General features: G+C 34.7%; 11 protein-coding genes, 1 long non-coding RNA gene, 1 other non-coding gene and 1 pseudogene across 27 annotated transcripts; 4 read left to right on the top strand and 10 right to left on the bottom strand.

Annotated features, from left to right (window-relative positions):
* The first annotated feature begins 7,979 nt into the window (after positions 1-7,979).
* LOC122313136 (ADP-ribosylation factor GTPase-activating protein AGD3-like) lies at positions 7,980-19,841 on the top strand. The gene is made up of 19 exons (XM_043127880.1): positions 7,980-8,724; positions 9,571-9,647; positions 10,011-10,111; positions 10,294-10,364; positions 12,430-12,492; positions 13,616-13,660; positions 14,145-14,210; positions 14,296-14,343; positions 14,476-14,571; positions 14,655-14,696; positions 15,019-15,234; positions 15,357-15,488; positions 15,591-15,818; positions 15,990-16,076; positions 16,166-16,504; positions 17,496-17,641; positions 17,749-17,842; positions 18,708-19,135; positions 19,340-19,841. Exons 1-19 carry the CDS (start codon positions 8,680-8,682, stop codon positions 19,452-19,454), a joined length of 2,439 nt encoding a protein of 812 aa, XP_042983814.1. The 5' UTR covers positions 7,980-8,679; the 3' UTR covers positions 19,455-19,841.
* Positions 19,842-21,574: 1,733 nt separating this feature from the next.
* On the top strand, positions 21,575-24,786 carry LOC122313137 (inactive leucine-rich repeat receptor-like protein kinase CORYNE). Its single transcript, XM_043127881.1, has 2 exons — positions 21,575-23,586; positions 24,071-24,786. The coding sequence occupies exons 1-2, from the start codon at positions 22,715-22,717 to the stop codon at positions 24,378-24,380; spliced, it is 1,182 nt and encodes a 393-aa protein (XP_042983815.1). The 5' UTR covers positions 21,575-22,714; the 3' UTR covers positions 24,381-24,786.
* A 7,199-nt stretch (positions 24,787-31,985) lies between these two features.
* LOC122313229 (auxin response factor 2B-like) lies at positions 31,986-38,438 on the top strand. Of its 7 annotated transcripts, XR_006243333.1 has the most exons (16): positions 31,986-32,365; positions 32,494-32,609; positions 32,766-32,861; positions 33,007-33,063; positions 33,160-33,318; positions 33,442-33,526; positions 33,711-33,801; positions 33,983-34,147; positions 34,772-34,891; positions 35,004-35,079; positions 35,152-35,320; positions 35,442-36,301; positions 36,385-36,575; positions 36,722-36,897; positions 38,061-38,239; positions 38,369-38,438. XR_006243333.1 is itself a non-coding variant. In XM_043128035.1 (15 exons), exons 1-14 carry the CDS (start codon positions 32,338-32,340, stop codon positions 36,852-36,854), a joined length of 2,346 nt encoding a protein of 781 aa, XP_042983969.1. In that variant the 5' UTR covers positions 31,986-32,337; the 3' UTR covers positions 36,855-36,880; positions 38,061-38,438. The 7 variants fall into 7 exon arrangements, 6 of the variants coding, with proteins under 6 accessions (XP_042983969.1, XP_042983968.1, XP_042983967.1 ...); XM_043128035.1 differs by having other exon boundaries at positions 36,722-36,880; positions 38,061-38,438; XM_043128034.1 differs by having other exon boundaries at positions 38,061-38,438.
* Positions 38,062-52,026, bottom strand: LOC122312749 (annotated as a pseudogene).
* Positions 52,027-56,283: 4,257 nt separating this feature from the next.
* On the bottom strand, positions 56,284-59,571 carry LOC122312493 (serine carboxypeptidase-like 45). The gene is made up of 10 exons (XM_043127111.1): positions 59,095-59,571; positions 58,891-58,992; positions 58,698-58,793; positions 58,143-58,235; positions 57,959-58,032; positions 57,500-57,781; positions 57,256-57,380; positions 56,972-57,064; positions 56,715-56,832; positions 56,284-56,615 (listed from the first exon to the last, which is right to left on the bottom strand). The coding sequence occupies exons 1-10, from the start codon at positions 59,345-59,347 to the stop codon at positions 56,466-56,468; spliced, it is 1,386 nt and encodes a 461-aa protein (XP_042983045.1). The 5' UTR covers positions 59,348-59,571; the 3' UTR covers positions 56,284-56,465.
* A 6,980-nt stretch (positions 59,572-66,551) lies between these two features.
* LOC122313964 (coiled-coil domain-containing protein SCD2-like) lies at positions 66,552-74,517 on the bottom strand. 2 transcript variants are annotated; one of them, XM_043129310.1, is made up of 17 exons: positions 73,924-74,517; positions 73,198-73,367; positions 72,504-72,579; positions 72,303-72,344; positions 72,140-72,202; positions 71,146-71,195; positions 71,040-71,067; positions 70,696-70,770; positions 70,454-70,564; positions 70,318-70,378; positions 69,736-69,840; positions 69,477-69,595; positions 69,202-69,271; positions 67,980-68,021; positions 67,534-67,574; positions 67,012-67,138; positions 66,552-66,933 (listed from the first exon to the last, which is right to left on the bottom strand). In XM_043129310.1, exons 1-17 carry the CDS (start codon positions 74,281-74,283, stop codon positions 66,815-66,817), a joined length of 1,659 nt encoding a protein of 552 aa, XP_042985244.1. In that variant the 5' UTR covers positions 74,284-74,517; the 3' UTR covers positions 66,552-66,814. The 2 variants fall into 2 exon arrangements, with proteins under 2 accessions (XP_042985244.1, XP_042985243.1); XM_043129309.1 differs by having other exon boundaries at positions 69,724-69,840; positions 73,924-74,516.
* Positions 74,518-80,492: 5,975 nt separating this feature from the next.
* LOC122313238 (RNA polymerase II C-terminal domain phosphatase-like 3) lies at positions 80,493-87,364 on the bottom strand. 5 transcript variants are annotated; one of them, XM_043128057.1, is made up of 12 exons: positions 86,371-87,364; positions 86,103-86,235; positions 85,901-85,956; positions 85,745-85,805; positions 84,202-85,635; positions 82,881-83,474; positions 82,634-82,780; positions 82,275-82,543; positions 82,057-82,168; positions 81,714-81,971; positions 81,427-81,473; positions 80,493-81,307 (listed from the first exon to the last, which is right to left on the bottom strand). In XM_043128057.1, the coding sequence occupies exons 1-12, from the start codon at positions 87,048-87,050 to the stop codon at positions 81,244-81,246; spliced, it is 3,855 nt and encodes a 1,284-aa protein (XP_042983991.1). In that variant the 5' UTR covers positions 87,051-87,364; the 3' UTR covers positions 80,493-81,243. The 5 variants fall into 5 exon arrangements, with proteins under 5 accessions (XP_042983991.1, XP_042983993.1, XP_042983992.1 ...); XM_043128059.1 differs by having other exon boundaries at positions 81,753-81,971; XM_043128058.1 differs by having other exon boundaries at positions 82,881-83,465.
* Positions 87,365-88,039: 675 nt separating this feature from the next.
* Positions 88,040-90,168, bottom strand: LOC122312471 (acyl carrier protein 1, chloroplastic-like). Of its 3 annotated transcripts, none has more exons than XM_043127091.1 (4): positions 89,881-90,168; positions 88,779-88,892; positions 88,567-88,689; positions 88,040-88,467 (listed from the first exon to the last, which is right to left on the bottom strand). In XM_043127091.1, the coding sequence occupies exons 1-4, from the start codon at positions 90,163-90,165 to the stop codon at positions 88,342-88,344; spliced, it is 648 nt and encodes a 215-aa protein (XP_042983025.1). In that variant the 5' UTR covers positions 90,166-90,168; the 3' UTR covers positions 88,040-88,341. The 3 variants fall into 3 exon arrangements, with proteins under 3 accessions (XP_042983025.1, XP_042983026.1, XP_042983028.1); XM_043127092.1 differs by having other exon boundaries at positions 88,779-88,889; XM_043127094.1 differs by having other exon boundaries at positions 88,779-88,880.
* Positions 90,169-90,280: 112 nt separating this feature from the next.
* Positions 90,281-90,353, bottom strand: TRNAK-CUU. Its single transcript has one exon. It is a non-coding gene; the product is annotated as a tRNA-Lys (tRNA).
* Positions 90,354-92,980: 2,627 nt separating this feature from the next.
* LOC122314450 (protein bicaudal C homolog 1-A-like) lies at positions 92,981-94,454 on the top strand. The gene has a single exon (XM_043130066.1). The coding sequence runs from the start codon at positions 93,095-93,097 to the stop codon at positions 93,980-93,982; it is 888 nt and encodes a 295-aa protein (XP_042986000.1). The 5' UTR covers positions 92,981-93,094; the 3' UTR covers positions 93,983-94,454.
* Positions 94,455-96,728: 2,274 nt separating this feature from the next.
* Positions 96,729-104,920, bottom strand: LOC122313909. Of its 2 annotated transcripts, XM_043129211.1 has the most exons (4): positions 103,728-104,919; positions 103,489-103,539; positions 103,236-103,308; positions 96,729-97,068 (listed from the first exon to the last, which is right to left on the bottom strand). In XM_043129211.1, exons 1-4 carry the CDS (start codon positions 104,510-104,512, stop codon positions 96,865-96,867), a joined length of 1,113 nt encoding a protein of 370 aa, XP_042985145.1. In that variant the 5' UTR covers positions 104,513-104,919; the 3' UTR covers positions 96,729-96,864. The 2 variants fall into 2 exon arrangements, with proteins under 2 accessions (XP_042985145.1, XP_042985146.1); XM_043129212.1 differs by lacking the exon at positions 103,489-103,539 and having other exon boundaries at positions 103,728-104,920.
* Positions 104,921-116,011: 11,091 nt separating this feature from the next.
* On the bottom strand, positions 116,012-121,174 carry LOC122312991. The gene is made up of 3 exons (XR_006243252.1): positions 118,845-121,174; positions 116,292-116,489; positions 116,012-116,183 (listed from the first exon to the last, which is right to left on the bottom strand). It is a non-coding gene; the product is annotated as an uncharacterized LOC122312991 (long non-coding RNA).
* A 2,898-nt stretch (positions 121,175-124,072) lies between these two features.
* Positions 124,073-126,302, bottom strand: LOC122312853 (protein TIFY 9-like). Its single transcript, XM_043127507.1, has 6 exons — positions 125,974-126,302; positions 125,708-125,870; positions 125,512-125,599; positions 125,303-125,402; positions 125,124-125,190; positions 124,073-124,508 (listed from the first exon to the last, which is right to left on the bottom strand). The coding sequence occupies exons 1-6, from the start codon at positions 126,092-126,094 to the stop codon at positions 124,472-124,474; spliced, it is 576 nt and encodes a 191-aa protein (XP_042983441.1). The 5' UTR covers positions 126,095-126,302; the 3' UTR covers positions 124,073-124,471.
* Positions 126,303-134,460: 8,158 nt separating this feature from the next.
* Positions 134,461-136,525, bottom strand: LOC122313000 (cysteine-rich and transmembrane domain-containing protein WIH1-like). The gene is made up of 3 exons (XM_043127688.1): positions 136,139-136,525; positions 135,761-135,941; positions 134,461-134,745 (listed from the first exon to the last, which is right to left on the bottom strand). The coding sequence occupies exons 1-3, from the start codon at positions 136,182-136,184 to the stop codon at positions 134,697-134,699; spliced, it is 276 nt and encodes a 91-aa protein (XP_042983622.1). The 5' UTR covers positions 136,185-136,525; the 3' UTR covers positions 134,461-134,696.
* Positions 136,526-142,639: the final 6,114 nt, after the last annotated feature.

The following is a 142,639-nucleotide window of genomic DNA, read 5'->3' as shown; positions in this document are numbered from 1 at the left end:
TTATCATCAAAATCCATGTGTAGATTTATAATCACATGAAACTTGAAACCTTGGGTTCAACACCCTAGTTGCAAGACTCGACGAGCCCAACTTCCATGGACTCCTCCCAGTTGCAGGTACTAGCCTCGTTTCATCAACTTAGGTCGGGCCGGACCCCTTATAACTCGGGATTGGGACTCCATAATCCCTTAGCTCGGACAGACAACTTGGGACTCGACTGGAGAACATACACGAGCTCTGGACTCGGTAGCCCCTAAGCTCGGACAGACCATTCGGGACTCGGCTAGCAAACATGAGTGGGCTCGGACAGACCACTTAGGACTCCTTCACTCGAATACACGGATCGGGGCATACCCCATTTGCTCAAGGAAGATCACGGCACTCGGCATCGCCATGGAAAGCCTCATCCACTACTCGCTAGGCAACCCAGGGGTATGGGACCCCTCCACCATCCGACTCCGCAACCTAGGGGCACAAGACCCCCCACCATCCAACTCGGAAACCCAATGGCAAGGTCCTCACCACACCGCTCAGAAACTCAAAGGACGAGATTGCACGTGACTCAGGAAACACCACAACACAGTAGTCATGCACGGGCTTGGATCGAGCCCTCATGACTCGGCAACCGAGCTCCACCACGGACACAACTTCGCACACTCAATCCCTCATCCAGTTGCCATGCACTGCATGACCACCATGGGCTCGGTTGCGAGACTTGACGTGAACCAGTGAGCAGACATGGCCTCTTCAAAAAAAAAAAAAGATATATGTAATTAAAAAAAAAAAAAAAGAGAAAAAGAAGAAGAAGAAATGGAGCAAGAGGACAGAGGAATCACAAACAACAGTAAGCAATAATTCAGTCCAACTAAAGGATCGACTACAGCGGTAGCAGCTCTTTGGTTTATCTATCTAAAAAGTCATGTGAACCACACTTCTTGTAGTGCAGAACATTGGCCACGAGACCCCACACTTTGATAGAGCAATTCAGCACGAGCAAGCACTCCCGTCCAGCAAAGTCAAGTCCCTAAACTTACAACCAGCCGTGGTGTAAGGCCAAATCTCTAAACTCGTTGAGTCCTTCGACTCGCAACCAACCGTAGGGTAAGGGTAAGTCCCTAGACTGGTAGACCCCCATCGAACAAAGTCGAATCCCTCGACTCACAACTAGCCTCAGGGTAAGGCCAAGTCCCAAGACTGGTAGAACCCCATTCCAATAAAGCTGAGTCCCTAAACTCGCCACACTAAGCGTCACGCTCGAGCCATAACCATTGCCAGTGGGTTTCCTTTGAGAACAAGCCTTCGGATTTAGTGGGCCTTCGAGCTCCAAAACCGTCTTGTGCGGGTTACCTTTGAGAACGGGTTGACAAGCCCGACAACTGCTTAAGGTGAACCTAGGTGGTCAACGGGCCCTTTGACCACTTTACGTGAGTTATTTTGCACCAACTCCAACACTAACAGTCAAGCAAAAACAAAGACACAAAACAAGCATATACTTTTTCCTGCAATAATAAACATACAAACGACACACCGCCAAACTTCGCACCTTGTGGGGTCGAGCTAGCCTCCTCTGTTGCGCGGTCAAGCCAGCCTCCAGCAGCATCCGAGCTCCAGCTCGCACGTTGTGTGGTCGAGCCAACCTTCTGCCGCATCCGAGCTTCGTGCTCGCAGGTTGCATAGTTGAGCCAGACTCCCGCTGCATTCGAGCTCCGCTCTTGCACGTTGTGTTGTCGAGCTAGCCTCCCGCCGCATCCAAGCTCCATGCTCGTACGTCGCGTGGCCACACGTGCCTCCCGCCTAAATTCTCCAGTATGAGGATTTACGGACTAACATAGGCAAAATATTTTGTTTCCTTATTAACGATTTTTGTTGTATATTTTATCTAACAGATTCTCAAAGTTTTTTGTTGGCACAAGTAGACTTTAAGAATCGCGGGTACTGTGAGGGGGTAAAATATTAGGACCCTTGGCTCAAGCCCAACCCACCTGGTTGGATGCTAGAGGACAATGGAGGACAATTAAAGACATGGGGTAGGCAAATGGTAGGAGGCCTTAGAGCAAGTCAAAGGGAAGTGAGAAAAGGAAGGAAGCTGGTGCATGCAAAGGGGTAGGGTCCCATCACTGCAGATTAGCACACACAACAAAGGGATATATAAAAAGTATCCAATAGGGGGTCGGAACTTCTTCTGGCTAAGTCTTCCTCTTCAACTCTAGAGGACTTCGGCACAAGCGTTCATCTCCAGAAAATGTATCCATGGCTTTTCTTGTACAATGAGAGATGAGAGATTATAAGAGTCTGTAAATAAGAATATTATAATGAATTTTTTCTCTCTAAACCCAGTGGACGTAGGCCTAGTGCAGAACTACGTAAATCTGTGTATTTATTTCTCTCTATTTTATCTACATTGTACGCACCGATATTGTACGACTATGCATGAACACTAATGGGAGCCCCAAACAACACCGATAGATGCCCGAATCATATCAATGGACCGAGAATGACTCTTTTTCTCTCTCCGGCGTGTTGAGCAATTTTTACAACATCAACAAGCCCTTGGTAAAAGTTTAAAGGATCTCATATCGGTACTCTATTTATGTTTTAAGATATATGAATAACATTTATTTACAGTTTTGTTTATGATAAATCAATGTATTGGTGACACTTAGTTATTTTTAATTTTAATTTTATATAATTATTTTTTACTTGAAATAAAGTTATAAGTTTATCATTTTTTAAAAGAAATGTTCAGTTTATAAAAGTATTTTATAAGAAGAGATCTACAAATTATTGTGGTTTGATATGATATTTTAAATTATAAAATTATTTTTATAATAAAATAAATACAAATATATCCTATTAAAAATATACTATTTTATAAAATATTTTTATATATCTAATGCATCTCTTTTTCAAAATATAATCAGCGGTCCCTATAATGTCCGAATCAGCATCACGTACTGCCGATTTAAACGGGAAGAAGCATGAGGCTAAAAAGCCAACTTGTCTGCTTATTAAAAGAAAAAGCAGAATAATTAATGGGTAGTTCTCAACAGTAGAAAAGTTATATTTTCAATATTATACCATTAAAAAAATAATAATTGCACAAACATACAGTACTTTAATCGAGAAGCATCATGCGTTTCGTATTTTTGGAGTTGAAAAGCAGGACAAAATGTTTTCCCTTGGTTCCTCGTTCATATGGGGTGTGTCTGTTTGTCTGATTATTCTTTATTGTTTTCTTTTCTAACTTTCCTTATTCCAATTACCTTTCTTTCTCGTGCCCATTAATAATAAGGGTGGGTAGTGGGGCCTAGTATTTAGTGGGACCTAGTATTTCGCTATCCCACCTCCATCCGCCTAGCCTCTGCATAGGTGGGATGGATCCCCATCCATCAAATGTAGGTGGCCGGGCCACCCATTTTGCATCTGATCCCCGAGCAGGGACGGGGGCAGACAAGGCGCAATCTCGCCCTACACCTCATTTCCACTTATATAATATATATTTATATTTTACAAATTATATATCTATAAATATATATTATAATTTGTTACTTGTTCACAAAATTGTATATGTATTGTTTTAGTCTCTTCAACTAATCTTTATATAAGATGTCAAAATAATACAAAAATCTTATTTAAAAAATATGAGACTTAACAGTGAGAGAGCGAGCTGCCGAGGAGGGGTGACTATGCCTCTGTAGTATTATGCGGCTATCAACCCTACCCATTAGTTTATTGTAGCTTTCAGAGTTTCACATCAATTGATTTTCTATTCGCCATTCGGTCTTCACCGCACTTTGGTCCTTGGTTGTCGCTTAATGCGCCGCACGTGTTGTCGATGTGCTTCAGCATATGTTCGACAAAAGGAACATCTATTGTCATATTTCTCGGGTGATAGCTACGTATAGGTAAATTCTTTAAAAATATATATATACATACTTAATAATAATAATCTCAACTATGATTTATTAGAAAAACTTTAATTAAAAAAATTATCTCATCTTATCATTATAATTTTTTTCTAATTATCACATAAAATACAATAAACAATTTAATTTTTTTAAATATCAAAACAAAAATAATATTAAAAAATAATATTTTAATAATATTTTATTTAACTTTCATTTTATCTTATATTATTTAGGTAGCCAAACAAGACCTTAAGAGCTACTAAGTGCAGGCTTAGGTTTGCCTTTAAAAGCTTAGCTCTTATCAATTTAAAAGAATTTGTTTTAAACAAATATATTTGATAAGTTCATTAAAAGTGCTCTAAGCACTTAAAAATAAGCTAAACGTCCAATTATTAAAAACACATCAAATCCGAACTCTTAAAAAATTCCTGCAAATACCGCTATATTTTTAAAAATCATTGTAATTAATTTCAAAAGTGTTTTATATGTTTGTTAAATAAATAATACATCATTTTTAAAACACCATTGAATGTGATTAAATATTCCAGACCCAAAATGACCTTCCAATCCCAGCCTAATGGTGAAGTTCTCATCAGGAGGGAAGTGAGAAAAGAACAGAGAGAGCAAAAGGCTAGAGAAAAGAAAGAGTGTTAGGAGCGACAAATGTAATGTAAAGAAGGAAAATGGTAGAAGAAAATGAGCGACTTCTTTCAAACTTAGGGAAGATTTCTATTTCGACTTCTTCAATCTCGCAAAGAAAGCTTTAGAGAAAATATCTCATTTAGAAAATAGATTATGAACTTCTATTATATAATAAGGATGAGAGACTGTAAAATAATTATATAATTGTATATTTACTCTCCGCACAATCCGTGAACATAAGCATTATGCGAAACTACTTAAATCTATGCTTTCATCTTTTATATTTTTTCTGTATTTATCTCCTACTCACTTCCATGTATATATGTATGTACATATAGATGCTGTACAATCATATCAAATTGCCATCGAGGACTCTAAACCATACCGATCAAGACCCAAATTGTTGTAGCAGGTCGAAAATGATTTTTTCTCTCATTTCGGCCCATTGTACTATTTTTTGGCATTAACAACTATAATTAAAAGATTTGTTATAAAATGTTGTATTTCTACTGTAATTTTAAAAGATATTAAGGTGCTGTTTAAATAGTGAGTTAAAATGAAAGTTGAATAAAATATTGTTATAATATTATTTTGTAATATAATTATTATTTTAATATTTAAAAAAATTGAATTACTTATTATATTTTATTTGAGAATTTGATAAAATTATAATAATAAGATGATATAAGATTAATAATTTTTTGTATCCTTTTGTATCCGAACGGAGCCTATTTATCTTATGCCTGCTAGCGCTACTGTACAAATTGAGAATGTGCTGTTTTTCTCTCCGGCGAGCTGTACGTCAACACCCAAGATAAAGTTGAGAAACGCATGCAAATTCGCAATTGTCCTAGAAGGTGCCATTTACATCAATCATTATTCCTACTTAAGAACTAACAACGCATGTCCGTCCCGTTAGGCAAAGGACTATAAAGTAATCAACTTTGTTGAAATTGAACACAAAAGAGAAGGAAAGAAAGAAAAGAAAAGTAAAGGCGGTGCAAACCGTCGAAAAAGTGATTAGGGTTTGCTTCTAATATTAATGTTGTATAAATTATTGATCCCATAGTTATAATATATATTTCAATTATACTATAATGTAGTGATCTTTCATCATCATTTGGATTCTCATAAGAAAAGTAAGATAATTATAAAAAAAAATAATATTTACAATCGTGAATATTCATATACAATATAATCACTTTAAAAAAATAAATTAATATATTATATATAACTTATATGAAAATAAATTAATTTTTTTTAATAATTGATTCTACTTTTTTAAAAAAATAATAATTATACGATGCTTGTAGGGGTGTACAAGAAATCGGAGAACCCACCTCCACCGATGGCAACTAACTGTCAGACGCCAGAACCGGAGAAGAACCGGTTGGTCGGCGGTAGAAATAAATAGAAACCGATATCGGTAGGCTCGGTCTCTGTTCGACCACACAAAACCGATAAATCGATTGACCTTATATATATATTTTTAATATGTATCTTATATAAAAACGATGTCATTTCATATAAAACGGCATCTTTTTGTTTAAATGAGTAACAAAAAAATAAAAGCCACGATGCTATTTGGTTGGGAACGAGTTAGGGTTATTACCCTTTCCGTTCCCAGTTCCCCTCTCCTTTTCCCTATTCTCTTCTGCCGCCCTCCCCCCTGATTTTTTGTCTCTCTCTCCAAGTCTTTCACTCTGTGACTCTTCGTTGAACAGCGCCGCAGAGCTGAACTGGTGATCCCCATTTTCCTCCGGCCTCCATGACTCCCTCCGCCTCCGGTTTCTGTGAGTATTCTTAGTGTATATATTATATAATCTCTCAAAAATCTTAGTCACTGTAGCTTCACTGTGGCTTCATCACCATCTCTCGCTTTCTCTCACGAAGCATATAGTAATCGAAGAAGCTGATGAACCGACTGGAGTTACACCGAGATCAAGGACGACGATTTCCTCCCTATTCTCCAGCCGATTTCGGTCGAGATTTGTGTCATTTTCACCCATCGGTGTGGTTTCGGTTTTGGACGAAAAACCGCACTGATAGGTCGGTTTTCACCTCTAGATGTTTGCACGCTCCACGATTATATAATTCAAATCAATCCAAAACCAACATATACTAGCTTAGTTGGAACTTGAGACACGTGTCTCTGGTTCATATTGGGACCCATGTCGTATGTCCGAATTTGAATGGCCCAACAAAAATCTTATTACTCAAATAAAAAAGGTGAATAAATACTTCCACCCAACATTTCATTCATTGAAGAAGTCAATAGACTTTAGTGTTCAGAAATTTATGAATTGTTTTGAGTCACGTTCTCTTCTGCAAGTTGTTTTTAGAGATTTTTTTTGGAGTAGCTCGATGATTTTTGTCGCTTAGAGAGTACAACAACTATAGTTTAAGAGGAAAGTAGTAAAATAGTTAGAAAAGTTTAATTAAGTCGATTTGGTGTATGGCAGTATCCGAGTTGTGTGGCGGGGCAACGATGATGTGTATATCAAATGCGTCGATTGGAGAGAGAGAGGGAGAGAGAGAGAGAGAGAGGAGGCGTTGGTGAATTTGGAAAGATCCGAGGTTGGAGAAGAAAATGGAGTAGAATGTGCTTAGTTTGGATGGCATGTGGCCCTCATCTCAGGGCACCGCTTGTCTAGTCTTATAGATCGGCAAGCTCCAGTTTTGGCTGGCGTGTAGGTCGGAGAGGTGTAGAACAGAAAATTATTAGTAAAATTATATATATATTTTTAATTTTTTTTAATAATTAAGAATATTAAAAAAGTACCTAAAAGAAAATAATAATAGAATATAAAATTTCAAATACACTGTATAATAAAAAAGTAGTAAGTCTATCATTATCTATCTCGTTTGTAAGTCTTGTCCTATCAATAAAATAATAAATGATATAATTTTTCTATTAAAAATATAAAAATTTGTGTACATTTACTTTTGTCTATTTTTTATTCCTTCAATTAATATAATTGGTTACGTTATTTTTTTTAAATAGAAAATAAATATTTTAATCAATTACATCAATAAAATATATAAAATATACATAAAAATAATTTTATATAATATAACTATTTATTTAATTTTTAACTTTAATTTGTTCTGTTTGGTCACATAAAATTCTTATATGAGAATTTTGAATTTTAAAATTAAATATTAAAATATTATATTTTAATATTATTATTTTAAAATTTAAAAAATAGAAAAAAATTAAATTATTTATTATATTTTATATAAAAATTTAAAAAAATTATATCTAATTTTACGTTTGTAATAAAAATTTTACGTGCCAAACAGTACTAAAATCTCATTTCGGCGTGCAACCAAACTTGGTTATAGATATAGATCCGTCGGGAGACTCTGACACTTGTTTCCCGGATCGAAAATCCATGCATTTTCTATTATAGTGCCCGCCGGATATAAATAAAGCAAGGAAATTACACGAAGAAAGGAAAAGAAACGTTTTTGTGTTTTTTTTTATTTTTGGGTTTGTTTTCTAAATTGTGGGGTGGAGAAGCTATAGAAAGGTGGCTCTCTTCGTGTGTTTCGCTTTTATCTATGTCTGTGCCTGTCTCTCTCTCTCGCACGCATGGTTTAGACATCTTCTTGTTAAAAGAGAAATTTCCTAATTGAATCCCTTTTCGGTTCCCAATAAACACCACCTCTGATGTGCTGCAGCCGCTAATCTAACCTCCATGTTGCCTGTTCTTCCCAGGGTTTATTAATCCGGCCATTTTGCCTGCTCTTCTAGGGTTCCGATACCAAAACTGGAATTGGAAAGATGTAAATAGGAAAAAAAAAAGCAAAAACGGAAAAAAAAAAAGGATCCGGGACTCAGAAAGTTTATTTTCCCGTAGGCGTTAGTGGTTGTGAAATTTATGCAAATCTATCTCGTATATGCCTCAGGGCCGTGATTTCAAGTGCTGGAGGTGTTTTCTTTTATTTACCATTCGTTTTGTTTGTTTCGGTTGAATGGCGAATAAGATGGGAGTACAATGCGAGATCTCGCTCGGAGTCGTGCTGCTCCGCGGTGGTTATATGTTTGATTAGCGAAGACCGAGCTTTGGATGTAATGGTAGATTAATATTTTGCGCTGAGTAGAGCAAGAATCTTGGTCTTAAAAATGCATTTCGCAAAGCTCGATGACTCTCCTATGTTTCGCAAGCAGGTCCCTCCTCTCTCTGTTCTTGCATGCTCACAGCTGAATTATCTTTAATTGTATAACTGATGAGAGCACGTTCCAATGCTCTGTTTGCCGTCTGGGGAAATCTAGGAAAGTCAATAGGAACTTTCGAATTTTACTATTGAAGATTACCTGTATGTCTATATTTTAGAGTTTAAAGTTTTAAGGAAATTTGTATTAATTGAACATATCTGAGTAATATGAAAATTATGGTTGTAAGAGTTTGCAGTTTACTTGATTGTAATTGTCCGTAATTGTTTACTTGTTTAACAGTTCGTGAAATTTTTTATATTTGCTTCCGCGATGCTAAAATGTTTAGCCTAGATAATATTGCTTTGAAGCTTATTAAGAGCCTATGGTATAAGTCGTACAACTTTATATGTGAAGGCTGAAGCTTCAAATATGATACGATTAGAACTTTGAGTTGGTTAATTTCCTTCTATAGTTTTGTTTGCCGGTAGCTTGGTCTAGGTATTGTGGCTACCCCATGCAGTCATTATTAATGTTTAGTTGAGTTGAGTCGAGTCAAGTCGGTGGTGGAAACACTCCTGATTGTGAGAGATTGAAGGTAGAGGCTCTGTGTCAACTTCATGACATTCCAGGTTTGTATTTTTCAAATACTTGAAGCAAATTGTTAATGATTTCTGAAGATACCATCACTGTAATTGAATTTTTAAGTTGACATGGTATCCATGTCTGAGATGGATAGCATATTTTTATCAACTGACTTCCTTTTAACATGGTTGAAATAATTTGGTGGAATTTATTGCATTCATGATTTATACACTGCTCTGAAGTATTGTGGCTTGTTGATGATTTCTTGTTAAACAGATACAAAGCTTGGAGGAAAGTGCTGAATCATTAAGGGAGCGAAGTTTAAAGTTTTACAAAGGGTGCCGAAAATACACGTATGTACACAGTTATTTATTTTTTGATTAGTACCTATGTCCACATTTATAAACGTGTTTCTATATCATCCCTCAATAATTTAATTCAAGCTCTAGTACTTACTAAAAACAAAATTCAAGTCATAGATTCATGTTATAGAAAGTTTTCCAAATTTTCAATTGTCTAGCTATTGCTTTCATTTTGAATAAAATTGTTGACAATGTAAATTAGAATCTCTACCTAGATCCTGTTTTTGAAACTAAGCTTTGTTTAGCGGTTTCTGAGTCGCTCCTGATGTTTTTGGTTGCATAAGGTAATCTTTGCTATCCTATGGACCTTCAGTTTGTGAGGGGTTTTAATTGCATTTTTTTGTCCTCCCACAGTGAAGGACTTGGGGAGGAATATGATGGGGATATTGCTTTTGTGGGTGCACTAGAAACTTTTGGTGGAGGGCATGATGATCCTATTAGTTTGGCTTTTGGAGGTATGTCAATTTGTTCATGCTGGGCTTTATTCTATATTCTCCAGTTGCTAAATGGTAATTAACTCTTTGCCTTGACAGTTTTTAGAGATTGCACTTTGATACTGGAATATCCATGATTCATGGCTCTCAAATTGCTGATTGAGGTGTCTACTAATTTAAATTGAATTTCTATGCTGCTACAGGCCCTGTTATGACCAAATTTACTATTGCGCTGAGAGAAATTGGGACTTACAAAGAACTTCTTCGATCACAGGTGAAAATCCTGAATTGTTTCTTAAGAACTTTCAATCCTAGCTCCTGTACATGATTCTTGATTAGTTTCCTACTGATCCAGGTCCCAGGGCATTGAATTTTCAACCAATGCCATCTCATCTCCACTTCCTGTTCTATCTTTTGTTATAGCTTTTACTTGCTAATTGAACCTCAAAATGTGTTTGACTTACAGTCCATACTTACTGGCTTACGTTGTCAACTGTTTTCTCATGCTCCTCTTGACTTTCACGAAGTCGAGAAAAGAGAAGAAAAGTGTAACACCCCCTTCCCTAAGGCTAGGAGTGTCACGTGTTTTCATAAAATATAGCCCGGCAAGAGATTTCACATTTAATAAAATGCAATTAGCATTTATTTCATAAAATAATTATTTAATAAAAATGTCTTCCGAAAATATTAAATGAATAAATTGAACAAATTCACGTCATAACAACAATTTATTCTAAGAAGTCTGGGAGTTAATTGATTGCTCCATCTAGTCTTGGCCTGCCTGCTTCTTGTCATCATCCTTAGCTGGGTGGTTAAAAACATGAAATAAAACTAAAATGAGTTAAGAAACTCATCACAATGTAAACATAATAAACGTAAGGTTTTCATAAAAAATTTTATGCTATCCTAAGTTTAGATATGTATAGAATGATGCATAAATTATATGATCTTTATAGTTCTAAGTCATTATGACATTCATATAGGTACATTATCATTATTTTCACGTCATGCCTCCATTGTATTCGATTATGGTGCCACTCATTCTTTTATTTCCAATCACTATGCACCTTTGACTGAGAAGAGCCGCTAGAACCTAGTATATTTGTTGTTGCGCCCTCAAGGAGAGCATATCGTTTGTGATTCTATTTTGATTGGATGTCCAATAGAGATTCAAGGGAGGATTCTATGTGCAAACTGATCGTATTTAATATGTCCGGATTTGACGTGATTATGGGAATGGACTGGTTGTCCCAGAATCGTGCATTTGTAGATTGTTTTAATAAGAGGTAGTCTTTAAATCCACGGATGGAGAGGAGTTTAGTTTTCAGTCATCGCGAGGAAGTTCCCCTCCTCGTGTAATTTTAGCAATGCAGGCCACCCGACTATTGAGACAAGGGTGCACAGGAGATCTACGCCGGTAGCGACTGGGATCTCCTTCGAACGTGGTGGTGAAACATGAGATGAAGGAGATGCGGTAGGGAATCATGGTGGCTGGATGGCTCGATTTGTTTACATGAAACAGAGGCTCAGTTTCTAAATTTGGGTTTGTGTTGTTTGTTGTGTGTTGAGGAGTTGGCAGAGGGAAAAATATATAGATGAAATATGTGATCAAGTCGGAGTGTTTTTCTGAGAATTTGGTGGGAGGGAGACTCGGTGATCATCAAGAATGGAGGGATGAGGCATGGAGGAAGTGGTCTTGGGGGGTTGAGTTTAACTGAACTAGGATTTTGACGGATTAAATCTTGCTTATCCCATTCTATGCTAATAATCACATTAATATGATCTAAACAAATCTTATTATGATTTAAAAAGAATTTTTCAGCATCAATTCAACTTCAACTTGTCTTATTGCCTATAAAATGGAAGCTAACTTGGACCTTTGAAAATTATAAGTCATGTGTACCTTTGTAAAACTGCTCTAGTTTTCTTTGTTTTATAATTTATATTTTACTGCGTTTGTTATTCTTACTTTAAGATTTAAGGACGATTAGAGAGAATTCTGCAAAGCATCATGTAACATGATGCATGGTTGAAAATGTTTGTTCCGTCATCTTTTTCACATATAGTAGGGTGAATTTATATATAGTAAGTTTGTTGTCTAAACAATGATCAAGTTTTGTGTTATTGAGAAATCTAAGATTTTTCCCTCCCTCCCTCCCTCTCTGTGTGTGTTTCCCCTCAAATAAATTATTTCTCATGTATTTTTTTTTTGATAAGTTATTTCTCATGTATTTTTTATTTACTGAGTAGTCATTATCTTTATTTAGTTAAATATTTTCAATTGCTATTATGTTACAAATAATCTTCTTGACATGCTTTAATTGTTTTTTACCTCTCAGGTTGAGCACATGATGAATGACAGATTACTGCAGTTTGTCAATATTGATCTGCACGAGGTCAAGGTACTGTGAATTGTTTAACTCTTAGTGCGTTTTAGATATACATTATAATAACCTTTTACAAGCTATCAATTTGGATATGGTATAATACTTAAGCTTAGGTCCAACAACAGAAATTTCATGTCTAAACGCAATTTGATATTACTTAGTTAAACTATCTATTGCTTCCACCACTTGTGGCATGAGTAGTAATGTTATCACATCTACATAATTGTTGATCTCGTGGTCACCTCTTTAGGTGGGGGCATTTGGTCTTGCATTGGCTTTATAATTTTCATTTTCCTTATAATCTTCTACAATAGGAGGGTGGAGAAGAGTCTCATGAAAGCTGAAACTTTAAAATTTTGTTATATTCTTTTATGAATAATTTGGAATGCAGGGGAAGCTGTTTATCTGTTTGTCAGCTTGTGCACTTCATTCTATTGGTGCTGACCTGTACTTACCCCCATTTTCGTGTTGAAATGAAATTCTTTGGATCTTACTTCAGTCTAGAGCCTTAGGCATGTGCAGAGAATGCCTCCTGTTGAGCTGTGACAACAATTTTTCTATATGGTATATTCTTTTTATAAGCGATTTATGCAATGAGGTTTGAATCCCCACTCAAGCTGAGGGGTGTAATGAGTCTAGTCTGGTTCGGTTTAGTCTGGTTTGGGGTCATGGACCGAAAATTTTGGTCCATCCTTTTTCTGAATCGCTATTGGTTCAGTCGGTTCATATGAGCTACACATTTATATGGTCAATGGTGATAGATTAGAGAAAATTATATAATTAACTTATACAACTACTATATAAATGATATATTATATATATAAATATTTAAAAAATTTATATGTAAGTGATTCTGTCGGTTTTGGTCCGGTCTGGTCCCAAAAAACCACACCCCGGGACCGGACTGAAAACCAAATTTTGGAGGCACCATGTACCGAGACCAAGTACGGGTGAATTCGGTCTGGTCCGGTCGGTTTTTCTTGTCCAGACCAAAAAATTTTCACCCCTAATCAAGCATGTCATTTATCATCTTAAGATTTCCTTCTAGGTGTGAGACTTGTGTCAAATAGAGAATTTTTAGACTGGTTTTTAATATTTATTGTTGCAAAGTTGGTTTAAGGGATCTCTCTTAGTGCAGGAAGCACGGAAGCGTTTTGACAAGGCTAGTATTGTTTATGACCAGGTGCATCCCTTGTCTTGAATTCTTAATAATTTTGTTGTTCTAGTTGATGTCATCTGCATGCATCTCAGGAAAAACTCCTCACAGTTATCGTTTCTTTATTAAAATGAGTCTATGTTCATACAGCATTAGGTTGGCTAAAAGTGACTTTTAACTCTAGTTTCATCCAAAACCCTTGCAGCATTGCTATTTTGTCATGTTCATACTGTCGTAAAGAATGAGGTTCTAAGTTTGTGATTTATAAATGTGATTTTTCCTCTTTTCTTTGTGCATCTTGGAATTAAATAGGTTTTCTTAATTTCTTAGGTAGTAGTGAATAAATCTGGGTCATGCATGTTGATACAGCAACAAATGGCTAAACTGCCATCTTCTTTCAATAATTTCACCATGGAGTTGGATATTTGAAGGATGTTTTGAGATGAATGATGCATGTGATATTGTTTTGGTGAGTAATGTTTACTTTTTCATATTGCTCATAATGACACAGGCTCGTGAAAAGTTTCTGTCCCTGAGGAAAGGCACAAAGACAGAAGTGGCAATTGGTTTAGAGGAGGTATCGTGTGACATTAGTTTTTTGTTTTTCACAGAACTGGAAAGTTTCCATCTTTAAATTCTAATGTAGTTTCAAGAAATTCCAGGAGCTTCATAATGCAAGGTCTACATTTGAGCAAGCTCGTTTCAATTTGGTAATTTAATTTCTTGATCCTTTCTTTTACCAGAAATGAATGTTCCCATGATCACTGAAACCCGACTACTTGATCTTGTATTAGTGATTCCTCCTAGTCCTAGCCTTTTATGAATTAGATCACTCTGTCCAGGTAACTGCACTTTCTAATGTCGAGGCAAAAAAGAGATTTGAATTTTTGGAAGCAGTCAGTGGGACAATGGATGCACATCTTCGTTACTTCAAACAGGTAGATGATATGGCTGGAACTTTCTGCCCTTTTCACATGTTTTGGCATAGATATGCTCATCTTGAACTTTTTACTATATGTAGGGATATGAGTTGTTGCATCAAATGGAACCGTACATTAATCAGGTATTTTAAAATTATGATGAGTAAAAAGTTTTAGTAGGCTTTCATAGCCTGACTTGGCAAAATGGTACGAGCATCTCTAGGGAGTGCATAAAAAAGAAAAGAAAAGCTTGTGCTGTAGATGCTGGGATTGTTAACATATCAAGGCCATGTGAATCTGACTTTAGGAGGAGCAAAATGGGAATAACAGTTTTGTCTGGCCAATTCAAGATAGTGGGGAATTGGAATATGGTTCATAAGCTGAGAGAATTCATACATTTCTCATGTTAAATATTGTCTTGGCATGGCAATTTATTGAAATTTGTGATTTATTGTTGTTTTCCAGGTCTTGACTTATGCACAACAGTCAAGAGAAAGGTCTAACTATGAGCAGGCTGCACTTTCTGAAAGGATGCAAGATTATAAAAGGCAGGTGGATCGAGAGAGTAGGTGGTCTTCCTATGGTATGAACAGATCTCCTAATGGAGATGGTATACAAGCCATTGCTAGAAGTTCACACAAAATGATAGAGGCAGTCATGCAGTCTGCTGCAAACGGAAAGGTTAATATTATTTTTTTAATTTATAAAAAAACTGTCTTTAAGACTATCTGTGTTTTCCAATTTACATTTTCTCATCTTTCTAGTTGTTTCCTATTTCTCTAATGCTGTAAGAAATTTCTCAGATTCAAACCATTCGACAAGGTTATCTCTCAAAGCGTTCCTCAAACTTAAGGGGTGACTGGAAAAGAAGGTTTTTTGTTCTTGATAGCCGAGGAATGTTGTATTACTATCGGAAACAGTGCAGCAAACCATCTGTAAGTATTTTGTTATGGTATTAGTCATTCTGCATATTGGTTGAAGTCTCTGCTGGCCAACCACTCTTACCTTTCATGCTTGTGTTTTGTTCTATCTTTTAGGCCTCTAGCAGTCAACTTTCTGGTCAGAGGCATAGTTCGGAGCTTGGTTCTGGACTGCTGAGTCGCTGGCTTTCATCTCATTACCATAGTGGTGGGGTACACGATGAGAAATCTGTTGCTCGTCACACAGTGAACCTGCTTACATCAACAATCAAAGTTGATGCTGACCAATCAGATCTTAGGTTTTGCTTCAGGATCATTTCACCTACAAAGAACTACACTTTGCAGGTTTGACTCGAGGGGTAGCATGTCCTTGTGGCTTTAGGTTTTGTTTTATGAACTTCAAACTTTCAGAACTAAAAATTTGCTCGATGATTCTGACAAGAGGATGGTGTACTTTGGAGGGTTTATGTTTGGTAAAAGATCCTCAATAACACTTATTTATGCTTGTCAGTGCAGGCAGAGAGTGCCCTGGATCAAAAGGATTGGATTGAAAAGATCACAGGGGTCATTGCTTCATTACTTAGTTCTCAAGCTCCTGAGATGGTAATTTTTATTTTATTTTTTGAAAAATCACGATTGTGCCAATTATATTCGTCATTGTTTAGAAGACTGAAGGTTCCACCATATTGCAGTGTCCGTCTGCTAATCTGATGGGAATTAGTCATTATCGGTCTGCAAGTGAGAGTAGTTCGTTTGAAAGTTCTGACTTTGATCCCTGCACAGTTGAAGAATATACATCAGAGAGGAGCCATGCTACTGCACATCATGAACGCCCAATAAGAAATATGCAACCACAACGGTCCTGCATAAAAAGTGAGAAGCTAACTGATGTATTGCGAAGAGTTTGCGGAAATGATAAATGTGCTGATTGTGGTGCCCCTGAACCAGATTGGGCATCATTAAATCTTGGTGTTCTTGTTTGTATTCAATGTTCTGGTGTTCACCGTAATCTTGGGGTGCACATATCGAAGGTAAATTCTATTTGTCCTTGTTTCTGGGGCAAACAATGTGCTACTGACTGAAATTTCTATAGCTTTGCAGAATCTTTTATCTGGATGCTCAACGATGAACATACCCATAGAAGTTTCACATGAGTTTACATATTATCAGATACCAGTTAATCTTCAAAATAAGTTTCTATGCTATAGTTCTAGTGGTCATCTTTAGACTTGTAGTAGTGTTCTGTGACTTGAGTGCTGGTATTGCATGTAAGTAGGACTGCTTCAAGATATTTTGATGCTTGTCCCAAACTAAGGTCCAACTTCTATTATCATCTAACTAGAGAAGGTTATGTAGCTCATACAATTGAGACAACAGGGACGTAGATTTACTGTTGCATTGCTGAAAACAAGTTTGCTCTTTTCTTATTTTATGCATCCACGCCCTTTTGCCTTCTATCCATGTACATCCCTCCAAACATATTGTTAGTTTTCTTGTTTTCCTTTTTTCTGCATTGACGGTCTCAGATTCTTAGGAGATAGATCTTTTGATTTGAAAATTCTAAAAGATAATAGTATTATTAATTTTTATATGTATATCAAACTATTAACTCTTCAATTAGATGATTAATTATACTCTCAAATTTCTCTGTTAAAAGAATAGTGTCTAGGTCCCACTCTTGTATATGTCCCATGTACTTAGGCTCTTTCTTATTCTTATTTTTGATCATTTTTTAAACTGATATAATAAGACAAAGAAGCTGGGAAATCTTCCCCCTATGCAATTGATGGACTCTGTTTTAGACATGATAATATGGGCATGCATTATCCCATGTATGGTTAAATTGAGAATCAAAGAGAATATTGAGTAACTCATTTAGCGGGAATTAACCCCCCCCCCCCCCCCCCCCCCCCCCCCGGGGCTGCACTCATATATATTTGAATGGTTGTGATGAGTATCGTTACAGTTGGATAAGCTTCTGTTTTATGATGGTATGCTCATTTGTGTTGACCGCTATTGCAGGTACGATCTCTTACACTTGATGTCAAGGTGTGGGATCCTTCGGTTATAAGTTTGTTTCAGTCTCTGGGCAATACATTTGTGAACTCGGTCTGGGAGGAACTATTGCAATCAAGAAGTGGCTTCCAGCTTGATCTCGTCCCTGTGGGGTGAGGAATCTAATTTAAGCATTGAAATAGGATTGTTTAAGCTCCACAGAACTATATTATTTTTCTTAGGTATACTAACATTTACTTTTTTTGTTCTGTTTTTGAAGCTTATACGAGTCCGATAAATCACAGTTGATTTTTCTCTGTAAACCTAGTCACACTGATTCTATATCAGTGAAAGAAAAGTTCATCCATGCAAAGGTGTGACAATCAGGTCTTCTATTTTGTATTTTCATTTGAGTCGCTCTCTTTTAACCAAAGATAATTGCCCGTGGCTTGTGTAATGAGATACGTGCAGTGATGTTAATGCCTTTCCCATGAACGTCATAATTACATCTTAATCTTGTTGTTGGTGACAATTTTCCACTGTAAATAAAAACATGTACATGACCGGATTTATATATTTTGATCTATTTTAACATTATCTTTTGTCGTTAGCATTGCATTTTTTAAGTGTATGTGATATTTTTTATTAGGCTTTTTATGTTTTTCTTTAGAGGTATTGCTAGACAACTCATTAGTTTTAAGAAATCAGCTCAGCCAACTGTTGATATCTTAGAACTGGAAAGATAAGGAAATACTTAGAATATGTTTGATTCACTTGTAACTTGTTTTTAAGAGTAGCATAATGCTATGGAACCAACTTCAGCTTGTTTTTGGTTTCTAAATGACGATTTTCTTGAGATGAAAATGATCTATATGAAGTAATAGCTCCAGATGGTACTGAATTGCATAAGTAAATCAGTCGGTTTTCATCTGAGTTTGTTATTAGTTCAGTAAATTGAGGGCCATGGATGTTATTTTTTTCTTGTGACTTTCAAGGAGAGAGAGAGAGAGAGAGAGAGAGAGAGAGAGAGAGAGAGAGAGAGAGAGGGTAGTCAGATTGCATGCCATTTCTCTCTGGAAATCTCTTAGCTGTCTTGGAGATGCAATAATGATATTTGAAAATTCTCAAATGTCTGTTTTTTTGTGTGCATTATTAAGGTTATGCACCCTGTGCTACTTGCAAAGTTTTTAGACTGCTGTATAAATATTTTAAGTGGTGGATGTTTTCATTTGATCACAGTATGCAGAAAAGCTTTTTGTTCGCAAGTCAAAAGACAGGCAATATCCTCATTTAGTCGCACAACAAATCTGGGAGGGTGTGCGTGCTAATGACAAGAAAGCTGTATACCGTCACATTGTTAATTCTGAAGCTGATGTGAATGTTGCATACAAGCAAACATCTTGTGAGTCCTCTTTAGCAGGGGATTCAATGGAGAGGTCCTTCACTAGTTCTACGAATTTGGCAGGTACAAGTGAAGCCCTGAGCCTGGAGAATCTAGATGGATGCACCCTGCTTCACCTAGCTTGTGAAACTGCAGACATAGGCATGATAGAACTCCTCCTACAGTATGGTGCAAACATAAATGCAACTGATTGCAGAGGCCAAACGCCACTCCACCACTGCATTTGCAGAGGCAGGACCACATATGTGAAGTTGCTTCTTACAAGGTGCGTTTATCATTATTGCTTCTGTGAGTTTGTATGCATTCATAGAAGTCGTTCTTCTACCTCCTATGGTTCTGGCCTCTTTTTTATTTTTATTTTTTTTTTATTTTGGTGTTTCATTTTGTTTTATTTTATTTCAATCCATTTAATTTTTTTACTCCGCGCTACTTATAGAATACCACTAAAGGGTTTCTAATGTATTGGCAGAGGAGCTGATCCCCGAGCTGTAAATTGCAAAGGTATAAATCCGTTTGAGCTAGCAGTAGAGTCAAACTTCGGTGATAGTGATGTACTTGCTTTATTAGCTTACTCAAATGGATAAGATTCTTTTGAACAAGAAATTACTGAAGGCCAATTACATTAAATATGGGTAATCGAAGAGAGAGATACGATTGTATTGAATTTTGTGTAATTATTGACATAGTATTTACATTGAGGGTATTCCACTATTGTTTTTTGAGGATTTAGAGTGGTAGGTCGGTATGTCTACTCCCATTGGATTCACTGCAAATCAGTCCCCGGATATGTAGTTTAAGACAGGTGCCTTTGGCCAGAGTCGAGCACTGGCAGCCTTTCAGTCAAGGGCTTTGTAAGGTCATGTGATTTTTGTTCATTCAGTTTGTTTGCTCCCTCTTTTGTGAAAGCTGTGATGATTTAATTTTTTATTTTTATTTTATAAAAAGTAGTTGTGATGAAATGGTTCGAGGAATTGTGTATTTGTAAATTGGTTTGTTTTAACGAGGCTTTCAGCTTTGTTGTGGCCGCAAGTCTTTCTTTGAATGCACAAATGTCTCTTTGTACGTGGTTTGGAACAATGCTGTATGTCGTGCTGAAAAAGGTATGTGTGTGCTTTTGTTCGTTCTTTTATGGGTAAATTTTTTCAGAAGATCCTCATCCCGTTTTATTATCTTTATATAAGTAACAATTATCTTAATAAATAGGGACCATCGAACTGAGTCTCCAATGACCGGTGGCTGATATGACATTTATAGCATTTGTGTATCTAAATTTTTATTTAAAATAATTAATCGAAAGTCATTTTATTTATCTTAGCAATGACATTTACAATGCATTCTGCATCAGTGCCTCGTAAAAATCTTCCTAGAAACATACAAGCAATATTTCAACCCATTCAATTGTAGGAAGAAAATTTGCAAATTAGTTGGAGTCTATTGAAAATTTGTTTAGGAAGAAATTAGTTTTGTGAGAGTTACTTGAATTTTAAGTATTTGTTTGACGTGGCTCATCCATAGAACCTAAACTTCTGGGAGAATACAGCACTGCCATGACCTCCTACTTAAGTTGTAGTTTTATTTCTGAGAAATCAAACTTGTGGCATGGAGCTTACCCACACGAGTTCTCCTTTACCACTTGGACTACCCATGGGCGTGTGAAAAAAAGTTATTTTAATCTTAATTTATATTAAAAATTGATGAATATGTTTTGATAATTAAAATATATTGAAGTAGGCAATATTCTCATATTATTATTACGTGATTTATGATTGAGTAATGTTAAAAATAGTTTTAGGGTACGAAGTTTCGCCCAATATTTCCAAAAAAACAATAAAGTTCATCACAAAAAAGTTGATTTTTTAAAATGTGTTTCTAATTTTTCTTTATTTTTTTAATGAGAACATGAGAAGTTTGTATATTCAAAAAATGTATACATCCTTAGTAAGGTGTGCAAAAGAACATTATGAAAGCTTTACTATTGAAAAGAAAAGTAATGTTATATATAGTTGTAGAGTGCATAATAGTTGCACAATCGCTTTAAAAAAAGTTATTTATTATTAAAAATTTATTTTTTTAGTGAGTCTCGTATTTATTTATTTATTTCAAAAAAATTACGTGGCTCTTACACAATTCATGACTGTTAATATCATTTATCTAAAAATAAATATATAAAAAAAAATATAAAAGCAATTGTTCGATGAAAGTTAAAGAAAAGATAAATGAGCATTTCTCCCAATAGCATTTCTTTTTTTTAATTACGTGATTAAATAAATGTGCTTTTTTTTATTGATGTTGTAATTTTTTAAAAATGTATGAAGATATTAAAAAAATGCATCAAATAGAGATAGTTAGCCTTCTTGATAGACATTATCGAGAGCCACTCTAGCATCATCTTAAAGAAAAAGAGAGACTTTATTTAGGCAGACAGTAAAATTACTTTATCTTATTTTATTTTATTATTATAATTTTCTTAAATTTTTACATAAAATATAATAAAAAATTTCAACTTTATCAAATTTTAAAATTATAATAATATTAAAAATAATATTATAATAATATATTATTTAACTTTTATCTCAATTTTTCTAATAAAAAATTTCAACTTTATCAAATTTTAAAATTATAATAATATTAAAAATAATATTATAATAATATATTATTTAACTTTTATCTCAATTTTTCTATTTACTGTCCGGCCACGCCTAACCTAATCTTCGCCAGAAGACAGTGGCACTTGCATCAGCATAAGCATGAGAACAAACTCCAGTGGCTTCCCTTTCAACGATCCTGATCATATCTTAACTAAGCCAACGGTCAAGATCCTCGAAGCCCCCCTCGTTTCTTCCTGCACACAGCTCGATGTCTCTTCGCTTTCGCACCCCTCCCTCGTGATGGGGACGCCCGGCCAGCAATGCTTCATCCGACATGGCACTGGAATCCTACACGTTGTACGGTATATCTCCTAAAGGCGGGACGCCCCAGTTTTGTGCGCATAGAAATGGTCAGGCATAGACACTATAACAGAGAGAGGGAGAGACCGAGGCAAGGCAAGGCAAGCCAAAGTTTCATTCGGGGTTTTGTTTGTATTTCGAGTTTTCTAGGACGATTATGGTCGTGGTAGTTGTTGGCGGAGGTGGCGAATCTCAAGTCCTTATGCTTTTGCTAGTTTAAATACTAAAAAAGAAAAAAGAAAAAAAGAAAAAAAAGGGTTTCTAGGTGCCCTGTTTTGATGTTGCTTATCAATCTTTATCTTTAACAGAGAAAAAATGTATTTTTGGGGGCCCTCAACTCGGAGCTAATCAAGCAACCACACCTCTTTGACGGTGAATCTTTATGGTATTTTGTAAAGAGTGCAATTTTATAGAGGTTTAGATTTGCAGATTCACCTTCAAGTTCAGATTGGTAAAAAAGGCCGTTTCTTCATGTGAGAGAGAAGTAAAGATGGAGGGACTCCAAGAAGAAATGATTCTTTGCGATTTTCCTGTGAAGATTTTTGGGTCAAAATCCATTTATTTTGCCTTCTTTTGATCTGCTATACGTGCCAGTCTTAGGCACTTCGAGCTTTCTTTTATGGGATTGAACATTTGAAGCGCTTTGAGGACTCGGTTGAAGGTGCCATTTTTTTATCAGATTTCCAAGCAAACTTAATTGGAAAGGCCCGCAAAGGGAATTTTGTGAGCGTTTTGTGATTCCCATTGCGATATTCAGGCACCTGAAATCCTCAAAAATAAAAATTAAAAAACAAATGAAATAACACCGGGACATCATCTAGCTTAAAGAACTCTCTCTCTCTCTCTCTCTCTCTCTCTCTCTCGGTTCTGAGCTCTTTGGCTTGGCACGAAGGAAAATGGAGAAAAGAGGAAAATACACCCACTCCTTTAACAACGACAGGTTCTTTCCTCTTCTTTTGTTGTTGGTCTCGTTCTGCTTTCACCACGCCGCTGCGTACTGCCGAGAGAAAACGACTAAGCACATCTCCTCTCAGCCTCCACCACCCAAATTCCAAAATGGGCTTCGAAGTATTCTTCTCAGCATTGCATTAGGAGCACTAACCGGTTTCCTTGGTGCCCTTTTGTTCGCTCTGATAGTCCGCAGCGTCATCCGGTACCTCAATCGGACCCCACTTCTCAAAGGCCCCGTCATATTCTCCCCCAAAATCACTCCCATGACGCTCCAAGCTGCTCTCGCCAATGAAATCCATTTGTTGGGATCAAGCTCTAATGGGAAATACTACCGGACTGTGCTCGACAACGGGCTTGTCATCGCGGTGAAGAGGCTCGAACAGTTGCCGACCGGTTCCCCGGAGAAGTGCCTGAAGAGAATGATACAGCAGGAGCTGGAAATGCTTGCCAGTTTGAGACACCGAAATTTAATGAGCCTAAGGGCTTATGTTCGCGAATCCGGTGGTGGGCTTTCTTTGCTTTATGACTATGTCCCGACTGGTAGTCTCGAGGATGCAATGCATAGAGTTAGAGATAATCAGTTGCAGCTTGGGTGGGGGCTGCGCCTGAGGATTGCAGTTGGGGTTGTTAAAGGGCTTCAGTATCTTCATTTCGATTGTGACTCTCATTTTCTTCACTATAACTTGAAGCCTACAAATGTGATGTTAGATGCAGATTTTGAACCCAGGTTGGCGGATTGTGGGTTGGCTAAGCTCATGCCCAGTTTGGATAGAGTAACTTCGGGCTACATTGCTCCGGAGTGTTTCCAAAATTGCAGGTGATAATATATAAACTTTCAGAGTTGAGAGATATTAAAGCATATCCCTATATACAAGATTTTTACGTGAAGCATATTCATTTCCTTGCTATTTGTTTTCTTGTTTCTTTGAACACTTATACCTCAGTGGGTTATGTACCGTCTCTTATTCTATTGAAATTACCAACTTAGATTCTGATATCTACATTGAAATTAAACTTGGTAGAAAAATTTTAATCACTCGTCTTGCACTTCCAATTAACTAGTGGTATTTTAGAGGCATTCTTGGTTTGTATGGTCAATTGATGCTGTCAGGGTTTTGGGATTGTACTTGGAGAATTTACATTCTCCCCTCTATGTTGCTAATCTTACAATTGGGGTTGAGGACCTGTTGTTTTCCATGGCCCCATTTTTCTGGTTGCAACTGAGTCTGAGATTTTAGGTTGTTTTGTTTTGTATCAAACATGTACCAATGCATGATGGTGGATATTTTGGTTTGAAACAGGTATACTGATAAGAGTGACGTTTTCAGTTTTGGGATGATATTGGGCGTTTTGTTAACTGGTAGAGACCCTACTGACCCATTCTTTGGAGAGCCGGCTAGTGGGGTGAGTTTGGGACAGTGGCTTAGGCATTTGCAGCAAGCAGGGGAGGCACGAGAAGTGCTAGATAAGAGTATTCTAGGGGAAGAAGTGGAGGAAGATGAGATGCTGATGGCAATGAGAATAGCTGTCAAATGCCTATCAGACGTTCCTGCAGACAGGCCTTCCAGTGATGAGCTTGTTCACATGCTAACCCAACTACACAGTTTTTGAAGGAAATTTAAGTAAACTACTGATCACCAGTTTTCTGTAGATTTTTGGAATTGGAACATTGGAATTTTATGCTTGAAGGGATCATGCCTACAATCCATGTGTAGCAATCTCTTTTACAAACTGCAAATTGATCCTGGTGTTGTGGCTGTGATTGCTGCATCTTGTATTGTTTAGCTTCTTGCCTCTTTTCAAATCTGTATGATTATTCTTATCTTAGCATCTAGAGGTCTGTACATAACTGATATTTGATAGTGAGGACATTGGCATGCGAGAAAATGTTTGAACCGAGAGGATGAGTCTTTGCTCAGGTAATTATGCCGAGACATTTGTATTATTATGTTTTACATTCTTGGTGATGGTGGGGTTTGGTTGGGTGTCTTTATTGGACAATACTTTTTTGGAATCACGGATCGTTTTTTAACTTGACAGCAATTCTCTTTTGCTTTAACGCATTGACTGTAGGACCAACTCAACAGGGAATCTCCTTGTGCCTTCTTGGTATGTAGCATTCAAACCATAAAAACGACAAATAAAACTCCTCTCAACTTCATTGTATTAAACAGATAACAGCATTTAGAAGTTCTCACGTTTGCGTCCTTTGCATTTGAGGCTTTAAATCGTTCATCTTGTGTTCTGATCTTTGTTTTTGGGAATTTTCGGCTGTGAGTTTCTGATCCTGAAACAGCTAAAAGGAGCAATAGTATCAATTTAGCTTGTCTTGACTAAAGTCTGACAAAATGTATTCTCCTGCTGTGTAAATGCCGAGTGGGTGAGAGTGGTTAAAGAGGTCATGCATCTGGGACGAACTCAGTCATGGAAACTGTGGAAAGGAGCATTGAACTGAATCGTGGGGGATAGAGATAATGGAGTCCTTTTTCTAGTTCTTCGAAACAGAACGGGCTCGTTCATTTTTATAATTATAACTTTTTTCATTTCCAAAACTCCAAATGCATGCACACGAGTTTGCTGAGATTTCCGGATCACCTCCTTGTTTTTATTTTCTCTTCTGTTTTCCCCCCTCCAAAACAGGACTCAAAAAAAAGTTTGGGGTCCCATGAGACAAGCTAGAGATAGGGGATGGGTAGATTTCAAAACGGTGTGCTCAAAACGGTGTGCTCACAGCTCTCACGTAAATCCACAAGAAAGTAGTAGTACGTAAGTTGGGAGTAGTTCCAAAAACCTTTGCCACCTCATCTCTTCAAGTCAATGTGAAAGCAGGTGGGAATCAACTTCATCCAATGCATCAAAGTGTTGGTAGCTTTCTCCCTTGCTCCCCGAGACACCCACAAAATCCCATTGTAGGTAGACTTCCTTAGTTATGTCCCCCAAAACCCTTTCGCCAGTTGTCCCAGTTGATTAATAAACAAGTCTTGCGTCAAACATTTTGTAAAATGATGGTTCCACTAAAAAGAATAGTTTTATTTTATCTTTTGAATGGCAGTGTACTGTATAGTCTAGATAATGATGATGCCCTTAACTATGAAATTAAATATGAACTTCGTTTCCGCAGTATTATAAAATCATGATGTTTGGGCTTACTTACGATGCAATTTCAAGGAATTAGTTACGTGCACGTTAAAATTTGAACGAGACAAATGTGAAACGGCCCAAGTTCTTTCATATGAACACTCAATCAATCCCTTTGGTAATTCCATATGCTAAATTTCGATAGACTGAATTTAGAATTACTCTTCGCTGTCAAACAATGCTATGCACAACATTTCTATTCTATTTATTAACGCCTAAAAAAGGTACAATAGGTTGGAACGAGAGAAAGAGTTATTCTTAGCTCACTATGACGATTTGAGCCTCAATCGGTGTGGTGTGGAGCCTCCGGTGCAACCTTAAGGTGTCTGTGTGTACATTTATAGTAATAAATAGAAAATAAATACAGAAAAAATTAAGAGAGAGACACATAAATTTATATAATTCGACATATTACCTACGTATACGTGACGTTTGAGGGAGATAACCGATTATAATATGTTTGTTTTACAATCTCTTATAACCTTTAATCCTCATTATACAATAAATATTAGAAGTCTATTTTCTAGTGGAGGTCTTATTTATGGAGCTCTCATTATGAGGTTGAAAAAGCTCCTAAGAAAACTTGGCCAAAAAGTTCCTGAAGTCGTTTGATTCTCTCTCCTTTATCTCTTCTCTCTCTTCCTTTATGTCTCATCCTCTCTCATTTGATGTCATATTTTTCATTTTCTTCTAAATACACAGCCTTTTGTCCCCTCCTTTCTCTTTCTTCCCTCTTGACGAAACCTCCCAACTTGGATAGTTGGACTGGACCTTGAAAATATTATGAGTCTAGTATATTTTATCTCTTCTATTATTTTTATCATATTATATAAAATGTGATACTTTTATCACACTAAATGATTTTTTATATTTTTAAAAAATAAATATAAAAATTGATGGACAATGATACCTAGTCGTAAATGGAATGAAATTGTAATATGAGTGTGATGATTAGATACCCCAGGGCTGGGAAAATGCATGATCTGTCTCGCTCGGAAGAATCCCTCCACCATATACGACAGCAGTCAGCTAGAAATAGGCAATGAGAGATGATTTAAGAGACAATTAGTAAACAACTTTTGTACAAATTTTGAAGTTTCCTATGTTTGAATTTAAAAAATATTATTTTATTATATAGCTTAAAATAATTATGAAACGGCTGTATTTTGTCATTACTCACTAGCAATATATAGCAACCTTGCATACGGATGTTGGGTTTGTCCCCATATATAATATATATATATATACATATTATTAAATCACGACTTGTAATCAAAATTTAAATTAATAGAAATATATATATTTATTTATTTTATATTTTAACACTCTTCTTATGTGTAGGTCAAAAATTTCTGTCGTAATATCATATTAAATTACTACTTATTTTATAAATTTAAACTAATAAAATAAATTAAAAATAAATAGATTTTATTATTTATTTTAGATATTAACATACGGCGTAGGTAGGGCTGTAATCGAGTCAAGCCGAACCGGTCTTTGATTTGCCAAACTCAATTCAACTCAAAATACTCGAATATTTTTTTTATTCTTTATTCGAACTCGATTCGATAAGTTAAACTCTCAACTCAAGCTCGAGTTCGTCCCACAAACGAGTTCAAGTCGAGCCGAGCTAAGTTTGAGCTCAAATTATTTATATTTTGAATAAGATTTAAAAATTAATAAATTAAATAAAAAAATCTAATGTTGAATTTATACAACTAACAAGTAGAACCTCTATTGAATTATAAAATTTAAAAAAATTATAAATTATTAATATTTAACTAATTGATATTTATCCAAAATAACAATATATTATATGTCTATATATATATTATTAATACATATACTTAATATGATAACATATTTCTATTCATATATGATTCCCATATACTAATATATGAAATTATTAAATTTTACCGACTAATTATTATACAAATTATAAAATATATCTATGAAGTATATTCACTATATAGACATAGGTAATTAGATTACATATTATATATTTAATTATAAAAGTAGTATGCTTATATTATTAGATAATACATATACATATGTATATATACATAGGTGTATGTATATATATTGATCAATATATAAATGAGTTTTAATTTAGTCGAGCTAACGAGTCGACTCGAGCATAAACGAACGGGCCATAACGAGCCTTAGTCAATTCGAGTCGAGTTTTGTTGAGTATGTGTCTTTTACAAATCGAGCGGATATCTATTTTCACGAGTAAGCTTTTTTTTTATAAGTCGAGTTTGATTTGAGTTTAAACAAATAAGTACTGAGCGAGCTAACGAATAGAATGATTTATTTATAGTCCTAATAGTAGGAATATTTATAAGTAAATTCTAGGCCTATATAGTTCCTCGGAGACCAACGGCCACGGGCTACAAGTTTTTTTATTTGCATTGTTGGCTGATCGTCTAACATTTTCACGGCTGATCGTCTAACATTTTCACCACCTTAATGACTTTACGATCTCTGTGTAAGGTACTTATGTTTACCATTGAGGAGATAAAGTATTCTAGGCATATTCAATGACTCGGTGTTCATTGCATTAGCCTGTCTCGTAATTCCTTGTCAAACAAGTCGTTGAACCATATATTATGATAACATTATAAACAATGATAAAGAAGGTCGACAGGGAGACATGATAAATAAATAATGAGATCTTCTAAAGTTCTCAATCTATATTATATATTTGAGATTACCTTTCTATGTGGAAGAAACCAATGTCTATATATGCACAAGGCATTATATTAAATTTATTAAAGCAAAGTGAAATTGACAGTCATGATATACTCAAAAGTCTTATATCTTATTCAAATATATTCTCGAATCTTAATCAATTTAGTACCGTTGTGTAGAATCCAATTCCTTAAAGTTTCAATCCTAGACTAGATATAGACATCTAATGTAAAAATGTTATGTGTAGTCATTTTTACACACTCATTTATACTCTATTAATGTGATTGACTGTGTCATTTTGTTAATATAAAATAATCACTTTGACCAATCACATCAATATAGTACGTAAAAAATACATAAAAGTGACTGTATATAACAAAATTCTAAACCAAAAGTATTCTACTTGAGTCAAAGTTCATGTCGTGCACGGGTCATGAACTCACTTTAGTCCACCTTTATATTAGAACGTACAAGAATGAACATTAATGAATGGTTCAATCCAAATTAAAATATACACAACAAGATAAGAATCGTCCCATGCATTGAGGGGGAAAAACCAACATATGGTGCCAATCGGGAAGCATTTTCCTTAAGAATATAATATTATCAAAAACACTTTCCCAGTTGGATGTATATTCCATGCTTTGTCCACCTACCGGCTTGCTTACGAGTCATGGTCATTTGGGTATTTACATCCCCCCCCCCCCCCCCCCCCCCCCCTTTTTTTTTTTTGGTGCATGTGTTTGCTTTGTCGATGCATGTGGTTAGTTTAGAGTAGTATTATAGATATAAATAGATTGTATAAAAATAAATTTATAAACTGATCTAATTTTATGTGAAATGTACGATAAAATGAACTTTATAATATGATGTCTATGTTAAATTACGTCATTTTGTGAATTTACTTTTATATAATCTATTTCTAACTAAATATTATATTAAATATGCTATTTTTTTTCTTCTCTCTTTATATCATTCAATTTTAAAAAAAATACATAAAATTAAGAAATTAAATCATACCAAACCCAACCCTACGCTTTAAAAGGAACAAAAAAAAAAAAAAACCCTATGAGTGACTTCAGAATGTTTTGAATAACTTATATTGTTTAAATGGGAATAGAAAACTGATCCATACCCATGATCCCAAACACAGAAAGAGTATTGTTACATCTATAAAAGAATTATACAAAAATAATTTCATAAATTAACGTGTTTAACTTTTATATCTATTTTACAATACAAATAACTTTATAATTTGACGAATCATATCAAATCATATCAGTTTATAAAATTATCTTTATGTAATGTTTTTATGGTTATAGTATTTCTAAAAAATAAATGTCAAAAAATGGGAGTGTCCGAAGTGTGGATTTGATGTATTAGAATAGGCAGGCAGAGATCAAAATTATTTGAAAAAGTAGTGGGAAACATATGATCCTCACATATAGCCCTAAATATGAATGAACCAAGAATAAAAAGCAAGGCAAGTAATGAAAAGATATGTGACTCAAACAGATACTCTTTGCAGTGCTTTAGACAAACTAAGGCGCGCAAATGGTGGATAGAATCATGGCATGTTTTAGAAATCTAAGATTCCCCAATTCTCTGCCTTGATCATGACGGAACAGTACTACTGCTACAAGACGAAGGCGTCCGACCCCATCTAACGATAAATCATCCATCCATATGTAATGCAATGCATGGTTCTGTGTAGCCAAACTTATCCTCCTACTCAGCACCCAAGTTTGTTCGTATTAGCGTGAGAAATAGACCGATCATCTAATAGAAAGAGATAGATTTAATTATTTATATTATATTTTAATATTGTGTTTGATCCAAATAATATAATAATTTATATTAGAGAAATGCATTAATTATAATTTTTTTTATAAAAATAAATTTATAAATTAACGTGTCATGATTTCATACGTTAAATTATAAAAATATTTTTATTATAAAGTATAACGTATTATATAAAATCATATTAATTATTATTTGTTGAAATAAGTTTTTAACCCAATCTAATCTTGATAATTTTCAAATGTAAATATTCTTTTACAAAGAGATTACACACTTTCATCTTCTCTTATGATAGAGCTTTAGCATTAGTCTAGTCAAATTTTGCCTAATTTTTATCAAAGCGGTTTGTATTAAAATAGTCAAAATTTCAACTCTCCACTTTTGAGTTATAATAAAGTGAAACTACTCTCCAAGTTTGGAGTTCTAGTTCATCTCCAAAATAATTTTTTAAGTCTAAAAATATTTTTCAAGTTTTACTGTTCTATGGTTCTACTGTTCAGTTCTCAAATTTTTTTTTTCCTCCTCCTTTAGTTGAAGTGTATTTGTTGGATAATTAAATTGAGAGAAAAAATAAAAAGAAAATAATAATTTTAAGTAAAAAATAAATTATTAATTAATATATAAAGTGTATTTGTAAACTATAATTTTTTTAAAATTATTATTAAAATACGTAATATTCTTATTTTGAATTTAGAATAGACAGTTTAATATGAATTAATATTTTCAATAGTTTTAACTTTAGCTAAAATTTTAACTTTTAATCAAATTTTAGAAGAGTTATTTGAGTGAGATAAGATAAAATAATTTTAAATATAAGTTAAGTAAATAAAAAATTGAATTAAAAATTATAAATGATGAATGATTTATTCTGTTCTAATAATAAGATGAGACTAATGAGAGTAATTCTTAACCCAAACGCCCTCTAATATGCAGTCGAGAGAGGGAAAAAAAAAAAAATCGCTGGAGAAAGAATGAATAGAGCGTAATTTCCGGATACGTGTCTTTCTCCCAATGGTCACTTTCACGAAGCCGTGTTATCAGCTGGTCCTAGGCTTTAAGTCAATATACATGAAGTCCCTGATCTAATCACCTTCGAACGGAGAGAAAATGGAAGCAACAGACAATCTTCTCACTTATTTTCCACGCAAGAACCGAGATTTTTATTAGCGGGTGATCTACCAACCAGGTGACTTTATAAAATACTCTCGCTTCTTTATTAAAATCCCCAAGCAATTCCCTTCCGTCTCCCTCTAATCCTGCCTGTTAATAACAGGACAAACCCTCTTCCCGAAATCAGCATTACTTTTCGTCTACCCTCAAAGACAGACGTCGTCTTGTGCTGCCCAATTGAAGATCGACACGTACCCCGTAAAGCTAACGACGTTATGGTGAGCCCTGAATGGTCATGTTTACCATCCCCGTTTGCCGGTTAATCAGAGGACAAAGAGCTCAGTACAGTACAGTAACCGTATGCACAAGGTAGGACAATAATTCCGTTCCGTTTCCAAAAGTGGTTGGAAAATTAATATTTTTATTAAAAAAATAAAAAAATATATTTAAAAGAAAAATATAAGAGAAAGAGTCAGTCACACACTCGCTCAGAGAAAACGAAAAGAGCGTGAATAAAGTTGTGGTGCTCTCTCCGCAGACGTACGAATAGTAATGGCAGCGGGCAATGATGCTGCAGTCTGCAGAAACGGTCTCAGAGAAAAAGGACGTAGTCGGAGACAGGCCAAAGAGATCGCAGAAAGTGGCTCTTGAATCGAGGAGATGATGCGGTTTCTCTTGTCTTAAGTTTGCCCTTAAATATAGAATTACATTTACCTTTTTATTGTTGCCGCTGTTGTTGTGTTCCGAGGTTATTTTGATTGTTCGGACGGTGATGATCGTCAATCGGCTGCGGATTGGTAGAGGTCTGTGTTGAGAATTTATCTGAGAAATGGCGTCTTCGAGTGTCCCGGTGGCTGGTAAAGTTTGATCAATTCCAGGGGCTTTGAATTGCGTTTTTTTGTTGATGATTAACCTGTTTGTTATATGAAGCAATCGGGAGTTTTAAAATCGCTGCTCTTTGTTTTTCTGGTGGTGGATGGTGTAGATTCGGAGGAGGATGCGCTATACAAGGAGCTGTGGCATGCATGTGCGGGACCTCTGGTCACGGTGCCTCGCCAGGGGGAGTTAGTTTTCTATTTTCCACAGGGTCACATCGAGCAGGTTCTATATATATATATATATCTCTTCGGATTTTGTTCAATTTCTTCTGCTCTTTTTCAATTCTTGATATGGAGTGCATATGTGCAATGCGTTTCGTTGAACTAATTTTGTTTGTATGTCTATATGTTATATGTAAATGTACGGATGCATATATAGGTGGAGGCTTCGATGAATCAAGAGGCTGAGCAGCAGATGCCAGCTTATGATCTTCCAGAGAAAATTCTCTGTCGCGTGCTCAATGTTCAATTGAAGGTAAAAAGCTTGCTGTCACTTAAAAATTTTGGAGGTGCACTTTTCTGTTTACTGCGGTGCTCCCATTCACGCTCTCAATTGAGTTGTTTTTACTTTATCCCCCTTTTCTTGGTACTGAACTGAAATTTAAACTTGATCGAGGAAGGCTGAACCAGACACCGATGAAGTGTATGCTCAAGTGACTTTGGTTCCTGAACTCCAGGTATGTGATTCTGAAAGTGATCGTTTAGGGAATTCCAGACGTAAATTTAAAATATGGAAATAATAAAAGTATGAATCTTATGTTTGTTCTGAACAGCAAGGCGAGAACTCGGTGGAGGAGAAGGGTACTTCGGCGTCTTCCCATCCTCGGCCTCGTGTATATTCCTTTTGTAAGACGCTTACGGCCTCCGATACAAGCACTCATGGTGGTTTCTCGGTGTTGAGACGCCATGCCGATGAATGCCTACCTCCACTGGTTGGTTTGGGCTCTTCATCTTATGTGTTTTAAGTGGCTCGCTTCTTTTGTTCTGTAATTGCATCATACCCTTGGTCTTCATTTGAGTTCTGAGAAGCATTGAAATTGTACCTTTCTTTGCAGGACATGTCCAAGCAACCTCCGACCCAGGAGTTGGCTACCAAGGATTTACATGGAAATGAATGGCGTTTTCGTCATATTTTTCGAGGTAATATCAAGTACCTTCAGTCACTCATGGTGGTGCCTAAATCTTGACCTAGCAATTATTTGATTCCTTGGTCCAATACACGCTTTCCAAAGTATCCGTTGTAAAATTTGATAGAAGCATGAAACTTGTCCTTACAATGTATTTATTAAAATGAGAAATCGTGAATTGTAAATGTAAATGTCAGGTCAACCAAGGAGGCATCTTCTGCAGAGTGGATGGAGTCTTTTCGTCAGCTCCAAAAAGCTTGCTGCTGGGGATGCTTTTATCTTCCTGAGGTTTGCTGTCTTTATTTTCAAACCAGTTTCTATGATTGTGATCCCAGTTACAGCTTGTCTTTGGTTCACTAATGACTACAGATTGTACCATGTTGCAACCATTTGATATGTGACATGTAAAATAGTTATGTGGTGGTAGATCATTTTTGTCTGATCAGTTTCTATATCCTTTTGCTCTAAGAGATGAAACTGGGGAACTTCGTGTGGGGGTAAGAAGAGCAATGAGGCACGGAAGTAATATTCCATCTTCTGTCATATCTAGTCACAGTATGCATATTGGTGTCCTTGCAACAGCATGGCACGCTGTTAATACGAGTACCATGTTCACTGTCTACTACAAGCCAAGGTGCGTAATTTATTCGTTACCTTCCTATGATTGAGTGACATTTTCTTATATACCACATTTACCTACCTAGAAAAAAAATATCTTAAACCACATGTAGAAACACATTGCAATTGATTCCATAACATGTCAATGAGTTGGTGTGGTCTTTGTTATATAGATATTGCATTCTTTTTCACACAAAGTGATATAGATTTTACTATTTAAGTAGAAATAGTTCCCTGAATGCCGGAGAAAGAAAAGAAAAAAATCACTTTCAACGTTGTTAATAGGAGGTCGTGTCTAGAGAGTTACTGCCAATTTCAGAGTGTCTAAAGTAGAGAATGAGAATATTGTTGATTGCAGGAATATTGTCTAAACTATACATTTCAACTGAAGTAATTGTCAGTCTCTGTCATGTTACAGTGCATGGTTTTTTTCGTGTGCTCTGATCTCCTGATATTGTCTAAAGCTATATTCATTCATGGAATAAATTATGCCTCTGTAAAATATTGAGCTTTATACATATTTTTGAATGCAGTAATGTCATACAAATTGAGTGTGTATGGTGTAATCCTGTTTATTTTTTTAAATCCCTGGCATACTGCTTTTCCAATCTATGAATTTCTTGTACATGATATGTTATAGGACTAGCCCAGCTGCATTTATCGTACCCTTTGATAAATATATGGACTCTGTCAAGAACAACTGTGCTATAGGGATGAAGTTCAAGATGAGGTTTGAGGGTGAAGACGCACCAGAACAGAGGTATGATCTTTTATTGAACCCTGCTTATCATTTTTCAAACTTTATGAAAAAAGGAGGAAAAATGAAAAGAGAATTTGGTTGATTTGTGGAACTTGTTGCCTCCATGGACTAGATTCTCTGGCACAGTGATTGGAACTGAGGATGCTGATTCTGTAAGGTGGCCCGGATCAAAATGGAGATGCCTGAAGGTACTAACTTACAGTGCATAAATCCTTGAATTTCATAATCCTTTACATGCTAAACCTTGTGTTCTTTTGCAGGTTCGATGGGATGAAACTTCTCCCATCCATCGTCCAGAAAGAGTTTCCCCTTGGAATATAGACCTTGCTTTGACTCCTACTCTGGATGCCCATCCAGTGTGCCGATCAAAGAGGCCTCGTGGGAACACGGTATCATCATCTACTGATTCCTTTGTTCCTACAAGGGAAGGTATAGAACAACTGGTGGACGCCTGCTTCCTAACTCTTTATTGTTTCACCTCTGTCTCTGTTATGCTGTGATTGCAGTTAATTTAGACACTGTTGTTAAGCTCCATCATTTACATGACCAGGTTTGCCTAAATCTAGTGTTGACCTTTCACCAGAGAAAGGGTTATTAAAGACCCTGCAAGGTCAGGCAATATCAACCATGGGAGTTATCTGTGCTGGGAATAATGAGTCGGACACTACTCAAAACCCCCCTTTATGGACTCAGACACAGGGTAAGAATCAAACTGAATCGAGTTTTGGTGAAAGAGTGGGACCGGATGCAAGTGCCCCTAAAATGATGCATGAGATGAACTATAGAAGTCCAGTATCAGGCTCTCTGACTCCAATGACTCCTTACGGGTTCCATTGGCCCTTTATTGATCAAAATGCTGATAATGCGGATCGATTGAAGAAGCGTGTTTTAGATCAGAATCAGAGATCAAATTTCTTTACATTTTCCCAGTCCATGTTGCATCCCTCATTTAATATGATGGAATGTGGCATGCAACATCCTGCACCAGCAGTTGAGCAGCATCCAGTTAATAGGTTGTTAGCTCTGCTGCCACCTACAAGTATCGAGGATTCTCCCTGTCCATCACTGATGAAACCACAGTCTCTGTTTTTGCAAAAAGAAGAAATGAAATCCAAGGGAGATGGCAGTTGCAAACTCTTTGGTATATCGCTCATTAGTAGTCATTTGACTACAGAACCGGCCACGCCACATGAAAATTTCATGCATGGGACAGAAGGGAAAATTGTTTCTCCATCAGATCGGCTGCAGGATTTGGTGTCTGACCCAGGGTCACAGAAAGCTGTGTGTCGTATTTCTTCAGAGATATCAATTAAAGATGATGAACGAACGAGGTCTTTTCAAGCCTCTGAGCGGCTTTCTAGAAATGTCCAGGACAGGCTCCAGAGCAGTTCAACCAGATCTTTTATCAAGGTTTTCTCCTTTTAGACAACTGAATGTAAAGTCTCACCCGTGTTTCTATCTAGAATTCATCGTCTTGTATCTGTTGAAAACAGGTTCATAAGCTGGGGGTTCCTGTTGGGCAGTCTGTGGATCTTACCAACTTTGACGACTACAACGGATTGATGGCAGAGTTGGATCATATGTTTGAGTTGAACGGTGAATTAATTGCTCCCAATAAGAGGTGGATGGTGGTTTTTACTGATAATGAGGGTGATATGATGCTTGTAGGAGATGATCCCTGGCGGTAAGTACTCAAGTTCTGCCTTTATCTGTTCTTTATTCCTCTCCTTTCTTTCTATCCTTCCACCAAGACCGTGTTTCTCCCCACTTAATTTCTTATATGTTCACATCATCATGTTTTAATTCCAATCACGTTTCCATATAATGCAGAGAGTTCTGTAGCATGGTCCGTGAGATCTTTATCTATACTCGAGAGGAGGTTCAGAAGATGCGACCCCAACCTTTGAATCCCAAAGTCAATCAGATCTCACCAGTTGCACGCCGAAAGATGGGTTCAAAATAATTGAATGATTTGACACTTCTTCAGGGGTGAGTCCCAAAAACAGGTTTGGTATCTACGACTTTACATGGTTGTTAATAAGTTTGGAATGCATTAACTCTGATTTTATAGGTAAACCTTAAAGATTGTTGTACTTCCTGGTAACCCATTGGACATTAGTTTAATGTAACTCACAATATTTCTGCCTTAATTGGGAGAGACAAAATAAGGGAGATTTTGCTGTGCATTCTCAACTCAGATGGCTGATTTAACTAGGAATTTAGAAGCCATTTTATTCTCATCGCGTTTGTTCAGGTTGTGAAGCTGGCAAGTCTACGTTTTAGGGTGTGCGGGGGCACTGGCCTTTGAAGGAAGCCCTTATCTTTTGCAGTCGATGCTTAACAGTATAAACTGTCTACTACACGCAGTTTTGGTTCAATTGCAAATCACTGTAGTATATAGTGTTTTTTTTTTTTTTGGTGGGTTGGATAAGGAAAATTGCTGTATTTAATGTACAGATAATTTGCCTATAATGTTCGAGTGATAGTATATGCCCAGAGGTAGAAAGTATTTAATACCCTTGTAAATTGTCATGATCTTTTACTTTACGATTAATGCTAGATATAGTCGTGGAGATCGAGATTCACTACTAAAAACTATTTTTCTTTCCATCTAGGTCCCGTATTTATTCATTTTTTTCAAATGGATTGTGCGATGCTGCTTGCACAATACAGGACTATAAATGTCATTTATCTGAATCTCTATTGTTTGATGCTGCTTGCACAATACAGGACTATAAATGTCATTTATCTGAATCTCTATTGTTTAATCTGTTGTGCGATTCGAGACTCAGCTTTCTTAGTGATTCTTGAAAATTGTTAATTTTAATTTCTGTTTATAAGCTAATTATGTTTTCTTGTCTAATGTGGAATTATTTGACTACTAACTCTAATAAATTAGATAAAAAAAAAAAATACAAACATTTCCTCACTTTTGAATTTCAAATTGTCAAACTCATTGTAAAGGGTACAAAAGAACTCAACATTTCTTATTTTGAGATTGTATATACCACCTCTAATTCCTCATCAGTCATTAGATTAATTATTAGTAAGTAATTTAATGGTTGATAAATAATGTCATGATATTAAGATAGGTAGATCAGAGTTAAAACGAGGATGTAATATGCAGTATTTTTTCTTTCCATTAAAATAGACCGTTAAACAATGATAGGTCAATGCTTTTCTACCCGCAATGGCAGAGCTGAGCCATTCCTGTATTCACCATCCAATAATCGGTTCAGGTGCACAGCACCATCGCTCTCGAAAAAGTCGCGGTGAAGGGCTTTCACACATTGTTCAGCTTCACGATCATTTACTACCAATGAAATGTTCACCTGGTTGATACCAACGGTAAGTACTTAGTATTTTTTATCATGATTGCTTTTTGAAAAAATGCTACAGTATTTACAGGAATTATGATAGAAATACCTTGGATGCCCCTTGTGATATCATCTGAACATTAACTCCATTGCTTTGTAGAACACGAAATACCTGCCAAGGAGGAGGTTTTATCCTATGAAAAAAATGGAAAGAAAATCTGTTGTGCTAATGACACAAATCTAAGATTCAATTTCAGTATATGAAATATTGAAATGAATATAGCTCATGATAATCTCCACTAAGTTTTATGAAGGAATAACACCTTCTCCAGCATCAACGAGGAACGCTGAGCATTGCCAATGAGAGAGATGATTGATCTGTGTTGCATGAGATTCACCTCTGCAACTTTCTCAAGCTCTTCCACTACACGTTCAAGTTCCTGATCAGATAGGAAATCGGTGCAAATGGATTTAATACGCCAATTGGAGTTAAGAAAATAAATAATGTTCATAGACTTGCCTGCTGGACCAGTTCTCTGCTCCAAAGTTTAGAAGGGTCTAATGTCAAAGATATACTAACTTCACTAGTAGCGACAGCGTCCACAGATATGCCCAAACCTTCGAATATTGAGAACACCTACTGGGAGAAATATATAGAGCAAATAACATTACCACTAGCATAAGCCATGAAGGCAACAGGTGGAAGAACAAATTCAAGTTAAAGAAACATTTTCTAACCTTTGCAAGGAAGCCAACTTGACCAAGCATGCGGGTACTGACTATATCCACCATGCTAACATTATGCTTTACAACTATGCTGGTCAGCTCAGCCTGTAATTCATTAATTACGTGAAGAAAATGGTCAGTACTGTTGAATTCCTCCACACATTACGATGAAAAAGCTTCACTTGCAACAAACCTTGCTCATATCTCTTGTTTTAGTAATGAGGGTGCCGGGAGCTTGAGGGTTGTATGAATTCTTGACCCTAACAGGGATATCACCCTCTCTGGCTGGTCTCATGGATTGTGGGTGTAGGACCTGCATACAGGGCATAATATGAAAATTTCCCTCGTGCCCTCGTCTTCACCAAAAATCGAAGTGCAACAGCCCAAGCTTATCTCTCAGACATTAACATTTTGGTTTTTGAAAAATGCTAGCCGAATCCCAATAATTTATTTTATCACAATTACATATGTGCAACAGTGCACATAAAAGTATAACATGGATACTGCTATGAACAGACTCAACCCAAAAACACGCTTTGGTTGCTTGGTACTTAAGGAACCAGACCAAAAGTTGGCAAAATTATGTTTCATTAAGTGCGTACACGTTAAAAATATATCTACCTTTGCATCAAGAATACCCTGGAAGACACCCTTAAATGCTTATTTTTTTGATGGAAATATGCTTCATTGCATTCATTCATAGACGAAGTTACAATTGTGACTTATCAATACAGGAGAACCAGATTATAAGTCAACTAACGCAACTGCTCAGGAGCTTCCCTGCTAACAAATTTCTTTGTGACGGACATTGTCTAAACTTCTACACCTTCACTCCTGACAGCAGTTAACAGAGAAGGCGCTCTGTCAAACCAGAGCTAAAACAACATTTCTTCCGAAGAAGAGAGGTACACCACGCTCCATCCTCCCCAGGAGGAGGAGTACAACCACACTCTCTCCTCCCAATGAGGAAGAGTACTAACCCCTACTTTCTTCCAGAAGAGGAGTAGGACAAACACCCAACTTCCTTCAAAGAGGAGTGGGACTCTAGTCTTTTTTATTATTTAATAAAACTAAAATAGACTACCTACAAAACAAAAACTGATAATGGGCTGTAAAGGCCCAGCCGAGGAGTACTAACGATAAGCAAATGAGCCCAGCTGAGCTAAAGGCCCAACTTGTAGGTGCATGGGGGCCCAACCCATTAGGGTTTTATCTCAACACTCTGCCACCGCCGCCCAACGTCATCCCTCCTAGCCTCTGCATCTTCCCGTGCCCGGCACCTTCTCAGCCCTGCACTGCTCTCATCAAAACCGGTTTGTTATCCATTAGGGATGCACGTTCTCCATCTGCTCTGGCAAGCTGCTGCCCTTGCCCTCCTCCCAGCACCGAACCATCCCCCACCTCCCGGTTCAACCTCTCACATCGTCTTCGACCTCTCGCATTACCGGTACTCCAATCGGCACCACCATTTTGGACTTACAGAGACAAAGCCAGAGCAAAACCAGATATCTCCGACATCCATGCACAGAGCATCAGGAGTTTATTCACCATTTGACTAAGAGCAGCTCTTTGAAAAACAGAGATCTCCAAAAACCAGAACAACTCTTAACAATATGAAACGCACGAAAGTAGAAAAACAGAAAAAACAAGCAACCACCATTTAACTGCGTCGCTTGAAACTCCAAACAACATCCATGAAGACAACCACCGTGAGCTGCGCTCGAGATCCACCCAGGAAAAGCTTTATCCCCTCCATGCATCTCGGCATGCGTCCCCAAAAAAACCTCTGTTTTCCATGGATAAAATAGAGTTCCTATAACCCATAGTAAAGCACCCCAACCAGCAAGTTAAACCATCTCCATGAGCAACTTCCATGACCAGCCCACGCCTTAAACCTAAAAAATGTCCCCTCAGAAGACCGAAACCAACCGGTCAGGAACACCTACCATTTGAAGCCGAAAACCTCCACCTCCACCATGGAATGTCACTCCACCCAGTTGGGTGATTTGTTAATGAAGGGAGCTCAGCAAAAACAACTAGTCATCGGTCTTTCAATGGACATCAACACAGCCAAACTGCTTTTATTTACCAAAGGAAAAAAAAAAAACAGAAATGAGACGATGGAGGAGAGAGAGAGGAGCCGGAGCTCCACCTCCCTCAAACGGCTTTTCCTGAACTTTTCCTAGAGAGAAGGGAGAGTTTCTCTCACTAGGGTTTTCTCCACTACTACTATACCTATCTTCGGACCCCCTTAAATGCTTATTGGAATTTGGATTCATGTTTCCTATAAATGGACATCAAAGTGCAACAGGAGGGCTCTACAAACGAAGCTCCTCTATCTCTCTAAATCCCAACTTCTGTCTGGTACATAGTACTGGACGCATTGGTGTCTCTATATACAATTGCAAACATATATTTGCAGAATTAGACCTTTCATTTGACTGTATTAGATTATGTATATTTAAAATTTTACATAGTTATAAATAATATTTCAACAACTTTGAAGATGTACTACTCACTCTACAAATGTTATTTTATTAATTTTTTTCTCTAACCTCCCACTCTATCTCTCTCTCTCACAACCCTTTCCTCTTCTTCCTCCCTCGACAACACAACAAAACCTTCACATTCACCTTCATTTTATTATTATAATATATTATATTCTTTTAATCATTTTATTATATTTGTATTATTAATGCCTAATGTATGTAGTGGGTGCTAATTGCAAAATATATAAAATTAATTAAATTTAGGAAAAAATTAATAATAAAAAAATAATTTATTATTATTTTGGCTCAAATATGCATAATCCAACATGGGAGTTTTTTTTGATTGGCAAAGTCAATCTTCAAAATGTGATTTTGGATATCCATATAGAAAAACTAACGCTAATGCTTCTTGTTGAACCCAAGATTTCAAGTTTTGTGTAATTATATATTTACATATAAATTTTGATGATAACAAATGAATTCAAAGAATAAAGAAGTCTCAAACTCAAGTTGTCTACACAATGGAGTCAAGCACATTAAGGAAACAAGCATGAGCAAGAAGGGAACAAGTTCACATTAAAATTATAGAGTAATGTTGTAAATCTCTTCAAAATTCGAAATTAGGATTAATGCTCAAAATTAATATTTTATCATAAGGCATTAAAATATATTTTTCACATGTGCATGAATATTTTTTGAAAATTATACTTGAAAATTTTGAAAGATGATTGATTGTCATCTTTTACATGTGCATGCCTTGATTAAAGGGTTGAACTTTGAAAATATTAAAGATGATTGATTGTCATCTTTCACATGTGCATGTTTTATTTGAATATTTTCAAAAGTGATTGATACTTTTTTGGACTTATACAAAAGGTAGATAATTTTGTTTGAAAAATTTGAAAAGTAAAGTATGCTCATTTTGTCATATGCAAAAAGTAAAAGATTAGGTTTGAATTTTTTGAAAAGGAAAGTGTGCTCATTTTGTCATATGCCAAAAGTAAAAGATTATGTTTGATTTTTTTAAAAAGTGAATGATGTTGTCTTTGACATGTGAATCTTTTTAAATTTGAATATGAAGTCTCATATGCCTATAAATAGATCATTTAAGAGCTTCACATTCACAACACCAAGAGCATACAACATTCATTCAAAACTTTCATTCTCTCTTCTCTAAGCATTGAGCATTAATCTTTGTTCATTTTGAGAGATATAGTTTGCACTGTATTGTTCTTATTTCACTCATTGAGGAGTGTTTTCTGATAACTTACCTACTATCAGCTTTTGTATCAGAAAAAGGGTGTGTTATAACCCTTGTGCATGTAGAAAGTATTCTACACGGGGAATAGTTGAATCATCACGTGTAAGGTGATTGCAAGTGTAGAGGGTGTTCTACACGGATCCTTTGTAGCGGTGTTGTTCAAAGGTGTAATAGGTTTCTATATCCACCTGAAGGAGGTTGAATAGTGAATTTGGGAATCCTCAAGGGGTAGCTTGAGGCGAGGACGTAGGCAGTGGGGCCGAACCTCGTTAACATACTGAGTTTGCTTCTCTCTTACCCTTACTCTTTATATTTATTGTTATTTCATATTTTGTTTATATTTTATATTATATATTTGATTTATAATTGTTATTTTTTTAATACAACTCAATTCACCCACCTCTTGTGTTAGTCATCTGGGCAACAATTGGTATCAGAGCTAAGAGCTCTATTATAAGATTAACTATCTTTTGAGTTAAGATCTTATGGCTAACATTGCAGCTTCATTTGGTGAAGGTCAATCTAGCAGTCGGCCTCCACTCTTTTGTGGAGATAATTACTCATTCTGGAAAGTTAGAATGAGAATATTTCTTCAAGCTCAAGGTAGAGAAATCTGGAAATGTATTGTAAATGGACCTTATATTCCAACAAAAGTGGTTGATGGAGTAAAGGTCAAAAAGGAAGAAGAAGAGTTTGATCGTGAAGACGATAGACTTTATACTTTAAATTTAACTGCTATGAATTTATTATATAATACTCTTAATGGAAATGAATTTAATAGAATAACGAATTGCGCTACGGCAAAGGAAATTTGAGATAATTTGGAAGTAACTTATGAAGGAACTTTGCAAGTCAAGGAATCAAAAATTTATATTCTTACTCATGAATATGAAATGTTTAAGATGAATGATGATGAATCTATTTCTAGTATGCACACTCGTTTTACTAACATCATAAACAGCTTGACAGCTTTTGACAAAATTTATTTCAAGGTGAAGATAGTAAGAAAAATTGTCAACTCTTTACCAAAACGTTGGGAATCAAAAGTTACAGCGATTCTTGAAGCTAGAGACCTCAAGAAGCTCGAAGTCAATGAACTCATCGGGTCACTTATCACCCATGAGTACACATTGAAAAGAGGAGAAGAAGAAGGAAAGCCAAAGAAGAGCTTAGCGCTTAAAGCTGTTTCTCATGAAAGTGAAAGTGATGAAGATGAGGAAAATGACGATAAAGATGAAGAAGTTGCGATGATAACAAGAAGAATTCAGAGGTTCTTGAAGAAAAATAGAACTCATCCGAGGAAATCCTTCAAAAGGTTTTCTAAGAAAGATTCAGGTAAAAATGACACTTTAATTTGTTATAAATGCAATAAACCTGGTCATATTAAGCCAGATTGTCCTCTACTAAAGAAAGATCGAAACAAGGGCAAGAAAGCAATGAAAGCTACATGGGATGATGATTCAAGTAGCTCAGATAGTGAAGCAAGCAATGAAGAATCAACAAATCTTTGTCTTATGGCTAAAGATGACATTGAGGTATGCATGAAGTCATCCACAAGTAAAAATAAGTGGTTTTTAGATAGTGGATGTTCAAGACACATGACGGGAGACAAGACTAAGTTCTTTGATCTTAGATCTAAAGAAGAAGGACACGTGACATTTAGAGACAACTCGAAAGGGAAGATCGTGGGAATATGTAAAATTGGTAATGAATCTTCTCTCATAATTGAATATGTTCTACTTGTTGAAGGTTTAAAACATAATCTTTTGAGCATAAGTCAATTATGTGATAAAGGATTTACAGTTACTTTCAAAATGGATAAATGCATTATTTTGAATGATCATGATTGTAATATTTGTTTTATTGCTTTTAGAAACAATAATGTTTATACAATCGATTTTGAAGAAATTACTTTACAAGATGCTATTTGCTTTTCAGCTCAAAATGAAACTAGTTGGCTATGGCATAGAAGATTAGGTCATGCCAATATGGAACTTATTTCCAAACTTTCAAAAAATGATCTTGTGAGAGGTTTACCAAAAACAAATTTTCTTAAAGACAAAATTTGTGATGCATATCAATTTGGTAAACAAACAAAAACTTCTTTTAAAACTAAGAAACATATTTCCACTACTAGACCATTGCAACTGATACACATGGATCTTTTTGGACCAAATAGAGTTGCAAGTCTAGGAGGAAAATATTATGCATTTGTTATTGTTGATGATTTCTCTAGATATACTTGGGTCATCTTTCTTGCTCATAAAGATAAGGCACATAATGCCTTTACCAAGTTATGCAAGAGAATTCAAAATGAAAAGGGTTATACTATTTCAAGTATCCGAAGTGATAGGGGAAAAGAGTTTGTTAATAAAAATATTGAAACATTTTGTGATGAAAACGGTTTTGTGCATAATTTTTCTGCTCCTCGAACTCCTCAACAAAATGGGGTAGTAGAGAGGAAAAATAGATCTCTTCAAGAGATGGCAAGAACAATGCTCAATGAGAACAACTTGCCTAATTATTTTTGGGCCGAAGTGGTAAGTACTGCATGTTATGTTATAAATAGAGTTATGCTAAGGTCTAAGTTAGATAAAAACCCCTATGAGCTTTGGAATGAGAAAAAGCCTAACATTGGTTACTTTCATGTATTTGGATGCAAATGTTTTATTTTGAATGACAGGGATAATTTAGGCAAATTTGATGCAAAATCTGATGAATGTATCTTTTTCGGGTATTCTACTAATAGTAAAGCTTATAGAGTATTCAATAAAAAGGCTTTGACTGTACAAGAATCTATGCATGTAGTATTTGATGAATCTAATTCTTCACTCTCCAAGAAATCTATTGATGAAGAAACAGGAGGTATAAATAATACGGAAAGTTTCAATCTCAACAAAGAGAAAACAATAGAGGAAGTTCAACATGGAGCCATCAGGAAAGATCATCAAAATTTAATACAAGATGCAACCAAACAGTGAAAATTTGTGAAAGATCATCCAGTGGAACAAATTTTGGGAGAACCTTCACAAGGTGTAAGTACTCGATCATCTCTTAGAAATATTTGCAATCATACTGCTTTTCTATCTCAAATTGAACCCAAAAATATTGATGATGCACTTCTTGATGAATCTTGGATTCTAGCTATGCAAGAAGAGTTAAATCAATTTGAAAGAAATGATGTTTGGACACTTGTTCCTAAATTCAAAAATCATACTATTATTGGAACAAAATGGGTTTTTAGAAACAAGAAAGATGAATCCGGAGTCATTACTAGAAATAAGGCTCGACTTGTAGCTCAAGGTTTTAATCAAGAAGAATGAATCGATTATGATGAGACATATGCACCTGTCGCAAGATTAGAAACTATTCGAATGCTACTTGCATATGCTTGTTATAAAGATTTCAAATTTTTTCAAATGGATGTTAAAAGTGCTTTCTTAAATGGTTTTATAAATGAAGAGGTATATGTTGAGCAACCTCCAGGTTTTGAAAATCATATTTCCCCAAATCATGTTTTCAAACTCACAAAAGCACTATATGGACTTAAACAAGCTCCTAGAGCTTGGTACGAGAGACTCAGTGGTTTCTTGATTGAAAAAGATTTTTCAAGAGGAAAAATCGACACAACTCTTTTCATTAAATATGAAAATGATGATATTCTTTTGATTCAGATTTATGTTGATGATATAATATTCGGTGCTACTAATGAAAATATGTGTCAAATTTTTGCTAAGACTATGCAGGAAGAATTTGAGATGAGCATGATGGAAAAACTTACATTCTTTCTCAGATTACAAATTAAGCAAGCAAAAAGTGGGACATTCATCAATCAATCAAAATATATTAAGGAATTACTGAAGAAGTTTGGGATGAAAAATGCTAAGGAAATTGGAACACCAATGAGCCCATCAACTAAACTTGATAAAGATGAATCCAGTAAGCCAGTTGACTCGAAGATATATCGAGGTATGATTGGTAGCTTATTATATTTAACGGCCAGTAGATCAGATATTATGTTTAGTGTGTACTTATGTGCACGCTTTCAATCATCTCCAAAAGAATCACATTTAATTGCAGTTAAGCGCACTTTTAGATATCTTAGTGGTACAATTAACCTAGGGTTATGGTACCCTAAGCACACATCTTTCGATCTAATCAGTTACACAGATGCAGATTATGCTGGTTGTAAAATAGATCGAAAAAGCACTAGTGGAGCATGTCATTTCTTAGGTCATGCACTAGTTTTCTGGTTTAGTAAAAAATAAAATTCTGTTGCACTATCTACTGCTGAGGCAGAATATGTTGCTGCGGGTAGTTGTTGTGCTCAAGTTCTCTACATGAAGCAACAACTTGAAGATTTTAAACTCATGTATAATCACATTCCAATCAAATGTGATAATACAAGTGCTATAAATCTTTCAAAGAACCCAATACAACATTCTAGAACTAAGCATATTGAAATAAGATATCATTTTCTTCGAGATCATGTGCAGAAAGGCGATATAGTACTAGAATTCACAAACACACACGATCAGTTAGCAGATATTTTCACAAAGCCTTTACCAGAAGATAGATTATGTATAATCAGAAGAGAAATAGGTATGATGCATGCTATGAATATCTCTTAAAAAATAGACTAGAGTCAATAAAAATAGAGATAGCTTTTTTTAAATACTTTTATATAAACTTGAGATTCTTAGCTTCATATTTAAGACACTCATTCTCTTCATACAATATCATGTCATTCTTATCCATGGGAACCGGCAAATGGAATAAAGAATCTAATAAATATTTCAACTGTTTATTCTTCTGTCGAATGATTCATTCCCTTGTGTGAGACTCTTGAACAATTCGTTGAAGTACAACAATTTGTTCTTTGAGCTTTTCAACTTCATGATTTTTGGCTTGTAGCCGCTGAGAAAAAGCAACAATAGAGAAAGAGTAGCGAGTCCCAAGACTCACCAAGTCATAAATAGCATCAGAATCTGACTTATTAGTCAGATTATTATTTTCCTGCTGCAACATGGCACCAATGGCAGCCTCAGAAAGGACAGGAGGTTGAGATGCAGAATGCCTCATGGATGGATCTAGAGAAATGTTAGAAGAATGAGCCATTGAGAAAAGAATAGAAGGCTTAAAACGAGAATGTTGAAAGAATGCAGATGAGTTATAGAGATGAGAAGAAAACTTGATGCGGATTGGATGAACTTCAGGACTGATTTTATAGAGATAGCATAAAGAACAAGACAAGCTATCATCCAAGTCAAAGAGTAATGTATTTTTTCCCGATCGGTGAAAATGACATTTTTTTAGAAACTCGGAGCCTTCAATCTCGTTTGTCAACAACATCAGGCGATTTTTTCAAATCTCCAGCCGCACTTGTCGGGTCACAGACGGATGAAATTTATTTTTTTTAACTATCTACAGTGTCTACTAACGCACCGTTTTCTTCAGATCAAAAGGGGGAGAAGTATTAGACTAGAACATTAACATTGTTTGAATTGCTAAACTTATTATATATGCTTGGAATTATATTTATACTTTTGCTTGAAAAACTAACGCACATTCTCAGGGGGAGTTTAACTATTAATACAGCTTTCAGGTTCTATCAAGTATTTGTCATCATCAAAAAGGGAGAGATTGTTGAACCCAAGATTTCAAGTTTTGTGTAATTATATATTTACACATAGATTTTGATGATAACAAATGAATTCAAAGAATAAAGAAGTCTCAAGCTCAAGTTGTCTACACAATGGAGTTAAGCACATCAAGGAAACAAGCATGAGCAAGAAGGGAACAAGTTCACATTAAAATTATAGAGTAATATTGTAAATCTCTTCAAAATTCGAAATTAGGATTAATGCTCAAAATTAATATTTTATCATAAAACATTAAAATACATTTTTCACATGTGCATGAATATTTTTTGAAAATTATATTTGAAAATTTTGAAAGATGATTGATTGTCATCTTTTACATGTGCATGCCTTGATTAAAGGGTTGAACTTTGAAAATATTAAAGATGATTGATTGTCATCTTTCACATGTGCATATTTTATTTGAATATTTTCAAAAGTGATTTATACTTTTTTGGACTTATACAAAAGGTAGATAATTTTGTTTGAAAAATTTGAAAAGTAAAGTGTGCTCATTTTGTCATATGCAAAAAGTAAAAGATTAGGTTTGAATTTTTTGAAAAGGAAAATGTGCTCATTTTGTCAAATGCCAAAAGTAAAAGATTAGGTTTGATTTTTTTAAAAAGTGAATGATGTTGTTTTTGACAATTGAAAAAGAAGAACCTTTTATTTGAATTTTTTGAAAAAGTGAATAATGTTGTCTTTGACATGTGAATATTTTTAAATTTGAATATGAAGTCTCATATGCCTATAAATAGATCATTTGAGAGCTTCACATTCACAACACCAAGAGCATACAACATTCATTCAAAGCTTTCATTCTCTCTTCTCTAAGCATTGAGCATTAATCTTTGTTCATTTTGAGAGATATAGTTTGCACTGTATTGTTCTTATTTCACTCATTGAGGAGTGTTTTCTGATAACCTACCCACTATCAGCTTTTGTATCAGAAAAAGGGTGTGTATAACCCTTGTGCGTGTAGAAAGTATTCTACACGGGGAATAGTTGAATCATCACGTGTAAGGTGATTGCAAGTGTAGAGGGTGTTCTACACGGATCCTTTGTAGCGGTGTTGTTCAAAGGTGTAATAGGTTTCTATATCCACCTGAAGGAGGTTGAATAGTGAATTTGGGAATCCTCAAGGGGTAGTTTGAGGCGAGGATGTAGGCAGTGGGGCCGAACCTTGTTAACATACTGAGTTTGCTTCTCTCTTACCCTTACTCTTTATATTTATTGTTATTTTATATTTTATTTATATTTTATATTATATATTTGATTTATAATTATTATTTTTTTAATACAACTCAATCCACCCCCATTCTTGTGTTAGTCATCTGGGCAACACTCCTCTCTTTTTAGATCCCAACTTCTGTCCGATATGCATACTGGGCATTCTCTAAAAGCTGTGACACTTCAACAAACTGGTCTACTCCAGCTTGAGTCACAAACAATTTCTAAACTGCAAGAAGCAAGATAATGATAAAACCAACCTGAGCACCAAAGCATGCGAGCTCCTCTGCCTCGTCAAATGTCAAATAAGGTACAGGTTCAGCACCTGGATATATGGTAGGGTCACAGGTCAAGACGCCATCAACATCTTTCCACACCTGTTAAAATTTTCAGTTAAGCTGGAATATAAGTCTGTTAATATCTATCAAAAGAGGATTCACATAAATTTCTCTACAAAAATTTCTATACTAAAATTAGTTCCAGATAGAAAGTGTTTATGAATACATGCATGAGTCTGCCCATGTGCACGTATGAATTCTTCCAGTAAGTGAATTCAGGTTCTGATTCTGACCTGAATTTCCTGCAAGCCTAAAGCTTTGCCAATGGTTGTAGCAGTCAAATCACTACCGCCCCTACCCAAGGTGGTAACCGCACAAGATTTCCGGCCCTACAGTAAGAGAAAGCACATAGCATGACTGCAAAATCCTGCTAATATACTAAAAGATTAGAGTAGAGTAACTCCTCAGCAGTGAAATGAATGCAACTGCAGTTCAGTAAGACCTTCCCAAGGAAGCCGGTAACAACGGGAATTGCAGGATCCTTAACCCAATCACCATGTAATCTCTTGGCAACAGCTGGGTAAGTTGCTTCCAAGATGTCTGCATTCGTGAAATCGTCTGTGGTTATAAAACCAACATCAAATGCATCGTACTGCAAAATTCACATAGTAACATATTGTAAGTTGCGGCTGAAATTAATGGTTGGAAAACAAGAGTAAACAAATGATGAAGAATAATACATACTTGGCGTGCCCTAATACCGATTTTATTCAGATAAGCAGCAAAGATTCTCGTGGACATGCACTCGCCAAATGAAACCAAGTAGTCTTTCGTACGGGGTGTTAACTCTTTCATCATAGCTATTCCTTTCAGTAGTTGCTCCAGTTCTTCCAAGAGAGCTGTAAAATATCACGCGTGCGAGCATAAAAAATAAACCTTTATTACCCACCTCAAGATGACAAGATCAGACAATTCTTTAGCACATTCAGAATAAGTAACTGATTTCCATAAACAAAAAGAAAGACTCTTTAGGCGCTTAAATTAGGAGTCCTAACCAGAGACCACAGAGCGATCAACACCAAGTTCTTCTACCGTCCTGAAAATGATTAAAAAAAAAAACTTTCTTATCATGGAAAAATGGCTATAGGGCGCCATTTCTCTAACAGTAATTAAAACAATTCAAAATAGAAAGAAATTATTATGTAACCGTCAAACCTAAGATGCAGCTCCTTTACAGATCCCAATTGCTCAATTTCCGAAGCATTAGAGACGCCACAACTGACAGCCTTCTCTCCGGCCTTCATTACAAGCATTCAACTTCATAATTATCGCTCGCAATACGACATGATAAAAATTTTAAATTTCTTCTTCTTTTGTTCGTGTGTAAATTACCACAAGCAGTTTGTTAGTAGTTTTTCCTATAGCAGAGAGAACAACGACGGGCCGTTCCTCGGGAAAACTGAGAATAAGAGTGGCGATCTCTCTCATCCTCTCCGCCGACGCCACGGACGATCCACCGAACTTCATCACACACGTGAAACCCTCCGCATTTCCACCAACGAATTGTTTCCCTATCACGTTTTCTTTAAGCACAGCCTGCACTCCCCCTCGATTCTTGGCACCGACTTTTACTAGCTTCATCGTGGCCGCTCTCTTCCTAGAAGAATCGCCAATTTTCTCACAGAACAATCTAGAGCGTGAAGCTACGGAATTCGAGAATCCGAGCCGGTTCATGAATCTGTGACTAGAAAATTTGACACCGTGTGCGTGCAACGAAGCTGCCATTGTTGCAGAGAGTGGATATACCCAGATGTTGTATCGGCGAATTACGTAGTCTTGGATTTCCTCAATTTGGAGAGCAAAAATTCGAAAGCAAAAATGCAGGAGAGGCTTTTATGCGTCCGTTATGATAGTTTAGACTTTGGATATCGGAGCTGAGGGAGGGTGGTGAGGAGGGAAAGTCGTAAGAAAAATAGATATCGTGCGCTGCGGCGGGAAGCCGTTTCTTTCGCGGTAAATTTAGGTTTTGTTTTGTTTTGTTTATTTGTTTGTTTGTTTGTTTTGTTTTTTTTTCCTTCTTCTTCTTGGTTTTCTCTCCTCCAGCGTTTTCTCTCCAGAATGCTCATCGCTCCACCCAGAAAAACTTTTCGTTCATCGGGGGAGGGGGGTTGGTGCTCCACCTTCCCTCCTCACTGTTCACGCCTTTATTTTCAGTTATTATTATTATTATTATTATTTTTAGTTTATTTCTGTTAGCACCATTAATCTTTGTCGATATGTTGCTTTCCGGCGACCTAGAGTGGACACATGCCCCTTCTCCAATTGCTGATCGACTATCTGGCAGAAGAAATCCATCCATTCATGCGGCACGTTTGCCTCACGCGTGGCTTCTACTGCTCGTGATCCTCACGCACCACCACATCTCGCTCTCTGCCATCACGCATGGCAGTTTCTAGATCTGCAGTCTCTCTTTCAAATCCGATTGCTTTCTTCACTCTAGCTATGGCGCATACGTGGTCTGTACGCGCTACCACCACCAATTAAGTCTTCTCATCATCAATTCGTCACTGTTTTCGGTTGTTACATTATGTTTCCACTTTTCTTAACTAAAGATTGAGTAAAGTGGATGTGACAGTTACTTCCAACCAGTCTAAACCAACACGTTGTAGCACGCCCCTTTGTACTGCGGCTTCTAACTGCAATTTTATAGTCTTTTCATCAGACTATTTAAAACCCGTCACCAAACGGTCTCCCTTTGTGAGAATTGGGTGTGAGCCAATCTTTTGGCTCCAATCACCCTCTTTATTCTTTTACTTTTGTGTTGTAATGTGTGTTGATTTTGAAAAGACTGTAGAGGACTCCCATTCCGCCAAACTTGTATCTTATATCAGCTAGTCTATCTAAAAATACCTTATTTGTTGTAAATTTAAGACCCTGTTTAGTTACACAGATGAAATGAGATGAGATGAGATATTTTAAATAGTAATGAATAAAATATTATTATAATATAATTTTTGAATATTAATTTTGTATTGGGATTTGAAAAAGTTAGATTGTTTATTATATTTTGTATTGAGATTTGAAAAATGTGTAATGATGAGTTGAAATGAGATAAGATGAGATTTTTGGTTTTGGTTAACCAAACAAGGCCCGTTGACTCACTCGGTGTTATTCTTCTATATTAATTTATGCAAAAATTATTCACCCACGATATTTTTTCACAACACTTCGATATTTTAAATAATTTTTTTTCTAAAATAAAATTTGAAAATAACATCAATTTATAAAAATATCCTCATATTAAAATATTTTTATGAAACATATTGTAAAATATAATATGTGTAACATTATTCCAAAATTCAAACTCAAAACTATTTTTTTATAGCATATGAAAAAACATTAAATTTATAAAAGAGATATATTTTATTATTTATATTTACATCTCATCAATAAGCATATATATTTTTAAAAATTTTATTAAAATTATATATTAAAAATAAAATGGCATTTGAAAATATAAAAAAGATGAACACTAAAGTCCTATATTCCCTCTATCATTTTTTGTTTATGTTTTTAATTTTTTTTAATAAGTCACATGCATGGCACATGCATGGCATCTTGTGGTGCCACATCAATGGAACAAAATGAATGGTATACATTAACAACCGAAAGATTAATTTTGATAGAACGTCCTTGAAGGATCTAAAATACCTTGTTACAAAGTTAAAACTACAGATTTACTCTTAATTTTAAATAATAATAATTATTATTAATAATAAAATATTAGAATACGACAGTCCGCCACAGTTCATTGTTAGCGCAAGTCTCCTTGCGAGACTTAAGGCATATGTCATGGTGTTTTAATTTATTATATTATTAATATTATTATTTATTTTAAAAAATTATATATGGGAGTTGAGATTTTTAAGTAATTGCTTGTAACTACCAAGTCAACAAATTATATTGATATTGAAAATCAAGTTAACAAAAGGTGGTCTTAGGCAGATGGGAGTAAATATGTCAAGTGGACATGTGTCTAAGGCAGTTTATAAATTGCATGTGATTAGCCATTAAGACATGAGAGTACAGAAAAATAGACTTGGTTAAAAATCTTGTTCTTTTACTTTTCATGCAGACAGTGATCAGAATGTAGAGAGTTTTAAAGAAGTTTCTGTTTCTAGTCTCATAAACTTGTGTCTTTTAGTTTTCAGATTTCGTGGTTGAAGACTTGGTTCGATTTGGAATTTGAAAATTTTTATCTCAAATTTAAAATTATCATCACATTATTATAATTTTTTTAAATTTTTGTACAAAATATAATAAATAATTCATCTTTTTTTTAACTTTTTAAAATCTAAAAACAAATATAATAATTTAAAATTTTATCTTAAAATTTAAAATTCTCATATCAAAATTCTTTACTACCAAACCAAACTTTCAATTATTGCTAGAGGTTAGATTATCGTTTTCTTTCGCTACAATCAAATATCTATGTTCTTTTTCTCATTTATGCTTTCATTCATATTTTTTAAAATGTTTTATTTTTTATTTTCTTATAGGTAAAATGGTAAGAAGTACTTTCATTTGTTATTTTTGTTTTGTTATTTCATACCATTCCTTTATATTATTAGTTGGCTAGATTTCAGAAAGAACATTTTGAAGTAATTAATTTTAAAAGATATGGTTCAGTTGTTGGTTTTGATAGCTTGAGATCTAATTAGGAAAGTGAGTTGCAATTTGGGGTACTAAATAAAATTTTGCTTAATTTTTATCTTGATGTATTGAAGTGACATGCATCACCATGGCCATTGTAAATGGAAATATCAAGGTACGGTTTGAATAATAAGATGAATATTAAAAATTGAATAAAATATTATTAAAATATTATTTTTTAATACTATTATTTTAGAATTTGAAAATGTTGAATTGTTTATTATATTTTGTATAGAAATTTTAAAAAGTTGTAATAATAAGATGAGATAAGGTAAAATACTTTTACTATGTGTTTATGTAATAAATGACATTGATGCCTTGGCATTGTTTGCTATGATGTTGAAGGAAGGCATTCAAATGGATGGGTTTTTGTTCTCCACAGTTCTCCATCTGCAATTATGGTGCAAAAGGTGGATTGGATTATGAAGCTTTCAGTAGTAAGTAGGATATGTTTGGGTGTCAAATCTATTTCAACTTATTTCAAACTAATTATTGATAGGATCTATTATTTTTTTAACTTTTTATAAGAAGTTAAACGTATCTCAACCTATGTCAAATATTCAAACACACTTCAATGGAACCTATAAAACACTACTATTCATATATCAATTCAAATCATCTGAGATCACCCTAGCACCCATATGCAGCCTTTATGTTGACTTTTATTTACCTTAAGTGTGGAAGTTTCAACTTTTATATTAAATAATGATACATGTATACCGGCCTATTTTATAAGAGTTTTGTTACATATAAGCAAAGTCGTATACTAATCTGCGTACCAATACTGATTCTTTCATATTTAAAATCTAAATTAGCATTATTTTCAATAAAATATACTTTTTGACCAATCACATTAGATTGGTATACATATTAGTGCATACTTGTGCTTGCAACTAGAATTTTTCATTTTACAATCATGTTTTCGATTGAAGGTATTTCTATAAAATGGTATTACTTTATAAGTTATTTTGTAAAAATATCATTCATTTAAAATAAGATTGTAAGAAAGGTTGCGAAAATGGTTGTGTATATATTATTTTCCTTTCATAGTTTCTAGCCAAACATCAAATTACTCTTGCCAGATCGAGTGCAGGTTTTTTGATTTTCTGTCTCTTTCCTTGGGCCTCCAAATTACTCACCTTTTTCTTCTGCCCAAGCATCCCCAAGGACTCTACATATAGGGTGCAAGCATATTTTTGTGGTTGCTTCCTGACTAATTTCCAATATAGGGTGCGAGCAGTGCAGACAGCAGTAGCATCAGGGTCTATTCCCATACTCTGGTAGAGACAAATTAGATGCAATTCCATGTGCACTCTACAGCTAAGAACCACAGAGGATGGATAAAATCTCAGCATGTCTGTGTTGTTTTCAAAGCCCATATTGGCTTTGAAGTTCAGTTGTTTGAAAATGCAGGTAGAAGCACCCATTGTAGGTTCCCCTTGCCCTATGAATTCTTGGGAGCATTACTTACTGCAGAAATTCTTTTCTCATGCTGTAGTGCTGTGAATGAATCTATATTTAATGAAGTTCACTACAATAAATTGCATCCAGGTATTCTTTTCAAATGCCCTTTGCATACTAGGAATTTAACAATGGCTGAAGTAATATTGATAAGAATCACCTTCATAACAGAGAAGTTCTCAGCATTTAAGCTTAAATCTCACATTCTCTTGAAACGACCGTTAAGTTTTGAATTATTAATTCACTTAAATATGTAACAAGAACAAATAGCACTAAAATGAACCAAAGAAACACTTATTTTCCCTTTCACTTGAGATCTTTACAAAATTCTTTTACATCCACAGAATGGACAAATCCAAGAAGCCAACAAACAAACAAATGCAGTTTGATTAATCTTTTTGCAATCAAACTTTACATACAAACTTGATCGGATATCTGGTAAAATATCCAATCAGTAAGATCAGAATGCTTCTGGAAGTGGCCGGCCTACTAAGAAGGACTTAAACAGCATAAGTGATCGTTCAGGCTGCGAGAATGGAGCTTCATGGGATGCCCCTCTAATGGTGGCAAATGAAAGAATGTTACCATAAACTTGAGTCCAGCCACCAACCTGAAGGTAAAAGCCATTGAAAATCTATTTACAACAACAAACTTCTCAGTAATAACACCTAATAATTATTAAGATTGAGTATTTTTCAACTAGATTCACCTGTTGCCCTTCAAACCAGACTCTGTACGGCACAGTAGTTTTCAGTCCTAATTCCTCTGCTAGTCTACGAACTAATGTTCTTGTTCCAGTCAAAGGGATGACAGAATCTTGGTCTCCACTGTAATTTGGAAATCAATATGTCGTCAATAACAATGATCTTCAGGATAAAAGTTTTTTTTTTTTTTTTTTTGCATTCATTTATTCAACTAATGTTGGTAACCTTAAAACATGAATGGGTAAAGGCCATATGCATTTACCTGTAAACCAAGACTGGGATTCCTGCCTTGATGAGTTTTCCAACGATTGAGATTGTTGGAATCTCCAAGTCAAGCAGCTCATAGTCGAGGATACTGCAATAAACATGGCAGAGAATAAGTTGTTTAAGAACTTTATGAAACAAAATCACCCCCAAACGACCAAAGATTTAAAAGAAGAGGAATGTGCAAAACTTCATTTTTCTTTCGAGCGTAAAGCCTTGCAAAATTGTATATTTCATGTCTTTCGCGACGTATTAATCTAATTTCTGTTAGAAGAGAAGTACTTGCTGCAAACAGCCCATCGACGTACTCCTACAAGACGTGCATGAAGAGCCATCTGCACATCTCTCCTGTTTAGATAATTTACTATTTCATCTTCCACGCAGACATCTATTGTCTCACCAACTTGCTGTTGGACAAAGAAAACCAGAATTATTGAGTTATATGTATTTGATTCATAAGGGCAATTTAAACATGGAATCCAGTTTGGAGTGAATGGAAATGCCTGCAAATGATAGAAGTACTCACCTTAGGACTCAAGACTTTGGATTGTGAGAACACAGACGATATACAGACATCAAGGGTAACATCATATTTGTCCACAAATCTACTGGTTTCTCTATTCACTTGGCTCATCACCCTTGAACAAATCAGAGAAACACTGTCTCTGTAATATTCACTCACATACCGTGAATAGTTACAAACAGAAGTGAACAATTTGTATGTAGAATCCGATATCAATCCATGCGCCCAGAAGAACTCAGCCCTTGAATTGAAGTCCGTGGAAAACTCTAAAACAGGATTACCCAACTGCAACCGGAGGAGAAACGCATCTTAGAACAAGAATTTATGGGCAAATTGAAAGTCTCAGAAATATTGGGTTTGAATTATTTTTCTGTTCATAGAATTACATTGCAAAAAAGTTAACATGCTGCTTATATGAGTGGTTTTTAAGTGAGTAGATGGAAGTTTTGGGAAAATACTAACAGCAATGCCTTTCAAGTTGAACAACTCCTTGTTCATTTGAAGCATGAGTTCCGCCAGTTGGGGAACATAATGACCTGGATATGAGCAGTAAAAAGAAAATAAAAGCTACTCAGTCTCTATACCAATGTATCGTATTTGACTGAAGGAAAGCATACAATCGTGTTGAAACAACAAAATAATATACCGGCATAGCTCTCCCCCGTAATGAACATACTTCTGTTCCTATAGAGTGGGAATCTCTCAAACCATCTTTGCAAGAACACCAGATTGTCCCTGGCTATAAACGACAAAGATAAAGGTTATAAGTGTCAGAAACCAAAGGTAGCCTTCTGCAAAGGTCAGGTCCTTATAACTGTAAAGTGAAAGATTAATAGTGCTAAACCAAATGACATATTGAACTTTTTGTAGAAAAGAACTTTTTGGCCAAGTCCTCTGTGTAGAAAGAAATCAAAAGCTTTCCTATGAAGAACAAAGAATCACCACAAAATATAAATATAAATAATAAAAAAAGGAAGAAAAAGAAAAAGGAAAAAGAAGTTGACTCGGATTTTCGGTGTAGAAATTTTGTTTCTTCTTCATTCATGAATTTATTCCTGAACAAAAATGGGCTTATCTTTCTTTGCTTACAAGACTTGTACAAGGAAAATTGGGAAGGAAAATAAAAAAATTCTAGCTAAGAAAAGAAGTTTGGTAGAGAGTTCCACAGTAAGTATTGAACAATCAAATTGGTGAAGCATGCCTGTGATCTTGTCATTTACAGCCTCATCAGAGGAGAAATCAGTTGCATAAGAAAACCCAACTCCAATTGGTGACTCCAAGTACAACATATTTGCTTCTGCAGATTAGAGAGAATACCAAGTAAAGATCAGAATAGCCATTTACCCAGGAAAACAAACAACAAACTCAGAAACAAATGAACAAATTTTTCATACCTCTATTCCAGCTATATTGGTTCCTGACAAGTACCTCCCCACTTGGCCTAAATGGACCATTTTCAGAAAATGCCCCAACTCCTAATGAAGAACAACCAGGACCTGCAAGAAAATTTCCGTACATTCAAAATTCAAATAAGCCCATTGGCTCTCTTTTTAATTAAAGGAAAAAAAAAAAGTCAAATTGTAAACGAGTAATTGGACCTCCATTTAGCCAGAGAACAAGAGGCTTTGAAGCTGGATCCACCTCAGCTTCAGCAAAGTAGTAAAACAAAGCTCTCTGCTTTTTATCATCAACGGTCACATAACCCGAATACTGCCCGAACCCGACTTGGGGCTGACCCGGCAATCTGTCAATTCTATCAACCTGAGAAGGAGAAGATACTGCTGCTGTGAAAAAATGTAGCAGAAGCAAAGCTACAGCCATTTCCATGGTTTTCAATGGTAGAGAATGCATGATCCAAACCGAAGAGAAAAGCACCTGGAGAGAGTTTCAAGGAGAGAGTGAGGAGCAGCTAAGATGTTGCCCAGTGGGGGGCATTATCAACAGGGCTGGAGTTCTTCTATTTTGTAATTAGCATTATTTGAACTTTTGTCCCGTTTGAAGGGCTAGGAGCTGAACCCTGAAAGTGCTGTAAGAGACTCAGATGACAGTGTGAGCTTGGGTCCCCCCCCACCCCCCTCTCTCTCTCCTTCTCTTATCTCTCTCTCTCTCTCTCTGCTGACTCAGGGGTGTAGAATGCTTCTTAAAATGGACAGAATGTGGTCCTGAAGTTTTTGTTTCTTTTTTGAGCAACTTTAAAGTCGTGAAATAATTCATGGAAGTTGGAGGTTTCACTGTTATGGTTTTTGGTTTTGTGTTGGACCAAACTGTCAGCCAGAAATTTCTCACTGTCTTCTGCTTTGAAACTGTAAAAGTTTTTTAAAGAAAATAGAAAACTGTAACAGGAATCACAAAAGTTGTAACAGATTATGGAGTACTCTGCTTTTTCTCATCAAATGGGTGAACGTGACAATGAGTGGATCTCTAAGGAAATTAGTCAGAAAATTGATTATATTTAAGGAAAAGTATGCCAGAAAATTATGAACTTACGAGGCTAATGTCAGTGAAAAGAAGCAAAGCTTCCAAAGAACAGGTACAAATACAAATACTCAGGGACAAAAGAAGTACAAATCCGAAATTCTGAATCCAAATCTTTTTCTCTCAGTACTTTTAACTTTCCTTCTTGAATCCCCTCCTGCGCTTAACAGTGAATGATTATACGTGCATATGTATTCTTCCAGCTAATATCTGAACCTTAAAAAAATATGCATTTGAGAATCCAACAAAAGCAAATTTAGAAGAATATTTTGCAAATATCCGACTAATTATATGGTACCATATCGGTTACAATTTTGGTGGGAAAAGCAAAATGATGTTGTACTCTTTGAAAAATCCAAGAATATCTTATTTTACTATTTACTTTCCTCGACCTGTCTATATTGGCTTTTTCCCCTCCCACTTCTGAAGATTTCAATCTTTCCTCGTGCTCAATCCAAGACCCTCTCTCTGTCTGCCTGTGCGCGCTGTGAAATTGAGAATGGGTCCTCACGGTCACGGAACCTGAGAAATAATGACGAGGGAAGTGGACCGGTAGCAGAAGGCATTTTTAGGAAAAGCTTGCTTCTTTATTTTCCTCCCTTTATTATGTATTTCCATGCAAATAAGAATGTTATGTTTGTAAATAAATTCTATAAAAATAAATTTATAAATTAACATAAATTTATCTATTTTATATTTAAAATAACTCTACAATCTAACGAACTATATCAAATTATAGGTTAATGTGAACTGATCTTTATAATAAAAAATTTACATTAAATCATGTTAATTTATAAAATACTTTTTTAATAATTTGATTTTGTAAATTGAGAGATAAAATAATTGTAGTAAAAATTGTAAAGTTTCACTACATCTTCTTTCTTACTTTATGAGATGAAATGTGTATTAAAGCATAAAAACTTGTAGCTATATTAAACCCTAAGAAATTTATAGGATCCTTATTTGATTCTCATCCTCATATCAAAATCAATCCCTTTACATTCTTTACATTTTTTTCTTTTATGCAAAATTGCACTTTTTGGACGGCTGATTCCTTGAGTTGATTAAAAAAAAAGTCAATTATACAAATTAAGGAGCATTTCCCTCCAACCACTATTCCATCTGTTAATGTGTGGGCCTCATCTCAGCTGCGAGATTGTCCCCTTTGCTACTACATACGACAAGTTATAATGATCTGTTATTGCATGTTTTATTTTCTTAGACAACAAGGTAAGGTTTAGGGTTGGTTTTGATGACGAGTGTTTTGAGTACCATATCAGTAGCTACGGTCGAAATTTACTGTATTGAAACAGTAAACAGTATGGAGAAAGTACGTATTTTGTATCGGATTAAATACTGACCGTTTTGATACGTTTTGGTCAATATTGGCCAGTTTTTTGACCATTTCGGTGCATTTCGATCATTACCAACTAGTTGTAGTAATTTTGTAATTAATGTAAAAATCTCAATTTTTTCATAATTTTCAATCAAATTCTCACATTTGTAAATGTGTATATGTTTTAATTTTTTAAGAGTTATATTGATGTTATTTTGAAATATATTTTGTACATATATAATTAATTTTTTGATATATAGACGATCTCAAAAAGATACCGTTAACGAAATATTTCGTTCCAGTACGGCAGTTCCTTAACTGAAACAGTATTCAAAACTTTAATAAGATAGTCTCATCTCATTTCAATATTTAAATATCATTCAAACATTTTATTTTATTAGAAAATGTGAAAGTAGATTCTTGGTAGGATTAGATTTGGGTCTAATTATTATTACAAATTATATTAGTTGGATGCGAAATACTAGTTTTATAATAGAATAAGATGAATGCATTTTTCAAAAAGTAGATCCTAGAAGTACTGCAATTATAAATAAATGTAATAAAAATAAATTTACAAACTAACACTATGTTATATATTAAATCTACTTTACAATAAAAGTAATTTTATAATTTGATATATTAAATTAAGTTATGTTAATTTGTAAGTTTACTTTTATAAAATTCTTTTATATAGTTAAAACATTTCTCTTATATTAATTACACACTTTTTGCTCTTTCCTCCAAAAATTTCAAACAGTCAAACTTGTAGTTTGTATTATACCCAAACAAAAATGCTTATACTTAGAATGGGAAGAAGGAGGGGGAATGAAGCTTGTGTGATCTCTTTTTCTGGACTCTTGAAATGGAAGCAAAGTTTCACCTCTCTTTTTGCAACTTTTTTCCCCTCTACTCAAAGAGCCCTCTTTTTATGATTATGTTTTTATTTGTATAGAAGGAATGATAAAGCTAGCTGATTTTTTTATTTTTTTAATAATTAGTAGTATACGATTTTCAATTCCTATATTTGGCCTACCAACTAGACTAGACATGCATGATTATATATATAAGAGCATGATAATTCAATCCATGTTGGTATGATTGAGCCTTCCTCTTTTTCTACCAAACTTTATGTGAATTCATAAATCAATCATGATAAGAAGATAAATGTTTTAGTAACAAATAGATTCTAGAAAAATAAATCAACAAATTGATATTTTTTGATATGATACATTATATCATAGCACTGTATATCATAGCACTGTTTTTAAGGGTGTAATTGGTCGTGGAGGAGAATTTCAGACTCGACCAATTTTTTCGATATACCAAAAGTTTGGGCCAGACTGACTAGTTTGGTTTGGTCCAACTAATCTTATCGAAATGTTTCGGTTTGAGTCATTTTTCTCAAGTTTTTGACAAAAAAATAATCAAATGATGAAAAAAAAGATATTTAAGGGAATTATATAATCTTAAGTTGTCTAACTAAGTATATAATTAATTAATTGAGTATAATAAATTAATAATGTCAATAGTATGTATACTATCAATAATTAATAGTTAATAATATCTTGTTCTAAAATTATGAATCTTTAATTTTTATAATATAATTATAAATAATTAGGTTATAAGCAAATTAAATAATTATTTACATTTAGTTAGAAAAAAATTCACATAATTACTTGCTTTTAGTTTATATAACTACTTAAAAGAATTATAAAATATCACATAAAAAATTAGTTAATAACTTATATATATTAAATTCAGTCGGTCTGGGGTAAAAAAAACCCTGTCTCAAGACTAGATTCAAAATTTAATTTCTTTACTTTCCTGGACCATCTCAATCTAAAAGAAAAATTTTATATTTTTAATTATTTTTATTGTAAAGTATATTTAACATGCCATTTTATTTTCATGAAATTTCTTTATAAGTATTGCACTTATTTAATAAAAATGTTTTTGGGTCCATCATTTTATATATGAATCAAAGTGCATGGAACTCCAATATAATTAGTAAGAAATTAGACAGAAAAAAAAATGATATTTATAGTCATGAGTATGTAAATATTGTATAATCACTTAAATAAATAAATAAATATAAAATTTATATTTAAAAAATATATATATTTTTTAATAATAAATCTTACTATTTTTTAAACGGACTATATGATACTTGCATATTTCAACTACTATATATAACATTTCACTTCTATTTGTCCGTGAATAGAGATAAAATTGTTAATGATGGGGTCAAGAGGGGAATGATTTGCACTTGAGGATGTTGGAGGACATTTTGAATCGTGCCCGACAAGACAGACATTAATCTTACGTGAAACATTATTTTATTTTACCAATTAATCTGCACCAACCATGTTGTGGTTGTAGTGACAAACCCAAAAAATAAAGAATAATAATAATAATAATAATAAAACCTACCACGACACACACAACCACCCGACATTTTTATATGGAAAACAACTCCGGCGAGAACATTGCCTTTCCCACCTTTCTGTTGCCCTTCTCAACTAACTTCCATACAAACAAACTTTCACAACTGGAAGAAGACTTCAAAGCATTATATACATATTTTGAGGTTAAATAATTCTGTTATGTATAATCATTTATCTATAATTTTTATACACTTCACTAATATAATTAATTAAAATAATTATTTTATATTAAAAATAGTGACGTAATTAATCATATTAATATAACGTATAAAGAATACATAAAATAAATAAATAAATAAAAACATAATTTCTCTCAGTACCCTAGTTTCAAGAATATGGTTAGCCTCACATGCAGTAGAATCATTCATCTAATCTGAGAGTATGAAGAAGATGTGTGATATGGCCCATGCCACTGTACATAAAGTGAATATATGTTAGAGAAGTGGATTAGGTCAAAAACAACTTTAGAATTTGCCTTGTCTTTCTCTTCTTTCCCCATGCGTCTTCCTTTAACCAAAAGAACCCTTTTTTTTTTCAAGAAAAAAGGCTTAGGCTTCTTGTATTGGAGTGCGCATAAGACTATTTAACTTACACGAGATAATTGAAAAGTTAAAAAGATCTTATTAAAAAAAAAATTAAAAAGGTTAAAATAAGAAATGATACTCTATATAATAAAATAATATTATTTTAAATTTTATTTTGATTTTGATTTTTGATTTGATTTGATGGGTTTAAATTTGATACAAAATATTATTATATTTAAAACTGTCTATGAATTATGATTAGATTGTAAGTCTATCATTACTCAAAATTAAAGAAAAATTTTACTCATTATCCTTACACTATATACTATATATAATTTTTTAATTTTTTTAATTCTTTTCTCTTACTAAATGTGTGATGTATGGATTATAAGTAGAATAACTCAATTAGCTTAAAAAGAATAAAACTAAATATTTTTTTTAAAAAAAATATAGTATGTAATATGCAGGAATGATGAGTAGCAAAATTCAAAATTAAAACCCTTAATTCTAGGCAACTTTTGTAGTACGTAGGGCAATGGGATTTTCAGCTTTGTAATATGAGAATGGTGGATAGAGTGCTGGGTTATGCAACTACCGTGTATTATTCTTTAAAAAATAAATAAATATATTATTAAAAAATAATTTTTAATATAAATTTCATGTTTACTCGTTTAAAAAAATAATATTTGTACATTCTATCACGTCAAATATCATTGAATAATGCTAGTATACTTATTCATTTTGACCGTTCATATATTTAATTTTTTAAAATATATATATTTTGTATTTATTGATTAAAAAATGACTATTAGTATATATATATATTTTAAATGTTTAAATTATGTTTAAAAAATATTAAAATAAAAAGAGAATTACAATTTATACTGAAAGCACACCAAATAGACAAATTGACTACCCAATATGATTCCGTAATATTTTGATAAAGGGGCGAGAACAGACGCTGCAGCGCGTGCTAAGTGCCCATATGGCCTATAGGGACCTCATTCTCAAAAGAGAAAAAAGGCAACTTCAATGATTCCCGGCTTCCAACGTCCAATTTACAACGTTCCATCGGAGAGGTGACAAAACGAATTTACAGACTTTTGCACTTTTATCTCTCTCTCTCTCTCTCTCTCTAGCCGTTTAGGTTTGTGGATGGCTGTGTGTATATACTTTTATTTTGAGACTTGCACAATCATGAAGGATATTCATTTTGGCTTGTTATTGGCTATGTCAAGCGATATTATTCCTCATCCCCATCAACCTTTGCTCTTCGCTTCTCTAATAATATAGGATAATTTATAATTCTACATGGGGGAATCTGTACAACGTTATTTGTTTATTTGTTTTTCTTTATTTCCCAGTACAATGCCCAGCTTCTTGCACATGGTTTTTTTTTTTTTTTTTTTTTTTATTCTAAGCAAGTCTCATTGAAAGTGGGAGGGTCCTTCCTATTGTGAAAATCTAACATATATTGAGGGATGCTAAGGAGGGGTATACTTCCATAGAGGTTGGTGGAGACAACCCATTACGCAATGATATGCACATCAATTTTGAGAGATCAATGAATTTTCTTTGCTTGCCAGTCTTGCAAATGTTTCACATCGTGGGACCTTGCACTACACACGGCAATACCTATTATTACTAGCCGTCACTGATTTTCAATTTTTCATTCGAATCAAAAATATTAAATATAATTATAGAATGGGCAAACATTGAGTATTATAAAATTTTAACCAAAATGAGAAAGTAGGATCACAATCAAATGACAGACAACTAAGAAACAGAGCATATACCCAACATTTTAATCTAATTATTATCTTAATAATTACTTAAATACAAAAGTCAATATAACATAACATTTATAAACTTCAAAACAAAACACAAAATTCAATATAACTTTTATAAAATTAAAAATAAAAATAATATTAAAAAATATTTTAACTTTATCCGTTTACTTTCATAAACTTCAATATAATACTTATTTTAAAAAGAAAATTATATACACCATACTACCACTCTACATACATCCTACTGAATAAGACGTAACACATTTACCTGAATAAGACGTAACACATTTACCACAATTGAACGATCATTTATTACATGTTTCTTTATCATCAAATGGTGATAAATGCACATCATATATAATGGAATATAAGTAAAATGGTGGTGTGGTGTATAACATTACTCATTTTAAAATATATTTTTCTTCAACTTTTTTTTGTTATTTCTCAAAACCTAATAAAACATACACTCAAACCATTTCACTACTATTTACAAAATTTTAAAATTCTTTTAACCATCCAAACATGCCATATAGAGTTTACATATGGGTACGCAACCGTACGTGTATAATTAGTATACCCCTCGTCAGAAATAGGTCATACAAAAATGCTCACAAACTAGATGACCCAACAAAAATTAATATAATATATATATATATATATATATTATATTTGTTTGTATGCATGCATGCATGTCTATATGGAAAAATAAAAATAAAAAAACCCCGAACATCTCAAGCACAACTCTTCAATTATGCAGCAGCCTTCCGTTCAATCAAAGTAGAAGAATCTTGTTCAATTTCTTTCCGAGATGCTTCCCAGAGTCGATGCTCAATCCCCAATTTCCTGAGTTCCATGACACCTTGCTCGACTGAAATGAAAAAAACATTAGATCATGCTGAAATGAAAAACATCAGAGACTGCTAAAAAAGAACGAAGTAGAAATTACCATCAACGGCATCATGTGAAGTTGGAGAATGCCCACTGCGACTAATCCAAAACTGAAGGCGTTCTTTTGCAATGTTCTCCTCTATACCATGAGTTTTGGCTCTCCTCCAAAAATATGTAAGCCATGCCTGTGCAAATTGTATGCGGTAAATATCACTCGGTGCTTTAAAACGTCATCCATATCCCTAAATCTATTCCACAAAAGTAACACCAAAAACTACTAAGCACAAAGACTAATTGCGTGCAGACCAGTTAAATCATTACACCGGCTAAGTGATCCAAAATACCTTTAACGAGTGGGTGAAAAAGATCAAAAGAAACAAGACAAAAAAGCCAGAGTCAGTGACCCAACAAAGTCAGATTCTAAAAGCAGTTGAGCAAAGGTTGACAAAAAGAAAGCCAGAAAGTTCTGAGTGTAGGCAGCAAAAACTAGGATAAATTGCAATAGAGCTGTCGACTCAATGGAACATGAAGGGGAATACAGACATAGTTAATTAAGGGAATTGAAACAATAAATCCAGACCTCCTTGAATAGAACATCCTCTGACTCTTCTGGGCTTAGTTCTGCAACAAAACATTGATACCAATATCATGGGCTCGTTGTAACAAAATTCTTGATGCTACCAAACATTGAGGACTATGTATGAGCCTAAGTCTTCAATTTCAATATTTCATTCCATTGGTCGATTGTGATATATTTTGATGGATTGAAGATCCATGATTTTCTTGTATTGGCTATCAATTTTATTGCTTTCATCAATAAAATTCTTGATTACTTATTAAAATAAAAGTATTTTGGTCCTCTAGCAAAGACCAATTGATGATTAGTATTGTACAATAAATTATTGTAAATATAAATTGAGTCTACCATCTTCAACTGATGACAGTGGTAGTTTTTTCCTCAAATCCAACAGATGGTGGCGGAACATTCTGAAGCAAAATGTAAGGGAATTGACAAATATGACTTACCAAATGCCTCCATAAACTTCGGATCACTTGGTGATTTAATATCTGAAAACATTAGAGGTGAAAAGGAAGCACATATTAGCAAACAAAATTTAACTCAAGAAAATGTGGTTTACTGAATCAGGACCAGCTAACTCCAATAACAGAATGCTTGTAAGATGTCATGCAATCATCACAAATCTTTGGAATAGAAGGGACAAAATTTACAATAAGAATAAAAATAAGACTCCCATGCATTGTGGTAAGAAGACAAACTATCGATAAACAAGCATCACGTAGTTGATTGAAAAGATAAGACAGAAGTAGATACAAATACACAGAAAAGGTAAAATTAGCACTATAAACAAGATTGCAAAAGAAGCGAGACGGTTTCCCCGCATGCAATACTAACCACTAAAGCACAAATGAGGCTAAAGGTTGACAAGTTGGCTTGAGATTAAAAGAACCCAGGGCCCCAAATATCAGCCAGCAGAGGACAAACAACCGGGAAAAAAAAGTTTGGAATATAACACAACAAAAAACCTTTATTGACTCAACCTTAAACACGGTATTATCTCAAAAATTGCATTGGCTAAAAGCCTCACGGAGAGTAACTATGAAACATATAATGTCCAATATATTGCTGTCCCGGTATCCAGGTATTCCACAATATGTATATATACCTCCTACATTCAACTTTTGCATGCTTCATCGTAAGTTTCCATTCTTTGCTTTAATATCAGAAAATTTTAGTAGTGACTATAACTCCAAAAGTTTCATACTCACACAGGTGTCCATTACAAAGAATAGTGAATTTATCACCCAAGATATGCTGCCTCCCAACAAAAAATTATGGGCTCAGCCCCACAATAAAAATATATAATTATATTCCTGCAGACAATAAAAAAAGAACCTTAAATGTCTATAACCCAATTAGTTTATCACCGTCCTCTCTGCCATATAGCATACATATAACTGGTGGAGAAACAATTGGCCCTGATGCAAAAGTGTACAAAGGAGATAACATATGAACTACTGATGTGAATAGCTATTATCCAAGGCTTAGGTAAGTTTAAGCTTATCCTTCTAATGGCTTCTTATAGAAAGGACAACTATTGGCAGCTCATCATCCATAACAGGAAAATCTAATGACCACATGAAAGACGAAAAAAGAAAAAAAAAAATTGTATTGAACAGGGAAATCCATTAATTAGGGCAGGAACAGAAAGAATTATACAAAGCACACCTGAAGTAGATAGTCGAGCAGAATTTGGACGACGCTGTTGGGCCAGTGAGATCACAATGGCCTCCTCAACCTTGAAAATAGTAATCATTAAATATCTTAGTTTATATAGCAGGAGTTTTTCTATAGGTAGTTCAAGTGGCAGCAGCTAAACGAGAAAGAAACACCAAAGGATGTAAAATCAATCAGTCCTAAAGAAAAATGCCAATTGATCATGGTGCTTGAGATTTGAACCACTTTAGTTTTAATGTAACAAGAGTAATTGATTATAAGAGAACCTTCAAGGAAGCAAGCTCTTTCAATCCCATTTCAACAGAAAGCATACTCTCGATATTTCCCTCTCCAGTTAAATCATTGAAGTCCTGAACTTTGCTCCTCTTCTCAGGATCATCGTCACCTGCTAAACAAAATGATACAACTATGAGAAAATTTCATTGGCACCGACACAATCAAAACAGCCACAGCTATCATCACACCATCAAAGGAAAACAAATTTACTGCAAGGACTGATTGGGGATTACTAGCCTTTTTCCCAACCTTCCTCCTTGGCCTTTTGTCCTGCAGAAAGGACAATCTCAAATGGAAGAGGTGCCAAGGATGACCAGTGTTCATACTTTGACATTGCAATATCTGCACAGATACCTACAAATCATGAAATATATTATGTTAAGGAGTCAGATATGATAATGAAATGTAATCGTCCACTTGTTCAAGCAAAACCAGATGATGAGAATGCATGCATTACCAGCCAGAGATATGCACTCAACATCAAGTGCAACTAATTGGAAGGAAAAGGGATGGGGAGATGGAGGAGACCCCCTGTTTGGGGGGGGGGGGGGGGGCTGGTTGTGTGGTGGTGTGTTCGGCATAGAAAGCTTAAAAGAGTAAAGAATGGACATGCCAATAATGCTAAAGTTCAAGAGTTGATGATAGATCCTATAAGAAGTGTAGGGGTAAAAAGAAAAAGGGTTCTAGAGTCTATAGAGTTTTCAGAGCTGAATTGCATACCTACACTTGTCCACATGACTATGAGTCATCGAATTATGCTATAATAGAATACTAACAACAAGAGGATTCTTTTCCACCCCGATGAATGAAGACAGCATATTCAATGATTACCGTATTTTGCAGCCAAACCCCAGTAACGAGCAAGCCAACACCTCTTAAGAACAACTTCTTCCTGAAAATTGAAATGCTAGATAATCAATCTCCAAATGAAAACAAAAAGGCTCCTCAAAACCGTGAGAGTATATACCATCTCTTTCTGTGTCAGTATCATTCTTTGTGTCATAGATTGAAGAGATTTTACTTCAGATTCAGCTCCAAGGAGCTGTTGTGCAGCAGCTGCAGCCTCATCTTTTGCATTCTAATTCAAGCAAGAAATAAAAGATAAAAATGGGATGTGCAGTGGTAGCGGCAGTAGAAAATATCCTCAGAACTTTGCATATAAAACATCCCATAATAGGGAACGTCTGAAAGGCATGCTAGCATACTTACCGCAACTTCAGATCGAAGGAAAATAATTTCCTTATCTTCTTCAGTATTAGCTTTTTTTGCATCTTTAAGTGCAGCCTGTTAAGTAAAAATGTCTCATCAGTAGGAGTTTTCCCTTGAAGAGGGAAATATTTTAACCATCCACTACTATCTGATGCAATAACAGTCCACTGTTTAACAGTCCAAACTCCTGAGATAAAAAGTTATACTCATGCAGGGCCATTGAACAAGTCTATGTTGGTACAGCTAAAACCAACGTAGAAGAACACTGATGGGCTAGAAAATTTTATCTAACACATACCATTTACATACCCAAAATAAAGTACATTTCCAGTTTCTCTTATTACCTCTCTTTGACGCAGTGCAGCTTCCTTTCTGCAGATAAATAAAGGTGTTATCACACTTACATAAAGAATAAGAGGACGCATGAAGATTGTTGTGACTTCTATTCACCTGCTTAAGAGTTTAGCTTCCAGAGATACACCTTCTCCAAGAGCCGCAACCTGCAGACTTGTAATCAAGCAGTAAGGTTTACATGCTGAATTTGCAACATACATCATGTCTTCAAATATGAAATTGCAAAAAGATTGTTTTTAATTCAAATCACTAAACCTCCAATGTTTTTAAAAAATTAAAGGTCCAGATCGTCCAATGATCTTTAGTAGGTAAATTTATTTAGCAAGGCAACTTAGCACATAGACCATTCCTTTTTTCATTGGTAGTCCCTTCTCACTGAGCAAGCGCCACTGAATTCTTCCAAAACAAATAGAGGGGGGAGGTTTAAGGGAAGGTAGAGAGCTACCTCCCATTATATATAGTCCACAGGCCTAGAAAAACCTCAATGCAATGATCTACGAGAAGATTGCCTTCAGCAAATTTTCCAATTTCTTTTTCTTAAAAAAAAATAAAAACAAAGGCCAATGACATCACATATAAAGTTCAGGTTCGTCCAGGTCTTGGAGTGAATGACTATCTATTTGGTTTTGGAATATGCTCTAATCATGAGTGACTGTTAATTGGTTATCCCTTATGGTTTATTTTCTTATCAAGTAATAATAGCTCCTAAATAAATAGAGTCATCAACATTTCAGGTTTAACTGCAATGGAAACCACTTACACCTTACACTGCAGGGAAGGGGTGAATGGGTGGAGAATCAAGGATGAATTGTGCAAGTCTTAAATAAAATGTTAATTGGCCTTCAATTGAAAATTACACCTATATGCCAAAATCCAATAATCTTAACATTAAATGATATAACTCTTCAAGCTCTTCTGATATATGATACAAAATTTTGTCAAACTCTGCTCCTAAGATCTGTCAGGATAACACAGTACCTAAGCCTTAACCGCGCAAGGGCACCAATAAATGAGAAGTTCTGTGGCCACCTATAAGAAACAAAATACAACCTGGAGATTGTGCCATACAGCATGAAGACAAAGAAAGTACCTGTTTCTCAAGCTCCTTCACTCGGGCCTCTGCTTCCTGACATCTCTCTTCCTCAAGTCTAAGCTGTACATCAAATTCCAAACTACGGGTAACTACAAATGAAATATAATGTACATAACGAAAAATTACTTTCTTAGGGAGAGAGAAGAAGAAAACACTGCACCTTCTCAAGCATATTTTCATTCTCTTCTTGTAGCATATCAAGCTGTAATGTGAGAAATTGTTAATTTCCAAGACAAACTCTTCAGGGCTAGCAAAACTATTTTTAGGTATATAAATAAAATTCTCACAACACAAGTTCAGTTTTATATGTAACAAACATGCATGTTACAGATAAAAAACTAAATTCATGTAGTTCACATACTTCATCACGAAGTGCAGAAGCCTCTCGCTGATCTCCTGAATCTTTAGATTTAAAATGTCCCGTATCTGATGAGAATCTGCAAAACAAGCCATTGACCATCTTCCAATTTATCACAAATTATATAGAATTTACTAAACCCGTCATATAATCTGAAACATACATTCTGTAATTCTACACTAGTAGCCCTCATATGCTGAGGATGGGATCATCTGAAGACCATGCACGTCTAGATTCCAAAACATTAAGGTTTCCATCGTTGATTTGATGGGGTTGTGTTACACAGAGAACAAACAGGACTAATAAGGAAGATAATTGCTTCCTAAAGCTGCAGGTACCTTTACAGATTAATTTTATTTTGCATGCTTGTGCATTTGTAATGATACTTACAAATTTGATGACTCCCATTTTATTAGCAATAAAATTAAAAAAAAAAAAATGTATGCAAACTAAAGGCCCGATATCTATGACGACTAAACAAGTATGAATCATCATTATAGAACAACCGTTTTTGCCATCAAGAATAGCATTATCAGACGGTCCAAATATACTTCTATTTTTTTGATCGGTAGTTGGTCCAAATATACTATCATCCTTTTAACATATTTATGCATATGGAATTTGAGGCAAGAAACGATTTCCTTTTGTTTCTTCCTTTCTTGGTTATTTGAATATAATGATGTAGAAATTTATCCACCTTTTATTGATTTGCATAAATTCAGGAGGCTCTCCTGGTGGCAGAGAAACGGCAGTCCTCAATGGGGCTTTCGGTGGTACCAATGGCACCGCAGCACGAGTTGACATTGACGGCCTTCCCGTTGAAGTCGAGTGAACTGATGGAGTTTCCTCTACCGAGTCCCGAGCCGACTAATTACAAAATAGGAGAAAAATCCAATTAGTATTCTACTGCACTAAAGCCCAAAACTAACTTTCCCCCAAATACCATGTCCAAAATAGCAATGCTAAGCCAGCTAATGCACCCATGGAAAAGCTCAAAAACTTCACCTAAAATCAGCTTGATATGATCTTCATAAAACACATTTCTCATCTGCTCAAAAATATAATAATTATAGTGTTTATATCTTCAAGCGAAACCCATTAGGACAATAAATTCAAGCTAAATCAGTAGAAAAGGTTCATATGAACTAAAAAAGAAATAGAGCGGAAAACGCGATCTGGCACCAAATCCGAAGCATTCAGGTCAAGTAGGATCGACATTATTCACCACCGAGCTCATAATTACCTGATCTCATTGCACATCAACTACAAAGGAGGAAAAACAGTAGAACATAGAATCTGGAGCTCGAAATTTTTTTTGATAAGTAATAATCTTTATTGAATAGAAAGAAACTAGGCAATGCCCAAGGAAGTATACAAAGTGAGACACCTAGTTACATTCTAGTAAACTGGAGCTCGAAATTACCGCAGGTGAAGGAGATCTATTGGTCCGGAGAGACGGAACCTCGGGCTTTTTCGTAGTGGTGCTAGTAGTGTTAACGGTCCTTGAGAGAGAGAAAGGCGGGGGAGCACTGTAACGGAAATCTAGGTCATCGCCGTCATCGTCGTCATCGTCGGTGGTCTGGGAAGCCATGACCTGAGCGAGGCGCTGAGCCGCGGCTTTGGCAGCGAAGTTCTGGGTGCGCTTGACTGTGGAGAATGTGGTAAGGGAGGAGGAGCGCGCGTGTGACGCACGCGAGGGGGAGGACTGGTTGGAGCCGGTGGTGCTGGACTCGCTGCTCCATTGCCGGCCGTAGACCGGGCTGTCGGTCCGTCGCCGGTCCATGATGAATGCGCGCACGTGAGCTTCTATTGTCCGAAAAGCGAATGGAAAATGCCTAGATCCTCGTGCCACGTAGTGGTAACTACTGCAAAGAGAGTGATGGCATCATGGCAGTGCTCGTCTTCGTCGGAAACTTCGCCAAGACTGTACTTTAGACACAGAGGGTGCAGATATTGCTGTGAGTGTTTACTTGTGAACACGGAAAGAGTGATTCTACAGCCACGAGAGAATCTCTAGATGCAATCTTGTTTTGTTTGTTTTTATTTTTATTTTTTTTATGATTTTTTTATTATTTTTAACATTTTTGTAAAAAAATAAAAATTTACTAAAAAATATTTTTGTAATTACCAAATTAAAAAATTAAACTAATATAAAAATTATTTATCGGGACAGACCATCAGGTGCTTCATCGGGAGAGTGTGGAACTTGTCAGTTTTGTGGACGGCATTCACAATGGCTAGTACGATAGGAGAAATAACAAAACTGTCACCGACAACCAGCGTTTGCAACAGCTGTGTAATCGGCTGACTATCACTTCAGCATCTGTCAGAAAAAGTAAAAAGAAATTTACATTTTCAGCTTCGGCGCTTTCATCTGTCAAAAAAGGCTCTCTTCTCCAGAAACTTCTACATTTTCGCATTCTAGTTCTTCAAGCTCTGTTTGAGCTTCTTGTTTGTGCATGGCAGCGAGCATATTTTCCTTCGTCTACTTTTTCTCCCAACCCAAACCTCTTACTTTTTCTCCCACCCAATGCTCTTACTTTTTCTCCAATTCTTGGGGGCAGCAATGGTGATGCATGGTTGTATGCGAGCAGAGTGCCAACCCCCAGTTCGACCAGTTCGCTTGCTGTTATATTCTCCATCTAAATCCAACTGAAAAGAGAGAGAGAGAGAGAGAGAGAGAGAGAGAGAGAGAGAGAGAGAGAGACGAAAACAACACGAGATGAAGAAAGAAGACAGATTTGTGGTCGTGACTCGTCTGGGTAGGAGGAAAATCGGAGACCCATTCTCCATGAATTTCTTTAATTTTCTCTACATGCAAACACGATAGTCTCCCTCTCATTAAATTTCAAGATCCCTTCTTCTACAAACAATCTATGATGAATACTTATCTTGGGCTCTGCTAATAAATATCATGTTCTTTGAAGTAATATCTTTCACAATGAAGCAGTCCGTGAGAAAGTAAAGAATAAATGCAACACTAGGTCCAGAAGCCGCCCAATCTTCCAACATGCAGATCAATATAAAACCTGAGCTTGGGGAAAAGACGAAGGAACCTTTGTGCTTGAGGAGCATTTTTGTTTGTAATAATGTTATCTACCGTCGTGGGGAAAATATCGCATAATCGTTTTAAAAATTAATAGAATTGACGATGAAAATGTTAATTTTTTTCAGTAACGAATTAATTAACTTTTTTCTTTAAAATATCGTGCAACTACAAATATTCATTTTTTTTACCGTTTACAAATATCATTTCTTTTGACCGTTGGAAATGGAAAGATTGAAGGCGCTGAGACAGACTGACTATGTAGAGGGCTTCGTGGGATAGAAACGGCGTCGTTTCTAATTTGCCACATCCGACTCGATGCCGCGGGGGTTTCCCCATCGGTTGCGAGAAATAGATAACTAGTACTTTTTTTATTATTTAAATCATATTAATTAATTAATTTTAATATTTTTTTATTTATTTCAAATATTTGTACTACTTGTTAATAATATCTTGTATCTTTTGTGTAATAAATCTTCATATATGATATCATCTAATTATATTCTAATACAGATTAATCCAAATTTACAAGTAAAATTAAAATTGACATTGATTCAAAATATTAAAATAAAGAGAAAATATTATTTCCTCTTTTAAATTACTTATAGAATAACAGAGAGGGATGAAAAAAGAGAGAGAGAGAGAAATCCGGTTCCAATTTTCAATTCCTTGACATCCCAATAAACCCAATTCCATTTTTCAATACTCTTTGGTGGATTCTCCTGCATAAAAACGCAAATAAACAAGCAAATAAGACCATGGCTGGGGATGAAACAAATTCAGGATTATGGGGAAAAATAATTTAGAGTAGAGAGAAACAATTAAGATTTTTTTACATGTGTAAATAGTACCCTCTAAATGTAGCGGGATTATCGTAGCGGCTTGAAAAAGAAAAATGATTTACAATATTTATTGAAATTCTATTTTTATCAGCATTCTCTATATTTTACATATAACTATATTTTACTGAAAAAGAAAATATCAAATTTGATTTATACTGTACAAAGAATAAATCTTATTTTATTATTTTTTATAACACTCTTTCTTTTCTCTATCTACATCTATAAATTTTTATCAGTTTATTTAAATTAAATAGTAAAATATGATAAAATAAAATATAATAATAATGGATAATTAAAATATAATAAAATTAAATAAATTAATAATTAAAAAATTAAATATTTTGTAAATCATTAATTATTCATTACTATATAATAAATAAATGGATAATCTAATGTAGAGATTTGATAAGAAATAGTCAAAGTCAAATTCATCTTATATCATTTTATTGTTATATAATAAAAAAAATAGTTATTCCAATATATAGACTTTTGTAAATAGAATAGCTAATATCTAAATTCATCTTATATTCATCAAAATTATCTTTTAAATATGCATAATCCATTAACAATGCTCTAAATCGTAGTCAAATCTTCATTGATTACGTAAGATGATAATCTTTGAGAAATGTCAAGTGGAAGTTTTACATTATATTTTTTTATTTAATTAATATGTGATTTATTATTTTTATCATTCTATTTAAACATATGCATTTAAGCATTAAGATAAAATAACATAAATGAAAAATTACATATTGATTAAATGAATGTATGTAATATAAAACTTCTCATAACTTTGTAATTGAACATAATACATCAAATCAAATTAATTTATAGATTTATTTTTGAGTAGTTGTTTATGATTAAAACATTCTTCTTTAAAAGATAAACTAAACAAAAAAATCTGGACTAACTATGACTAGAGGTCACTAAAAATGAATAGAATAATGATATATACAAGTTTAAAATGTATAAATTTCACGTAATTTTTTTTATAAAAAAATAGACTTGATTATGAAAAAGTATAAAAATTTCATTTTTTTACAAAAAAAAAAAATTTACTCAAGGCTTATATATTTGAAAATTGTGACTAACCTTACTCAAATAAATACTCTAATTTTGTTATGCTAATTTAAAGTTGAAATGTAAAAATAAATAAATATTTAAGTATAAATTATACTGCTTGCAAAGTCGTCATGGAGATATGAATATGACATTCTAAATGTTGTTTTTTAAAGCGAAATTTATTTGTCTGAAATAAAAAAGGGTCACCGGCCCTTTTAGGGAACTTCAAGTCAGAGTTTGTATGATCAGAAATTTGGACATGCTCAAGTAAAGCCAGATAGATAGTCTCCGGTGACTATAAAAACAGTACTATCCTCTTTAAAAACAACTGACCAAGCTTCAGTCTTCATAAAGAAGAGGGCGGCCACCTTTCGAGATCCCTCACTGTACGTGCTGATCGCTCGCCGTCTCTCTCTTCCTCCTGGCCTTCAGATTTTCTATGCTTCTTTGTCCTAAGATTTTTGCTGCTACTCTCTAGTGCAAGAATATCGTCGTACGTACATATGCTTCACCATTTGGCATTTGGTGGGTTTTTGATGCCGTGATGTTATCTGGCACTATTCAAGCCCGCCAGTCAGCTCCATCCAACAACATCCTTGCACCGACCTCATCAAAATCTAAAAGATACGTTGCATGTTTATTCTCTCCCTTCCAAGCCTCGTCAACTGGCTTTCTCATCATGTTTTTTTTCTCATGTTTGTTGCTCGCTCGCTCGCGATATCCGTTGTCCTAATTTTAAGTGTCAACAACCGAGCATTACACAGGGTCAAACATTGTAATGGATTGGATTTTGATTCCCACAGCCCCAATAAAAAAAACAAACGTCTGTGCCAGGATTTACGTCCTCTTTTGTAGAATATAAGGACTTGTGTTCTCTAGCCTCTTGTGCCAGCCAGGTGCATAAGGCTTTTATTCCCTTTGTGTTCTGCTGTGACTAATTAGGAGTCTTTCTGCATGTGATATCTGACAATCGGTGGGATTTCTTTAAACTCTGGATTTACCTTTATTTGATCTCTTTTATATATAGAATTAAAAATAAAGGGTTGTTCGAAGCTGGCCGCCTCAGAAACGATAGTTTCTCAGTATCTCCGTGCAAACCGAGATAAAGCAACCAAACCAAGACTAAAAGTAGCGAGTGGAATTACAAACGTTAAGTGCACCCATACTTATTTTTGAGCTTCACCAATTACCCATCTGAAACATATAAAATCTATTGGGGTATTTGTAACTGGAAGCCTACGGTTGATTTGAGAGAGGGATCATCTGTGACAGCAGGCAATGCAGTGGCCTAATAATAGACAAGCGAACCCGTAGGTGCGGCGTTTTGGATGGATTCCTAATGCTGCGTTTCGTTTCTCAATCTCTCTCAATTTATCTCATCTAATTATTACAATTTTTTCAACTTCTAATACAAAATATAATAAATAATTCGACTTTTTCAAATTTTAAAATAATAATAATATTAAAAAATAATATTCTAATAATATTTTATTTAATTTTCATCTCAATTCAACTCAACATCCAAACTGGCCATGGTTTCACAATTTTGAATTGACATATATCTATTTGAAAAGTTATATAACTACAAAGAGATTTATTTTATTAAAGTTAACCACAAACTAACATGATTTTATATGATACGTCAAATATATAATAAATTAAAAGTAGCTTTACAATATAACGTATCATATCAAATTACGTTATTTTGTAATATCTCTTTGTGATTAAAATATTTCTCTATCTATGTACATCTCGCAATCCCACGGTACTAGCACATATTTGTGTGTGAATATATATATACATACATATATACACAGACATAATCAATCACTATCGATAGGTTGAATATCTATAATAAGTCATCTAATGATTCGAGAAAGTGAGGAAGATTGTTAAAAATCCAACCATCGATCCAAAAACCCAATGATTGTTGGATACTAATTTGGTTTAATTTTTAACCCTTAAAATCATAATATTACCCCATGCTTCTGAATCTGAAGTCCATGATAGTCCACTCTATCGTCATTAATCCAATATTAGTCATTTCCCTTTCAACAATTTCGCTTATCTATTAGTATTCAATGATTTAACAATATGTCCATATATAATACAAAAACTTTTTAATTTAGCCTATAAATCACCCCCTTCATAACTCGAGCTCATGACATAGTCTCTAATCTGATGCTAATTGTCAAATATCTAACAATTAATCTAAAAGACCTATAACTCTTGGTACTAATTTGGTTAAATTTTTATCCTCATAATCAGAACAAAAATAATGCATTCCCATTTGAATCCATCGTCTAAAAGGTATCAATTCTATAAAGTTATCTTAGCATTATATTTTATTTTCATTTAATTTTATTAACAAATCCCAACTCTTTATATGCTAAAAAGACATTTCATCGTATACAACAATAAATTTACTCAATTTTTTGATATTAAGATTAAAAAGAAACTGGAGATGAAAGATTTCCTGCAATTTATAATTAATAATTCAATATGAATTTTCTAACAAAACAAACTATACATCTTATTATAATTATTAATTCATATTTATTTCCCCATTTGACTTCTTCACCTCTAAACTCTTATGCTTTAATTATTTTCCCCACATTGCATGGATCAATGGCTAGTTATTCTAAAGAAGAATTTCACTGCGATCCCCATTCCACAATCGTTCAATCTTCCCCTTGAATTTCAAACACTCTGGTTAGGCCATTCCACCATAGATGTTAAGACTCAAGTCCCTGATTGAGTTTCATTGTAGTATAACTTAAGAGAGGCTTAAGTCACGTATGAGCCCGTACTACAAATGAACTAATTAATATTATAATTAAATTCTCTTAAAAATAATTTCTCCACCTACTTAAGGATCTAATCCGAATCAACGACCAATTTAAGTACGGTCAACTGGGCAATCACTCGAGTATGACGAAAACATTTTGCCACCAAGGCATTGCTATAGGTAGTTTCAATTCTCATTATAACAGAATAAATCCTATTATTCTCTTTTCGACATGAGTTTCTAGAGACGAAGGCTTGAATTAAAAGTCATTCTTTATTCTTTTCTTTTTCATTTCATTTCAAAGTACGCTCTTAGATTCCCAAGACTATAACATTTTGTGTGTACGAGGGAGGCCTCGACCATTAAGTTACGAATTGAAAAAAAAATAATGAAGAAAGGTTGCTAACCAAAGAAACTAAGAAAAACAACCACCAGCCCCACTTCAGGATCCTTTTGAGAGTGAACTTTTGCCGAATGCCAGTATCATCAGTCACACCCGCATACGCTGACAACAATTTCAGAACAAAAGTTGACGGATGCCTTTTGCTCTCTCTCTCTCTCTCTCTCTCTCTCTGACTTCCCACATTGAAGCATTTCAAAGCAGCTCCAGTGGGTCGGTTTTCGGTGGCTCTTTCATATTGTTTCTTAACCATTTTAACTTCCGTTTCGTATTTTCTGGATGTTCCTAGAAGGCCGATGCATTGATTCATGGGACTAGCCAAGGTCTCACGGCAATCCATATTGTCCAAAACCTTGCCGCATTGGGAATTTCAGTCAGCCAAATCCCTCCCATTCATATTTGGTCAACTACCACCGCCCCGCTCAAAATACTCTTTTCGCCTAAAATATGTAATCCACCCAAAGATTGAAAAATCCTAGATCCCCAGTCTGTTCAAATCTTGCCCGAACCTACCTAGCACGAACTCATGACCCATCCGGAAGCATAGTGCGATTTTGGATTTTATGTTTGTCAGGCTCTAAGTTTACCAATGGGAGGGGATTGTTTTATGGTTTAATGGCAAAATCTCGCTCATTGGCCCTTCGGTAAAGCAACGCTGATGCTTCCACCCTGTTTTTACAGCAAAAAGAGAGGTTGAACCGGTTGAGGGGGGAGAATGTCAATTCCATCAAAAATAAAAAAGAGGAACTGGGGAAAAACTAGTCTATGATTCGGATAAAGTAACTTACCAGCCTGGATATACAACAAATCTTCCTGTAGAAAGAGCCCAATTCACCTGTTCACAACAAGAGACAAGCAAATATTTTCTTTAAACCCACATCCAAAATAAATAAATAAATAATACTGTTTTGCTAAGCTAAGTCTCATTGTAGGAACAAGCGTTTCTAAAAGAACTTCACGCAGCGAGGATGGCTCCAGGCATCATGCAGATCCCAACGCTTTTCTACTTTTAAATGACTTAAGTGAGCAAGATTTCAACTAGGGTTCTAGATATCAGAGAAACTAGCAATAATACCTTATCAGTCCCAAGAGAATTGGCAACAACATGCGTCACCTGTTCATTAATTTGATTGGTGCACACTGCACCAAACTGTTCAGCTGTCTGCCACAATGGATGTAGATGAGGATTGGCTTCGCCAACTGGAAACACCCTGCTAAATACTATACTACAGCCACCCAAAATCTTCCGCTGTTCCTCGGCCAGTATATTTCTGACATCAACTTCATCCAAGGATTGATGTGAGAAAAAGTTTTGATGTATTCTCTCAATAACCTGTTTGGGACATAAAACAAATGATTGACAGGAGTGTGGTTTAATCATTTGCAAAATCTCTATGCAAGTTGAAAATTAGCCTCACCGCTGAAGAGGATGCCAAAGTTCCATCTTCTGGTCTCTCATCATGGTCAATCTCTAGCAGAGAAGGACCTGGAAGCCCAAATTGGCGTCTACTGCAGGGAAAGTATGTATACCTGCAATAAATCAATGCATCAGTATCGCGATGAAAGAGTGAGGCTGCCTAGCAAAGTAGAATCACTACACAAGTCACACATTCTACCTCAAATACAGGTAACTAACCTTTCTACAACTATCAAATTCAGTTTGTTATGCGGCCAAACCCTCACAGAATCATCTATAATTACGACAGCTGATTCCATACCCAGAACCCCTTCCAGATCCTTATTCTTTGGAACTCTCTCATCACCATCAATAAGATCACCATCATCACCCCTAGAGATAACTCGTCCCGCAAACAGAACCCCTTTGGGATCAAGCACTTTAGCCATCTCTGTAGCATACAGTTTGTTCCCCATAGTGTATAGATGCAGCTCATAAAGCTTACTAGCCTGTGCAAACAGGAAAAACAATGAGTGCCTCAAATTGAACTAAAATGCCCAATAATTATTTAAGCAAAACGATCAATAAATCACAATTACCTTCTCCAAAAAATTCCAAATACCAGGTCGTAGTTTGGTCCACATTCCCATATGAGGAAAGCGGAAGAGGTGCCTCTGCTGTTTTTCACGATCCTGTTCCTCTTTTTTTCTCAATATCTCATCATGAATTGGATCTACTTCCCCAAACTGAAAGATGTGTCAAATTACAACAGATATTACAAAATAAACACTCTCTCCCAGGATTGGCCGCCAAAAAGGGCAAATAAAAAACTAAATAAGCTGTTACCTTAGCTGAATTGAGAAGTGTGTGATCTAAATCCAATACAAGGCAGAGCTTGTGTGCAGAAAACATTTTCTTCTGTTCTTCTATCCTCCTCGCCCTCTCTCTCTGGATAGCAGCTTTTTGTTGGTCATCGTATCCTTCAAATAAATGCTCAACATCTCCCCACATGTTTTCTGAACGAGAGGCAATTGCTACACCTATCTCAGGTGCTGGACTTGTCCCAGAGCGCTGGTCCTCAGAATTTGAAGCTACAGCTTTCATATCCACTTTTTCTGGCTTACCTTGCACTGCTCCAGAAGATATGCTGTGAGAAATTATTGGTGGAGTTGTCGATGCTTGGGAAACAGACATAAAATCAGCAATATTTTTCAGATTCTTGGTGAACTGCCGAGCAATGTCAGGTTGCATTACTGATTGAGAAGGTGTTGACTTTGTATCGACCTGACACTCTTGCTTTTGGGTGCTTGACGTAAGGGGTACAATAATTTTGGGCTGCTCATATCCCAATATTGGATTCTTTTGAAGTGTATTATCATGGAGGATCCGGCGAGGGTCACGGGGCTTCATGCGAATTTTACCCAAGTCCTCCTGCAGGCGCTGTCATCATCAAGTATGCATCACGCTATATTCAAACGAAGCAAGCATAGCAATAATTTATTCTCATTTAAAATGTTTAATATTAGAATCAACTATATGGTCTAATTTTACTTAATTCATCAGCAGGGAATGACAAATAAAACTTTATCTTACTTAACCGGATAAGTAGAAAAAGTTCTCTTAAATTTGTATAACTCTTATTCAATTGCATTTGAAATATGAGAAATGTTTTAGCTACAAAGAGATTTCACAAAAGTAAACTTACAAACTAACGTAACTTCATGTTGTACGTCATATTGTAAAATTATTTTTATTATAAAGTACATCTAACGTACTATATGAAACCACATCAGTTTGTGCGTTTATTGTGAAATCTCTTGAGATATCTAATCACGAGACCAACTAACATTAAGGGAAACCAATTTAAAGATCAAACAAACTAATTATTCAGAAAAAAATAACAATAAAAGTGAAATTAAAACGCCTTGTAAAAGTTTTATGATAAGTAAGCCCCTTCTAAAAGTTACCGACCACATTGCAATTTGGATGCAACTAAAAAAATAATGGGCAAAAAGAGCAGAGGAATGTTGAAGCTGCATTAAAACAATAAAAAAATAAGCCACTAAGCCAGCACAAAGAACAGACTCCTACTTAAAAAAGCACATACTTATTCTTGATATAGTTTCCTAATTCAGAAAAGTGGGAAATAGATAAATGAACTGCTCACCATGGGAACAATTTGTGAAGGAACCTTAAGTGTTGCTGCCGGTTTCAGCAAAAGCCCCGAGACCTTTGATGGAGCAACATTCACCATGGGAGTTGTTCCCAGTATTGAGTTTGAGCTCGGCGGTTGTGTTGTACTTTTTGCAGGATCAGCAGACTTTTGCTGGACATCTGCTTCTAAACTCTGCTGTTGTCCTATCTTAAGTATATTTAGCAGCACAGTTGGATTCACAGCAATATCTTTCAATAATGCAGGCAAGGAAGCTGCAGCACTGGTACCCGTCACAGACACCTGCTCATTTCCACTAATTGTTGCATTAGCGTTAGCACAACTAATGCCAGAACAACTTACAAGCTCAACTATTTTCCTGGGATCAGTTTCTGAACTCTCCATCAACTGGTTTCTGTTCATTAACTGAGGCCCAACCGTTTTAGTGTCATCCAACCAGCCACCACTTCCCGACACATTTTTCATATCCCGGACAACCCCAGAATTTTCCAATCCATTCCTTTGCCTTTTCAGTACGTGGCCCTCCAAGGTAGTCTCCTCGAGAGCTTTTTGCTTTCTTGAGCTTATCGTTCCATCGGATTCCACTTTAGGTGTGTTATGCACCGATGATAAGGGGAGTTGGTTAAAATATAAAGCATTGGAATCATAATTGGCTAAGCGAAGCCTTGGGTCTCTGCTCTTTGCCGAAGCTCTCACTATGCTATTGGACCCAAAAGTTATAGGCGTGATGCTTTTAGTGGTAATTGGTCCATGCATGCTAGAACTGTCCATGGAGGGAGTACCTGTTGGTCCCCACAAAAAGGGTGGATTAACATTTCTTATATTACCAATGGAAGAAGAACTAGAAACCTCCCCACTAGTGTCACCATCCCCGTCATCAAATTCTTCTGAAGGGGTCGGGCTAGGGAGTCTATCACTTGTAAACAAGGAATTTTGACCAAACTTTTGTTGATAGGTAGAAAAAGCTTTGAGTGCATCAGTTTCATAAATATGCAATTTTGAAGCTTCTGTGTCATGCCCCACGTTAGCAGCGGGTAACACTGGTCTAGCCATCCCGTCTCCAATATCCATTATGTTGTGTACAGGGAAAGACGATGGTGCTTCCCGTGTGGGCGAGGGGAGACTGTCTATATCATGATCTTTGTGAAGGTCTAACAGCGGGAGCAGAATTGCTCTACTTTTAAAACTAGAAACTCCTGGCTTCAAAGCTTCAGGTAGAATATTTGTATTACTAAGAACCAAGGATCCAACAGCAATAGAATCTGAAGATAACTTGTTAGAAGTCAATTCGTGACCATCACTTATGGCTGAAGCATCAAAATCCTTATTATTAGCCGCATCAATTATCGCCATTTCTTTACTTTTAACACCATCTATTGTGCTCGAGAAAACATCAACAGAATCCACAGAGGACCTCATGACCTCTATCTGTGAAAAAGACACCAAGTTTTAGATTCGAGAACACCAACAACCTTCCTAAGCTAAAACAAAGGTGAGGCCAGAAAATCTTCTTTAACTAAGTTATATAAAACCGCACCTCTTTCATCTGCTCAGAGGAGAAAAGAGGGGGATTACCGAACTTGACATCAGAAATGAACCTGTAACCAAAATGCAACTAATGAGATGACTAAAAAATCGATGGCATCAAGTTTCAAATAAATTACAGAACTGAGAATCAAAGAATGATTAAAACCTCAACAAATTTTCTTTATTCTGCTCCTTTCGTTTTTTGTTCATGGAAGAGAACACCTGAAATCAAACAACAATTGAAGCTCTCCCATGTTTAAAACCAGATCGTCGAATTCATTAAGATTACATAAGATAGGCTATTTAAAGCAAATACCCAGGGGTGATAAGAATGTGGCAAGTTCAAAAACGCTGCTGGGGTGCCTTACCGAGTTGACTGCCTCAATAGCAGTAAACAACAATTGAACAAGAGCATCCTTTGTGGGAACACTACTTTCTGACAACACTTTTCGCAAGCTCTCCATACTGCTGTGTACTCGGGAGCAAACTTCCCCAAATGATCTACAACAAAAAACCAGCCAAAAATATCAATTTCAAAATAAATCATCCGTCGCCAAAACACCCCAAGTAAGTGTCTCAATTAGGCAAGTTACCCATCATACTCCAAATCCAATACCATTCAAATTGCGAACTTACGTCTCTGCCTCCGTCACCGTTGCACTCTCCAGAGTTTCCCGAATCCAAGTCACTCGCTTCTCCAAAACAATCTCCGAGCTCTCAACATTCACACTCTCACTGCTCAAAACTGCGTCTTCTTTAACTTCCTCAGACTCGACTTCCTTTTCGATCGGCTCTGAATCCAAATCAATCTCACCTTCCTCCAATTCCCCTTCCTCTTTCCCCACATCCACAACTTTAGCATCCATCTCGTCCTTACTATCATTATCGAGCACAACTTCATCAACTTCCTTTGCGTTAGAATTTGGAGGAGCCGACGACCGCTTCGATTTCTCGTCCTGTTCAACCTCCGCCTCCATCACGAAAATCTCATTCAGAGGCTTATTCTGCACGGCCTGTGCCCACGCCAGATTATACAAACTCGAACCATAGCCACGAGAGACCTGGTACTTATACAGATCCTGCATCGTCCAAACCCTAGCTCCTGCTTTTGGTTTCGACGAGACCGTCGTCGTCGCTGTAGCATTCTCCTGCTTTTTGAGATTTTCCTCGGTGATCTCCTCCACCGAAGCTCCATCAGAAATTTCACCTTCTTCTACGTCTTCGATCTTAGTTTCATCCTTCCCCATCTCACCTAGGGCTTCCTCGATACCCTCACAATTATTTCCCCCAAACCAATTCGACCCAGCAACGACCATAAATTAAAATCTTATTCAGAATCCTATAATCACCAAGAAATTCAACATCGACCTGATCTCCACCGGATCTTACAAATTACAGAAAGTTTTTGTTCAATTTCTCAAAGATCGGATTGACATAATAAATTATAACCGAGTTTAAGAGAGAAAAAAAGATTCAAAATGGTGATAAAATTTGACGTCAGATCTGATTTGAGAAGCTTGGAATGTTAAGACTCTTAGCTCCTTTCCCTCAGCTACAGAAAGTAAAACTCGAAGTTACTGAAGTCTGAAAGACGGACGAGATATGAAGTCCAAGAATGAAGAGATACGAGGAAGGAGAGAAGAGGTGAGATTATATAGACGGATACGTCAGATTTTGAATCTGGATCGTACACGTCACCTATACGGAATGGGTGAGAGAGATGGAATATTGACCATACTAATGTACTCGTCACAATAATTTTATAAAGTAAATTTTGTCACGTCTATTAAATGAAGGAAATATCTTTTATAAAAATCTATTTTTCATCTTATCATTTAATGATATAACATCATAGAACTTTAAGTAAAATATAATAATTAATTTTTAATTATCTAATATGAAACAAGAAGAGAAAAATGAGAATCAAAATTATCAGCATTTTTTTACACAGTCGCTGAAAAACAAATTTTATTGACAAACTTCTAAATATAGATTGAGGTATCTCCTCCGTTGCTGGTCCCAACCTCGGTCGCTGAACCTTGTCCCCATACATCTGGGCAGAGATATTGCATTCCCAAATAGCATGCTCGGCTGTCTACGGTTCTTGGTGGCATGGGGTCATCCACAACTTTTTTCCTTGTGAAGTTTGGAAAAAGAATTATACATATCCGGTTAATTTGAATAATAGTAATACATAAATCAATGTTCCGAATCCTACCTGAGATATACTCGCTTTAAGAGTAACAAATACAAAATGCCTTGTCTCTGATCTTCAGCGAGAGAGAGAGAGAGAGAGAGAGAGGGGTTAGGGAAGGAGAAATTCATTACACTGCTGGACGTTGGTGTCCAAATCATCAAAGTCCATACCAAATGGATTTTGCATCTGATACAGAAGCTACATGTTCCTTGAAATTAATCTATTCAAATTCAAAGCGACATCAGTTCTAATTCTGAGACTGATTAAGAGGGACACCCATTCAAAAAAAAAAAAAAAAAAACAACAGGAACATTTTGAAGGGAAAGCAAACTATCCCTTCCAAATTACTTAACATGATATTGCCTCAAATAGTAACAAAACTGCTACATCCCAACCAACCAGCTCCTAGTCTAAGGCTTCTTCTGGACAAGCTTCTCTATCAGATCAGCTGCTTCTTGGACTGTCGTTATATTCTGAGAGCTTTCCTCCTCGACACTGATTCCAAATTCTTCCTCCAAACCCATTACTATTTCCACCTACATTGCCAGTATTATTTCATCATCATAATCATGTTGATTAAAATAATCTTATCAGTTGAAGATGAAGCAAAACTAAGCACCCAATTGTGGTATTACAGTATCAAGAGAATCAGCTCCGAGGGCAGCGAACTTGGACTCTGGGGTGAGCTCTGTCTCATCAGACAATGCCAATTGTTTCTTTACTATCTCACAAACTTTCTGCACTGTCTCAGGCTTGGCCTGCCACACATGTAAATTAAAAGATCGTTAGCTATACGACTTCATTTACCAACATTCAAGGAACCAAAGTAAGAAGGGAAGGGAAATACCGCGCAGCAAACATTGAAGCGCGAGGTCCTTAAAGTAGGGAAGACATTCTTTGCCCAACCTGCTCTAACCATCTTCAGAGTGGTTGAAGTCCCACCAGTCACCTGCACAAGCTCCTTTTTAGGACTTCAGAGTTAAATAACTTCCATCTCAATTAGTTTTTAGTCATTAAAACCCAAAATTTGAAGTGTTAACGTGAAAGCTTCCCACATCAGCTATCATAAAAATGTATTGGTACTTTTACTTTTCTTATAACCATAATGGGGGACGGGTCTCTAAAACTCATCTGAATAATTTTTCAAAAATTCAGACTTGAGTACTCATTTGTTTTCACAATACTTCTCAACTCATCTCATTATTACAACTTTCTCAAGTTTCCACACAAAATAAAATAAATAATTCAACTTTTTTAAATCTCAAAATAAAAAAATTTTAAAAATATATATTTTAACAATATTTTATTCAACTTTTAACTTTCACCTCAATTCATCTTCTCTCATCTGCAAAAACAATATTTTACAATCTTGCTTGGAGGCATGAGGTATAGTCCTAAACCCTGAGAATGTGTCAAACGGGAACGAAAAGATTGTAAAGTATAGATACATAATCTAAAAATTTAAAGCCACACAAGACCACTGAAAAGTGAGATAAGCATTGAAGACAAACAACAAGATGGTCGAAACTAAGGCACCAGACACTAATAACACGGTACACAATCTATGTCCACCTCCTAATTTAAACAAATGGGTCTGTCAAAAGTCTATGGTCCTCTCAATTCAACAATTGCCAGAACTCAGAAAAAATTGGTGAGAAATTAACTAAATTTATTCACACTGACTAATTTTCCAGCTTAGTAAACAATAAATCAATGCCCAGTCAGAGAGAGAGAGAGATCTTCATGTAACCCGGATTTAGCTTCTTCATTTTTCACCCTATTAACAGAAGAAGTTTTGGGTATTCTTAGGGAACAAAACAAAAGGCAATAATATCACAACAAAATCTGAGTCAATTCAACACCTATAGTAACAAGAAGTGAATCAGATCTGAGTTTTACACAACTAATTTAATGAAAATGAACTTACAAGAAAAGAGGCCCTTATTCACCTTATTATTCTTGAAGCATGGCTTAAGAGAAGCTCCAAAGGTAGCAGAAATAGCGGAGATAGTGGCCATTAGAGGTCTCGCGCTGAAGAAACGTGAGGTTACCGGGGGCGATGGGGGCAGATAAAACAGTAAGAGAGAGAGAAGGCTGGGCAAGTCGTGAACAGATTGGCAAGTGGGCGTAAACGTGTAAAGGTTGGTCCTTTCAACTTTGGATTGGGTTTTGCGGGATTTTGTTGGCACTGTCACGACAGGGATTTTGTTGGCATTGTCAGGTGCGAGTCCCATTGGCGCTCCACTTGGCTATATTATTTTTACTATAAGATAAAAATAAAAGGGATATTCCAAAAGAAAAAGAGAAAAAAAGTCTTAAAAAACAGAGAAATAGAGGATTCAAAATCAACGCCCACCGTGGGGCTCGAACCCACGACCACAAGGTTAAGAGCCTTGCGCTCTACCGGCTGAGCTAGACGGGCTTATTACTCCAGATACTGGAGTTTTAATTATACCTCATTCTGCACATACAAGAGTGATGCATCCATGCCATTTAATTTTTTTTTTTTCCTAAGCCCATGCCATTTAATTTTAAAACTATTATATTAATGCCATCCAAAGAGAGCAACAAAAACAGATTGACGGATGTTTTTTGAAATCACAATTTGTTCCAAAAATTTAAGCTAAGTTCCTCTCAATAAATAAGTTTAATATGTGAAATATTTAATTAAATTGAAAGTCAAAGTTTAAATTTATGACTTCTACTCAAATATTATGTGAAAACATTATTTGTCTCAAAAACTTAAATTAATAGAAATAAATAGATTTAAATATTTATATTTTTCTTAAAAGTAATGCTACATATAGTTGTAGAATGTGCAAACGCCGTACAATCACTTTGAAAAAAAGTGAGATCCACAATTAAAAAGTTAGTTTTTTTTTTCACGTGGGTCCCATATTAATTCACCTTTTTCAAAAAAACTACACGGCATTTGCACAACTTTAACTGTAAATATCATTTCTCTTATCTTAATAGTTAAGCCACTAGCCATCTCTTAATTCACTTCACTATATGTGTCTGGAAAAATCTAGTTACAAATATAATTGTGCACTAATCTAATTTGATTGATTAAAAAGTAAATTTTATTGAAAACACTATAAATTTAAAATTTTAATATGAAAAAATTAATATTAATACGCAAATTAGTATTCGACTTTACTTATACGTAACAAAACTCTTCGTGGCTAATAGTAAACCATGAAGTATTATTCATTTTATGTTGTGGTTGCACTAAAAAAATGAGGAACCATGCCTATTTATGGTGGGGAAGTTTGAGTTTACTTCATAATCTTTTGTATGATATGGAACTTATAAATAATATATTTTCATTTATATTTGTATACGTTCATGTATGATGTAGAGTTTATGGGATGCCACTCTTAGGTTGTGTTTGGTTTGAACTAAACTCGATTCATTTCAAACTAATTTTACTATCTTTTTAATTTTTTATAAAAAATTAAATTCATGTCAACATATTTCATACATTTTAACCTAAAAAGTTAAACTCATTTCAATTTTAAAAAGTTAAACATAACTTAATGAGATCTACAAAATACTGTTATTCAAAACTTAATTTATCTCAACATCTAAACATAACCTTTAACGTCAAAGATTAATGGTATAGAGTTTCCAACAATTACTTTACTAATTGGATTCTATTTTATTTTATGCAATATTTTTATTTGTGACATTTTATGTCAATCTATATTTTTTTTAAAACTTTATTTTAAGGCCTTATTTTTTGTAAGCCTTCAGCAATGGGCGTGATTGCCTCCCCTGGAGCGGGAGTTGGCTCTGGGGACATGACCACGAGACTTACGGGGACATTCAAGCACGTACAATATCTTGTCACAAGACTCAAAAGCATGCATTTCCATTGTAACAGTCACTCAAAATTCAAAAGAATGGTACACGGACACCATTAGTGGAAAGGTACGTGGAAAATGATAGAATGTCTTATGTTTTTGTTTCTACAGTTCATATATTTAATTTTTTATTTAATAATTAAAAAAGTGATTATTAATATATTGATGTATTTTTATTTTTTAAAATTAGTAAAAAGGATTTTTACTATTTAGAAAATGAAAAATGGTGTGCAAAAGCAAGGATGAAAAGTTTGGGATACTTAGTTCTGAAAAGAAAAAATTCATGACCAGTCATACAAAATTGTGCTTATTTTTAAAAAAGTATATATGATACATTTTTCTTCATAAATCCAGCAAGATTAGTATGGTTCAGCAAACAGTGCATGAGAACTTCCATTAAAGTTATTTACTTATTTAAGGCAAACATATAATGTTACTAAAGTTTTAATTAGAAAATTGACAGATAAAATAGATCTTATAATATTTATTATTATTCGTATAAAAAATAAGTAGTTCTATAGCCACATACTCCGGACCCAAATTTGGATCCTAACAAATGTAAAATTTTATGTATTTAGTTTTTTTGTTTTCATGTATTTTTAAAATACTCTTAAATATTAAAAAAATTAAAATTCACAATATTAATAAAAACTATTTACTTAATCATATAATAAAAAAAAATATCAAAAGAAATGCTCAAGATCTATTATCGAAATACCAAGCATTTCTCATAAAAATTTTCAAGATATTGTGTAACTCGTTTTGCGTTGCTGTCTCTTCATTATAGATAATAGTAAAATTTAAAAGCAATGCTACATACAATTTTAGAATTACAAATATCGCGTAATCGTTTTGAAAAAGAGTGGAGTTTACGATTAAAAAGTTAATTTTTTTTATGTGAGTCTTATATTAATTTATTTTTTTCAAAACGACTGCATGGCATTTGCATAACTACGACTGTAAATATCATTTCTCAAAATTTAAAGAGTATTGCCGGGCTAGATAGAGTTTAATTTCAAGCCCAATATTAAAATTGCCTGGCCCATCGTCTAGTCAGGTCTGCACAGCCCTACTTCTCTGGTCCGGGCCATTTTCTTTTATTCATGAACCTACTAAATATCAAAAACTTAAAATAAAAAAAAAATAAGTGCACGAACTTCAATGCCGATCCAACGGCGGAGAGTGGAAGACAACATTCAAAGACGATCTCCCCCGTGTGTACCACTTAGCCTTATCCTGCGCACGCTTGGGCACACAGTGACTCGGGCTCTCTGTGACTTCCTACACACCCACTGTAATGGCAGCTGAGCTACAACCACCAGAAGCCCTAATGACCGCCGGCCCAACAGCCGCAACCGCAACCACGACAACAGCATTAGAAGAGACGACTGCCGTACTGTCGACCGACAACCCCGGACAGGCTTTGGCCCCGAAACGGCAACGCCGGCCCAGCGTACGATTAGGCGAAATCGGAGACCAGCCAGCCACTCTCTCGTACGAGTCTCACGTCCGAAGAAACAAGCAACATCCCTTGAGGCTCCCCAAGGAGCACTCCTCTAAGTCGGTGAAGGCTCGTTCCCTTACCAACCTCGTCAACGGCGGCGATTACCACGATATCCAGGAGCCTCCAGAAGATAGGAACCAAAATGGCGACGGGAATCTCGAATTCGCGAACCGGAAGAAGGCGAAGCGGGGCGCGACGAAGCGGGTCCGATCTAATTGGGCCACGAGAATAGAAGACGGAGCCGTGGCTGAGGGCGACAGCAGAGAAGACGGCAACCAAAACGAAGGATTTAGAGATTTCGATCCGGACTCGGACAGTCAGCAGAAGGACCACAGCCCAGTCCACTCGGTCGACAATGTGGAGCTCGATTTGTGGTACGGATTTAGAAGGCAAGGCCGCGCTAGGGCTTCGCAGAGTCGCGAAAACGACGCCGTTGAGTTGGACAACTTCCCCGAGTCTGATTCGAGGGACCGGAAGTGCGTGACGAGCGAGGGAGTGAGGTCGTGGCTGTTCGAATTGGGGTTGAGTCGGTACGCGCCGGTGTTTGAGATACATGAGGTAGACGACGATGTTTTGCCGATGTTGACGCTGGAGGATCTCAAGGATATGGGAATCAACGCCATTGGCTCCAGGCGCAAAATGTATTCCGCAATTCAAAAGCTTCGCAAGGGGTTTTCGTGAGTATTTTCTCTTTCAGTTCTAAAAGGAAAAAAAGAATGTAGCTGTAATCTTAATCTTATAAACCCTCGGTCATGGCTGAAATATTGGATAAAATGCATGACTGAGATGGTTTGAGCCTCGTTCTGCTGCTGCTGATGATGATATTAATAATAACCAGAAGGTGATTATATTTATAATCTCGTTTCCTTCTGTTGGTTAGCAGTTTTGAAATGGAGCAGTTTTGTATGTTGATCTTTCCCTTGGTAATGGTACTTGAGATGCTATGTATGACTAATGAATTGTTGTAGGAAATCCGGGAAAGAGGATTTTCTTTCATGAGCTATTCTTTCTTGATATGTTTACTAATGAATGAAAAGAAACTATATGTAATTTTTAGAATGTTTGAAACTTTTAGAATCTGTTCTTTGTTCGATAAGAATTTTAAGATTATTCGTTATTGTATAAAAATCAGCTGGTCACTATACTTATGGTATCTCCTTTATACTTTCTAAGTAAAAATATCATACTATGTTGGTGTAATGTCTTTAATACCTGTTTGGTGAGGTTGGTTATTACTTATTATCTCATCTGACCTCTCCAAGTCTAAGATTAAGTTTTTGGGCTTTTATATGCTTCAATTACTGATCCTATTGAGATATTGGCTTCTCATTGCGTTGGTTTGTGGTTCTAATCATTGGTCACATCCGCTTCTTGCCTGCCCATCTCAAATGCTGTTGACTCTACAATGGTATTTTTTTTTTTTTTTTGTAAGTGCTGGCTCTAAACTGGTTTTAGAGGAGCAAGGAATTCATACAAGCTGAGTGATAGTTTCATTAATCACTTTCGCTCGATTATCTTGCATAGAGTCTGCTGAACGTATCCTGATGTTTAGGATAATTGGGTTGACTATCTTGTAACTAAGATAACTCAGTATTTTACAATCAGAATCGGTTGATGTTGAATGGCTCCTCTTATGTTGCATCTTAAGTACTGACCAAAACCTTAATTAGTAATGTTCTGTTATGGCTCAGTTACCAACGAATAAGGTTTTTGTTTTGGTTCAGGACTGCGCTTTTGAGAACTTGACTATTGTGCTTCTCTGATAAATTCTTTTGTGCTTCCAGAAAGAGTAGATATTGATTTTCAAATCAAGTGTTTCACCCTGCCCCAATGCTGGGCTATTCACTGATCCAATAAAAGCTTCTTGTCACATAGATTGAGGTCCCTTTCACTTTGTCTGGATTGGAAGAGTATAATAACTTGTCAACCTTTTAGAATGGTAGGGCCCCTCTCATGTTATGGTGCTGAGTTTAGCTGACCGGCACTTTGCGTTTAGGTTGATTCCAGTTTAGATTCTTTGATTTTATTATTATCTTTTGTTCTAACTTTAGCTGCTGGTGCCAAGCAAAAGATGTAGGTAGAGGTGTATTATCTGATTAATTTTTCAATCATTGCATGAGCTTTTGTTCAATCTTAAGACTCTGGGTATTCTCATGTAAGCATCACTCTTTCTTCCATGCTTGATTGGCTTAATTCATTATATAGGCCTTCTTTTGCATAAAACTGTTACCTACAAAAGATTGGTCTCTACCCTAAGTGACAGTCTATGGAGTCTCTATTGCAAATTCATGGACATAAATCAAGATCATAAAATACGTTTCTGGGAAAGATGGTAATGTTGTATGTGCATGTAAACCTTATTTTTAGAACGCTTAAGCCTGCCTATGTTGCTGCATATCCTGCCTGGTCTTGACAAGTTTCTTTGGCAGCTCAGGTCCTATTTTCAGTTTTACACGGTGCCTTGTCCAAGAGATTTTTTTTTTTTTTTTTCCTTTACAGGGTGACATGAATATAATAATGGTCGAGACTGAGATTAGTGACCAGATACGCTTCATTTTATCACCCATCTTTTGTTAAGAACTTGATCGATTCTTCTTGCTTTAATAAAACTTTATTTTATTTATACTAATAATAATAATAAGAAGCTGATGGATTCTTGGTTTATCTGCCTTCTCCTCCGGTTTTCCATCTCTGTGCAAGCGCCGCCCATGCAACTATGTTGGTCATTTGAGCCTCGTGAAATAACCAGGGTGGTTTGAAAATCAGATGAAAGCAGAGATGGACTCTGAGCTCTTGCCTATGCTCTCAAAATGATTTTATTTTATTTTATTTTTTTTCAATTCTTTTTGCTTCAGTCCAAGTTAGGCAAATAGGCCTGCTGGGCCATCCAACAACTCCTTCTCTTCTCTAGAATGCGGGGCAGAATTACCGGCCCAAGAGATAAAGCCGAACCCTAAGCGTGCATAATAATTATTTATTTATTTGGGCCAGCATCCCCAAGATTGGATCGTCATTTTCCCTCCGTAGCCCACTTGGAAAGTTCGATTGCGAACATATTTCTCATTTATCCAATTGGTTGGCGGCATATTAAGAGATGATTATGGTGAAGTTATCTCAATTTGCTGCTTAAAAATATCATGATTGCTTCCTCATATTCCTTCAACTCGTTGCTGCATGCTGTAGCCTCGTTTTGCTGTGAGAGTTTTGAGTTGTATGTCGTTGTTCATAACACATTGTTAAAAGAAATAATAATAATTGAATACCAAGCCCCCCCCCACATATAATGCATAGCCTGAAATTACAAAATTTTCGTATATATTGACCCCAGAACCATAAACATCGATCGTTAATTTCTGGGTATTCCAGACTATTTTCTCGATCAAATATTATATAATGAAAAAAAAAACTATATAAAAAAAAAAAAAAAAAAAAACTAAAAAAGATGAAGATGATAAAAAAAAGAAAGAAGTTATCATAAATTAACCAGAGATACGTACATTAACATATAATTATTTATATATATGTGAATGAATATTAATATAAATTAATATTCGTGAATAATTTCAAGCTGCACTCCTGCCATAGTACAAGACCATGACGTGGTCATCATCCGTGGTTGAGGAGGAGGAGTCGCCTGGAGGAAGCAAAGTCAGTACTGCTTCCGGCGGCCTCTGGGGACTAGAATTAATCGACTGCCATATGTTATCTCTTACATGCTGCAACGTCAAGAAAGGTTGAAGCTCTTGCCCTCTACATGTTATCTGTATCTGTACCCATCAACATCATACATGACTAATTAAATTAAATACGTCGTCATGTTAATTACAGCTAGGCATATATATATATATATATATAGTGATAATTAAAAAAGAAGTAAAATATACGTACATTAATATTAATAGTGGTCCAAAACTATACAACATCATGATCATGTAGCTTTAGAATGATGACAAGAATATCATAATTCTCGTGGATAAATTACAACGATTTCTCACCACTTGATGGTGATAAGAAGCAATTAATTAATTAATTTCTTAAGTTTTCTTTTTAAGTTAACTTCGCGATCGCTAGCTAGCTAGCCTAGTACGTTATTGGCATTATCTCATCATGTATTCATCCCTCATATCGACATCTGATCTTAGAGATCGATTGGTCATATATATACCCAATAATATTAACGTACTCTTTTAAGTCACTTGTAAGTAAGGATAAATAATACCAGATCAAGACAATTATATAGCTATCATATCTGCATGATCATTAATATAAAAAAATAAAAAAATAAATAAAAATAAAAATATTAAAAATCATACAGCATATATATATATAATATATATATTTAATGTAGGTACTCATGAAGTCATGCTTTGTCAATAGCTTACGTACGTCTTCTCCATGCTACCGGCCCCATAAAAATCTTTGTTACGTCTACTTTAACCATAAAATTCCCTTTTTTTTTTTTTTTCTTTTCCTTATTACTCGAAGATCCCTCAAATTATAGGTCATGAGAGGGTAGCCAAATGGTCATCCCACCTTCGAGGGCTGCCCTACTAATATCCCCCACGATCTTGAACTGCCCAATTTTAATCATTAAAGGGGTCCCATGGTCCAGATCACTTTGCTCGTAAGCCAAAATATATGATGCTACCTTGGACTTTAATTATTTATTTTTTTAATATATTGTTATTCCACAATCGATATCCAAGCATACAATAACATATAGTACTACAAAGTTTGGATCCAAAAAGCATGGCGTGGAATGTTGCACGATTATTAATTTATTATATTCTAAACCTCCTAAGTGCTAAACTATATAATATACATACATACACACACACTAATTCCAAACGTACATCTTCATGCACGTCTCATTCACGTTGCTTCGGGAGATAAAAAAAAAAAAAAAAAGAAGCCCTAACATGTTGGTCAATATTCCTTTGTGGAACCTCCATACATATATATATATATATATATAAATATATATATATATATATATATATTTATATATATATTTATATGTAGTAGTTGCCGAGGAAGACCTGGCAAAACCTTGTTTTTGAAAGGGTCGCTAGCTATTTAATTATATATCCTAGCTAGCTAGTAAGGATTATATATGTCTATATAGTTTCAGTTGTGCATGCATCCTATTCACCAACAATATATGCTGATTTCTTTTAAATTGGATCTTATCTGAGTGTCATGCGTTTTTTTATTTTATTTTTCTTTTTTGTTGTTTTTTTTTTCAACAACTTGCAATGATTCTGTTCTTGATTTCTTCTTCATGCATTGCTTTCCTCCGACGTAAAAAAATCTATGTTTAGATGATTAAGATTCTTTCGTCTTTATATTATATATATATTCTCTTCGATTGCTTCTGGTCGAGATAATGGTGTCTTTTAAATCCCACCAAGGCGAACCACTTAAGGTTTTGACGTGCCTTTTCAAGCACTATCGATGGGGAAAAAGAAAGGAAAATTAGAGAAGAAGGGCCTACAATTAGCTGTCGGAAAGCTGAGTTGAAAGAAGCGAAAGCATGACGAAAGGGACCGAAATATAATACATATTAGCTAGCTAGCTAAGCATGCAGCATACATATCATGGGGAGTTGAGAGTGACAGTTTCCACATGTACTCCACACGTGTGGTTTTCATGACCCTACGATATGATTAATTTGGATGTGCTATAGCAATAACTTCGTTTCTTTTTTTTCTATGTCATGAATGAGTTCTGTCAACTAGCTAGGCCAAGATATATAATCCAGGTTGAAGATCGTTTAGATATTAATTAGGTTAATAAAGGAGGGCCTATTCCTACCTTGGAATTGAGATATCTTTTCGCTTTTCCTACATTGATTATAATTGCCCTAAGAGTGAGTACTGGCATTCATCTTCCATGTAATTAAAAGGTAATTTAGCTTCTAATTTATTGTGGCTAGCTAGTGATTATCACTTAAAAAACAGAAAAATGAGCATATATATATGTATGTATGTATGCATGAACATAATGGATTGCATTCAGGGATCGTAGCATACCAAAAGACAAAGATAATTGGAAAGAGAAGTCCTCCTAAATTTACGCTAAGGGTGGCTGCTAAATGTAGGTAGTTGACCCTCATATGTATAGTTCACACTAGCTGATGATCGGAAACCTAATCATAATTGGCTATATATGTATTAAGTTGCATACATTAATGTGAACGAAATTAAGGTGATCATGATCGGGGCTGGCATCCATCCTGCATGCGGGGCTGCATGGAGTTTTCTAGATATATAAGAATATCTTAGAAGCTAGTGAGTCCAATCCATGAAGAATTTGCCTATCTATGGCACAATTTGACCTTAATAACGTAGTTATAAGTTAGTGATGGCGAATAAATATTATATTCATCATGCAGTATATGCATGGGTGTATCGTCATATAGCTAGGTGTTTGTGTATGTGTTAGGATTCTAGTTTTGATTCATGGTTGTTGCATTATCGGTTTCATTAAGAACTTCATGTAAGTGATAAAAAATAAAAAATAAAAAAATACTATCTTAAAATCTCCTAATTACTTCATGGCATATATGCATGACGTTCAAGGAAACATTAATACGGAATTAGTATATATATACTTTCTCTAACGCTGGCTACTGCATGCATGCATATATAGCTAGCTACTTGGTTTTACATCTTCGTGATTTTAACATGTCCTTAATTGAATTTTACAATTTGCATGCATCAACAACTTATAATGGCTCTATATGATATGAAGTTCAAGAACCGGCCGCCAGTGGTAAGAATACTATGTGTGTGTGTGTGTGTACGTACGTACGCAGATGATCATGTAAAAGATTGAAATTCTGCTATATATTAACAGATATATATTGTTTGTCTTTGTTTTCTGCATGCAGTAGTTAGTACTACTCCTTGTACGTAGCTAGCTTATACTATATATCCAGTTAATTTCTAGATAATTTTCTCCTTTTCTTATAATATCATATTAAAGTGATGAACCTTCCCCAAGCACGCATACATATAGAAAAATATACTGCTTAAACGCAAACTCAAATTAACCTATAACATTAATATATGATAATATAAGTTATTATATATATATATATATATATATATATATGCTAAATTTCCGATCCCAAAGGAAAAACAACAAAAGCCAAATAATCAGATAGCTATATAGTATATATATATAATATGTATGAAATAATTAAGAATTAAATATTATATATATGTTATTCTTAAATTAAATTAAACTTATACGCATACTGCAATTAATTATAAGTAGGTCTTTGAAAAACTGTTCGGTCATTACTACATACTGCCTATATATATATAGTACTTATAAGGGTATATATAGAATATCATGTTTTGATTCTCGACCGACCTTAATCAACCTTAGAAATTTAAGTACCTCAAGTTTCAAACTATATATATTAACAACTGAAATTAATGGTGGACATGTGCTTTAATTAAATACTTGAATGCAATGATCAGCTGCGAAACCGATCGAGACTAGTCATAATTTATATATGGCTCCCAATTAGCTAGGTACTAGATCAAATTCTTCATGCAGAGAAAAATCTCAAGTAACATATATATATATATATATATATATATTATATATATATATATATATATATATATATTATACTTGAATTATATATATTGTTTCATATATAGCCATAAGTTTATATATATATATATAGTGCTCAAGTATTTTATATAAAAAGAACTTAAAATATTTTATAGTAATAATTAGCTAGGAAAGAAATAATATTGGCTTTCGATGCATGTGCATGCAGGAGTGTACATGAAGCGTATGATCATGATCATAATTAAAGTGGCCGGGGACATGACAACGTTAATTTTTGTGTATCTATTAGAAAAATCATGTCACTTTTTACCAATATGTATGATCTCGTACAAGCTAGCTAGCTAAACTAGTGCTTATTAAAGTATAGATCATCGAAGTACGTACTACTTATTAATTGAATATATTACGTGTGGTACGTACTACTTCCACACACACACACACACATATATATATCATTATAAGCATTACCAAGAACTCTGTACAACCTTCAGTCATATAATAATTCCATCATCGCCAAAAGACATGTGGCTTTATTGGTATTATCCTAGCTTCTAAAATAAAGGTGTAGAGTTCAAAACTCCACCTCCCTAAATGTATTATATATATATAATTCGATCCTCTTCATAATTTGCTTATAATAATTTACACTTACCAAAATTAATTACATTCTGATTGATGGAATTTTATATGGTTAAGCCTACCATGCAGCAAGAGTAGTACTTGCAAGCATGGTGAAGCTGGTCATTACTATGGATCGATCGACTGGCTAATTATACTAATTATATCCTAGCTAGCCATCCACCACCCCCCCGCCCCCCACATAAAACGTACAACACCCACACACACAGGCACAGACACGTACACAACAGATGTGAAATACCAGTAGGGTGTTAGCATTCCATTTAAAGCGCTGTGATTCTCTTACCTCATATATATAATATATATATGTGGCAATGCTATATATAGTGGAATTACAAACGCCGCGCAATCGCTTTGAAAAAGAGTGGAGTCCATGATTAAAAAGTTAGTTTTTTTTTTCATACGGGTCTCATATTAATTCATTTTTTTCAAAACGACTGCACGCCGCTTGCACAACCACAACTGCAAATATCATTTCTCATATATATATATATATATATATATATATATATATCTATCTATGTGTGCGCTCGCGCGCGCGCATGCATATATATGCCAACTATCAAGACGAATGCTAGCTAGCTCCACGAACATGCAGTCGCATGACTAAGTTCCTTAAAAGCCTTTCATCCCATTTTAGAATTACTCGTTCATATTTTCAGGCCTACATGAGTTTAATGAGAGATTTCAATTTTAATGGTTATCTAAAGGTCTGCTAGCCAGGTACTTAGGATTAGAACTTAATTTTGTTGGAGTATCCTGGCCTGTTGGCTAGATTGACTTTAAGAAAAAAAAAAGAAAACCTATATATAATTTAACTTGTTATTGATATCTAGACTTGCATGATGAAGGTGTTACGTACAAAGGGTCAAAACATGTGTTATTGTGGTTATACTTGATGATCAGAAAGCCATTACAATTATAATTGTAGAATTAGGAGATGTCTTCTATCATTGTTTGTACGTGTTTCTATATACATGTATATGTGTATCGTCTGAACGTGTGTGTGTGTCCGGATCTGTATCTATATATATATATACATGGCGTTTTGAATTTGGTTGTGCTTTCTCCTGTTTTCCATGGAAGTATTGTTTTAGGGTTTGTGGAAAGTGGGTGGTAGGTAGTTTTCTAAAGTTGTGTCCAGATTTCTCCACTTGAACTTTACATGCACCTAAATCCATCACCAAAATGTCCGCAGCATATAAACCTCAAAACTTAAGACCAATTTGGAAATGGCGATCTTTTTCATGATTAGAAAAGTTCTCAGTTGAAGCCAAATTCTACTTATAATAGATTCAAACTTGAAAGGCTAATAATCCAAAAGGTGAAGATGGCTCCTCCCCAGATATATACTTCCCACCTAATTCAGAAATGTGATTTTAACAGAAGAAATAAAGAAATTCTTAGTTCTGCTGTTTCTTTCATGCCTCTAACAACAAGTACTATATGTCCATATTCATCTAATTAAATTAGTCGATTGATAAAATCTGTGATTGGGTTTGGTTCATTTTGCTATTAATTCTATGCACCCATACATGTCTTGTCATTAATCGTCAGAACACACACACACACTCATATATATATATAATAACCAAAATGAAGAAGCAATAAGCTAGCTAGCTCATGGAACCAATCAAACACCAACATATATATATAAGCATTTCTAACGAAAAGTAGATCAAGTTGCGGTAATGGATTTAAATACCTCTGATTCGCTATCCAGTTTCAGCTTATTGACCAAGTACTTCATTAATAATCGAACTGTCATCCTTCCATCCCTGAAGATTTGAAAGCCAAAACATATAAAAGCGAAATAAGTAACGATCGAGCTGAGAGAGACGGAGGGGAGAGAGAAACTTCAGTTTTAATTTGTGAACTCAAAAGAAAGGCTTTAGATTTTTTTTTTTTGAAAAAAAAAGACGAAGTGAAGATAAATCAAAGAGGATATGATATATTACTTGATTCTCAGGTAGTTCTTTGGTATCTGAGGCAAAAATGGTTCTTTTGTTCTGCATTAATGAGAAACCAAGTGAAAACTGTTACAAAACAAATTATATTCCTATGCCTAGCTTCCAAATATACAGATATTATAGGAGAAGAGAACAGAAAAATTAATTTTGGACCAGATATATTTTGATCAATTGATCGAAATTTGTTACCAGCTGTTCTATTTTTAGATATATAATATGCACTTAACTGATTCTGGGATGCTCGTAGCATAAACCAAATGCCCGAATGGGGCCTCCGAGGAGGATCAATAACTCTAAAATCTAAGCTCGGCCCGGCAACATCCATCATAGATTGGAGCTGAAGCGGCGGCTGTGCAAAATACGACCCGAATGGCATCAAGGAAGAAGACGATGATGTAGAGGAAGAAGCAGTACTCCCTATATTATGCCGAATTGGCCTAAACGCCGCCCAGTTAATCTCTTGGTGATGAGGAAAGTTTGAAGTACTACTTCCCGGGTGCTGAAAAAACAAGGATGTACTAAAACTAGTGGCACGAGGAACTCTAAATTCGGGAACATGGAAGATAGGAGCTAATGGCCTTGCTTGCTGAGAAGTACTGCCACCGGGCAATAGATCAAGCTCGATCGACCCGGAACCTCTTCTCGCCGTTGGGTTTGCCTGATGATCATCATGCTTGCTGTTATGGCTGCAGGCGGCGTGACCGCCTATACTCAATTTTAGCCACCCTTCATCCCTCTCTTCTTGATGAATAAGATCCTTTGAGCTCGTCGCCGCTTCGTTAAGGCTACTGTTAGTTCTCGATTCATCTTCAGCCATATTCTGATCACCGACCACAGGATCAGATCCTAAGCAAGATTCAGTACTAAAGTATGCATACCCTTCTACAGTACCGCTCATAAGATCAAAATCTTCTCTATAATTAGCACCAGTACCACAACCAGCATAATCTCCGGAAATATGAAGATGTTGTTGTTTAGAGAGGGTTTGAGCAGCTGGAACCATGGACGTCATATCCGGTTGCCTGGGATATCGACCCGCCAGTTTCGGTGATTGTCTTCCGTATAATTGTTGAGCAGCTTGTACCCGGTCTCAAGGCAAGCCATGGATTAATGAAGATCCTGGGATATTGTGGGCTTTATATGTGAGAGAGGGATCATGATCCGCTGGAGCCATGAGAATGTTTTGGGATTGTGGAACAAAAAAAGAGAGAGATGCCCATTAACCAGATAAGGGTGGTTGTTGTTGTTATAAGCTGTTTCATCATAGACATATCAGAGAACAAAGAGGAGAATTAGAAACTTTGCAAATCTCACTTTCCATGAATTTTATTTGTTTGGAAGCTTGCGGAGATGAAATAGGCGCAGGAGAGAGAGAGAGAGAGAGGGAGAGAGAGAGAGAGAGAGAGAGAGAGAGAGAGAGAGAGAGAGAGAGAGAGAGAGAGAGATGGTGGTCAGTCAGTTAGATTGAATATTTATTATTCTAGAGGAGGTCGAACTGTAGTACTGATCGATATATATTTTTATTTTGACTTTTCTTCTTAAGATGAAATATATGTTCCACCTGTTTTCTATAGGGAAAACTTTAGGGCAGGGTTCTTCGGCCAGCTAACAACTTTAGGGCAAATTTCAAGGATAAATTTACTAGAAAAACTCTTTTCTTTTTGGAATATCACAAAAAGGCCCTTTTTAGCCCTAATAGAGGTTCCTTGTATAGATGATCAAACAGCAAGAAAGAGACAACTTAAGTGCTGCCAGTTTTGTCTCCATTAATTTGCTTGAAAGACAGTTTTTGCAGGTTTCTTTTGCCAAATTTGGAAGGAATTAGAGTTTTTAAACGTGTTTTATTCCGTCGACATCCATACAAATACAATTGGCCAGGCTCTCACTTGTTGAAGGAAACATCAATATTGCCATAAAAAATGGCCTAGCTTAGAATTACTTATATATTGATGATGATCATCATATATACTCCTAGCTAAAAGTTTTTTATGCTATGGGTACTTTTAGCGATCGAGATGCTTTCTGAGTAGAAAATGAAGTAACATTTATCATCCTTTGACACTAATTGCTATTATAAATATATATATATATATATATATATATATCAAACAGAGGACTGCAGTATGGATGAATATTTTCATGAGATCATGCCTGAATTTGAGAGAGAGGGGGGGAGTGCCCACATAAGTACTGGTCGGGCATAATGACATGCATTACCTGTCAATAATGAGTTATTAATGAGACGGATCACGTACATTTGGGTATAGGTTATGATTAAGAGGGGATTATAAACAAATAAAGAAATAAATTATAGGGACTTAATTTGGGCATGCATGATGTTGTCTCCCCACAACCTGAGAAAATATACAAGCTAGTTAGCACAGCAACGTGGGCTTTGTTTAGCCATGTGCCTCCCACCCTCATTGCACATACTGTGTACGGAATCAGAATAATTGTCTATCCATCCTCTTCCTGTTCTTTTTGGTTTAAAACCTCTGTTATGGTGAAAAGAAAGTTTCAAAATGAGTACTGATTTCTAAATTGAAGTGCAATGGTGGCTGTTCTTGGCTGGCTGCCTCTCATCCTGGAAAAGCTGGCCAGTTTCTTTCCATCCCATCAAACACGTTTAAACGCACACTCTCTCTCTCTCTCTCTCTCGCTCTCTCTGAGAAAAACCTTGGTTCGAAACAAAGGGACTTTTCAAAGACAGTTATATCAACGACTCTCTAACTGAAACAATGACATTTTTATATACAGATGGAAAGCCATAATAATGAGGAGCATTTTTAATTTGAGCCACCTTATAAGTTTTGGATAGTTGGAGATAGAGGCCGTACTAAAATTAGTAAGACAATTCTAGGCCGATCGAATGCATGATGATCACTTTCTTGATCTGTCTCAAAAATTAAAGTAAACAATGCTTTTAGATTCGTCGTTGCAGCTGATCATGATCTATAGGCAATGAAGTTTGCTTCAAGCTTCAGATAAATAATTTCTATCATCTTCTTTTTTATGTTAATGCGTGTATATATATATTTATATAGTTTTTGTCCAAACCCTATACGGACGAAAAATGCAGGAAAAAGTTCTAGTTGTTCCAGCCGGGGGGATTAGAATTCAGACATATGTATGTCATGCGCTCGCTCTCTCTCTCTCTCTCTCTCTAAAAGCAGCTAGCTAGCCTGAGATATTGGAAAGCGTGGCCAGTAGTACTGGTGACAGTGCATGGGCATGGAATGACTTAAGCTTGGAATCAAAGCATATATGTAAGCAAGGGGCCTTGACGGCGATGTCTTTCTACCCAAATTTCATTTTCAAGATTATAGGCACCGGCCCCATGCATTTCTTCCAGCTTATACCTTTCCCCGATCTCTCTCTCATCTCATTGTAATTAAATTATTACTGGTGGCGAAAGTTTCCATTAACCATTTATAAATTATTATTGCACCTTGAAAGTTGACAAAAATTTGGTTAAAAGCAACATGACAATTAAGTCACAAACTGCCTAAAAAACATACAGTTATGGAAGGCCGGAGGTGAGTTCAATGATATATAGGGAGTATATATTTAACATTTTCTCCACACTAGTGAGTGGATGTTTACTTAATAAGTGAATCTAACGTGTAAAATGTTTCATTTAAATTAGGTGAAGTAGAGATTTTTGTTTTGTTATCAGACTATAATTAAAAGATTATTTTCACTCAAAAACAAAACAAAATTTATTAAATTATAGCTAGTATGCTCAAAATATAAAGAATTTTGTTACATATAGTTATTTTTGTATACTCCTTAAACACTCTATTAATGTAATTGACTAAAATAACTATTTTATATTAAAAAAGTGCACAATCAATCACATTAGTAGAGTGCGCAAAAGAGTATGCAAAAGTGTCTGCACATAGAATTTTTATAATGTAAAACTAAAAAGAAACTCAAACTCCAAAAAAAAAAAAAAATCTAGCCGATTAATCTAATAATACTACACCACACTAAAAAAAATTATTTACCTTGTTTTGGATAAAGAATTTCTGTGTTCAAAAGTTGAAGGTAGAAACTCTTATATCAAATTGTTTTAGCTTATATAAAAGAAAAATACTTCTTGCAACTGGCCTATAAACCGGCGAGGAGTCTCCACGTCATTAAATGAAACATTGTGTTTCATTTTTACATTGCAGTAGGCGGGGTAGAAGAAAATCTAGCCAACACGGGCAGGATTTTATGTTTGATGAAACAGTGTGTTTCATTTAAAGTCAAAACACACCGTTTCATTCCTCATGCGAATTGCAACCAAACATTCTCCCGTCTCCCCTCCCTTCTTGAATAACCCTTCTCCTTCGAAGTGGGTGTTCCTTCCTGTTGGCATTCTCCCTTCTCATCTTCGTTCTCGAGCCTTTGTTTTTTGCAATTGTTGACAACTGGAATTAGAGTTGGAGGGGGAGGATGCATGTGTTGTCATCGATGTTAATGATGAAGCCTTGGCCCATAAGTTCATTGCACCAATTGAGCGTGACCAGGAGTTGCCTTTGGGTTGAGAGTTTGGCTTTATATATACATCTCACTGCATTTGGGATCGAAGGAATCATCTTTGTTGAGAGATTAGGCTGGTTTGAAGGGTCTGAGCAATACAAATCAGAGTCCTTAACGGCATGTTTGCTATAACAAGATGCTATACTCCTCATCGTGGAGAAAGTCAAAGAAAGGAGATGAATGAGAGAAAAAAAAGGGGAGACTTAGAACTTATTTCTAGAGATATATATAAATATATATATATATATATATAAATATATGAAGATGGGTGACTGTTCTTTGTCTTAGTTGTCCATACCATAAGAAGGTGGAAATGTTGAAGATGACTAAAGATGGGTTGCTTCCACTCTGTGGTATTTTTCTTGGTCTTCTTCCTTTCCTTCAAAATGGGTTTCGGCATAGTTTCAACACCACCTTTCTATCAAAATGCCCTCACTCAAATAACGTTTTTCTTCCCAGATGATTGAAATGCTTACAGTGTAAATTCTCTATGTGATTTGTACAAAATGATTTCACTCAAATATGAAACTTTTTTCAGATCTTCTTCCTGAGGTTCTACTTTTCTCATATATATGTTTATAGTCCAATCAATTATCTTCTTCCTGGGGTTCTACTTTTCTCAAATTTCTCTTTCTTTCTTTTTTAAATTTTTTTTCTGATAGATGCAGGTGTGGCAGTCAACTAGTTACACAGCGGTTGCACACGTCGGTTGTACGTAGCAATTATGATAATTCTTTTACATTCATTAGTTAGATTTTGTACTCACTAAAATATAATTATGGTCGCATCACTACTAATACCATACTAAATTGATAAATGACTCATAAACTGAAGCCTAGCTAGCTATAAGAACAAAAGTATTTAATCTTTTAATTTTTGAAAAATTCTATTCATCAATTTTTGTACTATCAACCTCTCAACATCTCTTGGTGTGGTATTAAATGATGATCAGCTAGCCCACACTTGAAACAGAATATATAAATAGTTTTTGATCATTTAATATCACATCATTAGATAGTAAGAGCATGATCATAATAAAAGAGATGGTACTGATCTTAATTTATGTTTCATGCATTGTGATGAAATTGATGTGTGGTAGTGATATATATAAACTTGCTTTAAGTTGGAAACTTGAAATGATCAAGTAAAACTTGGTGTGGCACATGCATCATTCAATTAGTAGTTAAGGAGATCTAAAACTAATTATCTTGTACGTACATTCTGTCTCTATCTTTGTTTTCAATGAAGGGTTCGCTTGTCATGTAAACATGAGTAACCCCATAAAGTAGCCAAATGATTTGAAATAATTAATAATCCCTCACCGGAGTCAGGCTTTCTAAAACTTTCTGTGCCCCAATGGTTTCTAATTAGATCGTTGTTTGAGTCCATAAACCACACTATGTATATAGCAGGCTAGGCCAGCTAATATGTCAGTGGAAGAATGACCAGAGATCCCCAAGTTCCAGCTGCACATATAATATTCCTTTCGACCAAACAGCAAGCTATCCCTCCTAGCTAGCTAGTTGCACTGTCATCATGAAATGTGGAACCCTAATGGGAATTAGAACGACACCAAAAAGAAGAAAGAATTATTATAAGAAATGACCACTTGTTGAAAGGGAAGAAAATATGTACGTAGCTGATCAGAATTGGGGCCCCAAGCGATCGATATAGTGATCGAGAGTCAGTAAATTATAAAAGGCCCAAACAATAAGAGAGTAGCCAACCAAAGTACCAACCAATTATATGATCAACTTACGATCCCCAAGGGATGAGGGAAGCCGAAGATCATGGGAAGATATATATATATATAATAAAGCATCATGTATTGGTAGTACTGTCTACGTAATAATCATATGCATGGAATCGATCCGATCCTGATCTCGTGACAAATATTGATGGGAGATAGATGATTTCATACGTTTTAAGAGTCAATGGGATTTGATTTTGCATACCGTACTCTAGAGCAAACAATAATAAAGAGGTGGAGGGGGGGACACCCCTAATGATAATTGCTTTTTTAAGGTGCATGTTCCCGGCCATTACAGAAATTAGTGGGGTTTGCGTTTCTCATACCCACTAAGTAAAAGAGTGCGATCGATGGAAGATACAAAAGAAAAATAAAATAAAAGGGGATAGACTTTAATCTCGTCATCATACCATCATCAATGCCATCATGATCAACACGATCGAGCGGATCATCTATCAAAGAGTGTGATCCAATACACTATATATGATCTACACTTTTCTTTTTTTCTTTTTAATTTGTTTGGGAGTGAGAAACAGAGAGATCAAACAGGTGCATGTTTGTTTGCATGTGCATGTGGTATATATATATATATATATGATGATCGAGTACTGCTTATGTCAGTCCATACATGTGACAGCGTGGGGGATAATTCTTAAAGGGTTTTTTCTTTAATGAAAAAAAGTTGGATTTTTTTAAAAAAGTTTCACAGAGAAAGAGAGAATTTGTGCTTGGCGTTTATCAGGTTCGTTTTGCACAGCCTACCGTTGGCTCTGTATGCATGTACGCGTGGTTACTAATTTCAGAGTCAATGATCGCTGCAATTCTTTTTTAACAGAACAAGGCCGGCCATGTCGTCTCCAACAAAAAAGAGTAGGGTAACATTTAACAGAGATATTGCTGCACACCCATGACTCTGTCTTTGAAGTCTTGAATTTTTTTTTTTTTTTTACCTATTTAGATCAGCGTGTAGGCATGGTCTTCATACCAACGTTAAGGAATCTTAATATAGATGTACTACCGGCACAAAAGAATTATATAAAATTAATAAACACACAAATTGATATAGTTTCATATAATTCTTAAAATCTACGTAATTTAAAATAAAAATAACTTCATAATATAGTGTAGCACATAAGATAACTTTTTGTATAATTACTTTATGGCTAAATATTTCTCATCTTAATAATAATGAAAAAGGTACTGTTATTTAGCATAAATATTTTACACACACACACACATATATATATATATATACAATAACGTCTTAGCTTGCAAATAAAATGCAAGATAATTAATTTAACGTATTCGATCGTGAAAGACATACAAATATACTCATGTATTAGAAAAATTTTCAGGATGATTTAATTTGAAAATAAGTTGAATTGAAGAGATCATCAAAGTAAGATTCTTTGATGGAGAGTAACGTATCAACAAATATGGACTTTTACGTGGAGGCACCAATTGGTGGAATCATATGTAATGTCGATAACCATACAAATAAAATAAAGAAAGAATCCATATAATATCCCAAATCTCCATGAGATTAGTTAATTATATACAATTCTAAAGCAGTACTTTAAGTTGTTTAATTGTTTAATATTAATTTCAAAATAAAAATAGAAAAATCCTAAGTACTTCTGATCATGCAAATTTGCTTCAAGATTCAGACAAGGTCGTTTTTAGCTAATAAATTAATTAAGGTTCATGTAGAAAAAGTTTCTCTATATCTCTCTCTCTCTCTCTCTCTCTCTCTCTCTCTCTCTCTCTCTCTCTCTCTCTCTCTCTCAGACACATACACACACACACTCACTCTCTCTCTCTAGACAAATTCATTGCACAAACAACAAAAACACACAACATGCATGGTTTCTAATTTTGAAATCTTTGTGATGGAGACCGGTCTTTGAGAGAAAGGTAGGGTTCTGTCTACTTTGGTGGGGGGGATAATAAAATCGATCATGGGAGATGGAGATGCCTTTTTGTAGGCTTCATGTGTTGGATAGTTATGGCATGGCCCTTGTAATTTAGTGGGACGTTGTGGGGATACTGATCATCATCGTTCCAAAGTGAATAAAAAGGGGGCCAACTTTCTCAGGTATAACTTCCTCCTTTTTTGATGATGAGCGCGCAGTATATTGCATTGCATGCACCCTCTTTCAACGCAATTTGTAAGCTTCTCACGTCTAAATTAATTAGAACATGATTCTCTATTTCGCATTATTAAAAGGAGAAAATTAACGAAGTGATTTGGGCAGCTGCTCCCTGCATTTAAAATCAATATTGGGCAATGAGCACTCTTTTTCTGCGGAAAGACCGTCACCTCCTTTAATATCCCTACAAAAAATAACGTAAGAATTAGAAGCGAACAAGAGTAAAAATAGGAAAAAAAAAACATAATTATTTGTCATATACCATAATGTTATATACAGAATTCGTTCTTCTATGTAAAACAAGCTGCTAAAAATAATTTTCCTTTTCTCTTTCTAATCATGTACGTAGGAAAAATGCGGTACGTACAGTATAAATGAGAAAGTACTTGTGCAGTAATCTTGAAACTGGTCTATCATGAGTAGTAGCTAACTATGTATACTAATCTAAAAAACATATGTAGTACTCGATCTCCTATCAATACTAAAAGAAATTTATCTCAAAAAATCTAAATTTTATCTCTAAATATTTTTGGAGACAAAATTTTTTCATCTCTATTTTGTCTCTAAAAGATCGTCTCAGAAAGTATTTAGAGATAATTTTCATCTTAAAAACTCAGTCATCTAAATCAACTGTTAGAATGGAAAAAATTCGGTTTGAACCGATACTTCCGTTCGAACAATATGAAATATCTATTCGAAGTAATAACCATAGTTGATCGATCATGTTCGAATGAACAGATCAGTGTTCTAACAGAATGTTTGTGTTCGAGCCACTATATTTTTCAAGTGACTTTTGTTCTAACATAAATTATGTCCGTTCGAACATATATTTTATTTTTGAAAATTCTCTATTCAAACGGGGTTTCGCATAATAATATTATTCGAAAAAATGTTTTATTGTTTGAATATATGTACAGACTGTATTTCTCGCATATTGTTCGAATGGATGAATTTTTGTTCTAATGGGTCTATTTTTGTTCGAATGGATTTTTAAACAGAATTTCACCTTTCGAACGGGTTATTTACTATTCGAACAGTATTTATCAAACATATCATAATTTAATTAATAATACCATATTAATATTACACAAATTGTAATCATATACATCAACTGTTCAAATGTTTGCGAACATCATAACATAAAAGCGATTAAAGAAAAATTAAATGAATTATGATTGTGGTGGTGGTGGCATTTGGTTTTTGGACATAATTAATTAGAAGTGTTCAAACATTTTTTTGTTATTTAATTACCACCTCTTTTCTAGTCTAGTATCTAAATCTGCTGTTTGATCTAATCGGGTTAGCAACTTTTTTTCCTTAAACCTCAATTATTTTATCTCAAGTATTGCTTCATCTAATTCTTTACTCTTGTTGCCATTTAATCTGGTTTTAGAAGAGAATGATGATGTTGAGTATGGATTCATGCAATGTCTTAAGCCTCTTAAATATCCAAAACGTGATCCAAAAATTTGAGAAAGAATTTAAGCATCGTTGACAAATGATTCATCAGTTGGATCTACAACAATTTCTTTAAGAGACGTCATCTTTAATTCTACAAAAATAATAATAATAATAATAAATAAAAAAATAAATTTTCATGTTTTGAAATAAAATTTAAATTTTGGCTCCAAAAATATATTTCGTACCTAAAAATAAAATTTGTTGTAGTGTACGTAAAGAATGTTAAAGAAATTGGGGGCAGCCCCGCCAGCAACATCCACATGATATATATATATATATCTATCTCTGAGAGCGAAGGCACGCTTGTTTTGTTCAATCCAAGTACACAAGCAGCATGCATGCATGTGTAGGAAATTATGACCTAATTAATTAGCTAAAGAAGAAAAAAATAATAAAGAGATAAATTGAAAGTAACAGAAACAGCGCACTCCGATCGACCTTTGCATGTCACCACACCCCAAATATTCCACTCTTTCTATTCCTTTTTGTTTTTTTCTTTTCCTTCTGCAGCAGTACTGCTTCCCACTCACCATCATCACTAAAACCTCATCATTTCGAGGGCTTTTTCTTTTTTTCTTGTTTCGTATAAGTTTTTTTTAATGTACCCTCCTTTTTCTTGGCCGACTGATTCTAAGAGATAGCTTTCTTTAGAAAAACGTACCTCAGCTTTCTTCGTTCTTATCATTATTAGTAAGAGATTATTGGTTTTACTACTAAAAGAGTACTTGCAATTACACGCAAATTGACTTGGAGATCAGCTTTTGCATTTCCTTTTTCCTCCTTTCCCTCTCTCTCTCCAAGTTAGGTTTGGGACGTTTCAAATGTATACGTATAACTCTAGCTAGTCACCTATATCCATCGATCCCACTTGCAAGGTCTATGTGCATGCCATCGATCTATCATCTATCTTACAAGATTATTCCATAGCCTTGCCTTTAAAGTGTATAGTGTAAACGACAAAGAAATCCTCAATCCTATAATTAACTTTAATTCAATCCGGATATGTCTCATGGTTTTATCTCAAGACTTTGGTCTACCATCAATTTAAATTTTTAAGATAATTGATGATTTATGATCAATCTTATATGTTATCGGTAATTTTTTTCTCATTGCTATTAGAGCAAATTGAAAAGATTATTAGAGTATTTTCCTTTAATAAATTTAGTGAATCAAACACACTATTTATAAGAGACCTCTTAGTATGACCAAAAAAAAAAAAAATTAAAACACCCAATTAATAATTTTTCTTCTTAATCCACTTCAAATTTTTAATAATTTATGGGCGCATGCAATGGTGAGTGGCTTACAATGACGGCGTAAGGTACGTACAGCTGGAAGTTGCCGGCAAAGGAATCCGAAATTGCCATAAAATTCCACGATTTTTGCATGGACGTGCGTGGGCCTGCCCTCCCCCCTCTTTAATGGGCCCCACTCCCTGACTGCGCGTGCACTGCCAAGACCTTTTTATTATTATTATTATTATTGGGATGTCTTTAATTCCTTCCCAAGAATCCGAACGCACGTACTCTTTGTCTCTAGTGCCTACATCATGATTTTCTTTTATAAATCATCCACATTGCGTATTTCTGTCCAATATTAAACATCCCCTTAAGGTTTCGATCCTCGTTTTACAAATTTTTTAGTTAAATACAGCTTTTGTCCCATTGTCTGTTTTTTTTTTTTTTTTTTAGAATTTGAGTGCACTGAAATTCTTCTATAAATAATATATATATATATTAACTTCTTTTAGAAATTTTCTTTTTATATAGGTCCCTCTGTAACTCTGTTTCCTTGTAATTAAAAAATAATAATGCTGTTTGCGAGTATTAACTTTAATTGTTTGTGTTTTTTTTTTTTTATTTCCTATTACAGCTTTAAACATGGAGGGGCATGCAGCGATGGTTGAGTCATGTCGACGTTTGATTAGAGTCATCTAAACTTCTAAAATAAGACATAATAGTACTAATGATCCGAACGTGAATCTTGCTAAATGCCAATGGCTCCCCACTTGTACGGTCGAAATAAAAAGCCATCAAAAAATTAAACTAAACCAAACAGTACTACCGCAATAAACTTACGAGGGAAAAGCTTGTGGGGGGCTTGCTCCATAGATTCACCTCGATGATCGGCAAGTGGAAATATATTGTTCACGTTGTTGGTTGACATTCGATATTTCTAGTACCTGTACCAACCTAATACAACACTTTGATTAGTTGTTCAATCAGCCTGTTGTTTAGTACGTGATCTTGTTCAAGAGGTTGGAAACTATTAATTACGTACACTTTGTGAGGTGACTAAACTGATTAAACCATTGAAAGTGTGACAAACAGCTCGACCATGGGGAGGAAATAATAAATATAGATGCTTTTCATCAAGTGTATATACCAACATTATCACATCACACTCAATTTGTTTCTATTTGCATTGAATCCAAACTTGTGAAAAGAATGGGCAACCATCAAGGAAATGATAGTGAAGAATATTGGAATGGTCTCCCTGCATGATATATAGCTCAAAACTAACTCTGTTTCATCAGTTGGATAACAGCCATACAATAGCTCTTGTTTCATCTCTGGACTATAGGTATTATTGTGCTTTCATTTTTATTCAGTATTTTTTTTTCCTTGGCCATTTTTATACAATATACATCAAAGAAAATGAAGCCATTAAATTCCCACACGACACCCAAATGCAGTTAAGTGTACAAATGAGGAATAATCTTGTGTCAGCTCGTCTACATGACTTCCCATTCGGATGAAATTCAACCAAACCCAAATCCAAACCTGGCAGAGGAACTGATGCAAAAAAATTTCAGAAGAGAATATCTTCAGCCTGCTGTGACACCCCAATAAACTCTATATTAAAAGCGTACACAAAATAGAATTTGCAGTAGTCAAACATACCAGAAGAGTCGAACAATGACGAGCTATATAGCTTTCACTCAGAGCTACCTTTCAGAATATTCAATCTGGTTCTGCATCTGACCTCACCATGCAATATCCATAGACTGCAAGCAAAGTATCAAGTCCCATTTCTTATGGCTGACTTTTCCACTCCAAGTGTGAAACAGGTTTCACAGCACAGCAGTTATTATCTGCAACCTGATACCAAAACACATAGGATTTTTAGATTTTAATTATTCAACTGTTTTAAAAAGATGGGGGGGGGAAAACAAAGGACAGCTTTTGCTTGCAGTTAGAGCTATGACCTAACCGCACCAAGTAATAGGTGGTAAGATAGTGAAATACATGACAATATATTAATTGACTTCCTGATGCTAGATAATGAAAGATTTTGATGCAAAGATAATTGAAAATATATTATGTTTTTCATTTTATTTTGAAAGGATATATTCAATACTATTTTCACAAATGGAATACTGCACTGTTTTAGGCCTTGCTCACTTTAGAAGCAAGCTTTAGTATCTTCATCAAGTCTCTGACAAGGATAGTTTCCTACTTTTATAAGTAGCAATCTTTACAATAAGCAGTCCTGGAAAAGTAGCATTTAGCTTATACGTGTATATTATAAAGTGTTTTTTCCTTTTTTTTTTTTTTTTTATATAAGGAATATATCATAAATTGCTATCAGTTGATTTAAGGAAAAAGATAATCTCTTTGAAAGTGATGAAAAAAACAATCCACCATCCAAAGGTAGATAGAACTCAAAAGTTATTCTTATTGGGACAAAATTGGAATGAAGTCAAATAATAATTCAAACTGGTTGAAATGGCTGAATAACCAGACCAGTTGACAGTGGCAGAAACAGAGTATCATGAGAACTTTGCAGTTGGTTTGTCAATTGTGTTTTCAGACTAACCTTACCAACAAATCAAATTCTTTGTTCTGTAAGATCAACTGTTGCTTTCCAATAGATAATATTCTAATGACCTCAATGCACAAAATTGTAAGAAGTTCAAGTCTGTCTCTATGGCAATGCAAAAGTAAACTTCATCCGTTTCAGATTACAAAGATCCTGCATTTTAAACTTGTTATCTTGCAAAATATTATTTTTCTAATCCATTACCACCTACAACATATTTTACCAAACCAGAAGATGACGTAAAAGTCAAAAGGTTGATGATTTTAGAAATATGAATTCAATGGTTAAGTTTTATGTAGAGCATGGTATAGATACAGCAATTACACTGCATTTACTGACAGTGCGATATGACACCAAATATTGCGATCAGTGGAGCTGTGACGAATTGTAAGATATTGCTGATATCTCCATTTTATTGTCATATATTGTAAAAATATCCATAACAGAGGAAACAAGTGTTTGTGCAATAAGATATAAATATCCACGCATTTATATCCATTCAATCATGTTTCTCTCTCTCTCTCTCTCTCTCTCTCTCTCTCTCTCTCTCACACACACACACACACACACACACATAAAAGTTGACATCCCATTATATTCAATAAGATTTTTTTATCTCCGTTTTATCATTGAACATTGATAGCATGCAGCACTGAAACATTTCATTCAAACACACAAAAATTAATGCATTCCAAACATGTCGGCAATGTTATAAGTTCACCACTGATTGGTAATTAAGGAATGTTCACTTCATAAGATGCTGAATCCTGTAAACTCTAAATTACAACTAGATTTAATTTTAGTTATCTTAAGAGCCAAAATGCAAAATTGTGGATATTATATTGTCCAATGCAGTTAATTTATCACGTTTATCTCCTAAAATCAAGATGATTACATGCTCAGAGATTTTAGCCTATTGTCAGGGCTGTCTTCCCTTGTAATTTAGCTAAACCAAGAAGTACACGTGCAACAAATAAAGATGATCCAAAAACAAATAAACTTCTGAGACAAAATATCTTACCAACATACGTGATTGGCCCATATATGAGTAATGAATAACATGGTACATTCCAGGAACTGGGTTTTATTAGCAGAATTTCATATTTAACCCAGATTTCTTGAATTATTAGACTACTGTTTACCCCCTTTTTAGCTCTTATGCTTCCCCAGTGTTTCCTGAACATTGAATTGTCAAGTAACTGCAGATTAGTGAAAGAATAGTTGTGGCACAACACCAGGGGTGAGGTCAACTATATGACTGTGCAGGGGTAATTGCCCTTACTGAGAATTCTAAGTTAGGTTTGACTCATAATTCCCAAAATTTTTAGGATATCTTTTTGTGTTGCCTAATAACAGAAAAGCACAAAAAAAATCAATCCAAGAAAAATAATGAAAATTCTTCCTTTGAAGATTCAAGAGGGAGAAGGAGACGAGATTCTTGTTCCTAATCTATATCAGACTCGGATTACTTCTGTAGTCAATACACAAAATACACATGCACATATACATGCAAGGATGCACACATAGATAAACGTATTGCCAATCAACAATTTTTGTCCCTACTAAAGAGAAATCCCAGGTCATCTGCTGTACAGCATTTTTTTTTTTTTTATATATAAAAGATGCAGAATTACCTACAAGAGAGCAAGTTCCTGCCAGCTTCTTAGCACTGAACCCGAGGCCGTGGACAGAATAGTGTTCAAGATCAAGAATCACCCAATAATTGCCAGAATAGAGAATTTCATCCAGAAAGTGATGGATACCCGTTGATACTAACTTCAGTCCAGCATGACGGTCACACATGTTTGGAGATTTTCAATGATGTGAATAGGTCTCCCAGATGGAATTTTAATTAACCCAAGGTTATGTCTTTCACTGCATAACGACAAGAGATGTTCCACATCAAGTGGAACTGCATTATGATTAGGAACATATGCTGCCTTCCTGGTTTTCATGTTCAAAACTTCCAGCATCCTATTAATTAGTTTCATGCCGGGATGTGGAGAATCTCCAGCAGTGAAATAATGAACTATTCCCTGGTTTTCAATCCAACTTAGGCCCGGTTCCTTCTTTACTCCTTTCATTTTCATTTGCTCCCAAACGGAAGCCATGCTTCCCACCTTTTTGCAGTAGCATACATATTTGACAATAACAAATGGATCGCCTCATCTTTGCCATTCATCACAAGCACACGCCGTGCAGAAACTCTCAAGCTCAACATTATTATGGATAAAGCAAGCTCCAAGTAAAGCACGCCAGATATAACACTAGGCTTTATCAAGATGGCCTGATCTGCCTAGAATGTGCCCAGGCCCCAGGCTAGCTAAGGTTCAAGTAATGCAACACCCACAAAAGATCCGGTTCAAAGATAAGCGAGTTCTCAATGTGCGGTTTTGCAACCATGAACGCTCATCTCCGCATTAAAGGTATTAAATCCAGAGCAAACACCCGAAAGTAAAATTATTTGGCTCAAACCCAAATATTCTCATTAGAGAAAAAGCATCTATAGCCTCTTACAAACAATCACTCAGAATAATAGCAAGTCCATAAAAAAACCGCTCTTGCGGTAGCAACGTCCTCACAAACAGAGAAGACATACAAAAGAGTAGTCCCAACAAATGTATGAAAGTCATGACCAAGCTTTAGGATTAGAAGCATGAATGGTCCAACCTAGCTCAGCCCATCCCATACTCAGGAGCAACTCCAGACTTCTCAGAAAAAATAAAAGGTTCAAGCTCGTGACCATTGACTAACAATGAATTGCAACGACAGCACGTATCGGTGAATTGACGTAACAGACGAGATCGAATTTCTATCAGGCATTTCGTTGAACAGATTAACAACACCATAGAAGCACTCGGATTTGACACACATGCTCACTGTTGCGTAGGACGTTGTAACCGACTAGGTCCAAACAACCACCTCTTTTGAGAATCTCACAGTCGAGAACCTTCCCTGAAGAAGGATCACCTTTTAATTGGATACAATCTTGAAGCATGGCAGAGTGCGCGTGAGGAGCTCTGAGCTCGGCCACGCTACAGAACTGGTGCATTGTTGGTCAATTGGGCCCCTCCGTATGAGAAATAACGCCGAGGGTCCGAGGGAAGCAAACCCGGGCGTTGCATTTTCCATACTGCGTTGCGAAATTTATACGAGGCAGAGTTATGCTGCCAAAAGAAAAGGAAAGAAAAACCCGATCATGCACCTTCGACCCCGTCGAATTCATCGGAGATGCTACGATAATCATAAGTGTGCCATTTGCACAGAACCAACCAAAGAGAGTTGGAATGAGCTAAAAACAGCGGCATTTTTTATGTTTTTTATTTTCTGAAAGCTCTTCGGCAATTAGGGTTTTGTAATACACTTACCGGCAATAAGCTCACTTCGAGGGTGAGTTCCTCCACAAATTGAAAAGAGAGATGGACGAGAGAGGGAAGAGAGAGAGAACAAATAATTAATAACAACTTCATTGCATTCGGCTTGCCTGACAAATCCGTACCAAAAGCCAAGAATCTACATCCCTCAGGCCACTATCACGGAACGGATTGCTAACCAATAACAACTGCAACTGGGCTCACAGGCCCCAGGACTCTACTAAAAGAAGTTGGGCTGTAGGCCCACTGACTACTAAAATTACCAAAGCGAAATTTAAAAGCAGTTCATCTATTGTTTAGGGCTTTCGGCCCAATGATCCACCGGCCCTAAGTCCCTACGACCCCCGAACAGAACTGCATCTCTTCCACACTTCGCGATCCTTCCCAGACTTGGGATAGGTTTCAAGCCTCCCAGAGTCCGTCAGTCTACAGAGTCTATAATTACTAGGTAACGTATGTATGGCCGAACCTAGTACCCGACGTCGTCGTCGTCTTCCTTAGGGCGAAAATAATTATTTGAGCAGATGATGGGAGAATATTAGCACATTGAATGCTGATTACTCCATGAAGCTATCCAAAATCTAGCAGTATAAACATTTTGGATATTATTAAATGGGTAATAAATATTATATATTTATTTTAATATTTTATATGAAAGTATTGTTAGCAGGATAAGGAGATAAGAAAGAACAGAATATGACAAAAGAAGACAACAGGCGAACGATATCGATCTATTTGGTACGTTATATTATAAAGTATTTCTAATATATTATATAAAGTCATCTTAATTTATCTAATTGCACGTTGTATTTTATGTTTCAAAGTGAAGTTTAAGTGACAATGTTGATATATTTGAGACTATGTTTCAAAATGGGTGATAGTTTGCAGTTAAAATTTAAAATAAATTTGACCTAAAAAAAATAAAAATTCTATGTACAATAATTTTTACATATTTTCTTGCACACTATATTAATATGATTGGTTGAATATTTTTTATTATAAAATAAAAAAAATCATACTATTACTCTTAAACCTTAACAAATCTAATTAGACCGAGGTGGCGAGTATTTTGCAAAGTCCTTACTCTGGGTGTGAGATCACTTTAGTTATTTGTTTGAATGCTCGCCTTTGAGAGGTGCACATTTTGTGAATAGCTCTTTTGACGGGATGTGGACGCACCTGTTGAGTAATCCTTACTCACCCTAGGTTCGAGTAATTTTTCTCACATCAGAATGTAAGCGTTGTTCGCTTAGCCTTGAGTTCGAGCACTTACCTCCCATGATGGTTTTAAAAAATCACTCCTTAATTTGTTTTTTCTTCAAATTTAAAAACATCATTCCAATTAGTATTTTTTAAAAGTTGTACATTTTCGTTCGAGATTTTACGGTGAAGTTGTAGTTGAACGATATCATTTAATCGAAGGGCCATGCTACGCTCAACGAGAACACCCACCAAGAGTGGTCATCAAACGTGTAAAAAAAAAAAGTTCTTTTATTTTTTTTTAAACATTTTTAAAATCCCCTTAAATATTAAAAAAAATTAAAAAAATATATTAAAAAACATTTCCTTAATTATTAAATAAATTAGTAGTTTTTTTCGGTAGATTTTTTCGGAAGGACTAACATTTTCCTTAATTGAATAATATTTATAATCATTAATGTTAGGCTTTTATATGAATTATTTTTTTTTAAATGATAGCATGACTTCTATGTCTATTCATATACATATATATTTCTTTATTAATGGTTAAGAATATTTAAAAAAAAAAAAAACTGTTATAAATACAAAAAATTATATAAAGTAAAATTTACAAATTGATATAATTTTATAAAATTTGTTAAATCTATTTTAAATTTAAAAATAATTTTATAATATGACGTACGTATCAAATCACATATTTATTTTTATATAATTATTTTGTGGTTAAATAATTTTTTTATTTTTTATTTTTAAATCTAGTCTACGTCTAATTAGTTGACCTAATAAATCTTAGGGACCTGCCTAACCCTATATTCATATCCATAAAAGGGGTCCAATACGGCAATAACCCCAAAACGTTTCACGTGACAGAATTAAATGTCAAAGTCCGCACTTACTGACTCGAGAAATCTACGACATAATAGTTCACGGATTGTGAATGATTTTCGCATGACAGAATTACAGGCGTTAAAGTCAGAACTCTTGACAAGTTAAAAGGCAGGAAGAAAGTTCAAAGAGTGGCTCTACAGCCACTCACGAGGAATCAAGTTTCAAATATATATATGTTTTATTTTTATTTTTTTTCAACATTTTTTTAATATATATATATATATTTAATTTAAAACATTATTAAAAAATATTTCTTTAAATTTTAATCATTAAGTAAAGGGCAAAAAAAAAAACACACAATGGGATCCATCACGTGTGACTTTAGCGTTTCTGAAGTTAAAAAGCCGTTGTCTCACCTAAATAGAACAAGGAGCTGTAATTATTTTGGAATCTGTCTAATTTGGTAAAAGTTGGATATTTTTTAGATAATTCTCCATCTGCACGCCTTCTGATTTCCAAACCAAGTCTTTTTCCCATTACATGTAATCAACGATTGGTAACGGTTGCGTGTTATATTAAGTAACACATAATTTAGTCATCCAGCTAAGAGCGTTGCATATGCGTGTGAAAATAAATATTATATGAAGGGGTACCGGAATAAGTCCGATAGAGTCTTAGGGATGACTCCCTGGGGTTAATTGGCGTGTAACCTAGAAATCACTAGCAATGAGAGGTTTGGAAGTAGCGAAGGAATGGACTTTGAGGCACTTGATTTTGGATCAACTTAAACTGACGATTGAAGGGAAAAACGACATATTTCAAGGTTGAGACAGGGATCACCATACATTAGTAATCACGATGTACATGCCAAAAAAGAACTTCTTGAATTGGGATCATATATGCATGCATTCTTCTACTTTAACTTTAAATAGGAAATCTGAAGTTTCAAGTACATTTTCTTCTTACATTTCTTTAGTTAAGCACAATATAAATGAGTTCTAATGAATAATATGAGAAGCTTTAGATTCACAAAAATAAAATTGATAAATTGATATAACTACATGTGAAACATTAGATTTATTTATACCAGAAATATTTTGGTTCTTATTTATTTCAAATTTTCTCTATATCTTCCATATTTTCTCTTCCTCTCCGTTTGTGTCACGTCTCGTCTTTCTATCTAATTTTTTCCTCATTTCCCTCGTGTTTTCCTTTCTTAAATCTCAAGCAAAAGGTCAAACCTCGTGTTTTATCTTTTTGGTTTCCTCTCATGATGTTCGATCGCTAGGATTCTTATGTTGGACGTCAACAAATATTCGCCAGCACATTAAAACAAGTATATAATGAAAGAGAAGAACTTGGCTGAGACAACATCACACGACCCCGATGTTCTACCCGCAGGCCAAAAGAAAAATATAATAAGAACATATAAGAAGAAAAAGGAAAGGTAGGTATGCATGTGACACCAATAACAACTATTTTATACATAAATATAAAAGAATGGCTTAAAATCCATGGGAAGTGTAGAGGACGGAGACATGGAATGGAATAATAGAAGTACTAACAGACAAAGAAATATTACAGCACATTACTAAAAACGGGGGAACCATCTCCGCCGTACCCAACAAGCTATTATATTTGGAACCTCTTTTCTGTAGAGAAAAAAGAGGAAAAAAGCTACTTTGAAGAAGCTGCATGCTTAAGAATCCTTGAACAGATAAAAAGATATTACACAACTTTATAATATGTAAAATAATATATTGGCGTCCTGTCTTGTTATCTTCAGCATCTTTCTAGTTAGGTTCTAAGAATTGTGACAGTCCTCCATGGATGACTTGTTCAAGCGCACAAACGCGTGATTAGGTGTAGCATGCATAAGGGGAGATGCAAGTCAACCTGCCAAACAAAAATAATAATATATTGTTTATTTTTCAAGTCATGCTAAATGATTTTTGCATATTAAAAATGAAATCATGGGAGAAAATTGATCTTTTATTCTAAAATGTTATTATCCTCAGTCAAAAACACTGCTCCAAGAAAACAACATTCAGAACAACTAAACGTGTTTTATTATATAATATGTTAGATTAATTTATAATAAAATTAATATGTTAGATCAATTTATGGGTTTATTTTTATAAATATTTTTATAGCTGAATTATTTCTCTTTTTTTTCCCTGTTCTAATCGAGAACAAAGGATGTTTATTGTTATTTGAGACCATCAAATTTAGAAATATTCGGAATGATTCTTTAAATTAGGAGGCTTTTACTGTTTTACAGATAATTTATGATATCATATCGCTAAAATAATTTACATAATTACTTAATAAGGATATGGCATGCTCTAATTAGTTTCTGTCTCATTATCTCATCATCAATTTCTATTACTTGGAAGGATCGATTGTTTACTTCGGAACTATAGATTTCCTGGGGGAGGTTTCGAAAATCTAGGAAAAAATCAGAATTTCCAACATGCTCACAAGATTAAAATTCGAACTTGGGGGGATTACCTCTCTTTGCGCTTCTCCAAGAACCTCTGCAGTGACTTTCTACGTGCGATTGGCAGATCTGCAATGCCTACAAATAATTTCCTTAATTAGAGAAATATATATGATGATCACTAATCAGCTTTAGTATTTGGGAAATTTCTCTTAAACATCTCACAGAAGTGAAGATAATTAGCACTTACCACAGCTAAGTGTATCGAGTAGCTGTTGTTGGTCGCTTGAAGGAACTGCAACTTTTGGGTCAGATGTCCCTTCCACAGCAAGCTTCAAAATGTTCTCCGCCTATACATTTTTTTCCCCAAATTAGAAACAGGGAAACCAGACTCGTGGCGAGACCAATGCTTAAAAAAATAAAAATGAAACTGAATATAGAATGTTTAATGAAACAAACCTTCTCTTGAGGAACATCGAAAACCGAGACGGTTCCGTTGTAAAAAATGGTTAGAGGGGCGGTATCCGGAAGGTTCTCTGAACTAGGCCTGCAATGGAGTCCATTGCCATTCAAAATTTCTGGTAAATAATTCAAATAATAATAATAATAATAATAGTGGAGGAAAACAAGGAATTTAATAGAATAAATCCAGTACCTGACGATAGGAGGAGTATAGACAGGCAAAACCGGACTCGAAGGCACCGAAACCGCGTTCTTCGAAGGAATCGCATTGCAGGCTTCGGAGCCCTGGTTCGCAGCGGAGGCAATCACAGATTTCAGAACCTCAGGGTTGATCTTGGAAATGGCACTCTGTATCCCTGAGAAAAAATAAATTAAATGAAAGCACCTTTTAGCACAAACGTAAAACACATATCATCAGAAGCCCAAAGAAAAGGAAAGAAAATAGTGGAAGAAACCGACCTCGAAAGCTTCTCTGGCGATCAAGAAACTTCTGGAACTGAGATTTGGAGGAGGAGGAGGAGGAAGACGAACTCTCCTTCTCCATCCCAAAGAAATCGAGCTCGACGGTCGTTCTCGACATGATGGAGGTATCCCCGGAGAAAGAATCTTTCGGATGAAGGAGGGAATGTTGAAGACGACGACGACGACGACGAAAGAGTGGGGAAGGAGCAGCTATAAAAAAGAAAGGAGAAGAGAGATCAAAGGCACGAGTTTCATGAGATTTGAAACAAATGAGAGAGCTAATTTCCGCACGTCTTCCTCGTGAGGTTACGAATGACTGAATGAGACGGGCCCAGCTAATATAAGGTGATAATTCAAAAAAATAATCATCCTTGATTTTTGAATGTGTTTTGCCCTTTGTAGTTGTACCGAATGTTGTTTGGATGTTGATCGTAACATTTTAATCCATAAATCAATTATTATTATTATTATTTTCGTAAAATATAAATAGATATTGAAGTTGTAAATCTGTTCCAATGAATGGAAGACCAGATGAACTTGGTAGGGGGCGTCCGAAGAGGTGCTATCAAGCTTAGGTCCAGGGAAGTGCTGGACCACAGTTCTTTATTAGTCAGCACATCGAATTTAGATACTTTTCAAACCATAAATCAATTAATGGTATTTGAATTACTTTAAAATCTTTCAACACGTGCATACTAGATTTGGATATTTAAAATATCATAATATATTTGTAAATAATAGAGAAACGATTCGAATTAAAATATTTTATTAAATTTTGAAAAATAAAAAAAAATAAAAGTTGAGTAAAAATATTATAAAGTTAAAAAAATTATTTGAATATAATTTTTTAGTATATATACTTTTTAAAAAAATTTGAGAAATTAGTATTGTTTGCTGTGTTTTGTTTAAGAGTTTATGAAAATTATAATCATCAGGTAATTAGTAATTAGTAGATGAAAAAGTTTAAACTTTAAAATTAAAAAGTATTTTATATTTAAATACTTTTTGAAAATAAAATATCTTAGAGGACTTTATAATAATTGTGTTGTCATGTGAACCCTAGGGTCCTATTTGTGTACAAGAGTATTATCAGGTATTTTTCAGATATTCTCAAATATTTCATTCTCAAATACAAAACACTTTTCAGTTTTGAATTTTCATATTTTTTATCTAATCATTATATCTAATGGCTAATCATTAAAAAATTTTCAAACTTAAAAGAAAAAACATAAAAAATAATACAATTTTTTCAAATTTCAAACCTAAAAAATATATATTTAAACAATAATTTAACTTTATAGTATATTTATTCAACTTTTTGTTTTCTCTCTCTTTCCAAAATCCAATAAATATCTTAATTCAAAATATTTCACTAGTACTATTTACAAATATACTAAGATATTTTAAATATCCAAACAAAGCCAATATTTTAAGTTTGAATCCAAATATAAATTCACTTTAGACTATTGATATTAGTCGTCTAAGAATTAGTTTAATTGTCTGGTGGTACTGGGATTAGAGTTTTAAGATACGGCTTAACTCAACTTAAGGAAGTTTCTGAAACGACACATCGTCTATGCCCTTTCTGTCCGATTCCTTTGAATGCAGTAAGTATGTCCAGACAAAGAGTCATCTTTGATGCGTTCTTCACGCAAGAAAATATTTAGAACATGTGGTCTTCCTGCATCATTGTCATCGTCAATATGCATACTTATGAATCTTGAATTTGGACCAAATAGCTTATGTGATTTTTCGTCTGTCGAGTTGTCGAGGGAAATAGAAATATCTAAATGCATTTCAACAAACTAAAGTTAAAACAGATGGGAGATATTTATTTTAGAAAAGTTAGACGAGTAATACTAATCATCATTTTAATTATCATTATTTTATCATTATTTTATGATGTGATATTAGATGATTAAAAATTATTTATTATATTTTACTTGTAAACTTATCATCTAATAACATATTATAAGATGACGAACAAATTAATGTCGAAGAGATTTTTCTAATTGATATAACAGATTTTTACGTATATTTGATTTTTGGACGTGAAAGATGCAGAATAAGAATATATAATCAAAACCACGTCGGATTGTATCCTATTAAGGCCTGCTGCATTATGCAAGCATTGGAGAAATATGCAAGAGGTTTGGTCCAACTTCAAAACTTAAAGCACACGGCTTTGTGAAAAAGGATAAAGAAGAAATTAAAAGCCCTTGAAATTTTAAAAACTAAGTTTAAATTTTAAAAACTATAAATTTATTTAGGTGACTTTTTTTTTTAATGCTCGTTTGAAAATATGATTAGATGAGAAATTCATAAATACTAATAAAATGATTTGAATTAAGAATATTTTATTAAATTTAAAGAAATGAGAGAAAAAATAATAAAATAAAAATATTGTTATAATATAATTTTTTTAATATTAATTTTGTTTTAAAATTTGAAAAAGGTGAATAATTTTTTATGTTTTATTTAAAAAATTTGATAAAATTGTAATAATTAAATAATAATCAGACAAGAAAATTGAATATTTGAAATAAAAAAAAAAATTATATTTGAACATATTTTAAAAGAAAATTATGAAAATTTTTGAATGAAAGTTATTTTCAAACAATGCGTTAGTCTACAATTGTTTTTTGGGAGAGAGAGGTTGCAGTTTTCTGGTCATGCCGGTCTGGATGCTAATGACTTGGATTTTGGTAAGAAGATAATTAATTAGTTCCGGTCTAACTTCTTCCAGCCATTTCAATGCTCCCTTGCATTTGCTTGTTCATTTTTTTCCTTTCACCTAAACAAACAACATGAGTCACATTTTTATTGGGACTTTGATTATTCCTTTAATTGTTGTTTGCACGGAAAGACTCAACACTTTGTTTAATGTTTAAAACATGTATTAAACCCCAATTAATATCAAAACATTGATAATTAACTTTTTCAGGTTCTTTTTCGAATAATTAAAGTAGTGTGAGAGAGAATTGCAAGACATAAAAATGATAAAATGAGTATCATGAGTTTTCTAATATAAAATTAATACCATGAGTATGAGTTTTTTTGGTTATTGAAACTGTATTTATTTTAATTTTCAAAAGATGCTGTTCATTATTATTTTGACCATAGGCTTTCATAGTTTTCTAATATAAAATTAGGTCGTGTTTGGGTAGTGACACTATTATTCAATATTTAATTATTAATTTTTTTTATTATTATTCACAAATCAATTTAGATCATCTCAATACCCAAGCATAGCCTTAATGTCATATTAATAGATGATGAAAGAACAATAGTTTGGATGTCAAGCATATATTAACTCATTTCAAACTAATTATTGATGGAACCCATTACTTTTTTAACTTTTCATTAAAAAGTTGAACACATCTCAACCTATGTTATATATTCAAACAACTATCTTAATTTATTTACATTTAAATACATCTCATTGTAACATATAAAATATTATTATTTATAGATCAACTCAACATCCAAGCACCATACTGAATTGCACCTCTCTTAATTTTTTTAAGGAGAAAAATTCCATTTGCAAGTTTAATAATTCACATTTCACACTCTAGATACATTAATGAGTAACAATAATATATTTAAATTTTATTTACTTTTTAATAAATATTTGTATTTTATATGTCAACGTCGTGTTTCGTACTTCCTTGGGTTGAGTTGTTCAATGGTGCAGGTCTTCACTCGCAATAGGTCCTGCAGTGAGAGAGGGGTGGCCCGAGAAACCTTCGATGTCAAAGTTAATATAGAGAAGAGATAAAAATGCTTTTAAATAAGAAGAAAATAGTTGTGTATAACTCATAATAGACTTGAATTCATTCTCATACCTCGCAATTTTGGGCAACCTTTTATACTGGGTCATCTACGTTAGGAGGGCCAAGTCTTGTGTTTTGGGGTAGATGGACGCATCTCCCTAAAGTCTTCACCGCCATATTGCATTTAATGCAGCACGGTTTCTTTTGTGTCAATCATTTAATGCAGCGTGGATCTCTAGCAGAATTATCGGATGCATTTTCTGATCATGGTTTCCCACGCCCTTCTACAATGTCTCATCTCAATATTGATAAGTACTTTTGATTCGCACGGGTCCAGAGCCAGCCCCAAGCTACCAAGGGGGCCCTTCTGAGATTTGGCTAATATTCATGGAGCTCATGGAGCCTGATGAAGTAATGGATATGGGGCGGTATCATGGACTTTAAGTCTTGACGAAAATACCCCATAACAATATAGTAAGAACTCTTTCTCGATTGTGATAGTCTTAAAATTTTGAATAGATCCAAACCAAGTATTTTTTTTCCTTATATAAATTAAAAAAGGATTAGGCGGGTTGTGTACCAACCATGTACCAATGTTTATGTGGACCGTGTCAGATGTCACTTTTATTTAAAAAAAAAAAAAAAATGAAGAGAAGATAAAGAAGGACATGGCTTAGCTCCCCTCCTCAACGCAGGCCCCTTAATCTTCATATTCCTTCGTCTCTCCCAAATCTCTTCTTCTAACCTTCGGATTCTATATATCCATAGGCGTGAGTGAACTATTGGTGGCAAATAGGAAGCAGGTTGAGATTTTTCAACCTTAAAGAAGAAAAATATAAAAATAAATAAATAAATAAAATTACTTGAGAAAATTGTAAAGAAAGTTGGAGAATGAATAAGTGACAGATAAGCCTCCTTCTCTTAGAATGGCATGGGAAATAGGAGATGCGTTTGGGTTGTTAAAGAGGAAAGGCAGAGAGAGAAAGGTAAGGTTGCGCAATATTAAACCAAGTTCTAACCAAAACAGAGCATGCAAAAAATACAAATAAATCTATTTGAAAATGATGTGTTGACATGCAAGAGAAAAAGAGAAACCAAAATAAGGGCGGGGTTTATTGAATCAGTGGCGAAGGACTTATAGAGGCAATCTAGGTTTTTTCCTTTGTGCCTCGCATGTAGGGATTGCAAGAGAGGTAAAAGTTTTGCACTAGAACTTCATTCAAAAGGTCTGGGACCTTCAAGAGTATTGTATTAGGGCTAAAAAATAGCTGTTTTCCTAAATTTTAATTCGACATCTCCATCTGTGCACATTTTGTGGCTTGTTTATTTTCTTCTTCACCTATATATTATGTTTTTTTTTTTAATCCAAAATCCCATTTTTTCAAACGAAAAACCTAAACTTTGTAATTGTACATAGCGGCGCTGGAGCTCCTTGATAGACTCATAGAGGCAGTCCTCGGCCTCCCGGAGTTGGTATTCTCTATCAATGTAATCCTACATAGGTGACGATGGTGGAGACGCTAATGTCATTTTGATGAGGAGTAATGTTACATACAGTCACTTTTGCATATTCCTTGCGCACTCCACTGATATGATTGGTTAGATTAAATTTTTTTTTAATATCCAACCAATCATATCACTAGAGTGCATAAAAATGACTGTACTTAAAATTTTTGTTTTGGTGAGAGAGAGAGAGAGAGAGAGAGAGAGAGAGGAGTATAGGAATAGTTTCAGTCTTCCCCCTCTAGATGCCCCCAAAGTCTCTCTTCAATAATACACTTTGTTTCATTTTCCACCTCAACATTCGGTGCTTGATTTGGTACGTGAGTCACTTGCAAGAAGAGTTTTCCAAAAAGGATTACCCTTCAACTCAAAATTAGGTCTTTGGGGACAAACAGTGGGTTTGGTTGGGTAAGTGGGGGAGAAGTAAAGATATTTAGATAAGGGTTGAATTGATTGGGTAATGGAGATGAATAATTTGAAGTATAAATTTTAAATAGATAAATTTTATATAAATTTTTTGTAAAAAAGTGGATTTTATTAATAAAAAATAGTTATTTATACTTTTTTTTAATATAGATTCTATCTTTTTGCAAAGACTTATATTTTTTATAAGAACTTATATAAATTTTATACATGAGATGGTTTATTTGAGACGGTCTCGTTTGATTATACAATTCAGATAAGATAAGATAAAATATTTTATTAAAAATTAAATAAAATATTAATATAATTTTTTAATATTAATTTTATTTTAAAATTTAAAAAAATTAAATTATTTATTATATTTTATATAAAATTTAAAAAAAAATTATAATATTTAGATAATATGAAATAATTTAATATTTGGTATTCGTACCACGCTTTACAATTTATTTCTCAATGGAGGCACGTGGGTGTAGCGCATTATATTTTTGGTTTGGTATTTGGTATGGTGGGTGCGCCTGTCCCTCACGGGCCCACAGTAGCAGTTTACGTGAACGCAAAGACTATGAAACTCAAGAATCACGTGACTGGAACGTATCAGACCACGTGTTCACTTTAGCAGTTAAGAACCAAGGATAACCCCTCAAGCTGCCGAAAAAGGCACTTTCTGGCGCGCTCTCTCTCCACTTTCGAAATTTCTAGGGCTAGTTCGGTAATTAAAGTATGTCAGATATGTTATTCGATATTTTCTTCTAAATATTATTTAAATATAAAATAATTTTTTATTTAATTATTAATTAATCATTATAAAATTTTCAAACTTTTAAATAAAATATAAAAATAATACCAATTTTAAAATAGAAATATTACTTGCCATTTCGATTTTCAAAATATATAGTATACATTCACTTTCACAATAATTACCATGAAAGTTAAAGTTACCAAAGTTGTTGGTATCAAATAATTACAATTTTTTATTTTATATAATCTAATCATTATAATTTTAAATTTTTATATAAATTAAAATAAATAATTCAATTTTTTAAATTTAAATATAAAAATAATATATTTTAATAATATTTTATTTAATTTTTAATTTTAACCTCAACTCATTTAATTTTATCTCTAAAAACAAATGAAACCTTTAGTTTAAAATATGGATATCAATATGATTATTTTTTTAAATAATGTATATTTTTTCCAACATGGGCAGTATAAAAAAATATGAACATTTTTATTCGTATTTAAAGATAGAGTTGGCAAATAAAATTATTGATTAAGATACCTTGTATTTTAAATAAATCTTAATTAAAGTAGAGTGGATTTTTGTTTAATTTCGTGAGTGATATGATTTTTTATTTTAAATGGATAAATTACAAAATTAGTATCTGGATTTGCATATTTTTTGCAATTTAAAGTATCGGTTTTTAATTTTTGTAAAAATGATACTTGAATTGCAAAATCCTTGCCATTAGGTATTTCTTGCATTTCAATTTTGTTAATGCTGAAAACTATTATTTCGAATTATAGAAAGATAAAAACTTGTGGGCCATTGTTATATCAAACTGGTTTTACCTCGCCCGACCCTCCACGCAACACCTGCGAATAGTAAGTGCCACTGCCACCCTGTTCTTTTGTCTTTCTTTGCAATAAATAAAGGTTCAGAGAGAGAGAGAGAAGATAATGTAATTTTAACTTGCTTCGAGGGGAAACCAATAACTTTTTGGTTGCCACTGCTTTTGCGACTATCCTGAATGATGAATGAATGAACGAAGGTGCCTGTGTTTAACTCTCATGGTGGGGCATTTCAATGTTCTGAGTTCTGAAAAAAAAAACGTGCGATTTGGTCCAACATTATCGACATTGAATGCTCCAAGATACATAATTTCCAAGCCATAGATGTTGGCCCAGTGTCTTGGAGCATTCAATTTGGGTGAGGAACTGTGTCTAGGGAATTTTGTGGTTGGCATTTATGTCAGATTTCGGATTAATTCTTCTTAAATCCGGCTAGCAATTTTAAATTATATTATTTTTAAGAAAAAAAATATTGATAGTGTAAGTGCCACATATTCATTTTAAAAAAATGAGTAAATATAAAATTTATTTAAAAAATTTATTCTTTAATAATAGACTCAACATATTTTCAAAAAGAATATGTGATACTCAAACAATCTATAATTAATTTATCTACTGCCATCTAGCTGCAGCAGCCTGCTTGCTTCTCAATCGGGAGTGGATTTTATAAGGAGTTTGCCCTATGGAAAAAATAAAAGAGAAAAAACCAAAAACCTTGAGCATTGAAATATTTCTCTTCGTGTAAAAAAGAGGACAAAATGCATATTGTTATAACATATGGTCTAAAATTCACATGGACAAGAGTTTTGCTCAAGATGTGAACAATTCGACTAATCACTGGCCTTGCGACTGTTTATCCTCCCATGTGAATTGCTCGATGCATCTACTAAGTGATATAACCAATTTTTAAGATGAAAATTAGACCTAATAAAATAATTGAAAAAAATTATAATACGTGTAAGCCAAACATTTATTGTTGTTGCGAGGAGTCTGATGGCCTAATGTTATAAAGCCTGGTTCTTCAAACAGAAAATCTGAATTCAAAACCTCTCACTTCCGTTGTATAAAAAAACATTTATGGACTAATTAGATCTTCAACTTTCGCTAACTTGGCGGTAGGGAACTACCAGTTGTGATCAATCATAAGAGTGAATTAAAATCTAGTGAATGAAAAGCGATATAGCATCCTTAAACTACAAGACAATTCAACTTCATGAATCATTAAGTTTTCGATCATTGATATATAACAGAGACGACAACCTTGTTTCTCAAATGTCTAAACGTAAGAAATAGATCAAGTAATTATCAAATTTCACTGATGAGAGTTTGCAAGGCACTAGAATAACAAATCAAGAGCAGAGTTATCTCTTCCCACCTTTTATATATACTAAAGTAGAATCAACACATGCCATTTCTGTATATATGTTCAGAAACATCGAAAGGGCCTTAGAAGCAGCACTCCTCCAACACACAGAAGCAACAAAGTGCAGCTAAACTGCATGCATATGAGGGGAAAAGTTAAAAAAGAAAGAAAGGAGAAACTATTTGTATTATAATGAGAAAATGTATATTTAACTATTTGTATTATATTTTTAATACTCTATCTCACATGTGAGTTAGATTCCTAACTGAGTCGATCGTCATCAAGGAGTAAGCCTAACACTTGGAATATTATTAAATGTGATAGACTGTAGAGTTTATTCAGAGTTTGAATTGTGATCTCTATCCTAATATCATTATTACGTATAATCATCACTTATCAAAAAAATTTAAATCGATAACAAATGTAAATTTAATTATACATTATTATACATTAAAGTGTAGAGTTCATAAGAGATTTTGGACTCATGCGAGTTAGTGATGGCTACTTTCAATTAGTCAGCCGCGTCCCTTTGCTTAAGGTTTTGAAATCAACCTCGATATAATCTCTCTTTTGAACACGCTTGATCCTTGGCCAGTACTGCAGCTGTTTTATTTTTTATTGGGTGGTGCTACTTTGCCCCTAGTGCAATTTATTTTAGTATTAAAAAGAAAAAGAAACACACAAAACACACTTTCAAAGTGGGGGCACTTTGGAGGGGACACTAGCATTTTCCTTTATTATTTGTTACTCATGAATCCAACATGCAAGCTTTTCTTTGAATGGTGCGTATACGTAAGTGCAGTGGTTGATCAGAGAAATAGTTTGAGAAAGATCGAGGAGGATTTCATGGCTAAGGTGTAAGGACTAAGGATTGGGCTTTCCCACTGAATAAGTTGATTTGCATCTTGTTCACTTCCTCTTTCCTCTATGATAAGATTTTCAGGCTAAATGACCGATTTTCCAATGAAATAGTTACCATATAAAAAAACAGCCAATGTATTGAAGGTATATATAAAAGGCATCTATATCTGACCCTTTTATATAAGAAAGTGACAATATTCAGCAAACGAAACAGAAATTCAGAGAGATAAAATTGAAACTCAAGCACATGAGGAATTATGTAATCATGAAAATTGACAGCACATACCAGCCTCTTAGAATTGAAGAGCAGCCGGAGTCATGATCGTTATAATGCTCATGATGATAGGGGTGGGAATTAGGGGCTAGGCCGGGTTGAGATGGAGGGTACCCTTCGTAGAAGTAGCCTTGATATCCCGGTGGTGGTGGTAGAAAGCCTTGCGGCGGACTAGTATATGAAATTGGATGCCCTGAAAATATTACATGATCAGTACATCACGAATAATTAAGATCACCATACCATGCAATACTTGATTTTATTGATCTTCATGACATGAATAAAGACCACTGGACCTACCCAAAACTAATTAATACTGATAATCATAAAGATACAAAAATAAAATTAAAAAATGCAGAAATAGATCAACACGCAATTCTTATGGCTTGCCTGAAGCTGGAAGGTGAGACTCGTGAGAAACATGGTGGTAATTCATTGCTTATTTGACTGGTGGAATGTGTTAAGAGTTGAGATCAGAAGTTCAGGTGCTGCTGTTCTATTGTGAAATGTATATATAAAACCCAGTGGCACTGCGTTCATTTGCTTGCTACGACGTGCACTGACGGGAATCTAATAGCTAGCTAGGAAGCTTCCTCGCCTTGCTTTTCTTAAAGACTCCAAGAAACTCTGCTTCAACTTGATGTGGAGTTGCATTAAGAAACTTGGATATCAAGGGCCCCAAGGCAGTGATACAACATACATATTGATAATTATCTGTTTGCGGCTTTTAGTGCATTTTCAAGGAGGTTGGGTTCGGGATTGGAGCCGAAGTCCGGCTGAGAAACTTTTGACCCGTTTTTGGCTTTTAAATTATATGAATTTCCCTTTTATGTGAATTGCTCAAGGGTAAAAGAGTCCCAATCACAAAATGAATCACATTCATTTGGAGAAGATGTACGGTTCAATCTCAATCATTCGATGGCATTTGGGCGGCCTAGCTCCTTTATATACGGTTAGAAGGAAGCGTGCCCATTCTGGGAAACTCGAAGCTTCGGGTTTTTACTTTGATAACAACTGCTCAACAAACCGAAAGGAATTTGAACTGCATTGCCGGCTCTTTTACGCATCCCACATGCCCCCCTTCAACAAAGTTGACGTGCATGTAAGGAAGATTTAGATAGCATTTATAACAGTTTACAAGAATTTTTTAAATAATATTAAGGGTTTGTTTGGGATTGTAGTACGAGTCTTAAAAAGTATTTAAATAGTTTTAAAAACACTTTAACAGAAAATTAATTTGTTTGAATGTTACATATTAAAGCACTTTTAATATCAATTAAACTAAAAAAACGCGTTTTTTTGGATAATTAGAATGTAATTCAAATTTTAAAAAAATAATCATTGGGCAAAAATATCCATACAATTTTTAAATAATTACAACTTTCAAACTTTCAAAAAAATAGTCATAATTTTTAAAAATTCAAATAATCGTCATTTCTACCTTTGAAAACACTTTTTTAATTTGTTTCCAATTAAGTATAACGTGTTTGAAAGTGTTTTAAACATATGGTTACTAAACAATAAATACTTTTTTAATAGCAGAACATAGTACTTAAGTTATAAACTATAATCCCTAAAATTACAAGCTATATTTCTCATTACAATCACAAATATGCACTAAATACTCAATAAAAGTGCAATATACTTTGTGTCTATCTTTATCATATTATCACTGCTAGAGTTCTTGTTCAAACTCTAAAAGAACCAAATGCTGTGAACAGAATTACAGTCTCACTTATTCTTCACAAACAGAAAGGGATATACCTAAACATGATACATGAGTTTCATCCACTATCACACATAGCCACAACCTCATCAACCTACCCCATCAAGACCAACATGGTCTTTTGGGTTAACATTGGTAATTTGGTGAGACCTCATCTGCGTTCTATGCATTCTCGAATTGGCCAGGGTCAATGGTAAAAGGTCACTTTTCTAGCAAAAAAGCTAGACTATTTAGGGCAGTTTTGATAAAAACATCTCAACTCAAAATTCTAATTGCAATTCAAAAACTTTATGTCATCATTAAAACTTTTCTATATTCCCACATAAAATATAATAAATAATTTAACTTTTTCAAATTCTAATTTAACTTTTTTAAATCTCAAATCAATAATAATACTAAAAAATAGTATTTTAAATTTTCATCTCAATTCAAAATTTTCATCTTAGAGACAGTCATAGATGAAATTTTAAAAAATCACATAAACATAAGAATACAAAAATATTATACAAATCTAGTCGACGGTATATGATTTTTGTCTTCTTTGTATTTTTCTCTTTTCCCTGTGTAATGAATGTCTCTAGCAAAAGGGAATGGGAAAATATAAATTTTTTTCAATGGGCCGTTAATTTCTGGAGCGTACGACGGGCCGAGCATATGCAAGTTGGTTATTTTGGACCACTCTCAGCCCAAGTGTATTAATTGAAAATTGAAAACGACAACGACAGACGGTTTACATATCTTAGCTTCTAAACGCCAGACCCAATCATTGTAATTTCTTAGGCTGTGTGTTGGTAGGGAGGTAATTTTAATTACTTTATGAATAGTAATAAAAAGTATTAAATAGTAATATAAAATAATAAAAAGTAATAATAAAATAATATATATTAATGAAGTATTTGAGTTACGCCCAAACCAGCTCTTAACCCTACTGGTCTTATCAGAAAATAAAAAATTTTCTTTTAAAAGACAAAGGTCGGTTCAAGAGAGATAAAAAGTGTCAAATTTCTCGTAGTGCGATGGGACTGTATTTGTAATTTGTGAAATTTTCTTTAATGGAATGATGAATCACATTACTGTTTTTTTTTAAAGGAAAATAATAAAATAATAATTCTTTGACATTAAATTATTTTTAATGAAGTGACACAATTATATTGTTTGATTATAAAAATGCATTTTCAAATAGAAATGCTTTAATTAAAAAAAAATTACAAAAATAAATTTACAAGCTCATTACTTGACTCGATGTGAAATGTCAAATTGTAAAATATTAAATGAAACATATTACACGAAATCATATCAGTTTATGAGTTTGTTTTTAAGAAATCCATTTTTATGAATATAATACGTTTCTTTTAAGAATAGTTGGAACTTGGAAGTGTATAATTAGGCCGTTATTGTAATTCCTCTCTACAATGCGGATTCATGCTATCGATTAATTTCTACAATTAGATCAATGTATGGTTGCATTTTTTAGAGTTGATTTATATATGCAGACGTAGAGAATGCAAACTTTCACAGTCACGTACCTGCAACCATCACATCCTTTTATCTGTCTTTGACCAAGGATTGAGAGACGGAGACCCACAAAGAACGACTTTCACTACGCTCTCTTTCTGACTCACCCTACCCACCCTCGCTTGATCCATCTCTCTCTCTCTTTCTTGCTTATATAGTGCGCTACTGCAGTACTGCAACTTTTAGACCTCAGTAGTATTGCATGCATAGATTCCTTCAGCTGCCAACCGACAAGAAAATTAGGTTCCCTAGCCTTGGTTTTCTCCAGTACTGCCTGTCCGGCTAATTAAAGACCGGGCAGGGGCTCTATAGTGCATCGTCCACCTGGACCAAATTCCTTTTTTCTTCTGGAGCTACAGTCGTCTCTCCGTCTCTGTATCATCCTCTCCCTTCCTCTGAACGAATCTTTTAGGGCTAAAGGGCCAACACTCCACAGTGCATGCAACTGCACCATGTCCCATTATTAATCTTTTGCATGCACACGTTAAATGTAGTTTCACGAGCTTTATACACATTGTCCATTTATTATTCTGCAGATTCTCTGCATTTTCATCAATTATCTGGTATGTACGACCTAAAAGAAAGACTTTTTTTTTTTTTTTTTACATGAACAGATCATCAAAATGAAAGAAAAGGCTTCTGCAGCGGTCAGATATTCGCTGGAATCGGTGAGAACGCTCCTGGAACTTGATATAAGATAATGATTGTTGTTGGTAACCACTGGAATTCTTATAATCGTAGTTGGAAACCACTGGCTATATCATTTGTCCTTCTCGAACCTGCAAATTGCAAAACAGATCAGAAAAGCTGCTCAAAATATTCCCGTTTCCATCCGGCCCGTTACTGTTGAAAACAAAATCATATTTCCGAAATTAGTCATTTAATCCCCAGTTTATAAAGATAGTGATAACGTGATCCGATCGAGTTATAGATACAAAAATAACAATTTAAAGAATCAAAATAACTATATTTATTTGCGTCCTCTCGACCATGGGAGAGATTGATCCCGGCCATGCATGGGAGACTTGAGACAGCAGTACGGTCTCTCCACCATGAGACCATGGATCAAATTGTGCATCTGGAGAGAGATTGTGGACAGTGCGTACCTGCGTTTTCTTGCGCGCTGCTCTAATAGATGGGATTGTCCAGTTCATGGAAGGAGTATGCACACGAAAGAGGGCTAGCTGAATATGAGTGAAAATGATCAGTAATGGGAATTGTCATAGTATTGCGAATTTTTGCGGCTACTTACTTCTTGTGTGTGTGCGCTTATATTTATATATATAATATATTATATAAAATGACATTTTAACTGCTATATCACAACCTAATTACAAATAAGTATTAAGAAATTATTATTTTTTCATTTATTTTGAGCTGCTCATGTATATAGAGTGGTGCTTTTTGCCTCCTGAGTAGTACCATTCAAATTGACTACTAGTTATTTTATTTTTTAATAGATTTAAATATTTTTTAAAAATAAAAAAAATATATCAATATATTTAAAATGACTTCCTTAAAGTTTAAACACTAAATAAAAATAAAAAAGACCAACGGTCATTTTGAACTATCAAGGAAGGGCCGCATAGAAACTTCTCCCCCACACAGATATGTATGCATGCAAGGAAATTAATATTTTTTTAATAAATTGAAAAAAATTAATTTACAAAGTTATTTTTCTAAAAATATTAGGGACAAGGAATGTTATTGTTTTGTATGGTTGAATGGCTTCTGGCTTCCACAAAGGAGTCAATTTTATCTACGGCCTGGTAAAGGATTCTCTGTACGAAAGTCGATTGCTGCTAAAAACTCTAACTCGAACGTGTCAAAACAGGGACACCTAGCTAGATCAGTTACAATCTTCGAGGTTTAGAAAGCAAGATATTCTCTGACAAACAAATTGTTTGTCCAGATTTTTGTCTTTCGCCAATATCTCCTCCTTTGCAAGGTGGTCTCAACTCTCAAGTTAAAAGTAAAGGTGTGAAGACAGTTGAAAGCGCCGGCCTTAAAGTTCTATTCACCCAAACCGAAAACTTTACCAGAGCCACCCTCGCTCTCAGCTGCGGTTTATTTTCTAGTCCCAGCTATTCGTTATTTTTTATTTTTATTTTTTATTTTCTTTTTCGAGTCAAAACATGAAAAATTGACGTTTAGATGTTTTTCAGAGGCCAGCCACCACCATGCGCTCCACTGTAAACTTCGACCAATCTTTTAAATTGACAAAAGTTTCGTTAAAAAAAGCGACGCGTGCTCCTCACTCATGAGTCCTTCAAGATTGACAGCTTGGCACTCTCCTAGAGTGGCCACTACAACTTCCGTGTGCAATCTATTTTTAGTTTTCCTATATATTTTGATTTTCTGTAATTTTATTTTAGTTCAATTGTTTGTATTAGGTAAAATAAAAGAAATAAACTATTAGACTTTTGTTCATAACAAGAGAACTCTCTTTCTTTAGAGGATGAGGAATGGATTTCCCTCTCATTATTTAAAGGATGAGGGTGGGATACCCTCTCCTCCTTTCAAAATTAGAGGACGAGGGATGGTTTTCCTCTCTTTCTTTAGAGGTTGTGTGATGGTTGTTATTTCAGAAAAATTGAGAAGGACATCTCTGTTTTTACAGAATCTCATATCTCATAAGATTTTTTTAGTAGAGAGTTTATAGAAGTTAAAACAATATCTGTTACAAAGAAACTTATGTACGGGAAAGCCCCTCATAGATGAATAGTTTGGCTTATAATCTAGATATTTCCCTATAGTTATCAGTCATAGATATAATTTCGAATTTCATGAATGAAATAAAGTATATTTCTTATATATAAAAAATAAAAGGTAAAAGTTAATTAGCACACTGTCATGACCATGAATGGTGTCATAATAATTGAGCTTGAATTAATTATTATTTTTTATTTAGTTCTTATTCAAATGCGAGCCCACCTTAACTTCCCATTCAACTATTTATGTTTTCATAGAATTATATTTTTTTACGATTAATTTATTATATATTGAACTTTATAATAAATTCGTATTAACTTATATTAGTTACTTAATTATTTAAAGTTATATAATCTAAGCTAATTAGATAACCTATATGTTAACATCGTGTTTTGAATGTCTCTGGGTTGGGCTGTCAGCAACTTGGATATTCTGTATTAGGCTTGCAAACACAAAGTAAACACCAAGAGACTGGGGCCATAGTCGTGGCCAGGAAGTCTCTGATGTCAAAGTCAGTATCGTCTTGAAACAGAGTGTAAGAAAGTAAAGACTTTAGAGTGACTAAAGAGTCTTCTTGTTATCTAGGGATCGGCTTATATACCTGATTTGTAGGGTCAAACGCCCATTTCTCGTGTCGAGAGGAGATATCCCTTCTGTAGTTCTTTCTGCCATGCTTATTTAATGCAACGTGGTCATCTAGGGGGTGCATTTAATGAGGCGTGACTCTCTGCCTTGTTCTGCATGGGATGCACGCCTTCAAGCTCTTTCTTCCCCTCCAGTCAGAGGATCAAGGGTTCCTCATAATCTGCGCCCACCTATTCGGTCAAGGTTATTAGGGATTTAGTTCCGTCGAGGTGGTGTACTCCTCCTACCTTTGCTCTAGGGTGGACTTCCCGTGTTTCCAAGGCTATAAACCGACTTCTGCTCCAGGGCCAGGA

Source organism: Carya illinoinensis, chromosome 6 (genome assembly GCF_018687715.1).
Source record: "Carya illinoinensis cultivar Pawnee chromosome 6, C.illinoinensisPawnee_v1, whole genome shotgun sequence".
Lineage (NCBI taxonomy): Eukaryota > Viridiplantae > Streptophyta > Magnoliopsida > Fagales > Juglandaceae > Carya > Carya illinoinensis.
Note: the sequence above shows the minus strand (reverse complement) of the source record. Positions and strands in the feature narration are given on the sequence as shown.

What these genes read in the sequence shown, in the direction of transcription:
- LOC122313238 (XM_043128057.1), bottom strand. Translation starts at nt 87,050, where the DNA reads ATGGTCGTTGCTGGGTCGAATTGGTTTGGGGGAAATAATTGTGAGGGT. An exon ending in CTTCACAAATTGTTCCCATG is followed by an intron (nt 83,475 to 84,201) that starts GTGAGCAGTTCA and finishes TGATGATGACAG; the next exon opens with CGCCTGCAGGAGGACTTGGG. An exon ending in TTTGTTGTATATCCAGGCTG is followed by an intron (nt 81,308 to 81,426) that starts GTAAGTTACTTT and finishes CTGTAAAAACAG; the next exon opens with GGTGGAAGCATCAGCGTTGC.
- LOC122312471 (XM_043127091.1), bottom strand. Translation starts at nt 90,165, where the DNA reads ATGGGACTCGCACCTGACAATGCCAACAAAATCCCTGTCGTGACAGTG. An exon ending in GCTTCAATGTTTGCTGCGCG is followed by an intron (nt 88,690 to 88,778) that starts GTATTTCCCTTC and finishes CATGTGTGGCAG; the next exon opens with GCCAAGCCTGAGACAGTGCA. An exon ending in GAGCTGATTCTCTTGATACT is followed by an intron (nt 88,468 to 88,566) that starts GTAATACCACAA and finishes CTGGCAATGTAG; the next exon opens with GTGGAAATAGTAATGGGTTT.
- LOC122312853 (XM_043127507.1), bottom strand. Translation starts at nt 126,094, where the DNA reads ATGTCGAGAACGACCGTCGAGCTCGATTTCTTTGGGATGGAGAAGGAG. An exon ending in TATACTCCTCCTATCGTCAG is followed by an intron (nt 125,600 to 125,707) that starts GTACTGGATTTA and finishes ACTCCATTGCAG; the next exon opens with GCCTAGTTCAGAGAACCTTC. An exon ending in ACTCGATACACTTAGCTGTG is followed by an intron (nt 125,191 to 125,302) that starts GTAAGTGCTAAT and finishes AATTATTTGTAG; the next exon opens with GCATTGCAGATCTGCCAATC.
- LOC122312493 (XM_043127111.1), bottom strand. Translation starts at nt 59,347, where the DNA reads ATGCATTCTCTACCATTGAAAACCATGGAAATGGCTGTAGCTTTGCTT. An exon ending in TCAACTTGAAAGGCATTGCT is followed by an intron (nt 57,782 to 57,958) that starts GTTAGTATTTTC and finishes CTCCGGTTGCAG; the next exon opens with TTGGGTAATCCTGTTTTAGA. An exon ending in TCTGGTTTGAAGGGCAACAG is followed by an intron (nt 56,616 to 56,714) that starts GTGAATCTAGTT and finishes TTTTACCTTCAG; the next exon opens with GTTGGTGGCTGGACTCAAGT.
- LOC122313136 (XM_043127880.1), top strand. Translation starts at nt 8,680, where the DNA reads ATGCATTTCGCAAAGCTCGATGACTCTCCTATGTTTCGCAAGCAG. An exon ending in CTCCTATGTTTCGCAAGCAG is followed by an intron (nt 8,725 to 9,570) that starts GTCCCTCCTCTC and finishes CTTGTTAAACAG; the next exon opens with ATACAAAGCTTGGAGGAAAG. An exon ending in ATCTTCGTTACTTCAAACAG is followed by an intron (nt 14,572 to 14,654) that starts GTAGATGATATG and finishes TACTATATGTAG; the next exon opens with GGATATGAGTTGTTGCATCA.
- LOC122314450 (XM_043130066.1), top strand. Translation starts at nt 93,095, where the DNA reads ATGGCAGCTGAGCTACAACCACCAGAAGCCCTAATGACCGCCGGCCCA.
- LOC122313000 (XM_043127688.1), bottom strand. Translation starts at nt 136,184, where the DNA reads ATGAATTACCACCATGTTTCTCACGAGTCTCACCTTCCAGCTTCAG. An exon ending in GTCTCACCTTCCAGCTTCAG is followed by an intron (nt 135,942 to 136,138) that starts GCAAGCCATAAG and finishes TAATATTTTCAG; the next exon opens with GGCATCCAATTTCATATACT. An exon ending in TCTTCAATTCTAAGAGGCTG is followed by an intron (nt 134,746 to 135,760) that starts GTATGTGCTGTC and finishes ATATGCATGCAG; the next exon opens with TTTAGCTGCACTTTGTTGCT.
- LOC122313909 (XM_043129211.1), bottom strand. Translation starts at nt 104,512, where the DNA reads ATGACGTCCATGGTTCCAGCTGCTCAAACCCTCTCTAAACAACAACAT. An exon ending in CTACGAGCATCCCAGAATCA is followed by an intron (nt 103,540 to 103,727) that starts GTTAAGTGCATA and finishes TCATTAATGCAG; the next exon opens with AACAAAAGAACCATTTTTGC. An exon ending in AACTGGATAGCGAATCAGAG is followed by an intron (nt 97,069 to 103,235) that starts GTATTTAAATCC and finishes TGATGGGTACAG; the next exon opens with ATACAGATAACATGTAGAGG.
- LOC122313137 (XM_043127881.1), top strand. Translation starts at nt 22,715, where the DNA reads ATGGAGAAAAGAGGAAAATACACCCACTCCTTTAACAACGACAGGTTC. An exon ending in GAGTGTTTCCAAAATTGCAG is followed by an intron (nt 23,587 to 24,070) that starts GTGATAATATAT and finishes GGTTTGAAACAG; the next exon opens with GTATACTGATAAGAGTGACG.
- LOC122313229 (XM_043128035.1), top strand. Translation starts at nt 32,338, where the DNA reads ATGGCGTCTTCGAGTGTCCCGGTGGCTG. An exon ending in TGCTCAATGTTCAATTGAAG is followed by an intron (nt 32,862 to 33,006) that starts GTAAAAAGCTTG and finishes TGATCGAGGAAG; the next exon opens with GCTGAACCAGACACCGATGA. An exon ending in TTTTCGTCATATTTTTCGAG is followed by an intron (nt 33,527 to 33,710) that starts GTAATATCAAGT and finishes TGTAAATGTCAG; the next exon opens with GTCAACCAAGGAGGCATCTT.
- LOC122313964 (XM_043129309.1), bottom strand. Translation starts at nt 74,283, where the DNA reads ATGGACCGGCGACGGACCGACAGCCCGGTCTACGGCCGGCAATGGAGC. An exon ending in ATGAAAATATGCTTGAGAAG is followed by an intron (nt 72,203 to 72,302) that starts GTGCAGTGTTTT and finishes TTTGATGTACAG; the next exon opens with CTTAGACTTGAGGAAGAGAG. An exon ending in TGCTCGACTATCTACTTCAG is followed by an intron (nt 68,022 to 69,201) that starts GTGTGCTTTGTA and finishes TAATGTTTTCAG; the next exon opens with ATATTAAATCACCAAGTGAT.